At 40.7% G+C, this 128,004-nt stretch overlaps 2 protein-coding genes across 10 annotated transcripts; both read right to left on the bottom strand.

Moving 5' to 3' along the window:
• Window positions 1-2,997: 2,997 nt before the first annotated feature.
• Window positions 2,998-16,294, bottom strand: NCF1 (neutrophil cytosolic factor 1). 2 transcript variants are annotated; one of them, XM_075995387.1, is made up of 11 exons: window positions 16,168-16,294; window positions 11,910-11,990; window positions 10,923-10,998; window positions 10,648-10,813; window positions 9,590-9,657; window positions 8,270-8,392; window positions 7,786-7,893; window positions 6,828-6,945; window positions 5,240-5,347; window positions 4,731-4,870; window positions 2,998-4,561 (listed from the first exon to the last, which is right to left on the bottom strand). In XM_075995387.1, the coding sequence occupies exons 1-11, from the start codon at window positions 16,237-16,239 to the stop codon at window positions 4,440-4,442; spliced, it is 1,182 nt and encodes a 393-aa protein (XP_075851502.1). In that variant the 5' UTR covers window positions 16,240-16,294; the 3' UTR covers window positions 2,998-4,439. The 2 variants fall into 2 exon arrangements, with proteins under 2 accessions (XP_075851502.1, XP_012597647.2); XM_012742193.3 differs by having other exon boundaries at window positions 9,596-9,657.
• A 6,727-nt stretch (window positions 16,295-23,021) lies between these two features.
• GTF2I (general transcription factor IIi) lies at window positions 23,022-122,714 on the bottom strand. Of its 8 annotated transcripts, none has more exons than XM_012742183.3 (35): window positions 122,356-122,714; window positions 99,184-99,287; window positions 96,178-96,316; window positions 92,012-92,146; window positions 90,985-91,168; window positions 90,786-90,814; window positions 88,357-88,411; window positions 87,831-87,874; window positions 81,287-81,364; window positions 73,689-73,748; window positions 71,661-71,717; window positions 69,693-69,755; window positions 61,724-61,834; window positions 60,712-60,777; window positions 57,922-58,105; window positions 53,404-53,462; window positions 52,572-52,643; window positions 50,167-50,350; window positions 49,072-49,130; window positions 44,718-44,789; window positions 43,609-43,792; window positions 42,578-42,636; window positions 42,118-42,192; window positions 33,780-33,881; window positions 33,102-33,167; window positions 32,737-32,920; window positions 31,735-31,790; window positions 31,101-31,181; window positions 30,419-30,502; window positions 29,882-30,065; window positions 28,645-28,673; window positions 26,940-26,981; window positions 25,697-25,738; window positions 25,134-25,209; window positions 23,022-24,144 (listed from the first exon to the last, which is right to left on the bottom strand). In XM_012742183.3, the coding sequence occupies exons 2-34, from the start codon at window positions 99,280-99,282 to the stop codon at window positions 25,151-25,153; spliced, it is 2,997 nt and encodes a 998-aa protein (XP_012597637.1). In that variant the 5' UTR covers window positions 99,283-99,287; window positions 122,356-122,714; the 3' UTR covers window positions 23,022-24,144; window positions 25,134-25,150. The 8 variants fall into 8 exon arrangements, with proteins under 8 accessions (XP_012597637.1, XP_020136998.1, XP_075851501.1 ...); XM_020281409.2 differs by having other exon boundaries at window positions 73,689-73,745; XM_075995386.1 differs by lacking the exon at window positions 122,356-122,714 and adding an exon at window positions 121,316-121,702.
• Window positions 122,715-128,004: the final 5,290 nt, after the last annotated feature.

The following is a 128,004-nucleotide window of genomic DNA, read 5'->3' as shown; positions in this document are numbered from 1 at the left end:
TCTAACAATTCCAAGTTCAAGGAGAAATAGTTGGGTACATTTTCACATAATACACTTCCTATAGTCTTTCTCTCTCTGCCTTCTCATGTAGCTAGAAAGGTCAGGCTTAAAACAGAAATCCCCAAAACAAATAACATAAGCTATAAAAGACAAAGTAAATTAAGGTTTGGAGATTGTCTCATTTTTAAAAGCTTTTTATTTTGAAATAATATCAAATTTATACAAAGTTGCAAAAGTATGAAAAATACCCATATGCCCTTTATCCAGATTCTCACGTTGTTAACATTTTACCCCAGTTTTATCATTGGTTCAGTTTCTCTTTCTTCCTCCCTTCCTCTTTCTCCCTCTCATATATTGTGTCTGTAATCAGTGCCTAAGATGTGTGTATAAATGAATATGAGTATCTATAACGTTTGTATAAATGTATATGCATTTTTTCCTGAACCATTTGAGGGAAAGTTACATACATCCTTTATCTGTCAATACTTCAGGGAGTATTTTCTAAGAATGGAGATAATTCTCTTCCGTAACCATGACGCAGTTACCGGCAGCAGTACATTGAGCAGTGATGCAACACTTTATCCAACTTATTGTTTATTCTCCAGTTTTGAATGGTTTCCCCAATAACGTCCTTTATAAAGGCATTTTCCCCCTGGAAGAGTTGTCATTTGAAAGAATATATACTTGTGTTTGTAATCTCTACTAGTCACTGGAAATAGTGACCCATAGTTATGAATACAGGCCAGGTTTGGTAGCTCACACCTGTAATCCTAGCACTGTGGGAGGCCAAGGTCAGAGGATCACTTGAGGCCAGGAATATGAGACCAGCCTGGTCAACATAGAAAGACTGCATTTCTGGCCGGGCACGGTGGCTCATGCCTAAAATCCTAGCACTCTGGGAGGCCGAGGTGGGCAGGTTGCTCGAGGTCAGGAGTTCAAAACCAGCCTGAGCAAGAGCGAGACCCCATCTCTACTATAAAACAGAAAGAAATTAATTGGCCAACTAATATATATAGAAAAAAATCAGCCGGGCATGGTGGCGTGTGCCTGTAGTCCCAGCTACTCGGGAGGCTGAGGCAGCAGGATTGCTTGAGCCCAGGAGTTTGAGGTTTGTGTGAGCTAGGCTGATGCCACGGCATTCACTCTAGACTGGGCAACAAAGCAAGACTCTGTCTCAAAAAAAAAAAAGAAGAAAAGACTCCATTTCTACAAAAATTCTAAAATTAGGTAGGTGTGGTGGTGCACACCTATAGTCCCAGCTACTCGGGAGGCTGAGGCAGGAGGGTTGCTTGAGCCCAAAAGTTAGAAACTGCAATAAGCTATGCAGGCCACTGCACTCCAGCCAGGGCAACAGAGTGAGACACTGTCTCAAAAAAAAAAAAAAAAAAAAGAGAGTACTTTCCACACTAGCGGAATTAATGACTAGGGTGCAGGAGGGCTGAGGACCTTGGCCTGACAGCCCACTGGGGAAGCAGTAGAGAAAAGGACTTCAACGAAAATGAAGGGAGATGCAGGAGGGAGAGGCCATCCTCCGGATGGCTGGTGTCACCTGCCCTGCTGCCCAGCCCCAGCACCTGTCTTCAGACACAGGGCGAATGACCCCACCACAGACACTTGTGTCCTTGGGCATCCACTGCAGACACAGCTCGGGAGCTCAGAGGCTCACTTCCTGGAGAAGGAACCCAGGGTCAGCTGGTTTGTGATGGGGTGGGCAGGGGGACCTGCACCTGAACACATGGCAGCACCTTATGTCAGAAGTGTGGCCCTGCAGTGGGAGAAGATCAGCCCCTCATTTTATAGACAGGGCAGCTGAGGCTCAGAGTGGCTGAGTGGCTTGCCCAAGATCATGCAGGATTCAAACCCGGGTCCATGTGACTCAGAAGTCCATGTGCTTCATTTCTGAGTAGCCACTGTTCCTGAGATAGCTCGTAGGTGTCTGTTACGCAGCCTCTGCACTTGTCATCTGTCATGTGTGTGGCTCCCTAGTGGGCGGGGACAGCAGGGCTCAGTCTAGGCTGCCTTCTGTTGGCTGGACCCTTCATGGGGCGGATTCTGCTTTTAAGCAACTCCTAAGACCCCTGATTCCTTCTTTACTCTGGAATGTGTGTTGGGACCAAGGTAACTTGAGGTATAGTAGCCACTGATCCACACTGTCATTCATGGGACAGAGCCAAAACTGGCATGGGTTGGGGTGGATTTGGGTCATGGCAATGAGGTGTCTGCAAACAGACACTTGCGAGTGGTGTGGTCGGGGAGCTGGGGACTGGATTTGGTGGGGCTCTGACAGTTCCCAGAGTGCACCCCTTCTGTGCCAAGGCCCTGTCTTCACCTCCCAGGATGGGCAGAGGAAGGAGCTGGTCACTCCTCCAACATAGGGCCCAGGGGCTGGGGGTCTTCGGAGGGCCCTGAGAGCCACGCCCCCTCACTCAGCCTGGCACGTGTCTGTGTGCTCACCCCTCTCCTCTGAGCGCCCCACAGCCACGGCACCCACCACGAGGCCTGACCCACAGACCATGAGCTCTGCGGGGACAGGATACTATGGCATCCAGTATGGCTTTGGCATCAGAAAAGCCCTGCTCCACCCCCCAGTGCTGCCATCTTGCCACGTTGCCTTAAGCAAATCACCTAAACTTTCTGGGCTTTGGTTTCCTCATCCATAAAATACCTACTGGACAGGGTTGTTCTCAGAACCTGACATGATACAACGCACCCAGCATATGCCTGGCCTCGAGAAAATTGTTGGCTGAACAAATTGCACAGGGCTTACTCAGGGCCAGCACTTTCGGGCACACACATCCCGTGTCTGTCCGGTCTTTCCCTGCGGGCACGCCTTCCTGGCCACCACGCCCACCTTGAGCCCCCTCCTGAGCATGCGACACTGGTACCCTTGCAAGGCCACTTCAAGGAAAATATAGAGAAATACAGAAAAAACACCGGGAAAATATTTGTTCAGGACTTCATCTTGGAAAAAAATGAAACAAAATTATGAAAAAAGTATTTTATACTGTATTTAATTTAAAAAAGTATAAGTGCAACGGAACAAGCAGAAGGGTTGGGATTGGTGGTTCATTTTCCCACAGCTCTACACAGTGGACTTTTGCAGCAACAAGTGTCTGCAAAATGCAAAACTATTTAAGGGCTCCATGGTTTTCTCAAGGCCTCACCAATCCTTTGGTGGTCAGATTATTCTCCTGACCAGCATGTCCCCTTATCAATTTTCTCTCATCTCTAATGGGATCAGCCTTGCCTGCCCTCACATAGCTACTTCTGCTTATGAGGGACACTTGTGGCCTTCATGACTAGCAGCATCTTTCAAAAGATTTGCAGCTCCACTTTGCACCTTAGTGTCTTTTGCATTTTGGGTTAGACCCACCAGCAAAGACTCCCAGGCCCTGAGCTGGCAGCAACGCTAAGGTAAGCAGTGAGGGTCTGTTCATTGGCCAATGCTTCCTGGTAGAACCACCTAACTGGAGCAGGGTCTAGGTGAATAATCAGAGGATAGCGCCATACCTAAATCACAAAGTTTAGGTACAGCTACAGGGTCATGCTCTGTTATGAGACTGGGCTGGCCCCCTGTACTATGTCCACTCATCTTCAGGACTCTTCGGCCAGAGTCTGAGCAGGGGGTTTCTGTCCAGACTTGTGGTCAGCAGGGAACCGGAAGTTCCTCTTGCACTTGGCCTTGTGCAAATCTGTTCTTGGCCAAGGCCAGGGCAGTATGCAACCGGACCTCCACTCTTGCAACTTCCTCTCAGCAGAGTTCACAGCCCCTGTCCTCATTCTAGAAATACCCTCGGGTGGGGCCCAGTACTCCCTGCGCCTCTGCAGAACCTCTGTCCACTTCAAGCGACATTTATTGAGGGGTGGAGGAGAGCCATGTGGGGCAAGGGCCCGGGGCTGCCCGCAGCATCCTGGCACCGGGCTATATACCGTGTTTCCCCGAAAATAAGACCCACCCATAAAATAAGCCCTAGCAGGATTTCTAAGCATTTGGGAAATATAAGCCCTACCCTGAAAATAAGACCTAGTGATGGGCGTGACCACGCAGCGTGTCTGCACAACCCATGCATTTCGTGAAGGAGGGGTAAAAAAGATGAGCAGCCCTTCTCATCTGCCCCACGAGAGCTCTATTGCTCCACGGGAGAGATTGGGGCCAATGGTTCTAAAGGAAATAGAGCCGCAAGAAATTCAGGATGGAATTTGGGGTTTGGAGAGTTATGATGATGTTCCAGAAGACGACGACTTAACTATATTTGAATAAATGTAGATTGTTGTGCTGTACTTAAAAAAATAACACATCCCCTGAAAATAAGCCCTAGGGCGTCTTCTTGAGGAAAAATAAATATAAGACCCAGTCTTATTTTCGGGGAAACACGGTAGCACACGTACACACAGGGACAGGGGCGGGAGGTGGCGGGGCTGCCCGGCGCGGCGGGGCCTCAGACGGCGGGCGCCAGCTTCCTCTTGGTGCTCTCGCTGCAGCGGGTCAGGATGAGGTCGGCGCTGGGCCGAGGGGGCACAGCCGGCTGCGGCTTCGCGCGCTGGGGCTGCGGCTCCTCCTCTGCGGGCGGCAGCGCGGCCTGTCAGAGGCCCCGCCCCGGCCCTGGCCCCGCCCCGCCTCCCCGCTGGCCCCACCTCTCCGCTGGCCCCGCCTTGGCCCTGGCCCCGCCCAAGCCTCTCCGCTGGCCCCGCCCCGCCCCGCTGGCCCCGCCCCGCCCGGCCGCACTCACGCAGCGGGCTCCCCGCGCCCTGCGGGCCCCGCGCCTGGCGCCGCTGCTGCAGGAAGCGCACGCTGTTGCGGCGGTAGGCGTCCTGGCTGAGGCGCTTCCGCGACCGCTGGTGGATGCTTTGCGCGTTGCGGATGGTCGACCTGGCCCAGCGGGACGGGGCGTCGTCAGGGCCCGGGCGCGTCCCTGCCCGCCGGGACTCGGAGGGGCACCCCGGGGGTCCCAAGACTGGCCCGAGGAAGTCCCCTTCGCGACACCGACCCTCCCTTGCCGTGGAGCCCAGGCCCGTGTCCCACCCCCTCTCGGGCATTCGGCCCGCCCTCCTCCCCGGGGAGCCTCCGGGGCTGCCACCGTCCTCACGACATCCCCCAGGGCCGGGGCATCGCGGGAGGGCGCGTCCGGCCACTTGACCCAGAGAGGGTCCTGCCTCCCCCGCCAGGCTGGGTGCCCCTGCCCCTTCTCCCCTGCCCCGGCATGGCAGTGGACCGGCAGAGCGAACCCCGCTCGCTCACCTGCGGGGCGGCGCCCCTCGTTTCGTGATCTGGCGTCGGGCCTGGGCCTGGTCCTGCCCTGACTTCTGCAGATACATGGACGGGAAGTAACCCGTGACGTCTCCTTTCCTGCATCAGAGGCAGCCCTTGAGGGTCGGGCAGTTGTCTTGGGGGTGCTCAGAGATGGGGAGGTTCGGGGCTCTCCCTTAACACTAGGGGTCAAGGCAGGCTGAGAGGTTGCAAACGACCAGACTCTGCCCCTGAGGGCCTCAGTTTCCTCCTCTGTGCAACACAGGCCCTCCCAGGTCTCCTGCAGTCTGGGCAGAGGGAGGAAGTGAGCAGATCCAGCCAGGTCTCCTGGGGACATGTATTTGCTATGAGACTGTATTTGTCAGTTTCCTCTTAGGGTGACTGCCTTCGTGTCTTAAGAACTCTTGCCTGCCTCCAAGTCGCCAAGTTCTTCTATGCTTTCTTCCAGACGCTACTTAGTTTAGGTTCACAGTTGGTAAAACCTGTGGTCCATGGGAAATAAATGTTTGTGTATAGTGTGAGATAGGGTCTGGGTTTGCCCTTTGGTTTTTTCCCATGTGCTGTTCCAGCACCACATGTTGAAGATATTTTCCTGTCCATTGTCAATACTATATTTAGGAGGGAAAAAAAGCCACATTGCATAACACAGACTTCACACAACACGGATGTCACACGATAAAACTCTTCATTCTTCTTGGCTGGTGGGAAAATCACAAGAAGATTCAGGGGAAGGGGTATTTGTGGCGGCCCAGGCTAGGGGTATGTGTGTTGTGGCCACAGCCTCGGGACCAGCTTGCTGAGGTCACGGGCTGGCCCTGTGACCCAGGGTTCTGAAAACCCCGGCAAGGACCTAGGAGGCCCCGTGGTTGCAGGAAAATGGCCCAGCAAGCTCCTACATCCTGCTTTCCCAGAACCAGAATAAAATAGTATTCTTACAGATGTGAATTGCAATGAAAGTTTTAAAAGGGCCTGGTGTGGTGACTCACATCTGTAATCCTAGTACTCTGGGAGGCCGAGGCGGGAGGATCACTGGAGCTCAGGAGTTCGAGATCAGCCTAAGCAAGAGTGAGACCTCGTCTCTAATAAAAATTAAAAAATTAGCCGGGCATGGTGGCTCATGCCCGTAGTCCCAGCCACAGGGGACCCTGAGGCAGGAGGATTGCTTGAGCCCAGGAGTTTGAGGTTGCTGTGAGCTAGGCTGACGCCACGGCACTCTACGCAGGGGTGACAGAGCAAGGCTCTGTCTCAAAAAATAAAAAACATCTTAAAGGGAAAAGAAAAGTGATCACTCATGCAGCAGTTCACCAGTGTTGCCAGAGAAGGAACACTGGGCTGGTCAGGAAGAGATCCTAAGTCACAAAGGAAAAATGTACCCATTGGGACAAGGACACTGAGCCCCACAAGACAGCAGGTGGGCTCCTCACTCACCTGCTCCCAAGATGGAAGCAGCCCCGAGAGGGGCAGCGGCTTACCCAGAGTCACGCATGCACACAGACAAGTCAGCCCAGACCCAGACGGACCCTGCCCTGGCCAGGCTGACTCTCGGGTGGGTGCAGTATGGGGGGAGGGGCTCTCCTACCTGATGACCCACCAGCCGTCCAGGAGCTTATGAATGACATCGATGGTTTCACCCTCGAGCAGGGACACCTCATCCTCCTCCACGGCAGCGTAGGCTTTGATGGTGACGTAGGGCTCGCCTGGTCCACGGTGGGGGCACAGGACACAGGGTAAGGGTCTGCTCGCCACCCCTCCTCTCCTCTCTGGGCCTCGGGCTCACCCAGTTGCTCCAGACCCCCCTGGAGCCCACGGTCCCCTGCTCCGGCTCGCCCCACCCCACCCGCCCACTCCTCCTGCCACCTGCTCCCAGGGCACACTCTGGACTCCGCCCACTGCACCCAGGTGTGCTGCCCACGTCCAACCACCGCCGTCCACACTGCGGGCCATGAGCTCCATAATGACAGAGGCCCGGCCCCCCACATGGGAGAAGTGGCCAGCTGTGCGGTAGGTGGGGACCACCACCCACGTGGCACCAGGAGCCACTCAACTCCAGCCAGCTGTTGGCACGTAGGGCTGCAGGCCTTTCCCCATGTTTAAAGAGGAGCCATAAATCCACATCGCATGGTGAAATCTCTCAATTTTAAAATATGGACAACCAATTCTAACTTTTTTTAACTTAATGCAGGCCCCATTCGGCCCTGGCCTGGGGCTGCCAGTTTTCCCCATCTGATCAGGGATGACGCCACCACCTCCAGGCAGCCCTCCTTCCTGAGCCTCAGGCCAGCTCACCACTCAGCTTCACACTGGAACTGGCCCCATGCTGGGGGCCACCACGTGTCCCCCTCCCCTCCCCCACCCTCTGCTCCACCTCCTGGTTCCCTGCGCTGACCAAGGGCGTCTCGACCTTCCTGGGCCCCCAAGACAGAGGAGATGGGGTTCAGCCCTGACTTCCCCAGGCCGGGCCCAAGACAGCCCCTCAATATCCCCGCGCCTCTCTGCCCCTTCCACCCACGCCCCTACGCCCTTGGACGGCAGGGCACCTGCATAGTTGGGCTCCGGATCCTCCGCCTCGTCGGGACTGTCCAGGGGCTCCAAGAAGGACGCCGGGACCCAGCCACGCTTTGCCTTCATCTGGCAGAACCACCAGCCTGTGCCAGGTGTGTGGGGGGGGACTGAGGGGCAGGGCCTGGCACCCCCTCAGCCATCAGGGGAGGCAAGGACACACGGACACAGCACACAGACACCCAGCGCTCTGATTCCAGAGTGCCTCCTGCACCGGCTCAACACGGAAACCTCACACCCGCACACGGGCTCGCAGAACCCCAGCCCCGACCCCGCTTCCTGTGAGCAGGACCCCACATGGGCTCCCCACGGACGCCCCGGCCACCCCAGGGCGCACACTCAGAGCGGGCCACCCGCGGTGTGGGGAGGACGTTCAGGGCACCCGAGGGAGCCGGGCCCCACCCTTGGGCCGGGCCGGAAGGAGGCCAGAGGCCGTGAGCCCTGGCGGGGCGAGGACCTTACCGCTCTCGCCCTTCTCCACGACGTCCACCACGTCGCCCACGGCCAGGGCCATCTCGGAGCTCGAGCTCTTCTCATAGTCAGCGACGGCGCGGTACGTTTGCAGGATGATCGGGCCCGTGATGTCTGGGGCAGAGGGAGGACGGAGGGAGCGGGCACCTCAAGGGCGGGTCCCCCATGCCAGCCGCCAGAACAGGCACTGCCATCCCCGGTCTTTGCAGACCCGCATTTCTGGGAGCCTGGCGGGCTCCAGGCTGCGGCCCCCACTTCAGACGCATCCTCCTTCTCATTCGATGAGTCGGTGAGTGGCCTCGAGTGGCCCTTCCCGACTTCTATGTGCACCAGTCCCCAGTCGGCTTCTGGGACCCGACTCGGTAGGTCTGCAGGGGACCTGAGCCTGCATTCCCCACCAGGACCCCCAGATATGCTGATGCCACTTGCTGTGGACCAGACTGGTCCCCCAAATCTGTATGTTGAAGCCCCAACCCCCAGCATCTTAGAATGTGACTGCATTGGGAGACAGTCTTGTAGGAGACAAGTCAGTTAAAATGAGGTCCCTAACCCAGTATGACAGGTGTCCTCAGAGGAGGAGCGAGAGACACCAGGATGTGCACGAGGAGAGAGGCCAGACGGGGACAGTCTGCGGGCCAAGGACAGCGGCCTCAGGAGAGACCACCGCTGTCGCCCATTGGTGCGGGGCTCCAGCCTTAGAACTGAGACATTCGCCTCTGTCCTTCAAACCGCCCAGCCCGTGCGCCTGTGTTGCGGCAGCGCCGACAGTCCCTCAGACAGCCCAGAGTCCTCGTCTGGGCCTCACCCTGGCTGGCTCAAATCCTGCTCCACCACTCAGTGGCTGGGTGACCTTGGGCAAGAGTCTCAACTCACATCCAGCCTCAGTGTGCCCAGCTGTACAATGGGGTCACGGCACAGTAGTGCCTATCTCATATTGGGGTAGGGATGGTCACGTGGGTTGTACCTTTAACGTCGTGCCTGGCACAGAGCAAGTGCTCCATGCATGTTAGATGTTATTATTAACGAGCACTGTGCCATAAAGATTAGGAATGGACATGTCCCTGCGTCACCTCCAAAGCTCACCCTGGCCCCCAAACCTGTTCATTCAGCCACAAGCATCCCCAAGGCTACTGGGAGCCGTGGTCTGCGCCAGGCTCTGTGGCCACGGAGGTGAGGACGCACTGCCACCTGCAAGGGGCTCCTGTCACTGCCCAGTGACCCCCAGAGACCCAGCCAAGCGCCCTCCCAGCCTGCCCCCACCCCCTGCCCTCTTCCCCGCACCCCAACCCTGGGTGCCCCCGGTGCCCGTGCTCTCACCCGCCACACTATTCTTGCCGTCTTTGTCTTTGGGCATCAGGTACGTCTCCGGCTTCTTCGTCCTGGGGAGGGAGCAAACGGTCTGGTCAGTCACTCAGCTCCCTGCTGGGGAAGGACAGGCTCTGGGCAGACCTGCAGAAGAACTGCCCAAGAGCAAAAAGGAACGAGGGAAACGGGGCCACTGCAGAGAGAAGAGAGCGACCGACTGGACTGGCCAGGAAGGGCTTTGGGGAATGACAGAGGGGACCTTTGCTCGATGCCCGCGGGAGGGACAGGAGGAGGACATGACCCAGCCTCCTGCAGAAGAGAGCGAGCACCTCTGCCCCCGCCGGCTGACCCATGCCCCAGCCCGGGAAAGGCTCTGGTTAGCTGTGGGCCAGCTCCTGCCTTCTGGAGCCTCAGGAGAGAGCAGGTGACAGGCAGGGAGCCCCAGGGTGAGCCCACCAATCCCAGGCCTCCCGGCCGGCGACAACCACCCTTCCTTGGACCGGGAGGCACGTTCCAGGGTCAGCAGGTGCCCGCCTGAGCAATGCCGTCTGTCTTGGCGGCCTGGGTGCCTTGGTGAGGGGCGGTGCTGTCCTCCAGGCCTGCCCCCTGGGCTTCAGTGACCAGAGGGGGACCCGAGAGGGGGACCTCCCCAGCCTGCCTGGAGCTCACTAAGCCTCTCAGGTGCCTTCCACGCAGGGCAGTGGGCACAGGAGACCCGGGGCTGCAGCAGAGGCATCGTCCTCACCACCTGGTACACATGGGGAAGCCCCTCATGGAACGGCGGTGACCAGTGGGGCTCTAGGTCCCATGGCCAGGCGGCCACAGTGTCAGGATGAGGACCCAGACTTCAGGCCTCAGCCCAGAGTGCTCCCCCAGCACCGAAAGTCCAGGGAGAGATTCGGCAGGCCACACAGCAGAGATGGAACCCTGCCTCCTTCCCTTTCCAGCTGTGTGATCTTGGGCAGGTGGCTGTCCCTCTCTGAGCTCCAGTCTCTTGCCTGTAAAACGGGAAACATCCAGCCCCCGTTCCCTCCCGTGCCTGGTAAGGGGAGGGGACCACTCACTGGCCGTCTGTGGGGAGCTTGAGGTCGTCGGGGCGCACCTTGAAGAACTCTAGGAGGTGGGGGCAGCGGGAGATCTTGACGGGCAGCCCCATGAGCGTGGCGCAGTACTCGGTGAGCGTGCCCTGGCGGCTCTCAGTGGCCCGCTGCCCGTCAAACCACCTGGGGGCTGGCACCGGAGGACGCGTGAACTCAATGACCGGTTCAGGTGCCCAGAGAGGGGACTGGCAAGGGCAGGTGAGGGGACCCACGACAGGTGACCCAGCCCCATTCCTCACCTGGGAGGTGGGGGATGATCCTGTTCTCTGGGCTGATATCCCCCGCCTCGATGGGGAACATTTCTTTTAGGGTTTTCTAAACGTAAAAGGAAAGGAAGATGTGGAGGAATATTCGTTATTACAACACCGTAAAAGCACAACATTGGAAACAACCTAAATACCCCTGAATCCCTGTGGCTAGAGACTCCATCTTTCTCTCCCACCCCACGTCCTTTTGGTTTTATGCCCCAAATCTCTCCAGAACCCGGCCCCTGCCTGCCACCCACCGCCGCCCTGGCCCCAAGCCACCGCCAGGCCTGGATTATGACAGCAACCTCCATACGCCTCTCCCACTCCCACCCTGTCCATCCCCCATCCTGTCCAACCAATCGCCAGTGTTAGGGCCCTCCCTTCTAGGCCTATGGGATTCTTTCACGGGAACCGTGGTGACCGCAGACTCCCACGAGATGCTTTCTTGGGCAGCAGCATCCTTAAGTCCTTCTGGCACACGAGGGAGCCTGTTCGTGCCAGTGGCCGTGCCCAGCAGGCCCCGGGGATGAGAACCTCGACCCCGGCCAGGCTGCTCCCTGCAGGGACAGGGCAGGTCCAGCCCTGAGACTATCCCTTTGAGTTAGTGTTGAGTGGGTACAGAGCTCCTATTTGGGAAGATGGAAAATTCTAGAAGGGTATAGTGGGTGACGGTTGCATGAGACTGTGAAAGTACTAAGGCCACTGAATTGTACACCTAAAGCGGTTAAAATGGTAAATGTTATGTTACAAATATTTTGCCACAATAAAATACGCTTTAGGGGTAAAATGTTTTTTTAAAGTTAAAAAAAAAATGACAGGAAGAGGTGAATGTTTAGAAACCAGCTTCCAGGCTGAAACGCCCCCCTCGCTACCGATGGAGTAGAAGTGAGGAGACTGCCAATTAGACCCTTTCTTCTCTTGCCTGTTTTTCCTGCCTTCTCTGTTTGTGTCCCCCCCTTCGCCCATCCTGACACTCACGTGGAACTCGTAGATCTCCGTGAAGCGCCGGTAGACCACCTTCTCGGACAGGTCCTGCCACTTCACCAGGAACATGTACACCTGGGGGGAGGCCAGGGTGGGGACGCGTGTTCAGCTTCCAAGGGGGCCTTGCCACGCATCTGCCTGCCCTCTACCCCCTGGGGGGAGCCCGAGGGTTTGAGCAAGGGAGATCCTTGGGGTTGCCTGGGCCACAGAAAGGGCACAGATTTGGTGGACCCAGAAGAATCTATGACATTCTAGAGCAAACGAAACAAATTTATGGTGGAAAACAGTGAGAACAGTGTTTGTCCCTGGGGGTAGGAGGGGAATGACTGGGGCAGGGAGTGCTCTAGAATGGTGGTAATGCTCAAAACTCAACAAATGGCTGGGCGTGGTGGCTCATGCCTGTGATGCCAGCACTTTGGGAAACTGACAGGAAGATCGCTTAAAGCCAGGAGTCCAAGATCAGCCTGGGCAATATAGCAAGACCCCGCCTCTACAAAATTGTTTTTAAAATAATACCTGGGCATCGTGAAGGAAAAAAGACAAAAATCTGATAGAAAAATGGGCAAAAGGCATGAACAGTTCAGAGCATGCACACATACACATACCGTGTTTCCCCAAAAATAAGACAAGGTGTTATATTTATTTTTCCTCAAAAAGACACCCTAGGGCTTATTTTCAGGGGATGTGTTATTTTCCCCTCAAAGCCTCAGCTTGCAGCACGCACAGGATGGCGGGGACCTGACAGGGGGAGCCGACCTTGTTGGTCACCTCTGGGATAGCAGCTGTCACGATGGGGCAGATGAGAAGGGCTGCTCCTTTTCTTGACCGCTCTGCGACAAAATGCATGGGTTGTGCAGATACGCTGCGTAGACACACCCATCACTATGTCTTATTTTGGGGGTAGGGCTTATATTGCGCAAATGCTTAGGAATCCTGCTAGGGCTTATTTTATGGGTAGGTCTTATTTTTGGGGAAACACGATATGTATGTAACTCAAAAATATAAAGAGGTGTTCAACTTATAATAATATAAATACAGCATGATTAGGTGTAAAATAGTGAAAACAATCTAACCAGTTGTTTGAATAAACAATGGCATATGGGTACAATGGTTTATTAAGCAGATGTAACTTGAGAGACTCAGTGAATTAATTTGAAGGGAACTCCAGGATGTTATAGCAAAATGAAAAAAGTATATATAATATGTCAACTTGTTTATTACGTGTGTGGAGTAAAGAAGAAAAAATGTAAAAATTGTCTACTTATTTTAGCAGATGTCTACTTATTTTAGCAAATGGAAACACAGGAAAAATAAACCAGACTAAGTGTCTAAGCATATCTTTTTGTCACATTTTCATGTTTGAACACATGTTAATATTTTACATATTTAATTAAAAAATATTTTACATACTTAAAAATAAAATTAAATCAACAAAGAATTTTTAAAACCTCCAAATTGGAAGCAAAAAGAAACAAATGAACTTTATACCAAATCAGTAACAGAACCATATTAAAGAAAAATAGAAAAGAAATAATCCAAGTAACTTTTAGTTACAGCACTGTTATTACCCTCTGTCTAAAGATAAAAGGACACAAGGAATTGCAAACAAAAATTTGAACGAATGGGTTAGTAGGTGTATTGTTCGTTTTACACCTACTGTAGTATGGGTGCAGTAATTCTGAAACAACTTTATCTGTACTGTAGGATTAAGCAAAAGAGTATATAGATTGATCTTGTTGGGAGCAGGTTCTCACAGTGCAATATTAAATGGTGAAAGGCAAGAATCACATGAAATTGCTATTTTTCCCAGTCTGTGTGCTGAAAGGATGCAAGCAATGATGCCCAGTGACAATAAGCACACCTTGCTTCCAGATCTTGGGTTCTAATTTCCCTCCCCACTAAAAAAAAAAACACCAAAAATGGCTGAGTCCAGGTCTGGGGCTGGAAAGTGCAAGATAAACCTGGAGTGCGCCGTGCCAGAAGTCAAGACATGCTCGAAGAACGGAGGGTCGTGTCAAAAGGGCAGAGAAGCCAGCTTGAAGGAGCGCCCACTGGCCAAATATGGGACAATCCGAGCATCCAAATAAGTAATGATAGGAATGGATTATAGCCCATTGAATAAAATAGGAATCTATGCATCCACATTGATAAAAGTAAAAATAAGGGAAAAGGGAAGATGCTTACAGTAAAATGTTAACTAATAAATGCAGAAGGAATGAGAGAGTTAAAAAATCACTCTCTGGCTGGGCAAGGTGGCTCACGCCTGTAATCCTAGCACTCTGGGAGGCCGAGGTGGGCAGATTGCTCAAGGTCAGGAGTTCAAAACCAACTTGAACAAGAGCGAGACCCTGTCTCTACTATAAATAGAAAGAAATTAATTGGCCAACTAATATATATAGAAAAAAATTAGCTGGGCATGGTGGCGCATGTCTGTAGTCCCAGCTACTCGGGAGGCTGAGGCAGGAGGATTGCTTGAGCCCAGGAGATTGAGGTTGCTGTGAGCTAGGCTGACGCCATGGCACTCACTCTAGCCTGGGCAACAAAGCGAGACTCTGTCTCAAAAAAAAAAAAAAAAATCACTCTTTGGTGATCACTATAGTAATGAGATCTAGGCACGAGTTAGCAGGGGCAGGATATTCACATAGTTTCAAAGAATCTTCCTGGAGTTTGTTGTTAATTGCAAAGGGAAAAATCATAACTTTACAATAGAGGAACTTGCGAGACACATCCATGACCTAGGTGTCAAAGTTAACTTCTCCCACGTTGGAACAAGTCAAAACTGCATGTCACCTAACGGGATCCCACAAGAACGACACAGCGTCACCTCCAAGGTGTCCCTGCCCTCGAGGCATCACCTGAATCTAATGGAGAAGCGTCCCATAAACCCAAATCAAGGGATATTTCCACAAAGTAACTAGCTGCTCGCTTTGAAATGCCAGAATAGCAAAAACAAAGAAAAGCTGATTAAGAGAGATCCAGATGAAAGGAGGCTAAAGGATGTGACAATGAATTGATCCCAAATTGGATTCTGGACTTGAGAAGAGTAGGATAATTGGGGAAGTCTGGGGTTTGGATAATAGTGTTGTATCAGTGTATTTCCTGATTTTGACACCCGTGCATTGCAGTTATGGAAGAGAAGGTCTTAGATTCTAAGAAATACACAGCACCTAGTATTTAGGGGTAAAGAAACACAATATCTTCAACTTACTCTCAAATGATTCAGAAAATTTATGTTCAGAGAGAGAGAAAGGGAAAGAGAAAGAGAGAGGTGTGAAGAAATATTGGAGTTATTGGTACTCTTTGGGCAACTTTCTGTAAATGTGTAATTATTTCAAAAGTAAAAGTTACAGGCCAGGCAGGTGGCTCACGTCTGTAATCCTAGCACTTTGAAAGGCTGAAGAGGAAGGATTGCTTGAGCACAGAAGTTCGAGACCAGCCTGAGCAACAGAATGAGATTCGCCATCTCTACAAAAAATAAAAATAAAAAAATTAGCCTGGCACGGCTGGTAGTCCCAGCTACTTGAGAGGCTGAGGCAGGAGAATGGCTTGAGCCCAGGAGTTTGAGGTTGCAGTGAGCTATGATGATCCCATGGCACTCTAGCCTGGGTGACAGAGCAAGACCCTGTCTCCAAAAAAAAAGTTCCAAAGAAAGAAAAAAGGTCTTGGCTTTTTTCTAAAAGCCAAGCATTTAGACATAGGACTAAATGCTCCACACAAATACCATACAATTTACTAAACAGAGATCCTCCTGGTCTTCCTCTGGGCTGGCACCCGCCCCCCGCCCCCGCAGGCAGAAGGGGTCCCTTTTTTGACCGCCGTGGTGCTGTCACCCTATACTGGAGAGGATAAGACTCTAATGTAACCGATGCCAGAGGAGACTGGGGACAGAGCTCCAGTTGCCAGGCCTGGGTCTGGAAAGGGCCACTCCCTACGAGCTGAGCTGGTCAGGGAGGGCTCCCGGGAGGATGGGGCAGTGGACCTGAGGGCTGGGCTGCAGGGCCATGGCCGGCGAGCAGGGAGGGGCCTCCTGGCTGGGGCTGGGGGTGCGGGCTGGGCAGGGCGGGGGCAGGTGTGTCCCAGCCCAGCCGGCTCCCCAGCCTGAATGTCCAAGGCGAGCATCTCTGGGTGTCAGGACCCGGCAGGCCGATCCACCAGGAGCCACGTGCCCAAGACCCCGCCCCCTTCGCCCTCCAAGTCCAGGTGGCCCAGGGGGCTGCCCGGTCCCTTACTGTGCCCCGCCCCTGCTACTCACATAGTGCTGGCTGGGGACAAAGCGCTTCTCGAAGCCCAGGAGGGCGATGTGCCGGATGAAGGTGTCCCCCATGGCTGGAAGGCAGTGTGACCTGGACTTGTCCCGGCGTGCTCGGGCTGGGCCTTAAATGCGCTGATAAGAGGAAGTCCCTTTTGTTGCGGTTGGGGGTGAGGGGGAGCCGAGGGGGCAGGGAGGGCGCAGAAAGGGCTTTACTTCTTCTTTCAGTTCCTGGAGACTCTTCAGGCTCGCCTGGCGTGGCCATGCCCGGCCACACGCACACATGTGCAGGGACAGCTTGTCCTGGTCCTCCCTGTGGGGGTTCCGCTGGGAACACATCCGAGCTGCTCCCACCTCAGGGCCTTTGCACTGGCCGTTCCCCTTGGCCGTCTTCCCCACACATCTGTAACTCTCTCCCTCCTTTCTCTGCTCAAATGTCACCTCCCCTGAGAGGCCTGCATTGATAACTTCACATGAAATAGCAAACTTCATGCCTCGACAACCGCTGCCTGCGGTATTTTCCTAGGGCACTTTCCGTCAGTGACTTAGTTCCGATTTAATTCACGTCTGTCCTGACCAGAGCAAGCGCCCTGGGAAAGCAAGGACGTGGCCTGCTTCATCGAGGGCTCTGGGCCAGCCCCTGCACCTGTGCATGGCACACAGTGGGCCCTCGTGAGCATCTGGAAGGTGACAGCACGATTCACCGAGTGAATGAATGACACCCGCCTCCGCCGTGCTGCGTGTGCGGCTTAGGTGCCCGTCCCCGGGTGTGTGAGTGTGGCTGAGGGCCACTGGCAGCCGGGACGGACATGGCGCAGACCTTGAGTAGGACCTGAGTTCAAATCCTCACCAATGAATCGTTCCTGTTCCCGCTCTGCCAGGAAGAGGATTTGGGACAAAGACGTGCAGAGAGGGACAGCGTGCCTGGGGACAGGTGAGGCCTCTGTCTCCCACTCTCACCAGAACCTGGGAGGCTCAGAGCTTATACTCTCGTCCACGGTCATCAGTGGCCCGCCGCAGATTCAGGCTGTCTGGCTGCCGCCCCGCCTCCCTGCAGGCCCCGGCTACACTGCCTGACCCCTGCCCCAGCTCAGGAAAGCGGCAGGGCCAGTGTGCCGCCCAGACCTGGGGATGCCACGATTGGGCAAAGGCAGCCAGCACCTCCAGCACTCTGAGAGCCACGCGTCCCGCGCCCCCAGACTCAGCTGGGGGAAAGGGTGGGGTCTGGCAGAGGGGAAGCCAAGACATGCTCTTTCAGGACTCTCAACACGACTGAGTCAAGTTCGAGGGTGTTCCTGGTTTTATTATCTAAGAAGTGGTGTGGGGTCCCTTCCATCTGCTCTGGAAGGTTTGCTTGGTAGGCGCTTCACTTACCGAGAAAGGGCCCGTCACCTGTTGTCTCCTGCACCCCCCGTCCCCACCCGGAGTTCTCCAGCCCTGGGTGTGTCCTTCCTCTGGTCATTCTAGCATCTTCCCATGCAGAAGGATAGGCAGAGACAATGGGACAACTACTCAGCAACGACAAGGAAGTGTCACACAACATCGTGCAACCTTCCAGACACAATGTGGGCGGAGAGCAGGGGACACAAAGCGCACGTGCCGGACAGAGGATGAGCACATCCCAAGTGCAAAAGCTGCCGGGGCCAGTCTGGTGCCGGGAGCAGGGGTGGCCTCGGGTGGGGTGGGCTGGGGCACAGGGAGCAGGAGGTGGCGCATGGTGTGTGCCCCTTCTCGAGAAGGACGCTGGTTCCACAAGTGGCTTCACTTGCTGAAAATCAACCCAGCCGCACACTCGAAAGATCCGTGCCCAGCCCTCTTGCTGTGGGTGTTTTAACTTCAATACCAAGTTGAAAACAAAACGAAAAATAGATTCCGAGCAGGGTTACCGGATGGCTGGCTTTCCTCCAGTGACCCCGAGGTGGCTGGGAGGGCGGCCCCTGGAAGCACAGCAGGTGGCTCCCTGCAAGTGGCTGAGCTGTTAAAATGCCCCCTCCCTGCCAGACAGTGTGTCTCCCGCCTTCCCTGTCGCCCATGGTGTGGCCTCAAAGGCCCCAGCAAGGACCTGACAGGGATGGGGGGTGCTCACCTGGGCGAGATGGGGTGGAGCAAGGGCCAGGAAGGCACGGTGGCCTCGCACTTCCCTCCCTCCCCCACCACCCTTCCCGCCCTGCGGCCCTGTGCCGCCCACGGCCACCTTCCCTCTCTCCTGTGGCTGGGCTGTGCTCCCACTTGGCCTGGCAAGGCTGCTGGGTGGCAGAGGCGTGATGTGCTGAGAGTGTGACCTTGCAGTGACCTCGGTAAACAGGCTCAAAAATCCTTTCTGCCGGGATGAGAAAGGATTTCCTTTAGTGCACGGGTGAAACCAGGACTAAATGATTCTTTAAAAGTTTTTTAAAAAAAGAATGGACAAAAGTGAAGGGAGAAGGTAATGGAGGTAGGATTTTTTAGGGGAGGAGATGGCATTTTTAAAAACTTTTAAAGTGTAAGATATGTAGAAAACTGCCCAGCTTGGCTAATTATTAATGCTAATTATTAGAAATTGTAAGGAGACGTCTAATTAACCAGCACTGGGTGTTAGAGAGGCAGGGCTTCCCAGTCTGGCCTCCCTCCAGATGCCATCTTCTCTACCCTCAGGCCACTTGGCCTCCCCCAGATGGGCTGGGCAGGCCACTTCCTTAGCCAGGAAATCCCCAGGGCTGGGCCAGTGGAGGCAGAAAGTGTGGAAAGCGGCTTGGCATCAGGGCGTGAGGCCCAGGCAGTGCCCTACGGGATCTTTTGTCACGGGGTGGGAGGGGAACCGAGGACTTCCTAGGATTGAAATAGATCGGCCTTCATGTGTGGCAGTTCTTTCTCAGGTCTAACTTAAACCTCCCCTGCTACCCCTTTTTGAGCAAGAGCCAGGATCCCCTTTGCAGGCCCCGTGACCTCACCTGAGGTCCACAGGCCCATCCCCCAGCGCCTAGAGCAGGACGGGCCCCAGGCACCCGTGCACCCACTGGTGTGTGGGGCTGAGGCTATAGTGGCCGGCAGGTGTCTCTGGGCCAAACGTGGGCCACACCCTTATTCTCGGCCTCCCCAGGGACCTCTTCCTTGCTCAGCAAAATCAGACGGGTTGCAGGGTGCGAGGACTGGGACTCATCAGAAGAGAACCAGGTGCCAGCACTCAGGAGACCGGCTCAGGGCACGCCTGGCCATGGCCCTAGGCATTCCCTTCTCCCCTAGACTTTGCCCTCTAGGTTTTGGCCTAGGGACATGGGAAGGGGGCATCCAGGGGAATCAGCCTGAGGCGCGCAGGCCCAGCAGGAGGACACATAGGTGGTGACCGCTGGGCCGTGGGCTTTGATGCCTGGACCCCAGTGTCACATGAACGGGAGCAGGCACTCGTGGAACCACCGCAGGCCCTGCTGCCGTGTTCTCTGCCCTCACAAGCCAAGAGGCCTGCCTGGAAACAGACACCCACACATAGGTGCTGTCCCCGGCTGTTTGGTGTGAAGGTGAACAGTCCCATGGCCAGGACTCCCAGCAGCCTGTGACCATGTGTCAACGCTGGGCCACCCTGAGTGCCTCTAGACAGCATCCCAGAAATGGCCTCTCCCGGAGGACTGTCACCAAAAGGGAGAGGACAATTTCAGTCTAAATCACAGAGCGGGGACTCAACAGATCCTCATAGGACTTGCCTATACTTTACTGCCTGTGGCATTTAGGGTTCTGGAAAGTGGGCCTTCTGCTCTTTAGCTGCCCCTGGTTGGTGTCTCACTGGGTGCTCTGGGGCCAGTGTTCCACTGACAAGGGCATGGCTTTGATGGGGGTCACTACTGCTCTATGGAGCCCGAGACCCGCAGACTGGAGCACAGGCAGGAAATTGGTATTACCAAATGCTCTATTCTTGCTCCGGAAATCTGCTACAAACACCTTTACAAATTAGTGTTGCATCACAGCTTGTTTTCAGTGCTAAACTTCTGATACTTCCTCAAAATAAACTTAACAAGTTTACTTTCAGGTGGTAGAGGTGGGGATAGGGCAGGACAGAATGTCCCCTCTTTATAGTGACAGGGTAGCCAGGGAAAACTCTAGGCCAATCAATCCTGGCTTGGTTTTTAACCCAGTTTCCAGGTTGAGCTGCACCCACCCTTTGCATCAATTTAGGGACCTGTGATTGCTACGATCAGCTGCAAGCTGCTTTCAAATCTGCCCTTTGAGCCAAGAAAGTTGGCAGCTGTGGCCAGGCGAGGTGGCTCACGCCTGTAATCCTAGCACTCTGGGAGGCCGAGGCGGGCGGATTGCTCGAGCTCAGTTCAAAACCAGCTTGAGCAAGAGCGAGACCCTGTCTCTACTAAAAATAGAAAGAAATTAATTGGACAACTAAAAATATATAGAAAAAATTAGCCAGGCATGGTGGCGCATGCCTGTAGTCCCAGCTACTTGGGAGGCTAAGGCAGCAGGATTGCTTGAGCCCAGGAGTTTGAGGTTGCTGTGAGCTAGGCTGACGCCACGGCACTCTAGCCTGGGCAACAGAACAAGACTGTCTCAAAAAAAAAAAAAAGTTGGCAGCTGTGAGGTAAAATACAGAAAGCGATGGTCCTGCTCACAGATTGGGGTGGAGGCAGGACGCAGCGATGCTCAGGCAGTCCCAGGTGTAGTAACGGCCCTGCGTGTGCTCGGAAGAACTGCCGCACAAAAGAGCAGCCTAAAGTCTCCTTCCCCGTCATAGAATAACTGGGGCATCTTTAGCTTCTGAAAACACATATCCTGAAACTCAGGCTTCCACGTACGAAGGTGATGAGTACTAGATAGTGAACTTCCAGAAGATGCCCATTTGGTGTGTGACAATTATCTGCCCATTAATGTTTAAGCCAAGAAATCCCTTGACTTTACCTAGACCAGGGCTTTTGGGGTGTTACGTGGAAACTAGCAAGGTCACTTAATTTTCCGCTCCAATGGACCTTTGGGCCTGGGGCGGGGAAGGGCAGAAATGGGGGCCAGAAGGATGCTCAGAATACACCTGCTGCAAAAGACAAGTGGGGCCTGCTCAGACAGAAGCAAGATTCTAGGACATTGAGACCTGGGTTCAAGTCCCGTCCCTACATCTCTAAGGGGGCAACTACTTCCCAGTATACACAGTTCCTGAACAATCCCCCAAACCTCACCTGACATATCACAGATGATATACACTAATTAAAAGATTAAGGCATCACACAATGTGTTAAGTGTAAAGCGACGAACTCCTGCACTGGATGGTCTAGGTGGGACAGGAGAATGAAAAGACTTATCAGTAGCAGACAAAACCTTGCGGCTTCAGCACTTGCAAGCAGAGGAGTTGCCCTTCCTTCACGTCCCCACCCCGTGATCTGCGGCTCCCAGGGCAGGGCCACTCCAGGAACAACAAAGCTTTGGTTTCCTCACCGCTGAAAAGACGGACTTGGAGTAAGAGTTAGCACTCAGCACAGCTCAGCCGGCAGGGTGTAACTCACACGGTCCTGGGCTGTAGACATCTCTTTGGTTTGACAACTTTTCTGATGGGAATTTACTCAAGGTAACAGCTGTCCCCAGGTGGATTTGGTCACAAAGCCTTAGTTTTTAGTCACTCTACTACATAACCTTGTAAAATAATTGTATTCAACTATGAATTATTATGGAATCAGAAAATCATTTCATAAAAAATAGCACATTAGATTTTCGGAAGAGACCTATTTGAACTATATTTTGTTTTTCAATCCAGACTACTGAGCAAATAGTGAGGACTGAAACACGTAAAAAAAGCTCCAAGGAGTTAACAATGACCAACTCCACCTCAATGCTCTTCCCGAATATGGACGCAGCAACAGTGAATTTTTTCTTTTGTGTTTTTTCTTTTTCTTCAGTGTGTCCTGAAGGAACTGGGCCTGTTTACTTTAAAGGAGATGCTGGTGGGACAGGAGAACATTAAGCTGTCATGAGGCAGATATGGTAGCCTCCCTGTGCTGTTTTCCAGAGTAAGAAATTGATGCATTCAGCAGACTTGGGAACAGTCTAAATAAATGTCCTTAAAAAAAAAAAGGGAGAGAGAGAGAGAGAGACGGGTCTTGCTGTGTTGCCCAGGCCAGACTAGAACTCCAGGCCTTAAGTGATCTTCCTGCTTCAGCCACTGAGTTGCTGACAGTACAGGTACACACACCACTCCAGGTTTAGAAATAAATGCTTTCTAACATGTATGTAGATATAAAATAAAAATATGTATATACAGACATGGAATTCTCATAATGGAACGGAATACAGGTCTCCTTGGCAAGTCTGCGATCTCAGCAATGTGTTAAAAGATGAAGTCCATGTGAAGAGCCGGCCTGGAGGTGCAGCTGAGGGTGGCACAGCAGTGTATGTTTAAGGACAACTTAAAATAACCCCGAGATCCTACTAGGGTAGCCGCTGCCTCCTTACGTTGGCTGGCAGGTGAAGAGTAAAACCAGCTTTGCTTTCCCTGAGCACATCCGTGGGGCGCTGGGGAGGCAGGGGCCGTGTGGCCAGCAAAGAGGAATCCAGAGCTGGTGGCGTGTGAGTTTCAGGTGGGAGGAGCTTACGTTGTGCTTTACAAGGGGAGGAAGTTTTGATTGCAAAAGCCACACTCAAGCTGCTCCCCGACCCACAGTTGGCATGTCACACACGGAGAGGCGAGGGCTCTGGCCCCAGCCCCGACTCGAAGAGCAACGGTGGCCTCAGAAACAGCACAGACGTGGGGAACAGCACGGGCACGGGTGTCCCCACGAGGCACTGCGACTCTGAACAGCGCCAACCTGCCCCTTGTTCTGCGTTCCGCCTACCACCAAACCACCCACAAGTTTCCCCAGACATAATCATGAAAACGCCTTAGAAAGAAATGAATTAGTGTGTGAAAGGCATGGATGGATTTTATTTATTACCCTATATCTACAATTTAATTTGAGGTAAAATATAAGCAACACATAAAAATGCCTATTTCTGCTACCATGTGATATAATTCTCCATTGTGAATAGTGATAAAGCTAATGAAAACTCTATGCCATCACATACTCTACCTTTTCATAGCGCTGGTATTTTACAACTCTTATTGTTTGTGAAATCTCAACACATGGAAGATTCTCCTACGAATGGCGCAGAATATCAGAGGGTGCAGGATTAGCCTCACTCCCCACTGTGCCTCAATGTTACAAGAATTAGAAAATGACGCAGGCAAGGGCAACCCCTGGGGACTGACCCGAGCTGGGAACAGTGCTCCAGAGGACTCCATGCCACAACAGGTTACAGGACAGTGAGGCTGTAGTGTCATCTAGCTAGCCCAAATCATACCTGATCTTCAACTTCTGGTACACCATGCACTTTATTTGGACGAAAAGTAAAAGTGGAAGAGGTTCTCTGTATATTTCATCTGTAATTCACACGCTGAGATACTGACCTCTGACTGTTAGGTGATCCAGATGGTTTTACTTTTAATTATGATAAAAAAACATAAGAACCATTATAGAAGCTTAGGAAAAGGTTTAGTCAAATATACAGATACTAACTGTTCACTCAGTCATTAAGGAGAGCCGTGAACAAAGGATTATTTAAATGATTTTTCAAATAGAAAAACTAAAGAACTGAACTATCACAGGAATTTTTCTTCACCGCAGAAGCTGAGATGTTCCAGTAGGAGATATCTTCGCTTGATTGGAAAATAAACACCATAGCTTGAAGGCTCTGCTGAATACGTAAAAAAATCTGATGAGATTCATCCCTGTCATTTTCCCTGTCGTTTTTCCAGCATCGCTGTAAAATCCTTATAATACATTCCAAAGTAAACCAGCCATTCCAAATCTACAGTCACTCTGCTCTTTAATTCAATTCACAGAACTGCTGAAAAAGTAGACATTTCTATCTAAAAGTAGAAAAAAAGGTTTGTATAGAAGGTATTTCTGTTATACAAGTATATTACACAGCTTGGGGCAGTAACAGGTCCAAAAAGCTCTTCTCAACCACTGATACTTTAAGCTAAAATAGGAGAGAAAACAAACAAGCAAGCAAACAGGTTAATCTGATTACAGGAATTTAACGCTCATAAATACCACAATTTAATTCGCAATTTTGATAACAGTTACTTGGATTCAAATGTACTCATAAAATGATAGTCCATGAATTGACAGCATAAGGTAAATTCAATTACAGCAAAAATGTCTGGATAAAAACATCCATTGTCAAGGTGTAGATCAGAACCAAGTAATGTCAAGCTATATCCTGTCATTATCATGAAAACATTAAACAGCTGAGGCTCAAGGAGGTTCAACAGGACTTGAGAGTCAAATTTGTTGGACTCTTGGACTAGAGCAAGGGTCCTCAAACTGCGGCCCGCTGAGGACATTTATCCGGCCTGCCGAGTGTTTTTGCCGCCACTGCCTGTCCTACTTAGCAGCCGACTCATCCTGCCCCGGGCCCACAGTGCACATGTGTGGAATGTGCACCACACTCTCCAACGGTCTAAGGGACAGTGAACTGGCCCCGTTTAAAAAGTTTGAGGACCCCTGCTCTAGAGCTACCCCTACTATTCATAACCTGGCCAAGTGTGAGAAATCTGAAATAAGAGGCTCAGATTTGTAACTCAGTTATGCAAGGTGAACACTGGATTTGCAGCTGAGTCTATGTAGGTAGTAGTATTACTATTAAAGGATAAAGTCAATATAATGGTACTGACTCAGTGAATTCCAATGAAGGTTTACTCTATAGATTAGAAACAAAACATTTTCCTGTTAAGGCAAAAGTGCTTTTACATCTTTGACTGAGTGATATATATGAATTCAAGAAAAATCTCTCTGCTTGAATCTTCTAGCTCAAACCATCCAGTAAGGCTTATACTTGGATACCGCATCCTCTGAAGGTGGGGCCACCATCTTATGGCTAAAGCAGGGAAATTACATAAGCTAATGAATATGCAGGAGGGCTGAGATGGACCCCGCATGGCAACCCCGACACAGAAGCTGATTTACCCTAGAAGGAAAGAAGTCTACCACGTGGGGTCTGGTTCTTGCTTGATCTGAGAGCTTCCATCAGTCTCTTTTATTTCTATCAAAAGAAACAAAATGGTATCAATCAATTGCACTGTGAATGCAAACCTACTCAGTTATAAATCTAATCATGAAAAACAATTAAGATAGGATTTAATAAGAATTACAAAATACTAAAAAAGACATTTTTAGAGAGACAACAACGTTTCTTTAGCAAAAAATTCTAAATTTGTTATTTATGTTTTCCAAGCAACAAATGTCATATTACTTGTATGTATAATACATACAGGATGTGCACTATCTAGGTTATACAGTAGTCATTCAACTGACATTCAAAAATTCACCAAGAGTCATCTGGGGAAAATGGAGCAAAATAAGCCCTGAGTCATCTCAACAGCATAAACTGTAAATCCAATTCACCCAGACCCAAAGGAACAAAACCACCATAGAGGTCTAATGAAGTAGATTTAAAAACACAATGAATCCTTTGTCCTAATAAAAACCTTAAAGAATGTCAGATTTTCACAACCAGACTACGCTTTTACCTTCTGTTGCTGGAACCTCCAACTGGCTTGGCTCAGCTGATTCTAAAGAAAAACATATGGAGAGTTATTTCAACAGCGTTCAAAAGTTGCTTTAAAGAACCTGTAAGAAGGAAGAGGGGAGAAACCCACCAGACTTTGTACACAAAACACAAGTCTAAGATAAAACAAGAGCCACAGAATTTTGAGATGAAACACACAATCAACCAACTATACTTCCAAGTTCCTATTTTTCTGAAATGTGTTATTAAGTTCACATATATAACTGAAGTCTTAAATGACAATCTTAACACTCACCGTTCTACCATGAAAGCAAGATGTTCCTTTTTCCCCCTATCCTTCTGTGGACTACTCTAATAATAGCCTTTCATTACTTTCTTTTTTGAGACAGAGTCTCACTCTGTTGCCCAGGCTAGAGTGAGTGCCATGGCATCAGCCTAGCTCACAGCAACCTCAAACTCCTAGGGCTCAAGCAATCCTTCTGCCTCAGCCTCCCAAGTAGCTGGGACTACAGGCATGCACCACCATGCCTGGCTAATTTTTTCTATATATTTTTAGTTGGCCAATTAATTTGTTTTTCCATTTTTTTTAGTAGAGACGGGGTCTCGTTCTTGCTCAGGCTGGTTTCGAACTCCTGAACTTGAACAATCCATCCACCTTGGCCTCCCAGAGTGCTAGGATTACAAGGCATGAGCCGCCGCGCCCGGCCCCCTTTCATTACTTTCAATGAATCACAGAGTAGCAGGCCATTCCACTTGTTTCTCGAAGAACTTTGTTTTTTTCCATCCCTCGCTCTGTTTGGGGCCCTCACTTCACTAGAGAGAGGCTTAAAGAATGTTAAACACCACAATCCACATGTTTCTACCCAACACCATTTGGCTCACTGATGTACAGCAGTCATTAGACACTGATGGCATGAAGAGTGGGGTCAGAAAGCCAACCTTCCTACTCTGACATTTCATTCTACGCCATCAGTCCTGGGGTTCCTGATGTTACTCCTGCCTTAGGACAGTGGGTTCACATGGCCTGCAGCCCACAGTTCTCAATTAAGACCCATAGCCTGAGTTATGTTTGTATGGGATTTCAAACACATGCATCACAAACACAAAGAACAAGTGTGTACATGCTGTGTAACTGAGTCCCCTTGAAGGGAGGCAACTGTGAGCATGTGAGGCCACATGATTACATGTGATCCACTCTATTGTGCAAGTAGGAATATTTCTGTGTTTTATGCTGCTACACTTACCTTGTATCACTGGGCCTTCTGACTCATTCTGGTCAACCAATTCTGAAAATAAAGCAGATTAGTTTAAGTAATAATTAATGACACGTTGTTACATTTGAAAAGAATTTTAATATACAATTGGTATCCTGATGCTCCAACTCTATAGCAGGTACTGTATCTTCCTTAGGACGAGAAGGGAGCAAACGTTAAGAGTCTGGTACGTCCATGAAAACCACTAATTCATACTAATTACCATAAAACTCTATTATACACTACTCCACAAGAATGAGAACAAAACTGGATATTTTAAACATAAATTCAGGGGCAAATAGGCTTAAAATATAACGTTCTTTGGAAACAAAAAAATGTAGACAGATGAACTGGGATTAATAAAAAAAAGACACAATGAAAACAATTATCAGGGCATTTCTTTCCCTGGTGTGATTAAAGCTGAATGTCACAAAAATGGTTCAAACTCTTTAATTATTGACATCACCAAATAATAACGTATCTGCCGAGATAGAGGGTATACTGAAAATAGCCTATAAAAAAAAAACAAAACCCTCATGTTTGTGGTACAAACAAACAAGTAAATTTTATGACTAAAGTAAAACTCAAAACTTGGTGGCAGAAGACACATAACTGAATTCATGATCCCTAGGGTCAATGAAGGCTGAGGAACACAGTCACCAGTCGGAAGCAGGCAGGAATGGCAGGGAGCAGGAATAACTACTACATGGCTTCCCAATTTAAGGGGAAACCGAGGACTGACATGTTTTTCTTGAACATGGTCACTAAAAAGTCCTAAAAATGACACTGAGCAGGCTTACTTTTTCAATGAATAAACTGATTAGTTCTGATTAGTCAATGTGGAGTTAAAATAATAATTTCAATTAGAAAAAAAATATAGAAATACTAAAGGTATTTGAAAAGGATGACTCTCACTTTTGTAAATTTTTAATAATAAAGTTAATAGAACACAAAACATGCTAGCATAATTAAATCTTGCCCAAAATACTATTTAAAATTATATATTAAGGAATTAGAAGGACACTTACATATGTTCACTCGGTAATATTTGAGAGCCCAATGTATGCTAGATACTATGCTTAAATATTAATAGAAGCAAGTTCAATCACATTAAATGACCTACTTAGTCACTAAATTCTGGCAATTATTTAATATATAATAGATAACAGTAGTCACAATAATAATAAATATAGATTGTATGTGTTGAGCACATGCTATAGTCCAAATGTTTTACTTTAGAGGTCTGGAAATTTCATTCTTATAGAGCCAGTTACAAAACATTTTTTGGCTTTGCAGGTCACACAGTCTCTGCTGAAACCTCTCAATTTGGCCATAAATGAATGGGCATGATGGTGTTCCAATAAAACTTTATTTACAAAAGGCAGGAGCTTGCTGTTTTAGTTACTTCACATATACTCTAAAAGACCCCACATGCTCTAAAATGCTGCAAAATGGGTATTATTACCATTTTATGATTGAGTATGCTGAGGATATGAGAAGTTAAGAAACTTGACTAATTTTACATCCAGGAATTGCCTGGTGTTTTTTCCCTGAGAGCTAAAACAATTATTTTTCATGGTTATTGACGCAGGTAAGCAACATAGCGAGTTAAGCACATATACACATGTGTGCATGCACACACACGCACAGCCGCCCCCCAGATCCCAGGAAAAAAAAGACTTCGTGAAATACTCACGGTTATTAATCACAAGCCCTGGAAATGGTCTAAAGAGAGAAACAATTTGTATAATATAAAAATTTATTTTACTCTACAAGAATTTACATGTATATTCATTTATTCAACTAGCATTTAACCTGTGTCACCTATATACTACATGACAGTGAAACAGTATCCACTTCTTTATAATGTTATGGAAGACCCAGATAAATATGGATAACTAATGTGGAACATTGCTAGGGAATGTTATATATAGATAGAGGAAAAACAAAAAACAGGGACACAGAGAAGGGAGGAGACCAAATCTGGTTAAATGGTGTAAGGGAAGAAGGCTTTCTGCCTGTCTCCTGGGAAGGGTGTAGAGAATGGCCATGGTTAAGTGGGACAGAAATATGGGATCTTTCAGGAAAGAGGACTGGGGGAAGATGAGTGCATGAGAACAAGTCTCAAAAGGGGAATAGAGCAGTGATTCCTGGGTGCTGGTCCTAAAGGATTTGTACAAGAGACAAATTTTTCGGGAACTTGACAATGTACTGACTGGGTAGATTCGATGGTAGCTAAGTTTGTAGGGTGTTGGAATTGAGAAGAATGAAGATAATTTGGGATTTCTCCTTAGGTAGATGTCACTTACTGTGACAAGGAGATATGAATGAATATAATTCTCATAATGCAGTTAGACGTAGGTATAATCATCATTCCTACTCTGTGGCCAAGAAATCACTGTTGGGAAACAACTGTCATCCGCATTTTACAGACAGGGAAACAGAACTGACTTGGCTAAGAAATGACTGACTTGGAACTGAATCCTTATCAGGCTGGGAGCCCCTGCTGAGACGCTGTAAGACAGAGGCTGGCAAAATCCTTCTGAAAAGTGCCGGAGAATAAATATTTTAGGCTTTGCAGGCCATGCTGTCTCTGTCCCAACTACTCAACTGTACACTGGAACAAGACAGCAGCCATAGGTAATACATAAACTGGATGTAACTGTTTCTGTAAGACCATAAAAACAGGTAGCAGGCTAGATCAAGTCCACAGGCCGTTATTTGCCAACTCTTTGCCTTAGAAACTGAAGAATTAAAATAGCTCAGGTAGGAGAGGATCTAATTTTATAGTAACTAAACAAGTATCTTTATTTGTTCATCTCATTACATGGTACCCTTGATTCTATTACTACATACGACAGCACTTTAGAAGATGGGTTAGCCTCACGATCTCCAGATATGTTTTTGTGACTAAGTAGGGAACTCTAACTTACCTAATGACTGTGAATTTGATAAATTCTGCAGAATCTAAGATCCTTCTCATGGAGCTGATTTCCAGGTAGCTGGGGGCTTTGAAAGACACCCCAGGAGGCATGCCATCAACCACCACACAGCCAGGGTTGATTGTGATTTTCCTGTAGGGAACTTTCACAGGGAAACCCATACCAATAGCTTCACCTATGAGACAAACAGCATAAAAGCACATATTAATTTGTCACCTTAAGAAGTATTTGAAAAAAAGCACCAGAGTAACATTTATTTAAAAGACTGTCCCTGCTGTTTAAACTGAAGTCTTTGCATATTTCAAGCTTAAATACAAACCTTAATGTATTAACTTTGATAGTGACCAGCAACAGCATAGCATTTAATGTTTCCTTATTAAAGAAATTTAGCAAAAACAAAACACTTTTTATTTTAGCTTTTTTTAATAGGAGGAATATAACTAACTGACCATCATCTATTGAAAAGATCTTATTAAAACACAATCTCTTTGCTTATTGCAAACTATATTTTGCAAACGCAAAACTTACCAAATTTTCGACTGAAGAGGTCATTCACTTGCTCTCTTAGCTGTCTAGCTTTTTCAACTTTTGACAGTCTTTCATTATCATCATCTAAAACAGTAAGAGAAAAGCCAAAACTTAATAATGCTCTATTTTTTAAACAAGAGATGAGGTTTTGATATGTTGCCCAGGCTGTACTCAAACTCCTGGGCTCAAGCGATCCTCTCACTTCAGTCTCCTGAGTAACTGGGACTACATGTGCGTACCACCATGCTTGGCTCAATAATGACTTTTAATTTCAAATAAAGTTTTAGGAGATCTGTGTAATTTTAGGAGTACTTAAGCATTTTGAACTAATCACGTTTGAAATTGTTTAAAATCACAATACCAAACTGAAAATGCGTTAGCCTTATTTGTGTTATAAAGACTGCTGCCTGATGGTTTATGTAGATTTCTTAAAGGAACAGATTAGACATCTGGATGGTTAACAGGTTTTAGCTCATGCCAAGTATAATAACTACCTAGAGCTGTTTAGAAATAAACTGTATTTCATTAGCAACTTCTGCAGGGGCCAAAGAGGAGTACAAGGCAGCTCAAAGTATATTTGATTTCCCTGAATAACTAGTGCAAACTCTTGTAATATGTGTTAAGAAAGTCTCAAAAAACTGAAGAGACCCTACAAACTATGATAAAGGGAGAGAAATCGTACCTGGAATTGTCACCTGAATGATGTTAAGATCTTCAACACCTGATGCAGTAGTATTAACATTGGGTGATGAATTTATTTTTCCTTAAAATACAAATTTAAAATTAGAGTTTGTAGTAAAACAAACAAAAAAACAGTCAAAATCTTCTCTAATGATCATGAAGCTACAGGCTTACAATCCAGACTATATGAGACAGTATTTTGCCTCAACTTTGTTCAGGGTTGTTTCTTCTCATGGTATGTTTTATAATTTTAATAAAATATTAAGCTTCCTGAAAGACTGTGTTTTTCATTGTTTTGCTCTTCCACTACTACTGCAAATGCATTTCTTTCTTTTTTATTTTTTGAGACAGGATCTTGCCCTGTTGCCTGGGCTAGAGTACAATGTTATCATCATAGCTCACTGCAACCTCAAACTTATGGGCTCAAGTGATCCAGCTTAGCTGGGATCACAGCTGTGAGCCATCATGTCTGGCTAATTTTTCTGTTTTCTGTAGAGACAGGGTCTCACTGTGTTATTCAGGCTGGTCTTCAACTCCTGGCCTCTCAAAGTGTTAGGATTACAGGCGTGAGTCACTATGCCCAGTCCTGCAAAATACATGTCTAACGGTTTGTTTTCTAGAGCAAGGACACTCACTTGGAGGGCTCTTAGAGGAGGTGCTCTCCTTAATTGCCGTCTCAAACATTTCAGGCCTACAAACAAAAGAGGAAAAAATTAAAAAATGTGTTAATCCAATAACAAAGCTAACACTGAAATTTAAGTAAGCAAAAGATTTAAAAAACAGTCCTTCTGTAAGTATATATTCAATTCTTAATAATGGAAGAACAGAAATAAAATGGTTGCCTAAAGGAATACATCCAAAAAAACTCTAATTGTGATATTAACATCCACCCCACCCCTTTGTACAAACCCCCTTCCTCATGCTAGTTTTATTGACATCTTCTTCCCAAGGTTAGACTGTATCCTGAAAAGAATTAGTGCCAGACTTGCGAAGGGAAACACAAGGCGAGCTGTGAAGACAGGAGCGGAGTCTCTCACTCAGGAAGGAGAAGCAGAAGACTTAGCTGCTGCCAACTCTCTACAGACCTGGCCGAAAGCACAAGAGGTGGCATTATGCTCAGCAAGGCCAGCTCTGATTATTTGACAGATATCTGGGCGACTCAAAAGTGAGCCTCACACCAAGTGAATAAAACCTAAAATTCATTTCAATTAATTTAAATAATTATTGAGTATCAGTATGTAATCTTAAATTTCAATTATTATCTATTTTGATGGTTGGCCCAATTCACAGATGTTCAAGCAAATATAGGGGAAATTTAAAATATCTTTAAATTGAAGAAATAAAAGGTATAGAGAAAACTGAATGACTGCTTAGATTCCAGCAGCATCCACCAGTAATAACACAACTGTGGGTAGTTTAGCAGTAGGAAGTTAACTCCCTGGTATGCTAGGCCTCCCTTCCCTTCTTTTAACTGATTAGGGAAAATTTAAAACATATGCAAAAGTACAGCTTAGAGAAGAGCTTTTTTTGACTCTAGCGCTAATTTAGCCCTGCTATAAATGAGAGCCACATCCCCATCTGCCAGTGTCAAGCAGTACCAATTCATGGCCCATTCTGTTTCATTTTAATTTACTTACTTTTTAATGATGAACTTAATTTTGGCTTTGTTTCGGAGGATCTTCTCCAGCCTTGGAATGCCGAAAGTAGACGGTCTCCGGAACGGCACGCCCTCAGGTAAGCCTTCCACGTAGAAGTCTTCCGGGAAAGACTCGAATAATGCAAACGGCACCTTCACCGCTTGTTTAAGGCCAAGAGCTTCACCTGCAAAACAGCCACACACACAGGACAGAACATGGGAGCCATGATGTAATTCAAGCCTGAAAAAGCCAAACACTTCCAATGATAATAATATTTAAATGTTAAAGATTTCACTCTGCTCCCTTTCTTCTACTTATAAAAAACCACCTCATATTTTAATAATAATGTTTCAAAATAAACTTACCGCATTTTTCATTGAAAAGATTTTCAACTTTCTGTTTTAGGTCTGTGATTTTGGCATTCCAGGCCTCTGCATAAAAACACAACATAGATCAACTGTAATACTTTCCAATATACATTCACAAGGGCAGGAATTTTTCTTCTTATTTTTTATTGTGCATCTTTAAGAAGCACAAAGTAAAAAAATGCCTAAGCTTTTTACCAATGTTATGTCTTAGCAACTACTCCAGTCCTGCTATATTACTAAACTGTTTTATTATATTAATATATTATTATGTTGGTTACAAATAAATGACACATGCTGAAATAAATAAAACACAAAACCCCTGAAAATCACCCCCTCAAAATTATAGTGTCTACTACATGGCAGCTATGGTTCTAAGTATCTTCAAAGACTTAATATTTATAATCCTTATAATAAATAACACTATGACGCACAAGTAATGTTATCACCATTCTGCACGTAAGAAAGTGAGGCACAGCCTGCCCAGCCACAGAGTTATAAAGTAGTAAGTAGCTTCAGATTTGAACCCAGACAATCTGGTTCTACAGTCTGTGCTTTTAATCTTTGAGATATATACTGACTAACCAAATAAAAAAACAATTCACCTGGTAAAATAAAGCACTATTAATTTCTTTTATTTAAAATGATAACATAAAGAAAAATAAAATGCATAATTACCAAAGGAAAATTCTCTCCCTCGAGGCTTGAAGGGAACATTAGAACCATTAGTCTGGGTAGGAGTTCGAACAGCTGAAGTTTGAGGATTGTTGTTATTAGGGCCTGAAAGAGAATTTAAAAAAAAAAAATCATAATCAACACATATTTAATTACACTTAAGTACTACTTATGGTTTCTCCAGGACACACTCTAAATCCAACCTGTGCTGGACAACAAACCTAAGTTCAAATGAACATGCGCAATCCTGCTGGTTCCACAGACCTCCACCTGGCTTCCCATTTCCAGTCCTACAGTCTGGCATTTCCACCCAAAAGGCGGCTTTCTGGCTGATCTGAGATACTGCAAACTCAATGCTTCATCATGCCCTTTTGGAACCATCTAACTTTTGGTTACTTCTGTTTGCTTACATAGTTTTCCTTTAATGCTTCAACATAAGCACAACTTTATGTATCATCATCCCCACTATTAGGCTTTCCTTTGGATTTTCCAGTGGCTCTGACTTACCCTTTTATTGAATTCTTAACACAACTTAGAAATAATGTTACAGTTTATCAGTTGTTTTCTATGAAATGAAAATAAGTATTAATTCAGTTATGTATATAAACCTCAGAACTTGATGTTTCTTCTGTAGGAACATCTAATGCTTATAAACAGTAAGCATTTTAATCTAAAATAAGCTATTCTTCAAAGTATGAACAAAAGAGCCAAGATAATGTAAAACTAAAGAGAAGTTTCATCTGAATTCTTTGGAGTATAACCAACATTCTTAAGATACATCCTGAAACTTCCAACTTCCCAATTTGCAGAAATGTTAGTGTAGGCTCTAGGCTTTCACCTCAATCACCTTTGGAGTGAGTACCTACTTCCAATGCCTGTGTTCACATAAATGAGTTTTGCTTCATTACCATTTTCTGCAGAAATACTATTACTAGCTAACAGCACATACTGGCCACTGTGCCAAGCACGCTATGTGTAGTGACTGGTTGATTCTTCACAGGCAGTGCTACTGCCACATTCACTGTAACCACGGAGGAGCTAGGCGACAGGGCTGTGTGATTTGGCGTTAATTATGCTATGTGGTGGAGCTGGGATGCCGACCTTCAGAGTCTGGCTCCTCAGTACTCTCTAAAACACTTGTGGACAAGAATTTCATGAATCATTTCATAAATCTGATCAAGTGATAGCAAACACACAGCACACCATTCCCTAAAAAACGTCAAGCTTCAACATTCTAGTCTTTAAATTAAAAACTCCTAAATAACAACTACAGACAGCAAGGGTCCCTGGACCAGCTGGCTCTCACAGCCTGCTTTACCTGGCAGGTGTATCCACACAGATCAATCAGTACATTCCACAACCACAGTTTTAGAAAAGGCCACTAAGGTTACCCAACTAACATCCTTGCTTAAGCTCCCAGCTCACAAAGCAAACTTTCAATCACAAGCGGGCAAGAACAGAAGAAACATGGTCAGATAACACAACCGAGTTCATGGAAAAATCTTATTCTTACACTAGATTAATAAACTGGCACTCTGGTTTATAATTAAATAAGGAAACACTATACATACATTAGGATGGCTAAATTAAAAAGAATACCAATACTGAGTACTATGAGGATGTGAGGCCATTGGGATCCTCACGTTCCAGGTAGGAGTGTAAAGTATAAGCACTTTGGAAAACTGTTAGGCAGATTTTTTTAAGTCAAAGCCCAGCAATCGTACTCCTAGGTATACACCAAAGAGAAGGAAAGCATAGGCCGCGCTTTGCGCACGAGGGTTCACGACATGTTTACTAAGACTGAAAATACAAACGTCCACTAACAAGTAAATGTGGAAGCAAAATGTGGTGAATCCACACAAGGAAAGAACACTCGGCAATAAAAAGGAAATATTGAAATACATAACAATAAGGATACACCTAGAAACATTATGTTGAACAAAAAAGAAGCCAACTAAAAAAGAGTGCATACACCATTACTCCATTTATATGAAATTCTAGAATAAGCCACAGAAAATTAGGGAAACAAAAACCAGAAAGAGGCTTGCCCACGGCCTGGGGAGGACAGGACCGGCTGGTGAGGAACGTGGGAGCTTCCTGAATGTCAGAGAGGTTCTATATGTTGACTCGAGTGGTGGTGCAGGGTGCAAACATTTTTTAAAACTCAAGCTTAACAGTTAAAGTGGGTGCATTCTGCTGTGTAAAAAGTATTCTTAAAAATATTTTTAAAGTAATGTAAAATTCCATTTATAAACATGATGCATAATTTGAAAGAGAATTATTAATAAGGGACAAGGTATGTCCCTCCTATCACTAACTTCTGGACAAAAATGTCCTAGAATTGGACAAAGCCCTTGTCTACTTATAACACCTCAAAATACTAACAACTATGTTATGGTATTTTAACGACTATAAACTAAATTCAGAGTCCATTTATAGACTGGTTAGACAATGCATAGCTAACATAAAGCTATGTTATGTTACAGGACAAAGTCTTCCGTTTGCGGCACAGGTTTGGCAATACAAAGCTCTTCACTGCTAATGCGAAGGCAAGTCTAAACCATTCTTCCTTCATTCACCTGTCGCTGACCTAAATCCTTTTCTTTTTAATCAAAAAACAAAACTACAGAGGAAAAGTACAAGTACACAGAATGGGGATTTAACCTGAGGATGGCATTTTCTCCAATTTGGAAACACATTGTCTTGTGTGATAAATGGGTTCACTGCCCAACCCGAAGGCCACTCCCTACCTTGTCTCCCTTGCTTACTCCGCTATAAAGCAAGAAAAGCTAAATATTTGCATTTCCATACAAAATTGTTCTAGGTAACATATTTATTTGTATTTAATAATTCACACCTCAAAAAGCTAAACAGAATTTTAAGGTATGATCCCACAAAATGTCATACATAAACGTTCATATTCGTATTATTCATAACAGTGAACATGTGGAAACCCAAATGTCCATGAAGTGGTGCATGAATAAACAAAATGTGGCCTATTCATATTATGGAAAGCTATTTATTAATACAAAGAAATGGACATCCATCATTGATCAAGACATCAATAGATGGCTATTATTAAAATAAAGAAACAAAACACAGAAAATAACAAGTATTGGCAAGCTTGTGGGGAAACCAGAACCCTTATGCAATGCTGTTGAAAATGGCATGGTGGCTTCTCAAAAAATTAAGTACAGAATTATCAAATGATCCAGCAATTCCATTTCTAGGTACAAACTCAAAAGAATTGAAAGTGGGAGTTACAGCAGATTTTTGTGCACCTGAGCTCATGACGGCATTATCCACAATAGTCAAAAGGTAGTTGCTGTGGACTGGGAGGAGGAGGAGAATGAATGGGTCATCAGTGTTTCATGGGGACAGAGTTTCAGTGGGGGAAGATGAAAAAGTTCTGGAGATGGACAGTGGTGATGGCTGCACAAGAATGTGAATGTACTTAATGCCACAGAACTGTACAAAAACTTCGCATAAAATGGTAAATTTTATGTTATCTATATTTAGCCAAAAAAATTTTTTTTGGAGTCTGGTTCTGTTGCCTGAGCTAGAGGGCTGTGGTGTCAGCCTAGCTCACTGCCTCAGCCTCCCAAGTAGCTGGGACTACAGGCGTGCGCCACCATGCCCGGCTAATATTTTGTTTCTACTTTTAGTTTCCCAGCTAATTTTTTCTGTTTTTTAGTAGAGACGGGGTCTTGTTCTTGCTCAGGCTGGTCTCCAACTCCTGGCCTCAAGCGATCCTCCTGCCTCAGCCTCCCAGAGTGCTAGGATTACAGGCATGAATCACCGCACCGAGCCTAGCCACAATTTTTTAAAACGTTGGGGAGGGAATAATGGAGTATGAGGTACAGGCTACAACAACATAGATGAATCTTGAAAATACATGCTAAAGGAAGTACACCAGACACGAGGGACCACATATTGTACAAATCCACTTATCTCACAAAGGCTATGCCACATGTCGTACAATTCTACTTATACAAAATATCCCAACTAGCCAGAAATTTATGGTCACCAGTGGCTGGGTGATGGGGGAAGGTGGGGAGTAACTATTAATGTGTATAAGTTTCTTTATGGATGATGAAAATGTTCTGGAATTAGCGGTGATGACTATATAACATTATTAATATTCTAACCACTAAGGAATTATGTATTTTAAAATGATAATTGTATGTGAATGACACCTGAATTTGTTAAAAAAAAAAAAGCGTTAAATACTATGTATGCTTATTCCCATTTTATAGATATGCAAACTGAAGAACAGAGAGTTTAAGTAATTTTCCTAAGTGGTAGAGCCTGGATTTGAATCCAATTACTCTGGCCTCAGAACCTGTACTGAAACGTATTACTTTAAATTCGTCTTTTTTTTAAAGCAAGAACTTTAAGCAAAATCAGCTAGGAGGGCCGGGCGCGGTGGCTCACGCCTGTAATCCTAGCTCTCTGGGAGGCCGAGCCGGGCGGATCGTTTGAGTTCAGGAGTTCGAAACCAACCTGAGCAAGAGCGAGACCCCGTCTCTACTATAAATAGAAAAATTAATTGGCCAACTAATATATATAGAAAAAATTAGCTGGGCATGGTGGCGCATGCCTGTAGTCCCAGCTACTCGGGAGGCTGAGGCAAGAGGATTGCTTGAGCCCAGGAGTTTGAGGTTGCTGTGAGCTAGGCTGATGCCACGGCACTCACTGTAGCCTGGGCAACAAAGCGAGACTCTGTCTCAAAAAAAAAAAAAAAAAAATCAGCTAGGAGATTCTAGCAAGGCATATTGCTTTTCCTGACAAAGGGTACAGGCAGGGTTGATGCTGCACTTCCTCTACCTTGAATGGGGACATGATATTGAGGGCTCCATCAGTCGCCATGCAGCCATAAAGGAAAGATCAAGGGAATCAAAGAAGCCAGTCTTACCATTGTTTTGTTGCTGCTGAGGACAGGGTCTTGCTCTGTCACCTAGGCAGGAGTGCAGTGGTACAATCATAGCTTACTGTACCCTCCAACTCCTGGACTCAAATGATCCTCCCACCTCAGTTTCCCAAGTAGCTAGGACTACAGGCACATTGCCACCATGCCCAGTTAATTTTTTTTAAAATTTTTTTTTGTAGAGATGGGATGTCTTTATATTGCCCAGGCTGGTCTCAAACTTCTGGCCTCAAGTGATCCTCCCCCCTCAACCTCCCAAAGCACTGGGATCACAGATGTGAGCTACCATGCCTGGCTTAAGCTCTCCTCTTCAGAGGTTCATACCATTGTCTTACACTACCCTTACTGCTTTAGCAGATATATCACCATATGATAAAATACCTTCTTTGCTGCCTCTTAACCTAAGCATGTGTTATTTAGCTTCATGACTGCTTGTCTTCTCACTGTCCCCCCCTTTCCTTCTGAACTTGTTTGCTGCCTTCATTATGCCCTTTAATCTTGCCATGCTTGTGAAGTTTGGGGGCCGATACTCCTTCAATTGTGTCCCTCACCAATTTATCCAGTGAAGACGGCATGGAGCAATTGCTTCCAGGGTACCACTATGATGACCCTAGAACCAGGTAGGTCCCAGGACTTCTTCTAACCTTAGAAGTCCTAGAGATACCAAGTACAGATGGAGCAAGACATGAAATCATTCCCTCTAGAACATGAGGCCGGGTGCAGTGGCTCACACCTGTAATCCTAGCACTCTGGGAGGCCGAGGAGGGAGGATTGCTCAAGGTCAGGAGTTCCAAATCAGCCTGAGCAAGAGCGAGACCCCATCTCTACTAAAAATAGAAAGAAATTAGCGGGACAACTAAAAATATATAGAAAAAATTAGCCAGGCATGGCAGCGCATGGCTCTAATCCCAGCTACTTGGGAGGCTGAGGCAGGAGGATGGCTTGAGCTCAAGAGTTTGAGGTTGCTGTGAGCTACACTGACGCCATGGCACTCTAGCCCAGGCAACAGAGTGAGACTCTGTCTCAAGGAAAAAAAGAACATGAGATTACTTGTCACCACCACTTGGACTTCACTGATCAGCACTTTTGCTCATGTTTATTTCCTCTATCAGGAAGGGACCTCCTGTGACTCTGCCTGGCTAAATTCTACTCTCCCAGCAATGTCTAATTTAAATGCAGTCTTCTCAATGCAGCTCCTATCGCCTCAGAAGTAACCCTCCCTTTTTTATGTAGTGTTACTGTTCACATTGTTCAAATCTCTACAGATTCAGGTCCAGGTTGGTCTGGTTATGCAGTTGTCTTTTTGCTAAAAAAAGAAACGCCACATGTACTTTACAAGTAGCTCCTTCAGGAAAGGATGGCAGCTTGTGCATAAATAAAGGATTGAATGTATTTTTAATTCTTGGCATTTCTGAACAGAAATAATTCATGTGTAGATGGTGTCCGTAAGTTGATGAAGGATGCCTGTTGCTTTCGTGTGAGGAAACAGGTTCTTTTTTTTTTTAGACAGAGTCTCGCTTTGTTGTCCAGGCTAGAGTGAATGCCATGGCGTCAGCCTAGCTCACAGCAACCTCAAACTCCTGGGCTCAAGCAATCCTCCTGCCTCAGCCTCCCGAGTAGCTGGGACTACAGGCATGCGCCACCATGCCCGGCTAATTTTTTTTTTTCTATATATATCAGTTGGCCAATTAATTTCTTTCTATTTATAGTAGAGACGGGGTCTCGCTCTTGCTCAGGCTGGTTTTGAACTCCTGACCTTGAGCAATCCGCCTGCCTCGGCCTCCCAAGAGCTAGGATTACAGGCGTGAGCCACCGCGCCCGGCCAGGTTCTTTTTTTTGGAGACAGAGTCTCACTCTGTTGCCTGGGCTAGCGTGCCTGGCATCAGCTTAGCTCACAGCAACCTCCAATTCCTGGGCTCAAGCAATCCTTCTGCCTCAGCCTTCCGAGTAGCTAGGACTACAGGCATGCGCCACCATGCCCAGCTAGTTTTTTCTATATATTTTTAGTTGGCCAATTAAGTTCTTTCTGTTTATAGTAGAGACAGGGTTTCGCTCTTGCTCAGGCTGGTTTCGAACTCCTGACCTTGAGCGATCCTCCTGCCTCAGTCTCCCAGAGTGCTAGGATTACAGTCGTCACCCCCGCCAGGAAACAGGTTCTTTACACAAGATAACTAAATGAGGACTATTGCTCCATTCAACAGCAGCCCTGCTAACGCTTATGACCAAATTTGAAACCTAAGACATAAAGAAATCTTCTAATGCAGTTATTTCCCTCTGTACTTAAAAAGAGACAAGAAAAATATCCATACTCAACAGCTGGTTGAGGACTGTCTACGGTATTACACGAAGTATTTCAATAGCGTGAACCTGAAAGTTGAAAGTCCTGCAGACCCAATGGGAGTGGAGAGAAGAAGTTAACTTGAGCATGTAGTAGAACTACTTTAACCCAAGAGACTGCTATTTAAACCACCCCTTAACTTTCTTCCTGAAAGAAGCAGGAAAAATGAAGGGGGGGGGGAAAGATGAGAAAAAAATTCCACATTACTCTGCACCCTTACTTTAGTATTAATTAGGAAAGAAAAGCATTTTAGGGATTTTCTTGATCAATTTATGATATGATCTATGAAAGGACGGCCTTCCTTGCTAGCGAAATAACAGAAAAATTATTAACTCATAGTTTTTCAGTAAGGGCTAAAATCCATCATAGGAGCTTTCTCCCTCCTTTGAAGACAGGCGTTCTGCCAGTTCCATTTTCACAACATCTGAAAAGAGCCTAATAGACAGAAAGGAAATGTACATCTTTCTCTTTACATTCTCTTTACATTCCAAACTGCGTTTTTAGAATTTGCTTTTCACAGCCCAGAAGAGTTGTAGTAGGGACAGTGGGGGTGCAGTGTGAGCTCCAGGCCTCAGTTCCTGTCCCAGGGGCAGAATCAATGAGGAGACCACAATCATCAGTGATAAGCCTATCTCCAAAGGGAAGGCAGCCAGAGAGAAGATGCGATGCAGCAGTGCTCTATTAATTTGGCTACAGCCATACATCATCTTTGCCCCCTTTTCAACTCCTAAATCAAAAGCCTGAATACCTGGTTCTCTCTGCCGACATTTTCTCCCTCTTTTTCACTTCCCTGTTGGCTCTTTTTCCATCAGACAAAGTAAAATAGACTTTCCTTCTTTCTATCCTAATCCTTGTCTCCAGAAATCATTCTCAAAACCTGCCTGCACCCTAACAAATCATGTTATCTGTTTCAGGTAGAGGTTTTCAAACTTTCTATTAGAAACATTCAGAAATTTAGCTTTATCACAGGTAGCTATTCATATGTAAAACTAGTTTGTTGTGTTTTCTTTTTGTAAAAGCACATTTACATAAAAAGACACTAGTGAACTGAAGAATCAACAGGTGGTGGCCCCTACCTTCCACAGTGACCTCAATTTCAGGAACCTTTGAATTACTCCCAGGGCTGCGTGGTCTTTTAGGGGACTGCAATGCTGTGGAAAAAGCACACAATTACTTTTGTATATTGTAAAAAACATAAATACAGAAGAGGATGCTTTATAAAAACAGAGTATTAAAATTCATACAGTTTGGCTCTTTTCAAAGAAACCTGAAGAATTAAACTGGTAGTGTAATCCTCCACATGGTTTCAACAAAGCTGTGGAAACATGAATGAAGGAGGATTGCAAACAAAAAATTCTCAATGAAATGTTTAAAAGAAAAAAAGAGGTCCATTAAATAATTAATACCTTAAAAAGCAAAGACACAAACTGAAAGATCCACAAAGACATTGGCCAATGATTCAACATGACTTAAGTAACGTTGATAGAGATGTTTTAATGCGCTGAAATATACTAAAGAGTTTATATAATCTCTTACCTTTAGTGTTTATTTTACTAGCCATTCCAGGAGGCAAGTAGGAAACAACTAGTTCAGGTCTAGAAAGAAAACCAAGAAATATTATAGTTGCCAGGACAACGGGGTCTTCACAGCTAGTAAAAACAGTCACGACCAGTGTTTTTTACAAAGGCATTTACAGAATCATCCTGTAATGCAACAAGAATTCCTTTCATTATGGACAAAAAACACCCTGACTTTTCCTTCCCATGACTATCTGATCAGTGACTATCTGATAAAAAGAGTAAATTATTTTTTTTTCCAAGAAAATGAAGATTAACACTAGTTTACTTCAACCACTGAAAATCTGCAGAAATGTATGTAAGAAACTCAATCACTGGTATTTAGCTGCTCACAAGACTGACCAAGAATAACAGAGCAGATAAAAATAACTATTTTAAACCTCAAGAATTTAGGAATAGCCAGGCGCGGTGGCTCACGCCTGTAATCCTAGCTCTCTGGGAGGCTGAGGCAGGCGGATTGCTCAAGGTCAGGAGTTCGAAACCAGCCTGAGCGAGACCCTGTCTCTACTATAAATAGAAAGAAATTAATTGGCCAACTAATATATATATAGAAAAAATTAGCCGGGCATGGTGGCGCATGCCTGTAGTCCTAGCTACTTGGGAGGCTGAGGCAGAAGGATTGCTTGAGCCCAGGAGTTTGAGGTTGCTGTGAGCTAGGCTGACGCCATGGCACTCACTCTAGCCTGGGCAACAAAGCAAGACTCTGCCTCAAAAAAAAAAAAAGAAAGAATTTAGGAATACTAAGAGACACAGTAGTGTCTCTAAACACGCCTGGGAGGCAGTTGTTACTTTTCTCCTTGTACTGATGAAGGACAGAACACAGTATCTGCAGAGAGAATAGACAATTCCAGGAAGGTAGCTCAGAACTAGGCTTTTCCATCAACGACTTCAAAACCATACCTGTTACTTCTAGCTGGAAAAAAAACCTAACAGATAAATAATTTTATTTCTTTAATTCCAGAAATGACTACAATGGGAAACAGAACTTACTTTTTAACAACAAACTTGATTTTATTACTCCCACGGACAATCCTTTCAAGTCGTGGAATTCCAAACCAGGTAGGGCTTCTAAAGGGAATTCCTTCGGGCAAGCCTTCTACATAAAGGAACTCCGGATTTGATTCAAACACAGGATATGGTACTTTTACTGCCTCGGTCAGTCCAAGAGCTTGAGCTGAAAGTGTAAGAGATTGTAACTTATGAAAGATACAATTTTACACCGACTACTTTCATTTGTGTTTGCATTCTCACACATGTTATGTACAAGTTCCCTATCATCTAGCAATATCCATCCATGTATATTGAAGGCGTTTTGCTTAGTATATTGGGCAAATCTGAAGAACAAGCCTTAAAAAATAAGTACTTTTAAGAAGAGGAACATTCTAACACTTTAAATCAAAAGGAGAGTTATGTTATTAGTCAGAACGATCTCTGTGCTCTGGGCAGAACTGAACTAAGGCCATTTCACGCAGCAATGGCGCCTACCCAGCCTTTGTTATCGTCTAGATGCAAGCTGGCTATTTACAGACAGGAGCTGTGTGTGCTGCGTCGAAGCAGAACTCATTAAGTTAGAGTGATCAGAGGCAGAGTAATCAAGATTCCTGATCTGGGACACAAAACGTCAACACCAGGTATTACAATAACGGACAGGAACGCCCCGGGAATACTGCTATCACTCCCCACTCCTTACTTCCTTTTCCATGACAGATACACCCAATCAACTGAAACACTCTTTCTTGCTGAGCCTCCTCAGAATCCTTCTCAAGACAGCGCTCCAGGAAACCGCTGTCAACAAATCTAAGTTGAAACAAATGGTGAAACCTATTTGCCACACTGGTGTCAGCCAGACAGAAGCACAGACAATGGAACTAGATTCACCCGACTCCTCCCTTCCTCTCCCATTGTGACATACAAGAAAACTAAATCCATGAGAAATACAGCAATTTGCTTGGTTTAAGTAGTGAGTTTAGTAGTAGAAACAGACTAAAACCCATGTTCTGGGACCTTCCTTCTTTAGGTCCTGAACTTGTATAATTCATTCAGACATGGCCCTTCATTCATGGTTTTAAAATAAGACCTACCCACTGCATTTTACTTACCAAATTTCAAATTAAAAATCTCTTCCACTTGCTTCCGTAGCTTGGTAATTCTGACATTCCAATCTTCTTTGACTGGAAATCAAAAATAAATCTAATTAATGATGTTACTTATTGGTAATGACACAAATTAGACTGGATTTTGGGACCAGGATGTAGACACTCATCTTTCGAGTGATTCTCTTAATTCGATTGTACTTAAAAACAAAAACTTTGGGTCTTAAGGGAAAAAATAGTTTTCTGTACTTGTCAAATACCAAAAGAACTGCAGGGAGACAGAATTGAAATTTAACCACTTTGGTACGGCGCTCACCGGCTGCGAAACCTTGCCCACAGCCGGCACTCACAGTCTGCATGATAGTTTGTGCTGTGCATTAACAACGAATCCGTTTTGCTCTTGTGTGATGAGGAAAGCTTTAAAGCACTGAAAGCTTGTTTTACTTTACAGTACAGCAGCTTTACTTATAATGTAAATCAGAATAGGTAACATATACATATATGTTTTCATTACGCTATTTTTAAATGTTCACAATTTTATTTTGATAAATGAAAAATTAGAAAAGTCAATTCAAAATTATAGTTTTATTTCATTCATATCATAAAGAAATAAGGCAAGTTTTTGAATATTACGATAAATTTTATTCTTTGGTATGATAAATTTCGAAGCATGGGGCTACACACAGGCCAACATTACATGGTTTACAATAGTATCTAGTACTACGCCTTTTATTATTTTTTGAGCATACAATACATCTTCTTAATGGATTTTTCCTTTTGGTTTTATCACTATTATAAGGTGCTGGAAAATGTCTTTCTCTAAAACGCATGAGATCCAAGTTTTCACGCGACCACGTATTTATTACAGAATTTTCCTTTTTCCTCTTTAATTCTTCTGCTTCCGAATCCGACGATAGAATTAATCCCCTCCTTCTTTTTGAAGTAACGTTTTTACGTTTAAAAACGTTGCTGCCTTCACGTGACGTGTCAGAATCCATTATGGGCCTCAGAATTATAAAAACTAAGACGTAACATAAAAAATAAAAACAGAAAAATCTTGGAAATAGGTAAATTATATTATTACTTACACGAATCAAAAGCGTACTATAATAACTCCTAAGGACTTGTTAAAAGGTCACAGATTTGTAGTAACTTATTAGCTGAATGTACACACTGCAACTGCAGAGATAAACGCTGTAAAAGTAAAAGCTTTTGGCTGTCGACTAAAGTCAACGCTTGGCTGTGCGCATTCATCTGTGGCTGTCAACTATAGTCGACGCTCGTACCGAAGTGGTTAAGTTCACAGTATAAATAAGGAAAAATTTGTTTATATGAAAGATCACTCAAAATTTGTAGTTCTCACACATTCCTCCTTGGAAGTATACCAGGAAACTGAGACACCATAGCTGGGAGACCACCTAGGAAAGGCCTAAGGGCTCCCAAGACCACATTCAGCAAGTGCAATTTCACTTTTATTTGCTTTCTATACAGGCAGTCCTTGTTTTTATTTAACACATGTGTGCCTACAAATCCACATAAAGCAAGACTTCACCAATCAAAGCAAGTTTCCCCATTAGAAATAAACGGTAAAGGAATCTGGGAGATGTCTCTCAACCTTACACACATTCACAACCTGGTTTATTTTTCTACCTGTTATTTAAGACAACCATTACATTTTAAATGTAACAAAAATAAAGAAAAATCGACAAGCTACTATAAAAGACTTGTAGAATGTCACTTACTTGGCCAGGTGTTCGGGGCTTACTGGAGGAGCTACGGATGCAGAGGATGGAGGTGGACTTGGGGACAATGGAGGACGATCAGAATTAATGGATAATGACAAGAGGAAAAGAGAGAAAGAGAAAATGGTAGAGGCAGTGGAAGAATCGCTTAAGTGAGGAAGTCATCTATGTTTGCTGACAAAGGCAGTGGAAAAGGCTGGAGAAGTTCTGAAAACACTGCTAAAGGCTGGCGGCTTCAAAAAATCTTCTTTTAACATTTCCTTTACCTTAAAAGAAAACCTAGCATCTCAAGGGTTTAGTATGACTTGCTTTTTCCTTCTAGACTTCACAGTAATTCAACCATTCAGACAGAGATAACTCTGGTATGAACCAAATTTGAGTGACTACTAACAAAGTCATCTAGCCTCTCCTTCTGTAAGGTCAAGCGATTCTGTTAACTTGCTGCTCTCGGCCTCCTCTTCTGCCCACCTCCCATCTCCAGCATTTACTACACCAATGTGCAAAATGCCCTTCACATCGCACCTCCCCACTGTTCCTCTTCAAAGCCCCATGACCTGCCACGCTACACAATCTTCCCACATGTGACACCTATCTTTCACCAAACTTAGGACAAAGTACACCCAAGCAGAAATTCTTGACTTGAATTATCCCATCAAAAGATTCATGCCTGGTCCATCGGCAGGCCAAGTAAGGTTTTGTTGTAATGAAGAAACTACAACCATTAACTCTTTCCAAAGTCTTTTATGAATGGTAGAAAGTCAAGTGTTGTTAATGATCAGGAAAATGAAGATTCTCCTTTTTTTTTTTTTTTTTTGAGGACTAAAGCAGACAAAAAGAGATTCTCCTTCTCATGATAGGCCTTTAAACTCTACCTGAAGACAGCAGATCAAGTACTGCTTGATTGCTCATCTATAGTGCCTGCATATTCTTTAAATAGCACATGTTTAGCATTCTCGGGGTTTGCGGTCACTATTACAATTATCCTTAATAAAAAGACTGATTGCATTCATCGCAACCTTGCATTTGAGGTTTGTCTTAAGAAATGAAGACTTCTACAGGCATTCATGATGTTCAGACTAATCCATTCTAAAGATCTACCTTCAAGAATATTCTTCTTTCTCCATTAATTCCCTTAGCAAACAATGTCACTTCCAATCTTCAATGCATCACCAATACTTATCAAAAGCATGCCAGGGGTGTGTCTCTGAGTTAAGCACTGATTTATCTTTTCCACTGCAGTACTCCCGACAGAAGATAACTCTGTTTCTGTCACCATATACACAGAATCAATTGGGCATACTGACTGACCTTCAATAACTGTCCCCAGGTACACTGGGAGCTGAAAGAGCAGTATTTTAGGACACACTCATAAACCCAACTTGCACACTAGCTCATTGCACAAATGTGGGAACAACTAGTACACACCCTAGATTCATACTCGATTCCAAACACTTGTTTCCTGGCAACATCAAACCTCACACTGCCGGGTTCTTGGCAACAAGTCCCTAGGGTGGTAGACAATCTACAAATCATGGTCACTTATTCTGACATTATGCAATGGTGAACAAAAAGATGGGAAAGAAAGAAAGGCACACAGAGCTCAAATTAAAAAGAAAACAAAAACCCAAAACCTTTCATTCAAGTAACACTTCTTTTTCTATAAGACTAAGATACCAGGGTTATACATCAGTGTATAATTGCACTATTTGTCATTTTAACCACTTCAGTACGAGTGTCCACTATAGTCGATAGCCACAGATGAACGCGCACAGCGACTTTAGCCAACAGCCATGATATGAAGGCGCACAGCCGAGCATCAATTTTAGCCGACAGCCGTGATATGACTCTTCTAATTTTTCATTTATCAAAATAAAATTGTGAACATTTAAAAATAACGTAATGAAAAGACATATATATATTACCTATTCTGATTTACATTACAAGTAAAGCTGCCTGTAAAGTAAAACAAGCTTTCAGTGCTTTAAAGCTTTCCTCATCACACAAGAGCAAAATGGATTCATCATCAATGCATAGCACAAACTATCGTGTGGACTATGAGTGCCGGCTGTGGGCAAGGTTTCGTGGCCAGTGAGCACCGTACCAAAGTGGTTAAGAACAGGGTGCATTCTAATAAAGATTAAGGTCTACATGTGTATTGTCCAACACGGTAGCTACTGGCCCTTAGCAGCTAAAATGTGGCTAGGGGGAACTGAGCTGTGCTGTGAGCACAAAACACACACCAGATTGTCAAATAAAGAATATACCGGTATAAAATAAAGAATGTAAAATACTTCATTGTGTATTTATGTATAATGATTACAGGTTGAAACACACAAATATGGCTACTACAAAATATAAAATTATCCATGTGGCTTGCGTCTTGTGGCATACATTATATTCCTATTTAACAGTATGGGTCTAAATTCAAAGCTTGAGTTATCCCAAACTGTTCATATTGACAAACAAAGGAGTGCCTGTATGGAGCTTCCACAAAAGATTTTTGGGGGGAAGGAAGGGAGGAAGAAGGAGGTCCATGACTTTAAAAGATTAAAATTAAAAAAAAAAAGCTTAAAAATCATAGATCTAAGCTTTTAAAAAGGATTTCACAACTGTTTTACCTGGTGTGTTCGTTCTTGGCTGAGTAACTTCAGTTGTACTGTGAGTCAGAAGTTCTGGTCTGTAGAAACACAGTTGACATTAGCAATAGAGGATTTAGGAACAATTTAAAGGACTCTCCCGCACAGCTGTGTATTGCTAAATATTCCAAAATACGGTCCATTCTGCCAGCATTTGCAGTGAAAAAAAATCATTTTGGTGGCTCTAGTTTATTTTTAAAATAGCAATTTTTAACTATTTGTTCGGACCACCTAGATGTCTTCAAAAGTATTTTACACTTAAATGTGCAAAAACTTCACTTTTCACCCCCCCAAACCAACTCAGAAATCTTAGACGAATTATCCCAAGACAGCTAGAAATAGCTAGTTAGTTGTATCACCTTAAATATTTCCTCTCCTTTTTAACTCTTCAGTCCCAACAAATATACACAAACACACCATCTTCAATCAGCAGTAAGCAAGACTGCATCCTTTCAACATTACTTCCGTGAATATTAAAGATATACATTTTCTATTCCTATTCCCTGCACCCAAATTACCTACTCTGATACCATTCAAAAATGGAGCCAGAATAATCTTTCAAAAATGCAAATCCAAATTATTTTAAGAGGAATCTGCTTTGAAAACTTTTAATGACTGCCACTTCTCTGGCAGGATCTAAGGCCTTTCTCCACTTGGCCACTTGAGTCTGTCTGTCCTGACTTTGAGTGCTACCCCACTCACATGGCATCACTCACTCCACACAGAATGAATTAGTTATGTGAACATGCAAGCATATTTGACACCCCCACTTACGTTATTTTATTTGAAACACCTTTCCTCTATTCTGAATGCACAACAGACCCATCTAATGTGCTACCATCATCACTTTCTCGCCTGAAAATGCTTAATAAAATTTAATGTGTTTACCTTTGTATTAAGCCTCCCAAGGACAGGGTTCCTGTTAGACCCAATTTTGTATATCTGATGCTTACACTATGTAATGCCTTAACTTTAAATACAGAGAGGAAGTCCTAATTTGAAGAGAACAAAAGACGCATCTTCATCACATTAATCTTTTCTTAGAGAATACACTGTTACTGCAGATTATAATCTTACCTTTTAATAACAAATTTAATTCGATTGCCCACTTGAATGATTTTCTCCAGCCTTGGGATTCCATACCATGAGGGACTTCTAAAAGGAATGTTTTCTGGTAGTCCTTCCACATACAGATCATTAGGATGTGCCTCAAATTTTTGGTATGGTACAGCCTTGGCTTCAGTGCTCCCCAAAGCTTCAGCTGAACAAAATCAAAGCAATTCAGGAAACTTAAGTTTGTGCTAAAATCATATTTTAGTACAATCCAAAGTAAGGTGCATGTCAATTTTTTAAAAATGGAAATACTTTGGAAACATATTTACTAACCATTGAAATAGACGTTAATACAGCAAAGGCAAGTATAAATGATCCATAATCAATAGCTAGATTTTGGTGGATTGAAGGGTCCCAGTCCTACCTAAGATAATCTTAATAGCGCTAAGATCTTTAAATAATTACAGACAATAAACACAACCTAAATACTAATTTTTCAAGTATCTGAAACAGACTTTTGCTACTGTTTGATGACCATAAATAACCCTCTTTCAGGCTGGGAGTGGTGGCTCACGCCTGTAATCCTAGCACTCTGGGAGGCCGAGGCGGGCGGATTGCTCGAGGTCAGGAGTTCGAAACCAGCCTAAGCAAGAGCGAGACTCCGTCTCTACTATAAAATTAGAAAGAAATTAATTGGCCAACTAATATATATATAGAAAAAATTAGCCGGGCATGGTGGCGCATGCCTGTAGTCCCAGCTACTCGGGAGGCTGAGGCAGGAGGATCGCTTGAGCCCAGGAGTTTGAGGTTGCTGTGAGCTAGCTGACACCATGGCACTGGCTCTAGCCTGGGACACAAGGCTCTGTCACAAAAAAAATAAATAAATAAAAAATAACCCTCTTTCATTGGCTGCTGCACACTGAGGAATTTCAGGCTGTCCTTTCATCTGCACTGCAACCTCAAGATCAACGTTCTTTCTTTATCACTTACTTCTAAGGCTACCATTTTAAAAGGAAACAACTTTACACAAAGAATTCAGGGAATGGGAAATAAAAATAATAACCAGAGGCTGGTATACATTAAATGAGGCATGACAACCAGAGTTAATGCATGAATTTTGTTTGCATACAAATTCACAGCAAAATTTTTCAGATAAATGAGGAAACTCGATTGAGAAATGCATACGAGCTGATACCAAAAAAAACCTGTTAATTTTGTCAGGTGTGAAAATGACAGTGATTGTGTAAGAAAATGCTGATGCTGCTCAGTGATGCACTTTGGCAGGCTGAGGTGGGAGGATTGCTTTAGGCCAGGAGTTCTAGACCAACCTGAGCAACATAACAAGACCCTGTCTCTACAAAAAAAAGCAAAAACAAAAAAATTAGCCAGGCACGGTGGCTTGAACCTGTAGTCCCAGCTACTCAGGAAGCTGAGGCAGGAGGATTGCTTGAGCCCAGGGGTTTGAGGGTGCAGTGAGCTATGACAATGACACTGCACTCTAGCCCGAGTGAGACTGAGCCCTTGTCTCAAAACAAACAAACAAATAAACACTGACCAGGACATGTGAAGAGACAGAGTAATACAAACGTCTGTATGAAAAGGAACTTCCAGGGCCAGGAACTAAGAGTCACCAGGCACAGACAATATATTATTGTTAAGATGCAGGACAGAATGTGTTATCTGTGGAGAAAGCACAGTAAGGAAACAAAGAGGGCTGGGGACTAGCTCTAGACTAGTGTTCCCACGTGTGAAGGGTGCACAAGGCGGGCTGGCAGCCAGAGACTGAAAATGAGATAGGAATGAGACAGGAAGAAGCCAACAGTCAAACAATTCTTGAAAACTTCCATAAAAAGTTTAAAAGGGGGGGGGAGGGGAGGAGGTGTAGGAGGAGGAGGAAGAGGACAACATAGAATTCTACTGAGAAGCAGGATAAAAATCAAGGGAAAGAGTGACTTTGGGTGACAAAAGATATTGTTGTGATAAACCAAACCTGAGAATTTTAAGTGTTTATGAAGTGTGGAAGAAGTAAAAGAGATAGCAAGGGCAAGGTCGCAACTTCAGATAATTCCCAGCGGCCTGCTTCTGAAGCGCTCCTTCATTCCGGAATGGCACGCTAGCATAGTTTAAGGCCCAAAGAGAAAAAAAGACTCCAAAATTGCGAAATGCCCTCAACTGCATACTGTATAAAACCCTAAACTGTACAGAGAATTACTCAGTAAAGGGTACATGGGGGTTTCACTACCCTCGTCTCTACCATCTTGCAGAGGATTACGAGTTTTTATAATAAGCACATATTAAAAAAACAAGAAAATTGGAGGTAAGTCATATTCATTGTATTTATAATACTTTCCTAAACTAAAATAAAAATTTTAAAGACATTATTCAGTAATATACTTTAGTTGAGGAGTAAAAAAAAAAATCAGACTTACCAAATTTTTTGCAGAAAAGTTGATCTACCATCTTTCTTAATTTAGTGATTCTGGCATACCACTCTTCCTTTACTATAAGAATAACAAATACACAAATATTCTCAATTCTATGGCTTTAATGACTTAGGTTATTAAATATTACAATTATAAAATAGGCAGTATTGTTTCTAAGATTGCAGAATGTATTTATTACTAAAACAATGCTAACACTGAACAAAAAGAGTAACAACCAAACAAAATTCATTAAACTTAGGAAACAGCAAAAGTCAGTCTACGCAGCAATAGTTAGCAGGTGAGTTTTGCTATGATGAACTTAGGGATATGACAGTGCTGGCAATCCTTCCATTGTATCTCTTCTAAAAATCCTGATCCCAATCCCATTTTGTTATGTCCCCATCCCACTCCACTCCAGAGCAAAAGTAGGCAATAAAATAAATTATGTTTGTATGTATAATATATAATATAGATTTGATGAATAATTATTTAATTGACTAATATAGAATAACTATGCTATATTCAATATGCTATTTAATACCTTAGGCCAGATAACAAATGTTGCATCTCAAAAGCAGAAAAAACATGGTTCTTTTATAGTTCTATTTACCCAGAAATGTGATATTTACATTTATTTACAATAGGTTCATAAAAAAATGAGTTTATATTTCTATAGTATTAAAAATTTGACAATGTAAATTTTCCTGTAATGCCATATAATTAACAGTTAAAGCATATTCTTTCATATGGAAGGAAACATAAAGAGGAAATTCATGTTCCCTTAAGAGGTAAATAATTATTGTAACAATGTTCTAATTTGACACAAGACTAGAAGTACCTCCAGAAGCTGGTTTATCAAGCTGTAAATCTTCACGTGTTGAATTCAGAAGTTCGTGTCTGAAAGATAAAAATAAGTACTAAATAATATTCACTCAGCAATATTAAGCAAAGTAATAACCACTAGGTCACGTTTAATATTTAGTCACGAAAGCCAGTTTTGAAAAGACAATTTTGGCTGGGGGTGCTGGCTCTTGGCTCACTCCTAGTATAATCCTAGCATTGTGGAAGGCAGAGGCGGGAAGACTGCTTGAGCTCAGGAATTTGAGACCAGCTTGCGTATCTACTATAAATAGGAAGAAATTAGCCAAACAACTAAAAATAGAAAAAAATTAGCCGGGCGTGGTGGTACATGCCTATAGTCCCAACTACTTGGGAGGCTGAGGCAGGAGGATCGCTTGAGCCCAGGAATTTGAGGTTGCTGTGAGCTAGGCTGACGCCACGGCACTCTAGCCCAGGCAACACAGTGAGATTCTCTCTAAAAAAAAAAAAAAAAAAAAAAAAAAAATCACCTTGAACAAGAGGGAGACCTTGACTTACTAAAAATAGAAAAATTTAGGAGGGCATGGTGGTGAATGCCTATAGTCCCAGCTACTTGGTTGAGCCCAGGAGTTTCAGGTTGCTGTAAGCTAGGCTGATGCCATGGCACTCTAGCCTGGGGACAGAGCAAGATTCTGTCTCAAAAAAAAAAAAAAAAAAGACTAACTACATGGACCTTTAGGGAGTGGCTAAAAAATCCATTCTTGCTAAATGTAAAAGATGGATTCCCATAAGTGAGTATACTAAAAATACTTGAAACAGGATATGGCAAGCATAAACAACCTTGTGATAAGCTCAAATCCAAATATTTGGATGTTACTTAAACATCCAAAAATACACCAAAGTTGTATGTGCTCTTAAGATTAGTAAACATGAACAAAACCTATAAAATAATTTATATGGTTTCCTTAAATATTTTGTTTTTAAAAAATATATTTCATATTTCCAAATGAGGTCACACACACACAAAAAAATATATTTCAAAACTTCTAATGAATTAAAAAATAAGCACTTTAATAAAACAGTACAGAAGAGTTCTTAAAACAATGTATCAATGTGTTGGGGGTAGAGGGATGCTTATTTATGGTTTTTAGCAAGTGGCAAGCTTTCAGAAGAAGTCCATTTTGTATACTATTCAATTTCCTGGGAGACCACTAAGACTTTAAACTACAATGTGTCTAAAAAAATATATCTATAAAACAACTTGCTCTGTGTAGGGCAGCTTACCCATCATCTTGAGGGTTCTTTTTTATCTTTAAAATCTTAAAAGATCCTGTCATTCTTTTATTTAACACTGATACAAACGCAAGTTTGCTTGGTTGTAACAGTTATCAAGGTGTTTTTTTTTATTATTTCTTTTATTTTTCTTGTTTGTTTTTTGAGACAGAGTCTCGCTTTGTTGCCCAGACTAGAGTGAGTGCTGTGGCGTCAGCCTAGCTCACAGCAACCTCAAACTCCTGGACTCAAGCGATCTTCCTGCCTCAGCCTCCCGAGTAGCTGGGACTACAGGCATGTGACACCATGCCTGACTAATTTTTTTCTATATATATTAGTTGGCCAATTAATTTCTTTCTATTTATAGTAGAGACAGGGTCTTACTCTTGCTCAGGCTGGTTTCGAACTCCTGACCTCGAGCAATCCGCCCGCCTCAGCCTCCCAGAGTGCTAGGGTTACAGGTGTGAGCCACCGAGTGGGGCCAAGGTGGTTGTTAATTTCCCCATTTTCTCCATCTCAATAGTACCAGACCATCACCACAGTAATGAAGGTGAACACTATGCCAATGAATGGAACGACTATTATTCTACTACTGTTATTCAGTTCACTGTTTACAATTCAAGGATATGTCAGTAAACTTTTAAAAATTCTGTTATAATATGCACATGACTCAAAAAAGACTCACTCCTTAAAGAGGGGCTTAAAAATGAAAGTCATGTATTTCTGAATCCACCCGCGCTCCCTGGGGGGCAAGTTCTGCTCATTCTAAACCCAGCATGCTGGTGCCTTTCCCTCACCTGGGTCTGGGACATATTCTTAACCAGAGAGGTGTGGCCACATTCTAAGGTTTTCTTGCTTTGAGACTCTCCTTCCTAGCTGTGTCTAGCTGTGAGGCCTGGAGCTTTTGCATCCAGTGCGCCACTAGTTTAAGGAAACTGTTACATAAACACATGGACGAAGAGTCTAGAAGAGACACAGAGCCTTAGTACACAGTTCCCACTATCCTGTCTCTGACCTTCTTGCTATCTGAGCTACGTGTCCTACTGTAATAGACCAATTTGAATAAGAGTTTTGTTACCTACTGCTGGAGACATTCCAAGTGCTACCTACCCTCTTCCATGTCACATTTGGCTACACATTTGACTACAGAATATGCGAATCAAATAATTTTTCTTTAGAACTTGGACAGAATTGCTTAATGGAGTTGCAGCATCCATTACTCCTCTACGAGAGTTTATTATCAGGATGATTTTCATCCTTTTTGAATGATCTGGAACCTAATGATTCATAATTCTCTCTAGAACCTAGTGATTATTTCCTTTTATCATTAGAGTACTAAAACTTCATGAAGTGTGACTAGTATATATCTTCCCTGTCTGGTCATTCATCCTTTTTGGCATTGTTCAATGAGAAGACCTGAATCTTTTTTTAGGCTTAGAAAATAATTGTCATTCATTTTTAATACTTTCCTTCTCTTTTCTCTTTAAGGAAACTCTCCTGGTGGCTCATGCCTGTAATTCTAGCACTCTGGGAGGCCAAGGCAGCCGGATCGTTTGAGCTCAGGAGTCCAAGACCAGCCTGAGCAAGAGCAAGACCCCGTCTCTACTAAAAAAATAGAAAGAAATTAGCTGGACAACTAAAAATATACATATATAAGATTAGCGAGGCATGGTGGTGCATGCCTATAGTCCCAGCTACTCGGGAGGCTGAGGCAGAAGGATTCCTTGAGCCCAGGAATTTGAGGTTACTATGAGCTAGGCTGACACCAAAGCAGTCTAGCACGGGCAACAGAATGAGACTCTGTCTCAGGGAAAAAAAACAAAACAAAACAAAGGAAACTCTCCTATTAGTCAGATGTCACCAGATGAGGACTAAATATCTTTTCTCATGTCCCACATGTTCTATCTTCATTACAATCTACCAAACTCACAATCTTCTAAGTTCTAACATTTAAAATTTTAGTTTAGCAATTATGTTTTCTATTTTCCTAGATAACTATTCTCTGGTTGTTTCCTTTTACAAGAATATCTAATACTTGTTTTATGGCTATAATCAGTTTGCTTATATCTGCGTTTGCTGAAATCTGTTAACAAATGCCCTTCTAATTTTTTAAACCTTTTACTGTTATTTGATACAATCTTAGGAAAAATATGACAATGAGTGACATGGCTATCATTTTGACATGGAAGTCCAATTCTAACGGCTGCACTTACTTTTTAAAAAGCAAAATAAAAAGAACTCCTTGACACACTTTTAAAGTCGATGCTGGCCAGGCGCGGTGGCTCACGCCCGTAATCCTACCACTTTGGGAGGCCGAGGCGGGTGGATTGCTCGAGGTCAGGAGTTCAAAACCAGCCTGAGCAAGAGCGAGACCCCATCTCTACTATAAATAGAAAGAAATTAATTGGCCAACTAATATATATAGAAAAAATTAGCCAGGCATGGTGGCACATGCCTGTAGTCCCAGCTACTCGGGAGGCTGGGGCAGGAGGATCGCTTGAGCCCAGGAGTTTGAGGTTGCTGTGAGCTCGGCTGACGCCACAGCACTCACTCTAGCCTGGGCAACAAAGCAAGACTCTGTCTTCAAAAATAAATAAATAAATAAAAAGAAATAAAGAAATTAATTGGCCAGCTAATATATACAGAAAAAAAAAATTAGCCGGGCATGGTGGTGCATGCCTGTAGTTCCAGCTACTTGGGAGGCTGAGGCAGGAGGATTGCTTGAGCCCAGGAGTTTGAGGTTGCTGTGAGCTGGGCTGACACCAGGGCACTCACTCTAGTCTGGGCAACAAAGCGAGACTCAGTCTCAATCAATCAATCAATCAATAAATAAATAAATAAATAAATAAAAAATAAAGTCAATGCTAAGAAATTTACACCACATTCGTTAGTTTTCCTTTCCATTCTTATTTCATTTATTTTTAATTGCACAATCATATATTCACACATATGCTTTAAAAATTTCAGACCTAAAAACAAAATATAGATATAACCTTCTTTAGCAACGTTAGCAGAAAATTATAAAGAAAATGACAGCTACAAGCCAATCATGTATGGGAAGTATTCATGTTCCAAAAGCCAACTCTGGCATGACTGACGTAATCTTGGACCCAGACGGACTAAAAAGTAAAAAATAAAAATACATATAACTCCAATACATATAGCCTTAGTGGTTAATGAATATTTTTTAAGAGTAAAAAAGATTCACTAATCAGAACAAAGACGAAAGCCCAACAGGAATTCAATAAGAGTACAAGAGTCTTACTTCTTAATCACAAAACGAATCCTTTCCTTTGCAAGTAATATTCTCTCAAGGCGAGGAATTCCATATGTAGATGGCCTTCTAAAAGGAATTCCTTCAGGAAGTCCTTCTACATAAAGATCTTCAACATGAGACTGGAAAAGAGGGTATGGGATCGTCACCGGACCTTTGGCTTTTATAGCTTGAGCTTTAAGGATAAAAAGAGAAAAGGATATCGTTTAAGCACTGTTTGGAAAAGAATAATTGAGTATGTATTGCTCTTTAATTTTCATTATTTGATTTTTACTTCTGTTATTGTAATTGAATCAGAAGAAAATAGTATACAAGAACTAAAAAGAATACCAAAGTTGCCAGTAATCTGTTTACCAAAGTCTGCAGTGAAATGAATATACCATTACTTTAAGGCAATATAGGTATAGCCAGACTTTCTAGTGAAATATGAACCATACCATGAATCCAGAAAAATATACCAGTTAACATTAGTTAACTCATATATTATACTGAAAAGAAATGATTAAAAAAACATAAACATTAGTGTAAGCATTATTGGACTTACAAAGTAATTTATTTTAAATAACAGAAGCAGAAGATTTTTCTGAACTGTAAAATTTCTGTTAACATTTATTTGCCCAAAAGTAAATATTAAATTTATTTGTTGTAAATTTAATACTTGTTGTATTATTGTAATATACTTGTAATACTTGTATTATTTTAAATGCAACAACTGTAAAAAGTATAAAGCATGGGGAGTATGAATAGCAAAATATAATTGAGCAATCTCCCATAAGAACAGCTGCAATTTTTTTTTTTTTGCTGGTATCATGAAAGTCTATTTGCTAAACATTAATACTTGTACTAAAGTTTCAAGTGTACCATATTACCATTAATGTTAGATTTAACGTCCTTTACTGATACACTAAATCTGAATGGCATGTTTACATATCACAATGAAAATACCTCCCCTAAGGCAATTACTATTAATATTACTTTGAAATTATAAAATATGAAGGTTGTTCTTATAATTTCACAATGATTAGTAAACATTATTTATTTTCTTACATGCAAAATAATCTGGTAAATCGTCACAACATAAGTCTAAAAACAAACTTTGCTTCACTTTATGAAAGGCACTGAAACTTACAAAACTATTGTAACAGAAAATTATTTTTATTCAGAATACTACTAAATTAAGAAGATAATAAAAAAATAAACAGCAGGCATTTTTATGTATTTATGTGCCAGGTACTATGTGAAGCACTTTACTATTTTAACAAATCTTCAGGATAGAGCTTCAGGTCTCATGACCACAAAAGAGGATACCAAAACTCAGACAGGAAAAGAAGCATGGCCAGGCACCCTGTCCCCATAGTCTGTGATCTAATCACCATGTGACAGTGCTTCAATATGCTTTTCTGTGCTTTGAAATGAACCAATTTTTAAAAAAGCAAAAAGGGCAAACTATTTTGAAGTGGGAAAAACACTAAGAGAACCTTGAAGAAATAACTAAAAACACTATGGAAAAGTTATTTAATTCATTAGTATATTTACTCTAATTCTAGATTTTCATTGAAGGTAGGTTATTATTCATGATGAAGTAAGAAACATTCATTTCAAGTTTGTTAAAGTAAATATTATCAGTATGATTTATAATGTTGAAAACTTCACTTAAAGAAGTTCAGTTAAAATTCTGTGTATCATACAATTTTACAGCTTGCTAGTTAAGTACAAAATAAAGAGCCACCCACATAAAAAACCAGCAAAACAGATGATGTTTTTCAATGACTGCTGCTATTTTTAGGTGAGCACTTGCCATATACCATCAGGCTTTAACAACCAAGTACTTATTTGTTTCATTATATAAAGGTGACTATAGGGTGGACTAGAATAGTACAAGGGCAAAGAATCTGAGGTCTACCTTAAACTCAGTTATGCATCAAGATAAAAGTAGCGTCAATGAGGGTATCTCAGTGAATATTGGATTTAACAAAGCAGATTAAGAGAAATGATTACTTAAGAAAATAATCTTCAATTAAATCCCCAAGATCCAGGACTTTGTAGTACTGTGTTTCCCCGAAAATAAGACAGGACCTTATATTTATTTTTCCTCAAGAAGACACCACAGAGCTCATTTTCAGGGGGTATGTTATTTTTTTTAAGTTCAGTACAACAATCTACATTTATTCAAATATAGTTAAGTCGTCTTCTTCTGGAACATCATCATAACTTTCCAAACCCCAAATTCCATCCTGAATTTCTTATGACTCTATTTCCTTAGAACCATTGGCTCCAATCTCTCACGTCGAGCAATAGAGCTCTCATGGGGCAGATGAGAAGGGCTGCTTGTCTTCTTCACTGCTCTGCGATGAAATGCATGGGTTGTGCAGATATACTGAGTAGCCACACCCATCACTAGGTCTTATTTTCGAGGTAGGGCTTATATTGGGCAAATGCTTAGAAATCCTGCTAGGGCTTATTTTATGGGTAGGTCTTATTTTTGGAGAAACACAGAATGTAAATAAATAAATCCCCAAAATCACGTGATCAGAGTTTAAAAGAAATGTTGGTTGAGAATTAAAGAAATAAAACTTTTCATTAGCTTTATAGTAATTCAGAGACAAAGAATGTTTCTAATATGTAGACAGATACCATAAATGACCTTACAAGGAGAGTTGTATAAGGCACAGCTTACTAGGAGAACTGGGCTTGTTTGCATTGCCCTCCAATGATGAAAAGCAACTCCACTGCTTACATGCTTATGAACAAAGTATTAAAAGAATTTGAGTTTAGACATACCATATTTTCTTTCAAACAATTCTTCCACTTGTTTACGTAGATCAGTAATTCGAGCATTCCATTTCTCTGAAAATTGAGAAAGAAAGTTAATTCTCAATAATAAATCCCTATGTGGAAGCACTGGTATATTCTTAAGATGACCTAACACATTGATGACTTATTTTCTCCATTATACATCTTAACAGTCCATCTCAATCTATATCATTATTTCACTCCTTCCGAAGAACTCTTCCCCTTTTTTGTGGTTTTTAGACTTATCTCAACTGGAAATTTTAAAAGTTGTTTTAAAGTTAGTTTAGTACCTCTTTTTAGCCTTTTAATTTCTAAAAAGCAGAAGGACAAAAAAGACCAGTCAAATTCTACAAAAGGAAGGCAAAAAGCGGTCTCCAGGGGTTATTTAGGAAACTTCCCAAAACATGTCACAGTTGTTTAGAAACAAGATATATAGTTGAAACAGAATGCTAATGATTATAAACATATAAAATTTAATGTATATATTAATTCAATTTATATTCAGTACTTGTGATTATGATGAGGTAGAATATTAAAACACTATTTTCAAAATGTATACAAGCTGAATGCTCTATTTATTCAAAATGTGGATCAAAAACGTAATTCGGCACTAATATTTTATTTAGTCCCTTCAACAGGATACATCATTTGTTGAAAGTTAACAGATCAGCAGCTGGCAGTCATACAGAGCAAAAAAGAAAACCAAGAGGTGAAATATTTCCCAAGGAAGGTCTTAAAGCTAAGAGACTAAATTGAATTACTAAGTAATTAACACTAATTTAGTGTCAATTAACTGTAATTAACACAGAAGATACAATGTCTTATTCTTTAGTAAATCAAAACTGTGTTTAAATAACGTCTTCAAAATGCCCTTGGCTTTCCAAAGATCATGCAGTAATGTATTTTAAAGTGTTTGCTCCTGCAAAGACTGTTGACACTTTTATTAGTAACAGAGTTGAGAAGCCAATGAAGGAAAAGGCCATGTATTAATTAACCTTACCGAAGTTGAACTCCCTCACTTTTCGTTTTCCAGCATTGGCAGGTTCTGTAACTGGTGGCTGTGGTGGCTCATTGGTCTTTGGTCTCTTAGTAGGTGGAGAATAATCATCATCTTGAAAAAGAAAATGGCCATTACTGGAGGAATAGTCTTAAATGAGTCACAGGCACCCCAAGGTAAGTTTTCAACATTCAATAGGCGAGCAGGGCTTTAAATCTGTTGTGAATATCAATAATTATTTCAGTATTGTAATCGTCAGCATATTTTGTTCATGTTACATTTACAATTTTCCTATTCTTTTGGGATGTGCTCCAATGACTATTGCTCATTTTTCTTTTTCCTGCATCATTATTTAGTTTGCTTCATCTGAAGTGTCATTACAAATGTCCCCTTCTCCTCAAATAACTTGCAAATAGCTGCCAAAAACTGTATACTAAAACTTTCAAGAAAAAAGTTTTAATGAAGACAATCACCTAAAATTACACAAATATATAAGGGGGATAAAATAAAGCTTGGATGGAAAAAAATATTTAAGTTTACACAAAATTCAAGCATACATAACAGTAGAAGTTGGATGACTATATGTCAGATACCTTTACAAAATACAAATTTAATAGGATTAAAGAAATGGCTACATTATTTATGAAACAGATGTTGATTCAGTCAACAGAGAAACTATATATAAATGAGCAACCAGATGTTCAAGCACAGAGTATAGACTACTCAGGACACTTGTAGTAAGAGTTCCATGATAATTCTTTGTGGATATGTCAGCAACTCAACTCTGCTGTGATCTTTCAATATATTTGATGTTAGAATTAGGGACATTTGGGACCAAAGAAGAAAAGCCACCATTGTTATTTTCTTCTATTCCTTAAAAATGTCAGGTAATATACTATTAAGATTTCTACTCAAATATCATCTGTAAATTACAAGAAATATCATTTTAATAAATCCTACTTAAAAACAAATATGGGCCAGGTGTGATGGCTTACACCTGTAACCCTAGCACTCTAGGAGGCCAAAGCAGGAAGGTGGCTTGAGATCAGGAGTTTGAGACCAGCCTGAGGAAGAGCGATACGCCATCAAAAGACCCTGCTAAAATAGTCAAAAAATCCTATAAATAAAGATTCCAATCTAAGTAGAAACATTTTAGAAAACACATTAGGTATCATTTATAAGTTTGGCCTTCATGACCATGTCACATCATTGGATGGTGCAACTGAGATTAGACTTTGGGTGCAACTCTTCCAACTGGCCTACCAGGTTGCCTCTCAGTAAGACAAGAAGTACAAATTTGGCCTAATATATAATGTTGCCTGAGGTAGCACTGGGTAAATTTTAACACGTAATATTTGTATCTCAGTCAAGGAAAATCTAAATGGAGCTGAAAATTACTCATAGCTCATTCCTCTTATGGCATCAGAAAATACAGCTAGACACTACGCCCTTGCTTTTTGCCTTTAGGTTCTTCCTATAATGTCAATAGTAACCTGAATTATTTACTATTATAATCAATTGGAGAAAATGGCACAAAAGTCACCAGTACCAGACAAATTCACTTTAGGACTTTTTTATGTACTAGAAAAGACAGAACTGCTTTTGTAGGGGATACTATTTCAGAAAAACATCATCATATTAACACCTAATGACACTATTAATTTTTTAATTAGTTTTCGATACAGAGTGTCGCTCTATTGCCCTGGGTGGAATGCAGTGGCAACACCACTGCTCACTGCTACCTCAAACTCCTGGGCTCAAGCCATCCTCCTGCCTCAACCTCCCAAGTAGCTGGGACTGCAGGCGAGCACCACCATGCCCGGCTAATTTTTTCTATTTTTAATAGAGATGGGGTATTGCTCTTGCTCAGGCTGGTCTCAAACTCCTGAGTTCAAAGATGCTCCTGCCTCGGCTCCCTCCAGTGCCGGATTACAGGCGTGAGCCACCACACCCAGCTGACACTATAAAAATTTTGATGTGCTGAATGCCGCTGTAGAAAAACATGTTCGAATCTGAGGAAAAAAAATCTCTGACAGAAAATTTAAAAGTGACAAACTCCCAGTAAAATAAACTTGACTATGTCATTTGGGTTTATATTACTATATTGGATTTAAAATGGGTAAAAGACCCTAAAATAAATTAAGATTCTAACCTAAGTAGAAATATTTTAGAAAACACATTAGGTATCATTTATCTTTGGCCTTCAATTCTGAAAATATACTATAAAAAACCCTACTTTCCAACTTCCAGACAGATTTTAGGAATCCCTTAAGAGTAATTTTAGGCTGGTATCCAAAAGGTAAGACAAAATATACTCATGAATATACTATGAATATTGTAAAATCATTATAATTGCTTAATATTAATTTTTTTTTTACAAACGTTAAGCAGTGACTTCTAAAACAAAAGTACTTTCCCTATAGGCTAATTTATCCTAAATGTCCTTACAGATCAGCATTTAAACTATTAACTGAATTATATAACATGAAAACTGACAGAGTATAAGGAAATGATAAAGAAAATATAGTAGGATATCATGAAGACTCGCAATAATGGTCCATCATACTAATCTCAATCATAATCTAATCTATTCAAGATGTAGGCCACAGGGAAGGGGGCAGGACAAATTTTCCTTAGTGTCAAGACCTCACTTATTTAGTCAAACTTCAAAGAAAAAAGACAAATCTAATGGAGTGTTTAATATAACAAATAATTTAACAAAGACTATAAAATATTAAAAATACATGTGATATTACATTTTCTATCCAGTGACAAATAATGAAGTTTGAACTGTTAAATGTGAATACAGAGATTAATTTAATTATTTGTGATAAAATATACCACATATTCTATTTTTTTAAAAAACCCACTTTGTAAATTAGTTTATTAACTAATCTTTGGGTGTTTTAAGTCCTATGGAACATGGAATTAAGTCATTAGGATAGCTATAAATGTTACCACACCCTCAATTTTTTCTCTAGTAACTACTGCAATTAATTGGTTTTGAGAAAAATGTGGGGAAATGGTTACACTTGACCTAAAATCCTTTTCACAAAGGATCAAAGTTACTTTTTCTCTATAGCATAAAACATCAAATAAAGCTGCAGGGATTTCCCCTAACAACCAGGCCCAGCACAGAGCACTGCTATTCTAATTATCATTATACACAAACATTACGTCTCAGTATTATAAACAACCATTTTTGTGTAACAAGACACACATTTCTGCATGCTTCAACTTTGAGCCCAAACTCAAAATATTTACATAATCAAAATTAAAAGCTTTTAAAATAAATTTCAAAATATTTTAATACAGAAAAATTGCTATTCAGGAATATATAAAAGTTATGCTACCAGTATTAAAATCAACCCGCCACCTTTGAAAAAAGTCAACATGTCCCTAACTCAAAATTTGTACTGAGGAAAAAACCCTGTTTTCCTTCTTGCAACATATTTACAAAGATGGCCTATAGACAATACAGACTTCAGAGCTAAAGTTGTTTATTACTGCATTCTTGCCAATGAAGGCATTAATACAACATGTAACAATATTTTATGATACTTATTTTCAACATAATCAAATTGGTAATGTTTTATCATGCAATCTGACACCTATTCAAGGTTAAAAAAAAAAAAATCAAAACCAGGCACTACATCTCTTTTGAAATTAGAGCCATTAATTACCCTACACATTTCAAATAAATGGATCTCATTTTTTCAACCAAGGATTCAACTCAGAGCTTCTCTAAAACTCTTGTTTTTACATAAACAACTGAGTATTCATTGACTGTTTAGCAGCTATAAAAATTAAAAACACAAAGTTTTCAAATGCTAACCTACTCGATTATGTAGATTTTAAGAGTGCCGTATATAGTAACGTGCAAGAAAAACACAATAATTAAACTACGAACAGCAAAGCCTTTAAGGCTTTATCTACAAAACATACCGAGAATCAACCGCTTAATACCTCCACTACCACCAACCTGTTCTAAAGCACCTTCCTCTGTACCCTGGATAATTCAATAGTCTCCTACACTGGTTTTCTTGCTTCTGCTATTGGCTGCCTCAATCTTCTCAACATAGTAGCCATGTTTCTTTAAAGTGAAGGACAGAACTTCTTACTCCTCTTTTCAAAACACTCCAAAGGAACTGGCTGTCTTGTTCATTAACTAAATTCTCAGCACCTAGTACGATGCCTGGCATATACAAGGTGCTCAGTATTTATGGAACGATTGAATGAACATATAGTGAGTCTTTAATTATATGCCACAGCCAAATATTTGCCAATGTCCTCAACATGAATTCCACAGAAAAAGGATATCACCAGAGGATGAAAGATAATCCAATTGTTCTAAGCCCTACTAAAATACTGAGGCTATAAAACAGTATTATTCAAATTATAGCACGTAACACCTCTAAAACTCTTACTTTCACATAAACAACTGGATTATTCATTAAGTAACTGTTTAGAAGCTATAAAAATTAAAAACACAGTTTTCAAATGTTAACCTACTCAATTTCATAGATTCTACAAAATCCACAGGAAGAACTTTAGTTCATGGGCCATATGTGATAATGTGAAGCAATTATATGTGGAAATATTTACAATATACCTTTCAAAATATGAGAAAGAAATAAAATTTAAGTATTTAAAGACAGTTGACTTAAGAGATGCAAAATTAATAAGAAAATGAATTTACTTAAAATCAATTTAAAGAAAAAAATTAGGTTAAGTAATGAACAGAGGGTTAGGCCACAGCAGAATGAACATATGTGAACGACGCAGGTTTGGGAAACGATGCCCTGAGAGAGAACTGCACAATAAAGACACCTCTTTCGAACCAACGGAAATCCCTTTATTAACACTCCTATGACAGCTAGACCTCAAACAATTCTAAGGTAAGACGTTCTCTGCACATATCAAAGATAATATACATAACAGTCGTCTTAGTCCAAAAATGCAGTCATGGTGTTTACAAAATCGAGGCATGTACAGTCATATTATTCCAAGGCCTGTTTCCCAAACCTAGGTCACGTAAGTCTGAAATGTCTACCACTGACTTCAAGTACAAATGGATCACCACAAATGAAAAACACACTTCAGAGCACACCACCAGCGATGGGTAAGTAACGTTATCTTGTGTAGATTAAAACATCTGCATCAGTGTCAAATTAGTCTCTTTGTAACTCCACATGAAGATAGCAAGGTTAAAATACTGTGGAAAATCTGACGGACTTACTTGATGACAAAGTTCTTTTTTTTCTTTTCTATAAACTAGTTGGGAAATGTAGAAAGATATAATAGGAGAAAATAAAGTCATCCCCAGGCAAGCAGAAATATCTTAATTATCTTTGTCCATCTTTCTTCCAAGCACAAGTATTTCCCTACACAAAACTAAGTCTATTCTATAGAAACACTTTTCTTTTAAACTTGCCTTGTTCACGAAAGGCAGGATTTTTTTTCACTAAACATATTAGGGATGTTTTTTCAGATCATTTATGAAAAAATAAATCATTATGTCAATGCTCATATACTTTTCTATTATGAATATCAAAATTTAATTTTCTATCTATGGATATTTAAATAGCATCTACCATTGTGCAGTAATCTTTCCAGAAAGAAAATATATCTATACATATCAACCAGAGATGCTCATGTAAGTTCTCATTTGACTTTTGTTCTTAATATTGAGGCTTCATTTTTACCTTCCTTTTTTTCTTTTTGTTTTCAGAGTTTCACTCTGTTGCCTGGGCTAGAGTGCCATGGCATCAGCCTAGCTCACAGAAACCTCAAACTCCTGGGCTCAGGCGATCCTCCTGCCTCAGCCTCCCAAGTAGCTGGGACTACAGGCATGTGTCACCATGCCCAGCTCATTTTTTCTATATAAATTTTTAGTTGGCTAATTAATTTCTTTCTATTTTTAGTAAAGATGGGGTCTTGTTCTTGCTCAGGCCGGTTTCGAACTTCTGACCTTGAGCGATCCGCCTCAGCCTCCCAGAGTGCTAGGATTACAGGCATGAGCTAACACGCCCGGCCCAATTTTTACACTTCCTTAATGGCTAAAAAATTTTAGCAATTTAATGGTTGATATAGTTTCTATATGAAATACATATGTACATGTGAGTATGTGTATATAAGAGACATATAAAATGCTACCCTTTAAAGTAATTATTTTACTCAGACCTGGATTTTACTGGTCTTCTGAAAATAAAAAAGAAGTCTATATAAGCAAAATCCAACTATTTCATCACAAATTTGGATGTTAAATCAGGCTTACTGCACTATGTCTTAGTTTAAATGAAATGAGATTTTTAACTCTCTCCAAAAACAGCTGAATTTCAAAAGACTGACATGTGCTTCAAGTTCATGAGCCATTTATTTCTTGATTTTTGTAACATCTTTTAAAGGTCTTATAAGTCTTTATTTTCTAAAGCCTCTTTTTTAAATAAAGCTGTTGTTTTTAATAAAGCCTTTTTAATAATAAAGCTTTAAGATTTGATAAATTAATTTGGTTACTAGTTCTATCTAAAAGTTTTATTGTAATAATTTTTAAAAATCACCTATTTTTCCTATCTCTATAGAAGGGACAAAGTTCTGAGTATTTAAATATTTATATGCTCTTAAACTTTTCTCCTCTGATAGTTAATGGGGTCTCTAACTAAAAAGCAATTAAATTTCAACTATTTAATGCTAGACGACAAACAATTCAAAATTATTTTTAGATTAGTAAAATTAGATTAATCAGAAAAGGAAAAGAAATCTGTATGTTGAGATTAACACATGAAGTATTAAAAGATTCCTTATATTAGATGGAAGCTAGTAATCCACTTATATTTTAGAAGCAATGAAAACAAACATGTCAAGTAGTTTAAAGTAGTCAAACACTAAATAACCAAGTGGGACCAGTAGGGGACAGGTAATTATGAAAGAGAGAAAAAACAGACAGACATCAAACCAAGAAAGCTTATGCGGCAGTTAGAAAAAAATAATGAAGTACCAAGAGGTATGACTGTGACAGGAAAAAAAAAATCTATGGGGACATGTGATTTTTTTTAATTTGCATTATAATGTATGCTAAAAGCACCTGTGAAGTTTTTTTTTAATAAAGACTATTTCTAGAAGTAAACACAGTAAATTGGCATCTATCCCTGAGTACTAGGACTCGGGAGAAGAAACGTGAAGGAAACTTCACATAGTGCACTTTACTGTGTTGTTTCAACATTTTATCATAGGAAAAGACTTTTTGAGGGGAAAAAACTTATAAAGAATATTGTAAGACGTTTATTTAAAGGAGAAAACTCAATATCATTTAATAATTATGAAATGTGAAAAGTGATTTGCTAATAATCTTTCTAGCTGTATTTTTAAATAATTCAGGACAAACTGGCTTATCTGGGTTCATGCTTATCCAGGGAAAAACACTAGGCTTGAAGCAACTCTAGCTATAAATATTATTGTAGAATATATTTGGAGCTATTTCTTCAAAACAACTTTGAAAAATAGATTTTATGTTAGACTCTAAGTAGTATTGGGGAGAGGCTTGCTTTAAAAATTATTGACTAAACTATCAACACTTTCTCCTCCACTCTACTTAATTAGAAATTAGGAGTTCCAGCTCCAATTAAGTCTCTTCTATCAACACCCAGTAGATTACAGAATCTGTTTTTGTGTGTATCAAGTCTGGTCATAATTTTCTTTTTGTCTTTTAAATTCCCACTGATAGAAAGTAAGGCTTGGTCCACCTGGGGGCCAAGGCTCATTTTCACGGCTGAATTTTGTCTAAAACTCCCAGAGCACTAAGGTGCACTGCTGGGAAGTGGGCTGCTGTGGTGACACAAACACATATGTCTGTCAATTCTTTTCACAAGTTTCCTTTAAGAATGGATGAAATGCATACTCAGCAATGTGAATGTGACAAATACTTTTATGACCAGAAGTAAACTTTTGGAATCAAGGCTTTTAGATAACTAACCTTCAATAGTCACCTCAACTTCAGGGTCCTCACTTGTTTCTGAAGGGACATGTTGAGTAGAATCTTGAAAAAAATAAAATTCTAAAATGACATTCATTATTAAGCATTTTCCAAATGTTCCAACATTTTACTGATTTGATACTCCAAAAGCAGCCTACCATAAAACTTAGCTGGCATTTTAATTCATTTCATATTTATTAAAATATTTGATCCTTTTCATTATAAATAGGGATAAAAGAAAACAAAAAGTAGAAAAACTCTGGAAAACTATTAGATAATACCAAGTTACCTGCATTAATGGCCTCAAAAATCTCGGATTCTTGGAAGAATGAGATTATAACAACGTCACAATTATTTTCCTGCTATAACTAGAAAATGCTAGAGTAAAAACAAATGCTTTCTACTTTGGTTAGTATTTCTCCTTTCCTTTCAGCAATCTGAAGAGTGGTTCATAGTGTTAAATAAAACCACAATCAATTTTTGGCAATGGAGACCTTCATATCAAGAGAATGACTACAACAAATACATGTAGGACTATATCCTCTAACTTTGTATGCAGTATACTCATAAAAATTAGGTATTTCATTAATATTTTTGTTACTACATAAAACAAATGTACATCGGAATGTTAGTGCTAGAAGCTTAGCTAGAGAGTATTTTCATTAGCTCTCTTTCATTTTGCAAAGGTTGAGAGATTAATTGATTTGCTAAAGATTATTTTTTCTTGTTAGTAAAGAAACAAAGACCAGAACCCAGGTTCAATTCAACTCTGTTAACACTGCAATATGACAATAAAAACATCCTCAAAAACAAAGTCTTTCAAAGCCCAGTATCTAATGACAGAATTGTAAACCCATGAAGCAATTTGTATTGCCTGATGAACCCCTGGTACCATGTCTTCTGTTGTCATAAATACCACCTATCCAACACTGAAATTTTGTCACAGAGAAAACACCTAATTACCTCCACACAGTAAAACATAAAATTCACCCACACAATCTTCTATAAAAAGATCTGACAATGAAATGTAACATATTATTTTAAATGAGGCTATCAATATTTCTGAGAGAAATGTATTCCAGTTATAAACCTCAATTATGTAACTGAATTTGGAAAGGTTAGCCTACATTCCAGGGACCTTAAAATAGCCCTTCACTCAAAGAAGGTAAAAGATCAAATTAATGGTTTTTAAAAACAAAAAAGCAAATACATGGATTTACAGTTACAAAATAGACTCCCCTTTTTACTCTAGAAAAATAAAGTACCACATGACCAGTTTATGAGAAAAATCTTTCTAAAACAAGATTCACTCACCTTACAAGTCATTTTCCTTGGGAAAAATCTACAAAAATTCTTGTGGAACTAGTTGAACTGCTTAGAAGCAGGAAGCCATCTTGTATAACACTTTAATTCAAGATTCTAATACTAAAAGAGCTGTACCATAGAGTTCAATCCTACAATCAAAGCTATAGAGCTAGTAAACTGATAAAGTAGTTCGTGGAGTAGTTGTAGGTATAAAAATAAGAGGGATAAATCTCTGCTTTATTAATTTTATCTAGAATATATTATTTCCCTACTAAAAGATTAGGAGCATTACACAGTACATTTAAAAATAAAGTATGAATAGAGCTAGTAATAACTTTAATTCTAAAATACTAAAGTTATTCTTCCTTAAAAATTTTTAATGTGGCACAAAAAAAAACACACAGAAAAAAATCCCAACAGCGTTTTGCATCCCGACGAGCTTTACTTACCACTTAGCTTTCATCCCCATCTGCTTTACTAACCAGTACCGTGAAAGAGGCACATTACATCTTAGAACTTAAAAAAAAAAAACCTGTTGGCTAAAAAGGCATATCAAAATAATCATCTTTTATTTCCAAATCAGGTGTTTTAAGGATAATATAATCTATAAAATAGGACAAACATAAAACAGATACAGCAAAATTAAAAATCCTTTTTCCTAACCTTCTGCTGGTACTTCCATTTCTGTTCCTTCGTTGCCCTCTGAAGAATGATGACTTCCTAAAGAGAAAATAAACAACATATAATAAACCAATAAAAACTTACACTGAAAGAAGAAAGGGAAACTAGGTAACAATGCAAACAATTTAAGACATAATAAATATATATAAAATGATTCTTTAACTCTTTAATAATTAATTTAAACAATGTTTTCTATTTCAGAAAAATATGTAACACTTCTATTTGGAAGCTAAAGAAATTATTTAAAAATACAAATATACAAAGTAAACCTGATTAGGTTTGGGGATTTAATATCAGTTTTTATAACTACGTGATATAATTACTGATGGATATTGGAATCTGAGAAAGCACAATTATGTTTCAAGTACCATGCTCATCTGTCAATGACTCACACACAAAAAAAAACAAATCAGAGTAAATTCTTGCTTTGCTCACAGACTTAATTAACTATATAAACAAGTTCAGGGTTTGCTGTAGAATGTTTCCTGCTTTCCATTTTCACTATGGTGAAAGCCACGGAAACTCAATCCCCATAATTTAATCAAAGTTGTACTTAAAGGAAACTCATAAGTTAAAATTTAAGATACTACCTTTAGTCTCAAAAGCATTTTAATTCAGGTAATATAATCTGCCTGCTTCTAAAAACTGGAACATAAAGCAATGTATCAGGTTAGGCAGTCACAAGGTAAACAGGCTCATCCTACCAGAGCAGAAGTTTTATTCACAAATAGGAAAAAAATAACCTAAGACATCAGAGCGACACTTAGGATTAAGTGCCCAAGCTGCACCCTAATATGCATCCTCTGTCCTTAAATTATCTGACCTACTAACATGGAAAAGAATGAAAACCACTGCCTTCAAGAGCAAATAAAAATTTATTACCTATCAGTAAGAATAAATCACGTAGGGGGGAACAGAAGCAGACTCTAATCTATTTTGTCCTATTGATAACTAAATTCAGAAACTGTACTAAAAGATGTAAATTATAAATATATTTTATCTTCATTTTTAAAGAGTAATGATTACAGTCTTAAAAACTGTCATTCAGTCTAATACCCTTGAATTGAAAGTGCCACACTAGGATGAAATATTTTTGGTTTTCAATGTCTAGCTTTATCATGCCATAATTATCTTGGGATTCATGTCCACTTACTTTATATTGTGAAAACTCACCTGAACTCAAAACTCTAGGTAAATCTACAAATCCATAACCATGACTCAATCTTAAATTAATTTTTAAAATATGCTTTCTCTTTACATACTACCTTTCTTTTATTTTTTTAACCTTAATATTTGAATTTATGAAGCACTAAGTTCTTTGACTGTAAAGTCAAAGAAGAGTAGAGGTGAGATCAAAGGAAGGAGAGATAATGGAGAAGAGGCCAATAGTTAAAAAGTAAAGTTTGGGTAAACAATAAGAGAGGATGGTTGGTCACATAAACAATGATTCTACATGTCCTTTTTGTTCTTTTAAAATCTGAAATAAACAATTATAAAGTAAACCTAAAGAAAATAAATCTTATATGCTCAAAGCCAGAATAGACGGAAGTAAAACCCATCACTAATAGCCTGTGATAGCTATGCAAAAATTCCAGAAAGGGTAATCATCAATCCATAAACTTAGGGATTTACAAGTGATATTTCAGACGCCTTCTAAAAACTTAGTATCAACATGACCTTATCAATATTTACATTACTAACTATACAATAATAACCTTACTTCTGACTATTCTGATATAAGGTATAAATGTGTACTTTACCTTAAATATGAAAGTGTGTCATGTACCCATTTCGAGATTCATTACTAGATTCACAAAAGGGAAAATTGGTTTTGAAAAATTGTTGCTTGTGAAGTTCATTTATATGCTATAAAAAAGGCCAATACATTTCTTTTTCCTTTCCATTTAGAAAAGTAATAATATAGTTATAAATATTAAAACACAGTCTGTCCAATATACGGAAACATTTAAATGATCAGTATGTGGGAAAATGGAAGTGAAAAGGTTATACCTTGCAAAGACTTCGAAAGGGGGAGTTTTTCATCAACATCATCAGTTTCAGAAGGGCCTGCTTTGGAATACAAAGATAATACTTCAAAAGTAATCCCAAAAATATATTTTGGGTCACTTTAGTGAACAAATTTGAGTGAGATAAAAAAGGCAAAATGAAAAAAAAAATGATTGACAAAACAAGTGGTGTCCATTTATGGTCTTAGTGAATGGAAAAAAGTGGAATCAGGTAAATTCACACATAAACACTCAAAAGAAATTTTGAAAATGACTGGACATATGGATTGAATGGGAATGGTATGTCTAAAATGATAAGTATGGGTTTTTTAACAGTAAAATGTTCATAACAATAAACTGTAACTTTTACTTCATACAAATTATATATGCACATTTATTTTACAAATGTATTTGTTTCTTCCCTGACAAATGTCTGCTTATCTTTTGTCATACTGAAGAAAAAAATGCAGAACCAAACTGTTATACATTCTTTAGAATCTCTAAAATGACATCAACTATCAGTAAGCTTGAATCTCCACTGAAATAGAAACATGACAAACTAACAGTAATAGCTATTAATTCAGTTCCCCCTTTCTTGCAAAACCCTAAGTACCTTTAATAAGTTAGTCAGGTTCTTTCCAATTATTAACATTGAAAGCACTTTGGGTTAAATTAACCTTCATAAAATGCTACAGAGGTTTTGACAACACCTTTATATGTATCATCAAGCTTTTCAATGATTAAAGTAATAGATTTAAAATAGAAAAGAAAACATTGTTTTCAATGGTTACTCAACATAAAACATGTTTTTGTGTTACTATGAACACAAACCAGTGCATTATCACTGAATATAATTTGGAAAACATCCTAAGTCATCTGAAAGGCTTCACTAATGCAATTTCACAAAGATGCACCAAATCACACATTATAGGCAAAGGACATGTCATGGAAGAAAACAATTGCATGAAAAATACAACAATGATTTGCACTTGAAATTTTAACTAAGAGTAAGACTTTGAATATAGAGCCCTGAATTCAAATGTCAGAACCACTACCTCCTAGTCATGTGATCCTGGGTAAAATATACAGAATTCATGTCAAGGATGATGTGTTATGTACATGTTTTAAAAGTGAAACATTAGCTAAGGCTATTTTTTACTTCTAAGTACTGCTTTAGCTAATTTTCACAAGTTTAGCTGGTGGCATTCTCAATATTCTTTTCTCTTTATATTTAATGAGGTCTTCTTTAAATCAATTACAAGGATGTTTCTTAGGATTCCCATTGTATAAGTTTTCTATTTTAATTAACTCTTTTATTATTGATTTTAAACTTAATTACATTATGTCCAAAGAATTTATTTTTTTTTCTTTCTTTTTTTTTTTTCAAATGAGGCTTATAAGGAATTTATTAAGACTACCTGTGAACAAGCACAATGTCAAATTTTATGGAAGATCCATGCTTTGTAAATAAACATTTTATTTCCTGGGTATAGCATTTGCTATATACATTAGCTTATGTTTGTTAGCTGTAGAGCTGAAATACTCTATTTAACATTTGTAAGTATTCATCAGCCTGATGTATTAGATGCTACCATCTGTTAAAATCTCCGAAATGATTTGCATTTCTATAAATATATACATTTATAAGTTTACCATAATTTTGTTAATTCTTTATTTACTTTTGAGGATACATTGTTAGGTACAAATTAATAGTTGCTGTATCAATTTAGTGACTTATTCCTTATATATTACTTAGTCCTAGTCTTTATCCCTTGCTACTATTTTAGAGGGGCCTCGAATTAATATTACTAAATTAGAATTTTTTTAGTTAGTATTTGCCCAGCATACCTTCATACATCACTATACTTCCAAATATCTGTTGTGTAACAGCCATGTATTCGGATTTTATTCACCCTAAGATAGGTACAATACTTTAACCCAAACCATCTAAATGCTAGAGGTGCCTACCAATCATCATGAAAACCAAACTATCCCCAACACTCACATCCAAACACTACTATCTTACAGGAACACTAACATGAACAAAAAAACATATCCAAGCCCATTTTGGAATACCAAAGATTTTAGAAGAAAACATAAATGCCCTTACACAGAAGAACGGACAAATGAATTACATTATAATCACACAATGTAACTACCATAATGATATTATTAAATCTACTTGTGACAAAATAGATAAATCTTAAAAATTTATACTGAATGACAGACTATACACAACAACATACACAGTATGCCATTTGTGTAGACTTAAAAACTCAGAAAATATAATATATATATAATGTATGTGCATGGATATCCATATACAGATACTTCTGTGAAAATATTTAGGTAGTAAAAGCATAACATCATTATCAAGAAATCCTAATTTCCATGACAATGGTTAACTTAAGAATAGAGAGGAAAGTGGGAATTTGGGAGAGTCCAAAGAAAGACTTCAGTTACATATTTACATGTTATTTCTTGGGAGACTGGGGGTGGGGTGAGGGGGACAGACTAGACTGACCAAGGAAAAAAAAGACACAAATTATCAAATTGAAAACAAGAAGGATATCACTACAAACTTTACAAACATCAAATAAAAAATAGTAAGGCAATTCTACATAAAACTCTATGACCTAAAATTCAAATAATTAAAATGAAGTAAACAAATTCTTAAAAGATACAAACTGCCAAAGCTCAATTGAGATGAAATAGATAAACTGAATAGCTCTATATCTATTCAAAGTAATTTCTTTAAAGGGATGGGGTATTGATGTTGCCCAGGCTGGCCTTGAACTCCTTGGCCTCAAGGTAGCCTCCCACCTCAGCTTCACCAGTAGCTGGGACTACAGGTGCATGACACTGCCTGGCTGAAAGTATTTCTAAATGGAGAGAGTTAAAAAATGTTTTAATTATTGAAACCTCAAGGCCAGGATGGTTTCATTGGCAAATTTTAACAAACGTTTAAGAAAGGAAAGAAACCAATTCTACAAAAAAAACTCTACCAAACTATCACTTCTCAATTCACTTTAATGAGGCCAGCATTACAAAACCCAAGTAAAGACATTCACAAGAAAAGAAAAATACATACTGTGGTCACTATCTCTTAAAAACAGAGAACTGTATATTCTAAGCAAAGTACTACCAAAATCAAATCCAATAAAATATAAAAGAGAATACTATATAATAACAGAAGAATACAAGGCTGATCTCGACATTTGAAAATTAACATCAATCACCATTTTAACAGGCTAAACAAGAAAAACCACATAATCAACTCAATAGACACAAAAACATTCAACATCCAGTCATCATAAAAACTTTCAGCAAACTATAAACACAAAAGAACTTCATCAACCTGATGAAGCGTATCTACAAAAACCCAATTATCAAATGGAATGATTTCCTCGTAATGTCAAGAAGGTAAGAATGTCTGCTCTCACCACTACTATTCAACATAAAACTAGAGGTCCAATCAGTACAGTAACATGAGAAAAAGAAATTTAAAACATAGAGACTAAAAAGGAAGAAATAAAATTGTCTTAGTTCACAGGGGAAACAACTGCCTACATTACAAAAAAAAAATCCCAATGATTTTATCAAAAAGCTACTAGAGCTTTTTTTGTTGTTTTTGAGACAGAGTCTCACTTTGTTGCCCGGGCTAGAGTGAGTGCCGTGGCGTCAGCCTAGCTCACAGCAACCTCAAACTCCTGGGCTCAAGCAATCCTGCTGCCTCAGCCTCCCGAGTAGTTGGGACTACAGGCGTGCACTACCATGCCCAGCTAATATTCTCTCTATATATTAGTTGGCTAATTAATTTCTTTCTATTTATAGTAGAGACAGGGGTCTTGCTCTTGCTCTTGCTCAGGCTGGTTTCGAACTCCTGACCTCGAGCAATCCGCCTGCCTCGGCCTCCCAGAGAGCTAGGATTACAGGCATGAGCCACCGCGCCTGGCTAGAGCTTTTAATAAATGAATTTAGCTAGGTCAAAAGAAAAAGGTCAGCTAGACATAGTGGTATGTGTCTGTAACCCCAGCTACTCAGGACTCTGAGGTAGAAAGACTGTGTGAGCCCAGGAGTTTGAGCTCAATATACTAGCAATAAATAGAAGCCGAGATGGAAAAAAGACACTATCCTTTATAGTAACACCCAAAACATAAAATATTTAGATATAAATTTTACAAAATATGTACAAAATCTGTAAACTGAAAACAAAGTACAGATGAAATAATGGAAGAATTGAATAGATAAGATACATATACCATGTTCATGAATTGGAAAGCTTGTTATTAAGCTATTCAACCAAATTTGATCTATGGATGAAGCACAATCCCCATCAAAATCCCAGCAGCCTTTTTTGAACAAACCTACAAGCGGATTTTTAAAAATTTCTATGAAAAGCAAAGAAGATGGATGAGATAAAAGTTTGAACAAGAATAAAGTTGGAGGATGCTCATAATCTGATTCCAAGAATTACTATAAACTTATAGTATTCAAGATACTGTAATGCTGGTAAAAGGATAGACACATACATCAATGTAACAGAATACACTCCAGAAACAGACAGAGATGCAAAGGTAATCTAAAAGGTAAAGAACAGTCTTTTCAACAAATGATGCTAGAAAAATTAGATATCCATCTGCAAAATTTGGAACTCAGTACCTTGCACTGGGTATTTTGCTAACAAAAATTAGCTCAAGGCTGGGCGCGGTGGCTCCTAGCACTCTGGTAGGCCAAGGCGGGCAGATGGCTCAAGGTCAGGAGTTCAAAACCAGCCTGAGCAAGAGCGAGACTTCGTCTCTACTATAAATAGAAAGAAATTAATTGGCCAACTGAAAAAATATATACAAAAAATTAGCTGAGCATGGTGGTGCATGCCTGTAGTACCAGCTACTCGGGAGACTGAGGCAGTAGGATCGCTTGATCCCAGGAGTTTGAGGTTGCTGTGAGCTAGGCTGATGCCAGGGCACTCTAGCCCAGGCAACACAGCGAGACTCTGTCTCAACAAAAAAAATTAGCTCAAAATTAAACAAAGACCTAAGTGTAAAACTATAAAATGTTTATAAATATAAAAGAACATCTTTGGGATTCTGAGTTAGTCAAAGATTTCTAAGACATTACACTTAGACACAATTCACACAAAAATCAATAAGTTAGACTTTGTCAAATTAAACTGATTGCGGATCACATCACAAAGGTCTTTTTATTCAGAATAAGTGAAGAACTGTCCAAACTCAATTTTCAAAAAATATTTTTTGAGTTGAGGCCTCATTATGTTACCCAGGCTGGTCCTGAATTCCTGGGCTCAAGATATCCTCCTGCCTCAACCTCCCCAGTAGCTGAGATTACTGGCACATATACCACTGCACTTGGCAAAACTCAATTATTAAGAAAAACATACACATTGGATGGACTATACCTTCACCCTGCTAGGTATAAAACTAATTGTCTAGCTCACACCTTCCTCAAATGCACTTTTCTCATTTCAGATAATCTTTCCTTTCCATAAACATCTAATTTCTATTTCTTATTTACTTAGGCATCACCTTAAATCACTCACCTTCTTAAATCTGAGAAGGGGAGAAAAAAGTTTCTACAATCATGGCTGATAATAACAACAATGCTAATCAAGACAATACCAAAAACAAAAAGAGACTTTATTTTAAATATTAAACAGAATCTATATTTAAAACTATTTCACTGGTCAGGTGCAATGGCTCACGCCTGTAATCCTAGCACTCTGGGTGGCCGAGGTGGGCAGATCGCTCAAGGTCAGGAGTTCAAAACCAGCCTGAGCAAGAGCGAGACCCTGTCTCTACTATAAATAGAAAGAAATTAATTGGCCAACTAAAAACATATAGAAAAAATTAGCCAGGCATGGTGGCATGTGCCTGTGGTCCTAGCTACTCAGGAGGCTGAGGCAGGAGGATGGCTTGAGCCCAGGAATCTGAGGTTGCTGTGAGCTACACTGATGCCACAGCACTCTAGCTGGGGCAACAGAGTGAGACTGTCTCAAAAAAAAACAAAAACCTAGTTCATTAAACAGTATTTATACGTTATGCAAATGAACTAGTAAGGTACCAAAAAGTGCAGTAACAGCTAAATATTTTCCAACCTTTGAATTATCTAAACATTTTGCCATGTAATTCCTAATTACAAACAGTAAACTTCAAAAGTGACTGCTAAAACATGAAATTCACTATGACATGGTCTAATATATGTATACAGACATTCACATAATTATAAACTAGAATGAGTTTATTGAAAACACTATTAAAATCCTCCAGAAATTATAAGATTATCTTTTTAAAGAAAATAAACATGACTATTAGGCAAATGCGAATTAAAGCCACAATGAAGACTCATACCACAAATACTTAAGTGACTAAAATTAACAAGACTGACAATACAAGTGCTGGAAAGATGTGCAGCAACTAGAACTCTCACGCTGCTCATGGAAATGCAAAATAGTGTAAGCACTTTGAAAAACAGTTTGGCAGTTTCTTAAAAAGTTAAATACCGACCATATATCCCAGTTGCTCCATTTCTAGATATCTACTCAAGAGAAATGAAGGTATATGTCCACAGAAAAACTTTTACACTGCTCTTCATTGTAGCTTTATTTGTAATAGCCCCAAACTGGAAACAACCCAAATGGCTATCAACAGACAAAGGGATGAACAGACTATGGTGGAGGCAGAACAGTAATCACCAACACAATGCAGTCGACTACTCACATGCACAACACCACGAATGAATTTCAAAACAATTATCTGACATGAAAGAAGTCACCTGCCCCAAGAAAATACTACATATTTTATGATTTCATTATATAAATTTCTAGAAAATGGAAACTCATCTAAAATGATAGAAAACAGATCAGTGGTTGCCTGAGGACTGGGGAAGGCAACGAATTACAAAGAGGCACAAAGAAATTTTGGGGTGTAATGAGTATTTCATTATCTTGGTTACAGTGAAGATAATTTAATAAGTATATATATGACAAAACCAACCAGATTTTATACTTTAAATGTTTAATGTAGTATAATCATGCAATGGTAAAAAATTAAGCTATGAGAAATAGAAAACATTCTTCTAACTAGAACCCCTCAATGCATAAAAGCATAATGCATTGTGGTATTATAATCTTTAATTCTTTCCTAAAAATCAAGGAAAAAGATAATGGAACAAGAGGATGAATAATTAAAACTTACCACTGTCTTACATTTTATAGATTTTTAAGATAATGGTGATGCTTGGGGAACAGTTATCTTTGTTGCATAAATAGAGCTATTAAAGGTTCAGAATACTTCTCATGCTTTGCAAATAACACTAGAAACCAGAACTGAATTCTAAATTTTGTCATCCTTTTAAGAATACTAATTGCTAGTTTACATATCCATTAAAGATAGTCTGAGTTGATCTTATTTTCTCATTTTTGAACTCTTATTTCATTCTAGTGATCAAATTACAAATATATGTCAATCAAAGACTAATCAATACAATAATATTTAAGAACTTCAGGCAATTGATAAACAAATTTTAATTTTAATTTTAAGCACCAATAACTTTTAGAAAGAAAATTGTATTAAATGGTGTTACCTTGAATGTTATATTGATAATAATCAGGATCTTCTGATTCTTCCTTTACTGTCACAGCTGCCATTTCCAGGGAAATGCCTATAAAAGCAAATGAAATTGTATCATTACATGTCAGGGCATTCAGTCACATTGTAACTGGGAAATCCCCTGGGCCCTCCCCACAATGTATACATATTTTAAAGACTTTGAAAGGACAAAAGTTTGCTACATAGCAGGGGGTAAAAATCACCTATACCCTCAACCAAGCCAAAATTTTAACCACTATTAATATTCTGGGACTATCTGCTAATTTTTTTCTCTAACACAAATTCTTTTTTTTGAGACAGAGTCTCACTCTGTTGCCCAGGCTAGAATGCCATGGCGTCAGCCTAGCTCACAGTAACCTCAAACTCCTAGGCTCAAGCAATCCTTCTGCTTCAGTCTCCCGAGTAGCTGGGACCCGCCAACATGCCCAGCTAATTTTTTCTATATATTTTTAGTTCTCCAATTAATTTCTTTCTATTTTTAGTAAAGACGGGGTCTTGCTCTTGCTCAGGCTGGTTTCGAACTCCTGACCTTGAGCAATCCGCCCGCCTCGGCCTCCCAGAGTGCTAGGATTACAGGCGTGAGCCACCGCGCATGGCCCAAATGTTTTATATCTTGACCGTGGGTGTTAAGTTACAGAAATGTCAAGACAGGCGTGGTGGCTCACGCCTGTAATTCTAGCACTCTGGGAGGCCGAGGCGGGAGGATCACTCAAGGTCTCAGAAGTTCAAGATCAGCTTGAGCAAGAGGAGGACCCCCTTCTCTACTAAAAAAATAGAAACAAATTAGCTGGCCAACTAAAAACATATAGAAAAAATTTGCCAGGCATGGTGGCGCATGCCTGTAGTCCTAGCTACTCAGGAGGCTGAAGCAGAAGGATCGCCTGAGCCCAGGAGTTTGAGGTTGCTGTGAGCTAGCCTGACACCATGGCACTCTAGCCCAGGTAACAGAGCAAGACTCTGTCTCAAAAAAAAAAAGAATTATACACGGAAGCAATAAGGCATAGAGCATTATATTGACAACTGTCAAATGATTCAGGAAAAAGTTCCTTACATTGTACTTAGAAGCATTGTTAGCTTTTAATTGTTTCAAAGTGTAACTTATTTAAGAACAAAAATTTTAAAGAATATTATGTCTTCTAGATCTTGCCTTTCTCTTGTACTATTATTTTATAGGTATTTCTGTACGAATAGATATAGATCTATCACATGTATTTACTGGCAACAGGAATTTCACTAATGGAGCTGTAGGTTAATTATCATTTTTGTAAGGCAACAATTGGTCAAAAAATACATGCAACTTAAAAATGTATCATCCACAAGGCAGCAACAATCTACATGCACATAAATAACGTTTTAAATTGTCTCTCCAAATCCTTTGCTGAGACTGGGCATGAGCAAAGTTTAATGTTTACCCATCTGCTAGGTGTAAAATATCATTCTCTGATTATCACTCTTTTTTAAACTAGATTGAGAATTTTCTCGTTTCTTGAATCTTTGGGCATTTATTTTTTGCATTAGCTCTTTGTAAGTCAAATAATACAACTTTTTGTCATTTGTCTTGCAAATAGTTATACCCTGTCTCTAATGTGTACTCTGACACATATTAGCTGATTTTGCCATAAGAAATTTTTAGGTTTTTAGTCAAATGTAATGCTCACAAAGCCTTTCAAGGAACATTAAGATTTTCCAAAGTGTTTTCAATCAAACATTTTATTATATCTGAATTTTAATACTTCTTGAAGTAATATCAGATTAAAAATGCTTGGCTTTTATTAGCTTTCTAGATGATTATTTGGTTTTCTATATATAGTCATATAACCAGCAAGAGAAGATAATGGTCATCATTTACAACCCGTTTGGACTGCTTTGGGTATTGTAGAACGCTGGCGAGAAACAGGTAAAAGTAAGTATCTCTGTCTCATGGGGAGTGCTTCTAGAGGTTCACCATTAAACATAATGACAGGCTGGCATTTACAATTTTGTATAATATTCCAACAAATTAAGGATTTCTGCTGCCTTTTCATCACCTACCCAGATGATGTATTATTTCTAATTAGCTCAGTAACATGAGAAAGTGATTGAGATTTTCTAATAAAACCATCTTTGTGTTTCTAGACAAATCCTATATCTGAAAATCACTATGTAAGATAATTTTTGAACTAATCTGAAAGCACAGTAAAAGCCACACAATGGCAGGATCTGCAACGAGTACTCAGATATAACACACCCATTGTCTACAAGAGGTAAACCAGGAGACATGACTATTTTTAAAGATGTGAAATTGTGTTTTATACAACTGAATATTTCTGGACCTCACATATATTCTTTGGGCAGGTTATATAGTTTATATATTCCTTTAATAAGTAAATACTGTAAATATCCATTTTTTCATTTCCAATTACCAGGGATAATCATAAACTTCCTTACTAGTAATAATACAATGACCTTTGAAAATTATGTATTATTTTTAAAAGATGAAGTTTCCTTCATTCTCTTAACACCGACCTAGGGTAACAAAAAATAGTTCCAATAAAATTATAATCAAGTCAGAAAGAGCTATGTTCTTAAATAAGCAAAAACACTTGTGTCCCAGAAATGAAACATGACAAGAAAGCAGGCCAGGCACAGTAACTCACACCTATAATCCTAGCTCTCTTGGAGGCCATGGAGGGAGGATCGCTCCATGCCACAAGTCTGAGATTAGCCTGAGCAACATAGCGAGACTCCATCTCAACAAAACACAGAAAACTTAGCCAGGAGTGGTAGTATGCACCTGTAGTCCCAGCTAGTTGGGAGACTGAGGCAGGAGGATCATTTGAGCCCAGGAGTTTGAGGTTGCAGTGAGCTAAGATGACACCACTGCACTCCTGCTAAGGCAACACAATAAGACTCTGTCTCAGGAGAAAAAAAAACTATGCAAGCAAATATCAAGTAAAATGTCCAAAATCGGCCAGGTGCGGTGGCTCACGCCTGTAATCCTAGCACTCTGGGAGGCCAAGGCGGGCGGATTACTCGAGGTCAGGAGTTCGAAACCAGCCTGAGCAAGACCCCATCTCTATTATAAATAGAAAGAAATTAATTGGCCAACTAATATATATACAAAAAATTAGCCAGGTATGGTGGCGCATGCCTGTAGTCAGTCCCAGCTACTCAGGAGGCTGAGGCAGCAAGATTGCTTGAGCCCAGGAGTTTGAGGTTGCTGTGAGCTTGTCTGACACCATGGCACTCACCCTAGCCTGGGCAACAAAGCAAGACTCTGTCTCAAAAAAAATAAATAAGATGTCCAAAATCATGATCAGATCTGAAAGAACTCAAACAATAAAACTCAATTTAATTATATGATAAAAGTGGAAAAGGGGAAGAAGAATTGTAAGCTGTACAATAATCATATCCTCATTGTCCATATCATAATATATAAATATACCCAAACATTAAATCTACATGAAATGCAGTGTGGTAGTGACAAAACAGTGGGTATTACAGTTCAATACAAAAAATTAGCCGGGCATGGTGGCGCATGCCTGTAGTCCCAGCGCTACTTGGGAGGCTGAGGCAAAAGGATTGCTTTAGCCCAGGACTTTGAGGTAGCTGTGAGCTAGGCTGACGCCACAGCACTCACTCTAGCCTGGGCAACAAAGCGAGACTCTGTCTCAAAAAATTAAAAAAAAAAAAAGAAAGGATGGTCTTTTCAACAAATGGTGCTGGTACATCAACATGCAAAATGATGCATTTTCACTCTAACCTCACAAAATTCACAAAAATCAACTCACAATGGATCTTACACCTAAATATAAGAGCTAAACTATAAAACTTCAAGAAGAAAACCTAGTGTAAGTGTTTGTAATCTTAGGTTGGGCAAAGATTGTCTAGATACAACACCAAAAGCATAAGCAATAAAAAAAAAACTTGAAAAACTCAATTTCACCAAATTAAGAACTTTGAACTTCAGGGACACAACCAAAAAACAAAATCAAACAACTAGCCACAGATTAGAAAAAATATTTGCAAAATCTTGTTACTGATAAAAGACTTGGATCTAGAATAAAGAACTCTTACAACTGGTAAAAGGAGGAAAAAAAAATCCCAATCCAATTTAAAAAGATAAAACATTTAAACAGACATGTCACCAAAGAAGATATAAAAAAAAAGAAAATATATTAACACATGAAAAGATGCTCAACATCAATAATCATTAGGGAAATGCAATTTACAATCATTGTGACATCCAAAATATATGTAATTCTGGAAAGGCAAAACTACAGAGACAGTGAAAGATTACCAAGGGTTCAGGGGAGGGAGAAATCAATAGGTGAAGCACACAGGATTTTTAGGGCAATGAAATTACTCTGTGTGATATTATAACTATGGAAACATGTCATTATACATTAGTCAAAACCCACAGCAAGTCCAACACCAAGAGAAAGCCCTAATGTAAACTATGCACTTTGGGTGATAATGATAGGTCAATATAGTTTGCAGATAGTAGCAAATGTACTACTCTGGCGAAAGATGTTCATAGTTGAGGGGAGTCTATACATGTGTGGGGGCAGAGGATATATGGGAACTGTCTACTTTCTGTTCAGTTTTTTAAAAAACTGAGAAAGAAAAACCACAATGAGATACGACTTCACACCCACTAGGACTGCTATAAAAAAAATTAAAAAAAACAGACAGACAAGGCCAGGTGCCCTGGCTCACACCTGTAATCCCAGCACTTTGGGAGGCCAAGGTAAGAGGACTGCTTGAGGCCAGGAGTTCAAGACCAGTCTGGGAAATATATTGAGACTCCATCTCCACAAAAACTAAAAAAAAAAACAATAGTGGTGCACGCTTATACTCCCAGCTACTTGAGAGGCTAAGACAGGAGGATAGCCTGAGCCCAGGAGTTTGAGGCTGCAGTGAGCCATGATTATGCCACTGCACTCCAACCTGGGCAACAGACCAAGACTTCATTTCTTTAAAAAAATAAAAATGGCAGTTCATTTCTTCATCAGCTAGGAAGGATGTGTTGAGGTTGGCATATCCATCAAGAACAGTAACCACCAATGGCTTCCAATGCGCTGATGAAACCTCAGATGCACGGCCTCCTGGCCAGGCATCTATGGTTTCATGTCGTTGCAGTATTCATTGTATCTCTGGGGACTGCAGCTCTCTATTAGTTTGCTGTGGTGGAACCAAGAAAGAAGGCATACATGGATTTCTACAGAAATTATGATTCCATGAAAGATTCTGAGGAGATGAGGAAAGCTGGTATCTTTCAAGGTGCAAAGTGATTCTGGAATATAAAAAATTTCACTGGGTTGAATTACACAGAAGTTTGTCACTGACCTGTGTTCCTGAGCTATGAATACATGGGCTGAGGAATAGTTTCTCTTGATAAATAATCAATTAACAAATACTGTGGACAGTGGGGGGAAAAAAGTCAGACAACAAAAGTGTTGGCCAAGATAAGGAGAAACAGAAACTTTCCTATACTGCTGGAGGGAACATAAAATGGCATAGCCACTTTGAAGAACAGTTTCGCAGTTGCTTAATTAAGTTAAACACAGAGTTACTATAGAACTCACCAAGCCACTCCTCTTTATTTACCCAAGAGAAATGAAAAGATTTCCACACAAAGATGCATAGGTGGATGATCACAGTAGTGTTATTTAAAATAGTCCAATAGTGGAAACAACCCAAATGTCTATCAAATGATAAATGGATAAAGAAAAGGTAGTATTATCCATACAATGGAATAATATTTAGGAATAAACTACTTATGAATGCAAATCATTTTTTAATGAGTCTCAAAACATAATCAGAATTATGCAATATACATACCATTTAGCATATAATTCTATTTATATGAAATGTCCAGATAAGACAAATCTATAAAAACTGAAACTAGATTAGCTATGGGAACAAGGAGTGACAACAAATGGACACCAGGTTTCTATGCAGGGTGATGGAAATGTTCTAAAATGAGATTGTGGTGATCATTGCAAAACTATAAATTTACTTAACATCACTGAATTTTATACTTAAAACAGGTGAATTTTATGGTATATAAACTATATCTGAATAAATCCCCCCCAAAAAACCTATGTGAAATAACACAATAAGCATGATATTTAAAAATAAGGAATTAAATACCAAAAACACCTTAGAGTTAAAAATGGTTTCCTTGGAGTGTAGAAAATGGGAGTACAAAGGGAAAAAGGAGATTAAGAGGGTATTATAATGATTTTTTTTAAAAAGTACTATGAACTAGTTGATCTTTTACATTATATGCTTATATAATTGTATAATCTACAAACATGTGTAATTAGCAAAGAACTTCTGGCTACCACTTATTAAGCAAATTCTCTTTTTAGGTTTTAGTATGATATGATAACAAATACTATCACACTTGGAATTTGTAGTGGTTACCCATTTCTCACCAAAACAACATAATAACTGAGGCAAAGAGATACCTTCTAACCCAAGGAAAAGTCTTCCTTAAATTCACAACTGATTCTAAAACCACTAGTACATACCAGAATCTTCTGTGGGTTCAGTTTTCACTTTGATGGGACCACAACTGAAAGGAGAAGGAAACCCAGATCAAGCTATGCAATGGTAAAAGCCACTCACACAGTATTCAAATGCACTCAAAGTACACACTCACTCATCCGACCAAGGTGAATGCAAAATTGCCTCAACTTAACATTTACAATTTATTTCTTGCATAAATAAAAGTTGTCAACTGAATTTAGAACTTTAATTCCAATCTACCTTTTGAGTAAAAAATAAATACTATATAGTAGCATATTAACTTTCCACTTTAAGGCTTTCTGATTCACACTGTGGTCAATCACATCAGCTTCACCTAGGAAACACTACTATGCCGAACGACCAAGTCTAAAAACTCAGTTTCAAAAGATCCCTACATGATTTAACTGCATATTAAACTTTGAGATGTGTGACATAAGGCATTTTTAATGTTCAAATATCCCAATAATCTAAAAACTAAGACTTTGTGATGTGTGGAAGTCTAATAGTAGTGATGAAATTAGGTTTTACCTTCCACCTGGAGATAATATGGACCTGTCAGCATCTGATACCATCACACGACCACCTGTGTACAAAAAAAAAATTAGATTTAGTTTTGTTTAAGACTTCAAATATAACTAATATTTCTGAAAGCTTTAATACAGGATAACTGGGGGTAGGATTGGGTTTAGCAGCTTTGGGTTATACTAGAAAAAGCACTGCATTAGTAAGAAAATAGTATACTTTGCTCTCTCCTGTAAGGTAAATAGTGACAACAATCATCTAACAGCTTTTCATTCCTTCACCCACCAGCACCCTCATTTTAAAGAAATACTTCTTATTTTTGTCAGTGAGAGGAATACAGAAATATGCCATTTCTCTAGCAAGGCAGAATAAGTAAAAAAAAAAGACTGATGTATAAATGATGATACAGATTGTGATTAAGAATACACCTGGCACTCTGGGAGGCCGAGGCGGGAGGATAGCTCAAAGTCAGAAGTTTGAAACCAGCCTGAGCAAGCGAGAGACCCCGTCTCTACTATAAATAGCAATAAATTAATTGGTCAACTAAAAAGATATAGAAAAAAATGAGCCGGGCATGGTGGCACATGCCTGTAGTCCCAGCTACTCAGGAGGCTAGGGCAGTAGGATTGCTTGAGCCGTGGTGGCTCAAACCTGTAATCCTAGCACCCTGGGGGGCTGAGGCAGGTGAATTATTTGAGCTTAGGAATTTGAGACCAGCCTGAGCAAGATCGAGGCCCCTTCTCTACCAAAAACAGCAAAAATTAGCTGGATATGGTGGTGCATGCCTGTAGTCCCAGCTACTCGGGAGGCTGAGGCAGAAGGATCGATTGAGCCCAGGAGTTTGAGGTTGCTGTGAACTAGGCTGACGACACGGCACTCTGGCCCAGACAACAGAGTGAGACTCAGTCTCAAAAAAAAGGCAAACCCAACTTAAAAACAGGAAAAGGCTCTAAATAGACATTTCTCAAAAAATATATATGAATGGCCAATAAGCACATGAAAAGATGTTCAACATCAACAGTCACTAGGGAAATGTAAAAACTAAAACGAGATACTACTTCATACCCCTTAACTGGAACCTTCTGACATTGCTGGTAAGGATATAAATTGGTACAGCCACTTTGGAAAAAATTTGGCAGTTTCTTAAAAGTTAAGTATTAATTTACCCTACAATCCAGCAATTCCACTCTTAGGTACATACCCAAGAGAAATTAAGGTGTATGTCCAGACAGAAACTTGCTAAAGTATGTTCACAGTAGCATTATTCATAACAACCAAAAGGAGAAAAAACACAAAATATCAATGGATAAACAGGTAATACATTCATACAATGGAGTGCTTAATGGTCAGCAATAAAAATGAACTATTGATACACCCAACAACTTTGATGAACCTCAAGTGAAAAAAGCTAACTTCAATAGGATATGTACCATATTCTTTCAATTTTATAACATTCACAAAATAAGAGATGGAGATAATGAAAATATTCTAAAATTAGACTGTGATGATGATTGTAAAACTTCAAAAAATTTTTAAAACTATAAATTTACTATCAATGAATTATATACTTAGAACAGGTAAATTTTATGGTATGTCAATTACACCTCAGTAAAGCTACTCAAAAACCTTTCCACCACGGTGAGAATAATACAAAAACTAACAGAAAACAAAATGTATGTGTGTGTATACATATTATTTTTTCCTTTCATCCTTACGTGGTTAAAAGGTTTCCAAAGATACTGATTATTTACTTTCCAAAGTCTCGAATGAACCTAGCTACTTTTTTAGCACATTTTCTCTTCAAATGAAATGGTTAGATGGCCCTAAAGAAAGTCCTGTTGACATCCTCCTCATTCTTCAAGGGCCCATCCAAATGCTCTCTTACTCATGACATCCTTCCTGAACTACCAAATGAATCCTGCCTCTGATGAATTTCCACAGCACTTTCTCTGAACTGGTTCTCACATTATGGATGTTATGCTCTTGCCAGGGTCATTTTAGGCACTTTGTCTCTTGCATTAGACCACCAGCGCTCAAAAGCTGTAATGCTAATCATGGTTGTATATCCCCGCCCCACCCAATCCTGTGCCCAATAATGCCTTGCCTGTTGATGACATTAGGTAAATTAAATCCTACTCATCATTCTAGGAAATGAGGACAAATCTGGGATATGACTGTTTTTCACATTACCTTGTGTAAGACAGTATACAATCTTATATATAAAGCAAGGAGCTGAGCTTAAAAAAAAAAACAAAAAACAAGTCTCCACTTTTTCAGCTCAATGAACCTTTCTTAGTTTATATGAACATCTTAACAAAATGCCTTACATTATAGTCTCAAAGAAAATAAAAGAGCAACAATTAAAATTTATTAAAATCTGGCAAAATGGGTTTAGGAACCCAGCCAATCATCATGTAAACAAAGCAATCACTTACCTAGATGCTTCTTTGGCTCTAGGAAAGGTCTGCATTAAAGCAAAACAAAAGAAAATAGATGAATACACAAAAGTATTACAAAGCATAAATTTAAATGACTTCTGCATTAAATAAGAATTTTAAAAATATATTAAAATAAACAATATTCAAATTTATATGAATAAATTATTGATGGCTATAAAGGAAGAAAGCACTTCACCTCTTAATGATAAATGAAATCCCTGCTTTGTTCTCCAAAATCCATTTCAGAGTTGCAAGGTCATAATTTTCAGGATGTTTAAAGGAAACTCCTTCTGGAAGCCCCTGCACTACCACAGCTGACTGGTCTCGTAGCATCTTCTCATATGGAACAGGTACCACTGTGGATTTCCCTAAAGCTTTCCCTAGGGGAGAGAGAATGAAGATAAACATCATTAAATGGCAAGATTAAAGAACTAAATCATCACTACTTTATCAGGGCCTTTTTGTAATATCTCATTTCAAATCTTCTTTGAAATACTATAGGGTCCTATTCCCTGTCAGCAGAAGTTCTAAACCTGAAACAAGTTCAAAGGGCCAAAATGAAAAGTCTATTAAATATTTTACTTTAAAGCCTACACAAAAGGGGAGAGAACACTGGCTGACTCCTTGCACTATTCTCTTTCTTTCAGATGGTCCCATCCTGCCATATTCTCATACACAATTTGGCCTCAGAATACTGAAGGGTGACAAATGCAACAGTTACCAAAAAATACCAGGAAAATTTCTGCTAATATTCTCATTGAGAACTTATCAGGTAAATACAACCTCATTCACAAATGGGTGTATTCTCCAGCCTGTCTGTGTATATCAGGCAGTGGGCACCACAGATGCTAGAAATCCCATTCCACAGAGTTAAATTTTACATATAGCCCCACCATAAAACCTCTCCTCCTTTCAAGTTTTCTTCTAAAAGCTTTGTTTTACCATGTGACTGACTGGTTTAAAAAAGGTGACTCCACAGGGTATTAGAGAGATCAGTACCAAATCAAAAAGAAACAGCTCAAATAGCTACAATTTTTCTGGGTTCCTCCAACATGGAAGTGGAAAGTAAGGCTGTTCCTAATATTGATCGAGTATCTGGGAATTAATCCATTTAATTTTTAAAATGTATATTATATGATTGTTATATTAATTAGGTAATCTACCCTTTAGAAAACTCAATCATATAATATATCTTTTTGAAAATTAAAATGTATTGCTTATACCATAGCAGAAGCAGAAATAGTCCTCAACTGTTTTTCTGAGTGTTTCAATTTCTACAGCATCTACACTCATCCGATTCGACTGGGTTGTAGATTTCATTTTGTGCATCTCTGCAGCCTTTTCTTCTTCTTCAACACCTGTAAAATAATTCATAATATAAACGATCCATACTCATTATCTTAGTATATATTTGGCCTTTAGTAAGAATATTTTTCCTATATTCTAACATTTATGATTATTATAAAAACAAAAAGAAAAAAATATTATGAAGGAATTTTTAAAATAGAAACCTATTCAGAAGAATGGATCTCAGTTAAAAAAAGGAAAAAAAAAGAAACCTAAAAGACATAAATTACTTGAATGAAAGTTATTATAATACGGCAATCATCTCTGAAATAAGCATACCTGTAACTAAAAATACTACACATACTACTGTATTAGTAGTTTTAAAAAGAAAAGATAACTGGCCGGGGGGCAGTGGCTCACCCCTGTAATCCTAGCACTCTGGGAGGCCAAGGCAGGCGGATTGCTCCAGGTCAGGAGTTCAAGACCAGCCTGAGCAAGAGCGAGACCCCGTCTCTACTATAAATAGAAAGAAATTAATTGGCCAACTAATATATATAGAAAAAAAAAATTAGCCGGGCATGGTGGTGCATGCCTGTAGTCCAAGCTACTTGAGAGGCTGAGGCAGCAGGATTGCTTTAGGTCAGGAGTTTGAGGTTGCTGTGAGCTAGGCTGATACCACGGCACTCACTCTAGCCTAGGCAACAAAGCGAGACTCTGTCTCAAAAAAAGAAAAAGAAAAGATAACTTAACAGCACTTATCACCTACCAATATAAATACAGGAAGATTATCATTACAAAAAACATTCTAGGCTTCCAAAGTCCAACACAATAACCACCATACTCATGTGGCACTTGAAATGTGGTGAAAGATGTTTTCTGTACAATACACTCTGCATTTTGAAGACTTAGTACAAAAAAGAAGTATGCCAAATATCCCAATAATGATTTTTATACTGATTACATGTTGAAATATTTTAGACACAGTAAGTTAAAGTATTTCACATTTCTCTTTACTTTTCTTTATTGTCATAAGTAGAAAGTTTTAAATTATGTGACTCACATTATATTTACTTCTATTGAACAGCACTTTTCTAAACCCCAGAAAAGGGCTTAGAATTCTCCCAAAGAATTTCTAAAACTGTGTCATAAACTGATTATATTTAAGACCACTACTGTTCCTTATCTATAAAATATAAATATACAAGTAAATATGAGGTACTTAGGAGTTACATATGAAAACTATTCTCCATGGCATCAAATTATTAGTAATGAAAACAAAGAATAAACACCAATGGGCACAATTCCCCTAATGCTTAGTTCAAACCACTGGAGAATGCACATAAGCACAGGCAGTATAGGGAAGGGGAATATAAACACAGCTGCCAGTGGGATTATACCATTCATAGGACAGATGGCAGCTGATATACACATAATCAAAACATTAGTAGCCGGGCGCAGTGGCTCACGCCTGTAATCCTAGCACTCTGGGAGGCTGAGGCAGGCGGATTACTCAAGGTCAGGAGTTCGAAACCAGCATGAGCAAGAGCGAGACCCCATCTCTACTATAAATAGAAAGAAATTAATTGGCCAACTAATATATATAGAGAGAAAAAATTAGCCGGGCATGGTGGCACATGCCTGTAGTCCCAGCTACTCAGGAGGCTGAGGCAGCAGGATTGCTTGAGGCCAGGTGTGAGCTAGGCTGACACCATGGCACTCACTCTAGCCTGGGAAACAAAGCGAGACTGTCTCAAAAATAAATAAATAAATAAAAAACAGGCATGCAAACAACATTAATCTCCTTCCACATCTTCATCAGAGTTCCTGGGTGATCGGGTCCATTGTCAATGAGCAGTAATATTAATGTTTTGAAATATGGCCAGGCGCAGTGGCTCACACCTGTAATCCTAGCACTCCGGGAGGCTGAGGTGGGAGGATTGCTCAAGGTCAGGAGTTCGAAACCAGCCTGAGCAAGAGCGAGACCACATCTCTACTATAAATAGAAAGAAATTAATTGGCCAACTAAAAATATATATAGAAAAAATTAGCCAGGCATGGTGGCACACGCCTGTAGTCCCAGATCCAAGGGAGGCTGAGGCAGAAGGACTGCTTGAGCCCAGGAGATTGAGGTTGCTGTGAGCTAGGCTGACGCCATGGCACTCTAGCCCAGGCAACAGAGTGAGACTCTGTCTTAAAAAAAAAATTATTTTTTGAAAGAAATCTTTTTTTCTGAGCAGTAGGTCTCAAAAGTGCTAAATATATTCAGTAAACCATGCTACAAACAGATGTGATGTCATCCAGGCTTTGCTGTTCCATTTCTAAAACACAGGCAGAGTAGATCTGGCATAACTCTTAAGGGCCTTAGGATTTTTGGAATGCTAAATGAGCAATGACTTTAAGCTACCAGCTATATTAGCCCCTAACAAGAGAGTCAGACTGTCCTTTATTTTATTTATTTTTTTTTTTTTTTGAGACAGAGTCTCGCTTTGTTGTCCAGGCTAGAGTGAGTGCCATGGCGTCAGCCTAGCTCACAGCAACCTCAAACTCCTGGGCTCGAGCGATCCTTCTGCCTCAGCCTCCCGAGTAGCTGGGACTACAGGCAGGCACTACCATGCCCGGCTAATTTTTTATATATGTATCAGTTGGCCAATTGATTTCTTTCTATTTTTATAGTAGAGACGGGGTCTCGCTCTTGCTCAGGCTGGTTTTGAACTCCTGACCTTGAGCAATCCGCCCGCCTCGGCCTCCCAGAGAGCTAGGATTACAGGCGTGAGCCACCGCGCCCGGCCAGCCTGTCCTTTAAAGCTTTGAAGGCAGACATGGACTTATCTCTAGCTAGGAAAGTCCTAGATGGCATCTTCTTCCAATAAAAGGCTGTTTTGTCTACACTGAAAATCTGTAGTTTAGTGTAGCCATCTTCATCAATGATCTTCTGAATGATTTGCTGGAGCTTCTGTTAATACATCAGCACTTGCTGCTTCACCTTACACAGTCATTCTATGGAGATGCTTCTTTCCATAAACCTCATGAACCAAACTCTATTAGCTTCCAACTTTTCTTCTGCAGCTTCCTCGCCTCTCTTAGCCTTCACAGAACTGCAAAGAGTTAGGACCTTGCTCTGGATTAGGTTTTGGTTTAAGGGAACGCTGTGGCTGGTGTGATCTTCTATCCAGACCCCTCAAAGCTTCACATAATATAGTTGTTTTGCTTTCCTGTAATTTGTGTGTTCACTGGAGTAGCACTTTGTATTTCCTTAAAAAACTTGTCCTTTACATTCACAACTTTGCTATTTGACACAAGAGGCCTAGATTTCAGCCAGTCTCAGCTTATGACATGCCTTCCTTACTAAGCTTAATCATTTTTAGCTTTTGATCTAAAGTAAGAGATGTAGGACTCTTCCTTTCACTCAAACACTTAGGGTATCGGTATGTATTATGTGCCTGTAGACATTCAACCTTTGGTCCCTTTCAAATTTAAGAAAATGCTGTATCAAGGAGTTAATAAAATGACAGTGTTAAGTTAAACATAGATATGGAAACTGTCATATAGTGAAAGACCACAGGTAAATTTACTTTACATCCTAAAGTAAATTTCTCTACTATGTGTCACTTATTTTGTCAGATAAGTTTACCACTGCTTCCAGACGGAGGATTACAAAACTCATTACACTCTGATAAGGTGATCCCATTGAGGGAGTTAGGGAGAATTGTTTAACTTTGCATCACACTTAAACAAACCAAGACTAGTTTTCAACACACCAAACATTTATCAAGAAGATAACAGCTTATCTGAGTAAGAACTTTTAATCAATTCACAATTTCTCTACCATGTCTCTAATGGTGTTCCACCAATCCAGAGTAACACCAAGCAAACACAGTACAATATACATTTATCATTTTTCTCAAACTCTTCAGTATTCATCTTTACATATTACTATTTTAGGGACTTACTTTGAACATTTTGAAGTGTCTTCATAAATATTTCAGAAGGTCTTTTTTAGTATAAATCTAATTCTGCTTTAGAAGAAAATATAATTTGCCTTATATATAAATAATTAGGTTTAAAATTTATAAAATACAAAAGATAAAAATACAACGCTTACAGTATTTTACAAAATCTTTTTGGAAATCCTTCCTGGTATTGACAAAAGCACGTCCTCTTTCGGTTCCAACAACAAACACATCTGTTTCATACACTGCGATGCAGGCCACTTCTGCCTTGGACTTGGCCAGCTCTTTACACTACAATACAAATAGCAAACATTATGTTACATACACATATTTAAAACATCATTTCTGCTGGATAAATAAAAAAATCTAACATTTAAAACTGTCTTAACATATAAAACAGACATCCCTTGTAATCTATTAAAGGTCAGATTTCTAAAGAAACGGACTCAGATTTCACTCAGCTTGTGGGGCGTACTCTCAACACCACCTGTGAGGCACGAGAGGCAGGACGGGGCAGAGCAGGAGTTGAGCACTGGTGCAGCTCCACCACCCAGCTTAGGAGCTGGGGTGGCCCTCCCCCAGCAGGAGACCTTGTGCAAGGTGGTTCTACCACTCACGGCAGCTAGGACTATTGGTGCTATCAGTCCTGAAAGGGGGCAGGAGGATGTCTGAAACCCATATCACAACATCCACTACACCTCCAGAAGCATCTCTCTATGAATACACAACTGGAGTCACATTTAGGTGAGTATACTACCTACTGACTTTTACTTAGTAAATTTCTATGGAATTAAATATTCTTTAAAAACTTTATAGTGTATATAATATTCCATTATATAAATATACTGCAATCCATTTAGTGCTAACATTATTATAAAGGTTGGTGATTCTAATTGTCCCTCCTAAAAATAACACTAGAGCAATAATCTGGGAACAAAATGTTTATGTGCCTCTTGAACGACTTTCTTAAAAGAAGGAGAGACATGAAAGTCTAAAAAGAAAACTTTTATAGTAAATATTTTCAGGATTCTCAAAGCCTACTGGAATTTGCTTTCTAAGAAGATTCCTAACAAATGTTACTGTGAAGCTTTTCTAGATACCTTTAAAAAGGGTATCTTAATATCATAATCAATACTCCACTGAACGATATTAAAATTACAGTATTGTACCATAATTTTCTGTAAATTATGATATCCCTTGCCCATTTTTCCAACAGTTAGTGTTTCCCTATGGATCCATAAAAGTACCTCACTTATTTTAGACACAGAAAAGCTGTTTATGGAATTAAATAATAATTACATTATAATTACATATACTTTTGTTTTAATTTTTTATTTGTCTTAATATAACTATGTTTTTACTCATCTAGAATTTGACTTGGCACAGGATGAAGACCGTAAGTTAAAGCGTTTTTTTTTTAAAACAAAATAACCTATTTTCTCAGTATAAGTTGTTAAAAACCATAGCTTGCTTCTTTCTCTTTTTGACTTGTATAATAACCACCCTTTAATTTCTTAAATGGGAATTATTTCTGCATAATATTGCTTTACAAGGTTATCTAGAAAAATCATTTTATAGCTACTTAGATGATCAGAAATCTTTTGAACTATAATAAAGCCACAGTAAAGAACTCTGACCTAGAGGTGAGCCAACACTGCCCCCAGCATGAAGGATGGTGTACTATAATCTTGTTACATTACATTTGTGTATGTGCTGTGGCTGCTCACCTGTAAGGAACTCTTATTTACTTACCTTGTGATAAATGAGGGTGCATTCTTCCTGTACTATCCACACTCTTAGTTGGACAACCCTGTCACCAAAGGCAGTATTTATGAAACAGGAAAGCAAGATTCATGTACTATCCAAGGATTAGATCAAAGAAATCTACCGGCCAAGGAAAGGATGAAGCCAGCCTTGGTTTCTTTAGCACTCTAACAAGCTAGTTAATAACTTACTAGTTTATCCACCTATAATTACACTTGGTACTATACAACTAGGAATATGAGAAAAGATAGGCTTACTTCTGCTGGGAAAGAAGAAATTAAGGCTGGGAATAATGAAATGAATATGTCAAAAGCAAGAAAACTATAAAGAAATCCTAAGGAAGAGAATGGGTCATTTGTGACCCTATGGTACTCTATGTAGAGAAGAGAATTAAAGTTATTTTATTATCAACAGAATAGCATTGAATCTCTAAATTTTCATTTAACATTAACAGTCACAAATTTTGGTTGGTTTTATGATCACAAGGCAGAAATAAGTGACATTCATAAAATAACAGTATATAACCACTAACCATTCTAAAATTTAATGAGATAGTTTTATAAAATTCTTAAAACAGTTTTTAAAAATCCCCAAATAGGAAAGCAAAAAAAGAAATCTACAAACTATGTCACACTGAGCTCTGTGAGATTAAACACTACTGGCCAGCCACTTAAGACAGGGAAAATGCACAGCCTTCTCTGCTTAGAATATTTAAGTTGAATGTTCTGGAAAATAACTAAGCCTGATATGTTTTCTGTCATATACTGTGTTTCCACCTACATACCCATAAAAGCATGATAAACAAGTTGTATATATACCATCCTAGTAACACAAATATAAAACTACAGCAGTAATACTTAACATTTCACTATAATTATGTATAAAATAGACATTTTTTCCTAAGTAAAGAGCAAACACAATACACAATTTAGTAAAAGGTAGCAAAGACAATTATGAATGCATAAGCAAAATAAAATAAATATAAAATAGCAAATATGCCCTTATGGCCCCAAATTCTAGCAATCATCTTTATACTGATACAATAAAAACCAGCACCATCCACTAATATACGAACTCATCCTGAGTAACTTCCAATATTCTAAACAAATTCAAGTTAACACTTGCAAAACAGTGACTGCCTAAGATACTGATACTAAGAAAATTGAGCATAAATCAAAAAATTAAACATTTAGGTAAGTTAAGAAGAACATTTTGAAGATGGTAATAAAATGTGATTTGAAACGCTTGAATTCATAACTATTATTCAAGAAAAAAATCCTGCACATTAAAACTAAAAAATATAAAATTATATTTTCTATAAAAACGAATCAAACTTATCCACAAGCCCAATCCTGTCCAATCATGGACCATTAGAAGCAGTAAGGCCGTCTCACCATGGACTCGAGAGCAGACATAAGGAACGTCACCACCATCCTGCTCTCCGAGGACTCCTCATCTTCAACAGGCAGGGTGGACATTGCTACTTGAGCCATGATCCCTGTGCAAGAGAAGTAAAAAGAAAGTAAGGGTAGAAATTTGGTGTCTTAAACCCACATTCAGAGCTGTGAGCTTCTTCATAGGCTGCCTAATTTACAGTTTTCTTGCTTAATAAAAAATAAGGCTCAGAAACAAGTATGCTATTTGCTCAAAACTCTTATAAGATAAATAATCTATCCTCTAAGTTTCCACCTTGTGTTATTTCGGTAAAATAGGTCAACATCACACTCAAAATAAATCCAGATGGCACCTAGAACCAGTGACATTTCTCCCAAGTAAGAGGAAGAAGAGGAGATGGACTTTACAATCAATTCACTGATAATCTATGACAGTTCAACACAACAACAGATGCAAAGTCTCCTTTCTCCCCTGCACATATGGACATAGAAAAGAGTGGATGAAGTGGACTGAGGCTGGTGAAGAGAATTTCCTCTTCTTACTAAGAAAATAGATTGCAGGGTATCAAGTAACATGTAAAGAGTCCTTTATAACACAGCCAATTATTCTCTTTAGAAAACATTTCCTGATACTTTGGTATCAGCAAAGACCCTCAGCTGAATTTCAAACACTATAAAATTACAACACATAAATAGAAAATATTAACTGTTGACAAGGATGTGGAGAAACTGGAACTCTTGTGCATTGCTGTTTGGAATGTAGAATGGTGCAGCCAGTGTGGAAAACAGTTTGGCAGTTCGATAGTTCCTTAAATATTAAACACAGAATTATCATATGATCCAACAATTCCACTTCTGGGTATATGCTCTGTATTATGATTTTATATATATATATATATATATATATGTTTTCATCCACGGTCCTGACTCCTAACTATGTCAGGCACTTTAGGCCTCAGAAGCAGCCTCAGGAAACAGAATCTCGGCTGGTCCAAAGGTAGTGAGTTATCTCACTTGATTGTTCACAGTTACAGATTGAACTCCTTGTTCTACTATTTCCCCCCTTCTCACTACTGCATTTGATGAGTCCAAAAAAAAAGGAAACAGAACCTCTCTCTGGACCTTCTCCTGTCCTCCTTTCCGGTGCCCACGGCAGAACTCTAATCTGAACGTGGTCATAAACCCTCATTCTAGAGGGTCCTGCCTCTTACCCTGGAGGAAGAAATACTGCAGAGATGCAGAGAGAGAGCAAAAGAATCTCAACAGACAGGCCTTGCTGGGTTAGGATCACACCCTTTTTGTCCAATCACATTTTGACACAGTGGTCCATGCTTCAGTCATGGACAACCAATGAGGTCTTCACAAAAGGCTCAAAGGATAGAATTTGGGGAGCTTCCAGAGAGCTGAACACGGACAGGAAAGTGAACAAGAATTCATGCGCATGCAGGGAAGGTGGCATGGCGCACCCCAACTCCACAAAGACAGAAGCTCCTGTGCTTGGGACCCTCCTGGAACCCACCCTACATCTGTCTTCATCTGGCTATTCACTTGTATCCTTTAAAATATCCTTTGTAATAAACTGGTAAATGTAAGTACATGTTTCCCTGAGTTCTGTGAGCCACTCTAGCAAATTAACTTAGCCCAAAGGGGGTCGTGGGAAGCCCAACTTGAAGCCAGTTGGTCAGACGTTCCAGAGGCCCAGACTTGCGACTGCAATGGGTGATGGGGGGCAGTTTGGGAACTGAGCCTTTACCCTGTGGGATCTGACGCTATCTCCAAGTAGATAAATAAAATTACGGGGTGGGTGCGGTGGCTGACGCCTGTAATCCTAGCACTCTGGGAGGCCAAGGCAGGTAGATCACTCAAGGTCTGGAGTTTGAAATCAGCCTGAGCAAGAGCGAGACCCCATCTCTACCATAAATAGAAACAAATTAATTGACCAACTAATATATATAGAAAAAATTAGCCGGGCATGGTGGCGCGTGCCTTTAGTCCCAGCTACTAGGGAGGCTAAGGCAGTAGGATTGCTTGAGCCCAGGAGTTTGAGGTTGCTGTGAACTAGGCTGACACCATGGCACTTACTCTAGCCTGGGCAACAAAGTGAGACTCTGTCTCAAAAAAAAAGACACTCTGAAGCAGTGGCTCACGCCTGTAATCCTGGCACTCTAGGAGGCCAAGGCAGGTGGATCGTTTAAGCTCAGGAGTTCAAGACCAGCCTGAGCAAGAGCGAGACCCCAACTCTACTAAAAATAGAAATTAGCTGGACAACTAAAATATATATAGAGAAAAAAAATTAACCAGGCATGGTGGCACATGCCTATAGGCCCAGCTATTCAGGAGGCTGAGGCAGGAGGATCACTTGAGCCCAGGAGTTTGAGGTTACTGTGAGCTAGGCAGACGCCACGGCACTCTAGCCTAGGTGACAGGGTGAGACTCTGTCTCCAAAAAATAAAATAAAGACATTATAAGATGGCAAAATCTAAAGCAAAATTTTTTAATTCAAACACTAAAAGTTGTTTTCCTATAAATATCACGCAAATTAGATGCCTGTTAAAAATTATGCCTTTTTTAAAATTACATCGAAGGCTTTTTATTTATTTATTTATGGGGGTTTTTTTGAGACAGAAACTCACTCTTTCACCCCTGGCTAGAGTGCAGTGGATCATCATAGCTCACTGCAATCTCCAACTCCTGGGCTCAAGCAATCCTCCTGCCTCAGCCTTTGGCGTATCTGGGACTACAGGCTCCAGCTACCACGCCCGACTAATTTTACTATTTTTAGTAGAGACTGGGTCTCAGTCTTGCTCAGGCTGGTCTCAAATTCCTGAGCTCAAGCGATCCTCCCACCTAGGTCTCCCAGAGTGCCAGGATTACAGGCGTATGCCACCGCACCCAGCCCTATCCCTTTCAATTTAATTGAATTAATTCTACTTTTAATGAGATTAAATAACCAAATAAATATGGAAGATGATTGAAAAATTAAAGAGTGCAAGCAAGAACAAGAATTCTAAAAGTATCTGTGTAGTATAAATTAATTTATTGCGTATCCTTAACCAAAGCCCCAATATTCCAGACAACACCAAGAGGCACCTGAAGAGCTCTCAGCATGAAACTGTTTTGCCTAAAAAATGTACGTAAATCTATTCCCTGTTAAAAAGGATGATCTATTTCCCTATTATTAAAGACTGTGGTCTAGCTTTACCATCTGTTACCATGTGAATTAACTGCTAGGCCAGAATTAGGCATCAATAAGCAATAAAGTATACATACTTAGGAAGTTAAGCTTTATAATAAAAACCATAACGAAAAACAATAGACAACATATGCTCGTTATCTGTGAACAAACAGAAGCAATTCTGTTTTTCCCAAAATGAGGTCCCCATCCTGATTAGAGAGAGAATAAGAAAAAGCAGTATCAAGCAAGTGAATAGTTAAATCATAGAAATTTTTTCCCTAACAGCCTAAGTCTCATTCTCTTGGACAGGTAAGTCCAAAGAAAATTATATTCAAGTGTGGCTTCGTCAAAGTAGACAACAAAGGCCTGTATTTTTCCATAATCAGACATTCACTTAAAATACACTGTTATTATTTCTGAAGACTCATGATATTTCTTCCTTATATCACTTTTCCTTTAAATCCCCAGTGGGAGAAAAAGGAGATGTGTTCTCACTTTACAAACGCAGTGATTTGTCAAGGTCATATAGCCACTATCAGAGTCAGAACATGAAACTAGGGCAATTTTCTGCCTACTTCTACTTCCACTTCTCACCTTAAAATGCCACAAACCAGCTATGATGTCATCACACGCAGTATGTGCTTAGAAATGGGAGGCAGATGGCACACCTGCCCACAGGTGAGGGGCAGACCTATTTCATCAGCAGCATTTCAGGGGAGGCAGCAGAGCATTCACAATGGAAAGCACCCTGGAGGTGACTGATTCCAGGCAGGCCTGCCAGGAAGGAGCCCCTTGTTTGGGGCACTCTGCTCTCTGGACACGGGGGCACTTGGATCACACCAGAAGTTTCCTAACCTGCTCTTTGCTGGTCCGGAGAGGTCACTTCCCCGGAGAGTCTTTCATTGAGACTATTTGTGGCACATTCCTGGCACCCCTCACTCAGTGACCATGCTCTCTCTTCTCCCTTTCCCAGAAAGAAAGTGCCATCAGAAGGTGGCATTAATGACAAACACCAGAGGAAGTACTGGGCCAGCTTATGCAGCATGGGGCGTGAAGCTCTGGTCCCCACACAAACAGAGAGCCAGGGTGTGGGGCTGCCAGACCACTACCTAGCTGTGTGACCCTGGGGGCTGGACTTATGTCCTCTATAAAAACAGACACTAAATCAAACACTTATTATGAAGTCTCTCTTCACTTCTGACCTTTTACCAATCCTCTCAATCTAAAATAAGAGTTGGACAAACAAAAGAGAAATTAACATTTATTGAATTTATACCATGCTTTACTGGTCATCTTGCTTAATATCCACAACAACCCCGTGAGGGAGAACAAGCAAAATGGAAATACACACGGAGCCTAGGAAAAGCTCCTTAAAGGGGCAGTGTTCCAGAAGACATGTGAGCAGGACCCATGGAACCTTTTTCTGGTTTACCTTAAAAGGTGTAGGGTATATGTATGTATCACTAGACATGAGTCACACAAAAATCACCAAGATATGACCTGTCATATACCACATCAAAACTCAGGTCTAGGATTACAAGCATGTGCCACCATGCCCAGCCTCCTTTTTTTTAATTCTGGTAATTTTTGCATAGCTATAGCTTCTTAATTATTCAGTTTTTATGTATGTATATTTCAATTCCATATTTTTTAATGCAACATGTTTATTTCAATCTAATTTTTCTTTAGATTTAACCACATATTTATGACATTCTTTGCTCATTCTTTCTTGTATGTCATACTTTCCTTCCGCCTAAAGTTAATCCTTTACAATTTCCTTCTGGTGACAAAGTGCTTTTGTTTGCTAAAAATTTTTTTTTCTCAAAAGGTATTTTCATTGGAATAAAAATCTAGGTTGACAACTGTTTTCTTTCAGCACAATAAGGTTATTTTTGGCCTAATAATATTTTGGCTTCCATTGTTGCTACTGAGAAGTCAGTCATATACAGTCTCTTCTGAGGTTCCCCACCCCCACTCCTGCTATTTTTAAGATGTTTGTCTTTGGTTTTCTACAGTTTCACTATGTGTCTAGGTGTGGATTTCTTTTTATTCAATATGTTTGTCATTCACTAGGCTTCTTGACTATGGTATTCATCAGCTGTGGAAAATTGCCAGCTATTATCTCTTCAGACTCTGCCCCATTCTCTAGCGCCTATCCTACTGAGACTCGAATTAAATGTATGTTAGAGTCCTCATCTTATCCCTTAAGTCTCTTACCCTTTTCATTTTTCACTTCTTCTCTGTACTGAATTATTATTCCTTCCGGCTTACCTTCCATTTCACTAATTCTTTCTTCATCTGTGCTCCTCTGTTGTTAAAACTGCCCATCAGGTTTTTAATTGTTTATAATTTTCATTTCTAGGATTTCTGTTTACTGCTTGTCATATTGTATAGTTTGGTACTCCCTGAAGATTTTCAAGCTTGTCATATTTGTTTAATGGAGGGGTAGTAGTCATTTATAGTCTCTGGTAATTCCAAAATCTCAAGTCTTTGCAGGTCTGTTTCTGATGGTTCTTACTTATACTCATGGGTACTTATTCCCTGGTATGCCTAATTATCTTTATGTGCTGGTCATTTTACATTAAAAAATTATTTGTAGGCCGGGCGCAATGGCTCATGCCTGTAATCCTAGCACTCTGGGAGGCCGAGGCAGGAGGATCGCTCAAGGTCAGGAGTTAGAGACCAGCCTGAGCAAGAATGAGACCCTGTCTCTACTAAAAATAGAAAGAAATTAATTGGACAACTAAAAATATATAGAAAAATTAGCTAGGCATGGTGGTACATGCCTGTAGTCCCAACTACTTGGGAGGCTGAGGCAGGAGATTGCTTGAGCCCAAGAGTTTGAGGTTACTGTGAGTTAGGCTGATGCCACAAAACTCTAGCCCAGGCAATGAATGGAGTGAGACTCTGTCTCAAAAAAAAAAAGTTTATTTATAATTTGAAGCCTAGGATGAAAGCAGCTTCCTCCAGGTATGTGAGAACAATAGCTGCCTGGAATCACCATAATCCAAGTTCAAGTCTTCAGGTTCCTTGGACCCACCACCCAGTAGATTAACCTGGGCCACAAATAAGAATGCAGAATGGCTTACTTTTCAATCACCCTTACCCCACTGGGGTCTCAACTTATTGAGGGGAAAAGTCTCTTATTTGACCTGCCAATTCTGTGCAGGCCCTGGGTTTTGATTTCTGAACATTTCACTCCATAAAATTTTCAAAACTCAAGTTCACATGGTGAAATATTTGCCCTCAGGCAAAACGAATTCCAATTTCTGTTATCTGAGCTCCCATTTTCCTTTTAACATTAGACTTTTCATAGCAGTCCTTCAAAATTCCTATCTTGTCAGCCTTCTGGTGTTTTTACAAAAGTTTTGTTTTATAATTTTAAGACATTCTTAGTTGTTTTCAGTAAGAATAACTCCATCAAATCTGAGAATCATAGCTTATATATACTTTATTCTCAAGAACAATTTATGAATTAGTCAGATTTTAGATTGTGAGGTTACAAATTCCCAACTCAAACAAGATCAAGTAAAAAGGGGAATTTTTACTGCTTCACTTAATTTAGTTTAAAGGTTGTACAGACTCCACATGCAGTTACATTCAAAACCACAAAATACATTCATTACAGTTTTCTCTACTCACTGCCTGTGGGCCTCACAGCTTGAGCAGGATTTCCTCCCTAGGACAGTTACTGACAGCCACTGGTATCTTCATGCTTACCAAACTACTGCACTGTGATCACAAAGACAGAAGACTATCATGTCTTCCTGTTACTTTTAACACAAAAAATCTGGGCATTTGTGTCATTAGCCTACTCCAAATGCAATTACTGTGGTTAGTAAGAACAAAAGTACACAGGATACAATGTGATAATACGGGAAACACAAAAAATAATCGTTGAGTCTGCTATACCTTCTTTCCCAAAATTTCTTCAACTTTCTTACTTCTTACACTCTGAGTATTTTTTGACTTCATCTTTCATTCCTGATTTAGTTTTAATTCTCCTTTATGTGTTTTAAAGATGAATTTAACTGGCGTATTGCTATTTCATTTCTGGTCAACTATTGTTTAATAGATGTGATGTCTTCTTTTATCTCTGAAAACAGGCTCCAGCCATTCTTTAAAATCTTCTTGTACTTCTCAGAGATCCATTTCAGGGATTAAGTTTATCTGTGTCCTTGCGCTTCTGATCTGTTCTTCCTCAAAATAAGCCAATAACTCCATATAAAATTTTTTGTTTGGGCCGGGTGCGGTGGCTCCCGCCTGTAATCCTAGCACTCTGGGAGGCCAAGGCGGGCGGATTGCTCGAGGTCAGGAGTTCGAAACCAGCCTGAGCAAGAGTGAGACCCCCGTCTCTACTATAAATTAAAAAAGAAATTAATTGGCCAACTATTATATATAGAAAAATTAGCCAGGCATGGTGGCACATGCCTGTAGTCCCAGCTACTCGGGAGGCTGAGGCAGAAGGATCACTCGAGCCCAGGAGTTTGAGGTTGCTGTGAGCTAGGCTGACGCCACGGCACTCACTCTAGCCTGGGCAACAAAGTGAGACTCTGTCTCAAAAAAAAAAAAAAAATTTTTTGTTTGACCATACTTAATTTATTGATCCTTACTGTTAATACCGAACAGCACACAAAAAAGTATTTTAAAATGAGAGAGCTCCTGATAATTTTCATACCTTCTTAATATTTTTGATTATGCTCTCCTCCAAAATTATTCTAAACTTTCAATGTATTTCTGCTTCAAAGTAAGGTTCAGGTCAGACTGATAAGTAGGAGAGGTCACATTTTTTTTTTAACTACATTCACGCTCTATTCTTTGTTCATGTCACATTATTTTCAAGAGTATCTTTCCAGCTTCACATGGTTACACATACTTGTAGTCTCAGCTACTCAGGAGGCTGAGGCAGGAGGATCGCTTCAGCCCTAGAGTTTGAGGTTGCAGTGAACTATCATGACACCACTGTACTCCAGCCTGGGCAAGAAAGCAAGAACTTGTCTCAAAAAAAAAAAAGGCATCTTTCCATTTCAAACTTAACAACACATAATCATCTTAGGTCAAGAAGAGAAGTCAAGATATTTTAGTTCAACCCTTTTGTTCTATTATTTTATAAATGAACAAGCCCAACCCCAAAAGATAAGCTGTCTTACTAAGGGTACATATGCACTTAATTTTTTAACAAAGGACTAGAATCCATATTTCCAAATCCTAAATTGCCTCTTTCATGAACAACAATAATCAAGAAAAGGCAGGATTAAAAAAAAGAATGAAAAGGTAAATAATCATATGGTGATTACAACTGTAATAGTAGGCAATCTTTCAGCAGTAAATTGCCACTCACCATAAACCAACTAAAGTTGGTTCATAAAGCAGATTATAGTGGACATTGAAGAGTACTTTATATATCAACATCAGTCACATTCTATGAAAATAAAGGATTTGGTTCAAAGAAAAAATACACAAATGGGTTACAGACTAATTATCTAGATGAATACATTACTCATGTCACAAAACACTGCTGACAGGTACTGTCAAGGCAAACTTATCTCCTTTAAAATGAGAAACAGCCCTGAGTTGAAACAACAGTTTAAATTAGTAAAATGTTGGACTCACCACCTAAAGACTGAAAGTTTACTCTCAACTAGGAGGAAATGGATTTAAATTGACAAGAAACCCTAGGCCCATTATTTTATTTTCTTCTGCACAAATGTCTGCAGACTTCTGTTGTTATTTTTACTTATAATAAACAATCTAGATCTACACTGCACATTTTCTTAACTATGGTGGGATAAACTTCAAAACCACTAATTTTCCTAACTTAATGTTTTACACTAGAATAATAATCAGTAAACTCCAGATATCTGGATCAATTAAAACTGAGAAAACCTTCAAAATTAGCTAAAATAACTACCACTATGATACTGTCCATGGAAGACAGTTATTGAGGACAGGTAATAGTAATCAATTCTGTAATTATTCAACAGGCTTAAGAAAAAAAGAAGACTTTTACCAGAAAAATCTTCCATCCAAACTTTTTTGACCCCTACTCTAAAAAATGTAGTGAGATTTTCCTGTGCTTGTGGATGCTCTTCTTCCAGGGACAGTATTTAAGGTAAGTTGTCTCTTTCTTGGTTTTCTGGTATCTTCCAGATGTCTTCATTCTTTCAGATCTAGCAGACAGTCTGTCAGATTATCTTTTGTATAAGAGGTCAAACATAAAACTCAAATTTACCAATTCATTTTTTTTTTTTTTGAGACAGAGTCTCGCTTTGTTGCACAGGCTAGAGTGAGTGCCTTGGCGTCAGCCTAGCTCACAGCAACCTCAAACTCCTGGGCTCAAGCGATCCTGCTGCCTCAGCCTCCCGAGTAGCTGGGACTACAGGCATGCGCCACCACGCCTGGCTAATTTTATATATATATATTAGTTGGCCAATTAATTTCTTTCTATTTATAGTAGAGACGGGGTCTCGCTCTTGCTCAGGCTGGTTTTGAACTCCTGACCTCGAGCAATCCGCCCGCCTCGGCCTCCCAGAGTGCTAGGATTACAGGCTTGAGCCACCGCGCCCGGCCCCAATTCATTTTATTAAGAACCACTTAAGCGAAGTTTCAACAAAATTAAATGACTAAAGGGACCATCATATTCTTGAATGTATACACTAACAGAAACATCTTTGGTGAGAAGTATAAAGTAACTTCATGTATCACGTCATACTAAGACAAAAGTAAATAAGATCTCAAACCTTAAAACAGTTAAATTCTTATTTATAATTTCTTCAAAACAATCAGTATTAACAAAAAGTTCAAGTTCATCATTCTAAAATGTTACAATTTTGTCCTAAAATAGTGCCTAAAATAAATGAAAAGGGGCTGGGCATGGTGGCTCATGCCTGTAACCCTAGCACTCTGGGACACTAAGGCCAGAGAATCACTTGAAGCCTGGAGTTCAAGACTAGCCTGAGCAACATAGTGAGATCCTGTCTCTACAAAAGGAAAAACATTACCCAGGTGTGGTGGCATGTGCCTATAGTCACAGCTACCTAAGGAGGCTGAGACAGGAGGATGCCTTGAGCCCAGGAGTTTGAGGTTGCAGTGAGCTATAATGATGTCACTGCATTCCAGCCCAGGCAGCAGCAAGAGATCCTGTCTCAAAAATAAATTAATTAAAATAAAATAAATGAAAAGGATCTGACAATTGAATCAGCCGACTTTATCCTAAACAGGATTCAGGTGCATTAAAATTAATTTAGATTATCATGTAATATTATATTCTGGCAATCTTTTAGGCTGTCTAAATCTTCTTTTTTTTTTTTTTTTTTTTTTGCGACACAGTCTAAATCCACCCAGGGTGGAGTCCAGCAGCAGCATTATCACAGCTCACCACAAGCTCAAACTCCTGGGCTCAAGCAATTCCCCTGCCTCAGCCTCCCAAGTAGCTGTGATTACAGCCAAGAACCACCACGCCCAGCTAATTTTTTAATTTTTGGTAGTGACGGGGGTCTCGCTCTTGCTCAGGCTGGTTTCGAACTCCTGACCTTGAGCGATCCGCCCGCCTCAGCCTCCCAGAGTGCTAGGATTACAGGCATGAGCCACCGCACACGGCCAGTCTTTTAATTTGGACAATTTTTGTTATTCACTATAAATGTGTAAGCTTGGGGTCTGGGGGTCCGGGTCCTTTTATCCCAGCACCAACACAGTGCCCCGCACAGTGGGCACTCACAAAACATTGGCTGAATAAAAGAACAAATACTAGGCTCCTGGTTGATCTTTTTTCCCCAATACTACAATTTAATCATACTGAATACTTATTTTTTTTTTTTTTTTTTTGAGACAGAGTCTCACTTTGTTGCCCAGGCTAGAGTGAGTGCCATGGCGTCAGCCTGGCTCACAGCAACCTCAATCTCCGGGGCTCAGCGATCCTACTGCCTCAGCCTCCCGAGTAGCTGGGACTACAGGCATGCGCCACCATGCCCGGCTAATTTTTTGTATATATATTTTTAGTTGGTCAATTAATTTATTTCTATTTTTGGTAGAGACGGGGTCTCGCTCAGGCTGGTTTTGAACTCCTGACCTTGAGTGATCCGCCCGCCTCGGCCTCCCAAAGTGCTAGGATTACAGGCGTGAGCCACCGCGCCCGGCTGAATACTTATTGAAATAGATCACTGGCTAGAATGTATAGGTCATAATTTCACTTCATTTTTTTGATCCTGTAGCTATCTTGTTTATTAATCATAGAAGTAAAATTACTGAAGATAATGCCATCTCCTCAAATTTATCAGTTAATATCATTATCTATACTTCAAATATTAATTTCAGAACAAAAGTGGAAATTAGTGTATGATGGCACTGAAGAGCACTGGGCTCTGAAACTGACTGCCTCATTTTATATCAAAACTGTCCCTTACTATGGTTTTCAGACTTTCAGCCTTATTTTCCCCAACTTTAAAGTAGGAATCCTAACAGTTGCCTACTTCATGTCTCAGGATTGCTATGAGGATTAATGTGTTAATGCAGGTAGCACTAAAAGGATAAACTCATAAATTCTCAGAAAATGTTACTAGTTATTGTCATCAGTATTCTAGCCCAACCTCCAGCTCTGACATACCCTCCAATAGAGAGCTTGCCACTTACCATACATAATATTTTGGATAAGATCAGTCCACCAGAGACTACACTAGGACCTGTAAATCCCAGGATTTCTACATTCCTTGTTTATACTGAAGAATATTTTAATTTACATATCTAAGAGTTTATCTCCAAAGGTTTAATAGGTATTTTCCAAAGAAAAATAAATCAGGTTGGTATTTCAGAGGTTCTGCTTTACAAATATTTAACAGCAGAATACAAATTATCACAATTTATATTAACATATATTAATATTATATTAATGTATATACTTCAGCAGCAGAAGAAATAGAGCCAAAGAACCCATTTTAGTTCATCTGACTTTAATTTTTAGAAAATATATATAATGGCAAGTGCTAAGAAATAAAATTAGAGGCCAGGCACAGTATCTTAGCTCACACCTGTGACGCCAGTACTCTGGATGGCCAAGGTAGTAAGATCACTTGAGACCAGATGTTAGAGACCAGCCTAGGCAACATGGCAAGACCACATCTCCACAAAAAAACCTTTTTAAATTAGCTAGGCTCAGTGGCACATGCCAGTAGTTCTAGCTACTCAGGAGACTGAGGAGGGAGGATCCCTTGAGCCCAGGAATTTTTAGGCTGCAGTGAGCTATGCTCATAGCTTGGGGGACAGAGTAAGACCTTCTCTCCAAAAAAATAAAAAGAAAAAAAGAAAATTAATTAGCAATCTCTAAGCCAGACTTTTGATCAGGATTGATTTTTAAATCAAGGCTTTGAAGTTTTTACAGCAGTTATGTAGACATTTTAAGACAGTAAATTCCTTCCAGACTCAGCCTGAAAGAAAAATAAAAATAGTAAATTCTTAATTTCTATCTGCTGAAGTAAAGCTGGTAATTACATCAGTAAATAACAAATGATCCCTCAAGAAGAAACAAAATTAATTTGAAGGGTTAAGATTTGAAATGGGCCGGGCGCTGTGGCTCACGCCTGTAATCCTAGCTCTTGGGAGGCCGAGGCGGGCGGATTGCTCAAGGTCAGGAGTTCAAAACCAGCCTGAGCAAGAGCGAGACCCCGTCTCTACTATAAATAGAAAGAAATTAATTGGCCAACTGATATATATATATATAAAATTAGCCGGGCATAGTGGCGCATGCCTGTAGTCCCAGCTACTTGGGAGGCTGAGGCAGAAGGATCGCTTGAGCCCAGGAGTTTGAGGTTGCTGTGAGCTAGGCTGACGCCACGGCACTCACTCTAGCCTGGACAACAAAGCGAGACTCTGTCTCAAAAAAAAAAAAAAAAAAAAAGATTTGAAATGATCTGCAACTGATTCATACTTAAAACTTTATACCCTGTTGATGCAATTTCATTAAAAAAAATACTTGAAAAAGCTAACAAAAATAGCTAAAGTTTATTTTCTAAAAAAGCCAGGTGAAGGAAAGAATGACAAAATATTATAGTAAAGAAAGGATTAGAGGCCGGGGGCGGTGGCTCACGCCTGTAATCCTAGCACTTTGGGAGGCCGAGGCGGGCGGATCACTCAAGGTCAGGAGTTCAAAACCAGCCTGAGCGAGACCCCGTCTCTACCAAAAATAGAAATAAATTAATTGACCAACTAAAAATATATATACAAAAAAAAATTAGCCGGGCATGGTGGCGCATGCCTGTAGTCCCAGCTACTCGGGAGGCTGAGGCAGTAGGATCGCTGAGCCCCGGAGATTGAGGTTGCTGTGAGCCAGGCTGACGCCATGGCACTCACTCTAGCCTGGGCAACAAAGTGAGACTCTGTCTCAAAAAAAAAAAAAAAAAAAAAAAAAGAAAGGATTAGGACAGGTGAGGTGGCTCACGCCTGTAATCCTAGCACTCTGGGAGGCCGAGGCGGGCGGATTGCTGGAGGTCAGGGGTTCGAAACCAGCCTGAGCAAGAGGGAGACCCTGTCTCTACTATAAATAGAAAGAAATTAATTGGCCAACTAATATACATACAAAAAAAATTAGCCAGGCATGATGGTGCATGCCTGTAGTCCCAGCCACTGGGGAGGCTGAGGCAGCAGGATTGCTTGAGCTCAGAAGTCTGATGTTGCTGTGAGCTAGGCTGATACCACGGCACTCACTCTAGCCTGGGCAACAAAGGGAGACTCTGTCTCAAAAAAAAAAAAAAAAAAAAAGGATCTGCCCAATTGGTGGATTCAAATCCAATTCTGAGTTTTAAAACAATGTTCTTAAAACCAAAAACCTCACCAGCTATTCAAGAAGATCTACTTTTCCTGGAACTACAGTTTAAGAGAAAATTTTTCCATATGTATTAATTATATTTTAAACTGACAGTCCACACTTTTAAACAACAGTGGCTTGCTCAGCCAAAGATGTGTCCCTTTTACAGTACTCCAAATTTAAAAATCAGTTGGATTTGGAAAAATCATTTGGAAGAGGAAATGAAAATCAAGTAGCTATTACTAAAGACACATCTTTATTTATTTTTCCATCTCTATTTTTTAAAATGCACTGTTCACAGAAGGCAGGCAACAGAGCAAAGCTTTATGAATGTCAGCTTTATTCATATATATATATATATATATATATATATATATATATATATATATATCTCAAATGTAAGTAAATTCTTGATACAAGTGCTTCACCAAAGAATCCAGTGAATTGAGTAAGCATTTATAACTTAGCACACTGCCATGTGAATTGTACTTGAACTCATGCTGGTTTTGAGCCCCAAGCCTTGTGAAGCAAATGCTGCAGTTGGTTCCTGAAAATCTTGTTGATGTTCTTATTGTTACAATTAATATTGACAATTTAATTCTAAAAGTGTGGATTAAATGAATAGAAGCCAATAAATTTAGTTTTTCTATTTATATTTACCTTTATTTATTTATTTATTTATTTTTTGAGACAGAGTCTTCCTCTGTTGGCCAAGCAAGAGTGCCATGGTGTCAGCCTAGCTCACAGCAACCTCAGACTCCTGGGCTCAAGCGATCCTTCTGCCTCAGCCTCCCAAGTAGCTGGGGCTACAAGCACGCACCACAATGCTCAGCTAATTTTTTCTATATATTTTTAGTTGTCCAATTAATTTTTCTATTTTTTAGTAGAAACGGGGTCTCACTCTTGCTCGGGCTGGTTTTGAACACCTGACCTTGAGCGATCCACCCACCTCAGCCTCCCAGAGAGCTAGGATTACAGGCATGAGCCACCGCGCTGGCCTTAACCTATTTTCTGATAGAGCAAGAAAAGTGTCAAAACAAACCACTGCTTTGAAATAAAGTATGTGTGCTTTTTTTTTTTTTTTTTTTTTGAGACAGACTCTCATTTTGTTGCCCAAGTTAGAGTGAGTGCTGTGGTGTCAGCTTTGCTCACAGCAACCTCAAACTCCTGGGCCCAAGTGATCCTACTGCCTCAGCCTCCCGAGTAGCTGGGACTACAGGCAGGCACCACCATGCCTGGCTAATTTTTTCTCTATATATATATATTTTTAGTTGGCCAATTAATTTCTTTCTATTTATAGTAGAGACGGAGTCTCGCTCTTTCTCAGGCTGGTTTCAAACTCCTGACCTTGAGCAATGCACCAGCCTCAGCCTCCCAGAGTGCTAGGATTACAGGCATGAGCCACCACGCCCGGCCGTATGTGTGCCTTTTAAGGCATTTGTACATGAAAACTCGCTTACATCAAATTTTCTCCTAAAAGGTGATGTTTTAAAATTTAAGTATAAAATTACCTTCCTAGAAACACCTATCAAAAAGTAAACTAGACTGAATATACAAACTGAACTAAAGATTCTTCATTCTGAAGCTCCTCAACAATGTAATATGCCCATACCAGTATTTTCCAAGATGTAGTCTGTGTTCTGAAGGTCTCACACAATGAGGCCATACATATGTTGAAGAAGTGAACACATGAGTACAGTTCCCAATGTAATAAAAGAACCCTTTTCCAAAGCCTAAAATATGGAAGATTAATAGGGAACAATTGCTCCAACACGCATTTTGCTGAAAATTGTTTTTCCAAACGATAAGGCCACAAATAAAGAAAAAAATTATAAAATAAGTAGACTAAAAAAGTTAATATCTAGTTGGGTAAAGTGACTACCCCACTGTTTTACAGCACACCCTAGAAAAATTACTCTAAAAGCTTTATAGGGAGGAGGGCATGGGCAATATAAGTAACCTTAACACTTGTACCCCCGTAATACGCTAAAATAAAAAAAATAAAATAAAATAAATGTATAGAAGCGATCATGATGAAAATCTATAATTTACAGAAAATAATTTAACTTAGTATTAAAAAAAATACTATGATCTGTAAGGGCTGTGTATGCAAATGGGATCAAAACACACACAGCGAGATCCTCAAAAGTATGGGACCTATACAGTCAGAAAACTTCAATGGCTCTACTATCCAAGGCTCATTTAACCAAATAACCTATTAGTCAACAGGACCAAACTTTACACGCTCTGCTTCTCCAGTTATGTCATAATATAATCCTATACAGTACTTAGAAACACACACACACACACACACATATCATTTCCTTCACCATGCTACAAACAAAAAACTCCAAAAATCACTATAAATATTAAAAAGGAAGGAAATTCTGACACATGGATGAATCTTGAAGATATGCTAAGTGAAATAAGCCAGTCACAGAAGGACAAATATTGCAGGATTTTATTTATATGAGGTACCTGTAGCAGTCGTTCAGACAGACAGAAAGCAGAATGGTGAGGTCAGACACTGAGAGGAAGGGGAAAGGGAGCATCACTTTGATACCATGAAAAAGTTCTGGAGATGGATGGTGATGGCTGCACAACGATGTGAATATATTTCACACCACTGAACAATACACTTAAAAATGGTTAAAATGGTATTTTTTGTATATTTTATCACAATTTTAAAAAATCACTATAAGGAACCACTTGAAAGGTTGAAAGAAATGTATTCATGATAGAAATGGCAGACACAAATTTTTCTTCGCAAAGTAGCAAACTCAACTTACAGGGTTTTTCTATGCTAGTGAGAGATTTGTTCAGATCCATCCAAATTCATCTGTCCCAACAAAGGCATTAAAAAGAAAAGACAGGCCAAGCGCCGTGGCTCACGCCTGTAATTCTGGGAGGCTGAGGCACGCGGATCACTCAAGGTCAGGAGTTCGAAACCATCCTGAGCAAGACCCCATCTCTACCAAAAATAGAAAGAAATTAATCGACCAACTAAAAATATATATACAAAAAATTAGCCGGGCATGGTGGTGCATGGCTGTAGTCCCAGCTACTCGGGAGGCTGAGGCAGTAGGATCACTTGACCCAGGAGATTGAGGTTACTGTGAGCTAGGCTGACGCCACGGCACTCACTCTAGCCTAGGCAACAAAGCGAGACTCTGTCTCAAAAAAAAAAAAAAAAAAGAAAAAACAATGACCCAGCAATCCCTACTCCTAGGTATACATAAGATTTGAAAAGAGACTCAAAAGATACTTGTATATCAATGTTCACAGCTGCATTTTACACAACAGCCAAAAGGTGGAAACAATCCAAATGTCCATCAACAGATAAATGGATAAACAAAATACGATATGTATACATAATGGAATATCATTCAGCTTTAAAATGAAGTTCTGATATGTGCTATAATGTGGATGAACCGTGAAAACACTGTGCTATGTGAAAGGCGCCAGACACAAAAGGACAAGTATTGAATGCTTCCACTTGTATGAATTATCTAGAATAGGCAGATTCACAGAGATAGAAAGCAGATTAGGTTTCTAGGAGGAAGAAATGAGAAGTTATTCTTTTCAGGGGCACAGAGAATCTTTGGGACAATGAGAAAGTTTTAGAAATAGATATTAGTGACAGCTTACAACATTGTGAACGTAATTAATGCCACTGAAATATACATTTAAAAATGCTTAGGATGGCAAAAAAAAAAAAAAAGAAGAAGAAGAAGAAAAAGAGAAAGAACAGAGGAAGGAGTGAAGCTAACAGATCTTGTAGGGTCCGTTTCCCTGCTCTTTCCTCATGTGGATAATACTCCTTTTGTGGCCATCATTCTCCTTTGTCAAAATCATTTCACAAAAGAAACATTGTAATTTAAGTGTTTTAAAGTCTAAGGCCAAGTCCACAGTTATTAATTTTAGTTTAGTTCCAATACCTTGTTTATTTTCCTGAAACCAATTCTGGTCTGAAAACTCAAATCTAGATAAAACTATTCACATTTATGTTGTAGTCAATATTAAGAGCTGTATGTCTAGAGAGAAATTCTTTATAATGAACAACATATAAAGGAAAGGTTTCCCAGGTTTCATCAATCAAACTGTCAATTTCTAGTAAAAACATTTAAGTGAGGTTAACTTTTAGCATTTAAGTGAAGCCCAGCCACAAATTCTAGATAGCTAAGCTTTTCTTACCTGCTTTAATTACCCTAAAAGGGCAAACAAACTGCAGTTATCCCTAACTTTTTTACCCTCATTTCTAGCTCAACTAATCAACATCCTCAGTGAAAAAAGAAGGCACTACCTCTAAAATTTATGATAGCTTAAGATACAAAATAGGTGGAGTGAACTTATATGTTGTTAGGCAACCACTTCCAGAAAGCTATTTTCCAATTATAAATTCAGTATTTGCACGGTAGACATGATTAGTCTCTATGACACAAATCATAGGCTACCCAGAGCTCACTTTAACCAGACACCCCATAACCAAACTCTTCACTACTGTTTCTCCAATTGTACCATAATAAAATCACTTATAGTACTTTTAAAAAAAATTATTTGCAATACTACGAAACCAATGTAACAGTGTCACAAGAGGAAAATCCCATGAAGAGCAAGTCCTTGCCCCCTTTACAGAGTTTACAGTCTTCAGAGTTTAACATTGTGGAATTTAACATTGTAGCAAATATTACTAGTAAAATTTTTACTTCCTCAGAATATTTAATTTCCCAAAAGTATTTATAATAGTATTTTTATTGCTAATAGTTTTTGAGTGCTCTCTATATGCCAGATATCCCAAGCACTTTAACTTATTCAAATCTTCACAACAACCCTTAAAAGAGAAACAGGTTCTATGATCATCATCCCCATTTTTTAAAAAGGGGAAACAGATCCACAGATGTAAGGCGAACTGCCCAAGGTGACACAGGCAGGAAATGACAGGCACCTCAATGTGAATCCAGGCAGTTGGAGTTAAGAACCTGAGGCATCAACTCTCTCCATTATAAACTGGTCTTCCCTGTCACGATATACTTTTTTTTTTTCTTTTGAGAAAGAGTCTCACTTTGTTGCCCAGGCTAGAGTGAGTGCTGTGGCATCAGCCTAGCTCACAGCAACCTCAAACTCCTGGGCTCAAGCAATCCTGCTGCCTCAGCATCCAGAGTAGCTGGGACTACAGGCATGTGCCACCATGCCTGGCTGATTTTTTCCTATATATATTTTATATATATATATATGTGTATATATATATATTTCCTATATATATAATTAATTTCTTTGTATTTATAGTAGAGACGGGGTCTCGCTCTTGCTCAGGCTGGTTTCAAACTCCTGACCTTGAGTGAGCCACCTCGGCCTCCCAGAGTGCTAGGATTACAGGAATGAGCCACCGCGCCTGGCCCACAATATATTTTTTAAGTAAATTAATTATTTAAAAATCCTATATAGTTTTTAATCAAGTTACAACCAAAGAACAATGAGCCAATCCTCCAAATTCTCTGACAATCCCTGGAGACATCAGACTCTCTCTTACTTTCTCACTAGGCTAAAGTGGTAAAAAGTAGATGAGTAGTGCCAGAAACAAGCACAGAAGGCTAAGACAAGAATTGTAGAAGATGAAAAAAGAAAAAACAAACAGGGGTGGCAAGAGTTCCAGCCAAGGACAGAAGGAAAATAAAAGCCAAAAGAGGAAAGAATGGAGGATGAGAAACAATACCTTCATCATTTCCAATGATTTACCCATACTTTTTACAGTATACATACATCTTCTAAAATCATAATTAGTTTTGTTCCCCCAAGGCAGGTAGTCTCAGGTACACTTCGGTTAACTATTATTCTTTATATTGCTCTGGCACCATGTTAAGCCTACTGATTGCAAAGACTCAATTCTAATAAGCAACTCTGCTTAATTCCATTTTCTTTCTTTCAGTTATTAACAATGAATAAGCTCAACCCTAATTGGTGTACAAAACTTTTTTTAAAAAAATGCTATCAATGATCTTTAGTAGATTATAATTCTTGTCAATTATCCCTCAGGTAAACTGCCTCAAAAACATTTCTAAAAGGTGAAATACTGTTCTCAAAGTATTACTTCTCAAACTCTACAAAAATGCTTTCATTGGCCAGGCGCCAGGGCCAGGTGGCTCACGCCTGTAATCCTAGCACACTGGGAGGCCGAGGCCGATCACTCAAGGTCAGGAGTTTGAAACCAGCCTGAGCAAGAGCAAGACCCCGTCTCTACTAAAAATAGAAAGTAATTAATTGGCCAACTAAAAATATATATAGAAAAAATTAGCCGGGCATGGTGGCGCATGCTTGTAGTCCGAGCTACTCAGGAGGCTGAGGGAGAAGGATTGCTTGAGCCCAGGAGTTTGAGGTTGCTGATGCCACGGCAATGCCAGGGCAACAAAGTGAGACTCTGTCTCAAAAAAAAAAAAAAAAATGCTTTCCTTTGGACTTACATAAAAATGATTTCATCGGCATCTATTTAAGGCTGTGGTAAGGCAATTTCATGTTAATTATGCCACAACAGTTATGAAGGATTGCAAAAATTCCTACTTATATAGTTAAAAAACTAATGTTTTCAATAAAGAATGAAATGATAGAAATGAATAGTTGGAACACAAGGCATATATCTGGTCAAAGTGTTTAGCAATTTTTCAGCCTTTTATTTACAACTCCTTAAATAATAACAACCTGGAGTAGAGACCTTGTCTTTTATATTTTATGTTTTGGAACACACCATCCATCTATGGGTCATCAAAAATGATAGAACAAAACTGTAAACTAATTCCATTCCTCCTACTTTGCAATTACTTTCCCCAGAATGAAATCCATAATAATTTTTAAAAAACTAAATATCTTTCTCAACAAGACTTGTCTCTCAAGAAAAAGAATCCTCAACACCTACATTTTAATGACAAAGTAAGCCAAATCTGTGGAGGTGCAGGTGGCCCTGCAGGAGGGTTCATACCCCCTCCATCTCAAGGCCAAAATTCCAATCCCTGGCCCTATCATCCTAACCTGCTTTAGGCATCTGAGAGAAGATGAGTAACAAATGTCTTGCTGTGACTAAATCAATAAATGAATGAGAGTGGAAAAAAAGCCAAGATTATTCAGATTTTCAATTTTGTTCTGCCCTTAAATCCATGGCCCCTTTTTAAACTGGAGATTAAACTTTTACTTTTGTAATCATGGCTAACAAAGAAATTCTTAACTCTTCGGCCAGTTTTCCAAGCAACCTACAGTAAGCAATCCAAATTAGTTTTGATTCTTTAAGATTCAGTTTTAACGCAATGAGAAGCCAAAACTTTCCCCCACTTAATTTTGCACCGTTGAGAACGGTTCTCAAGGTGCCTTCCCAGGAGCAGCAGCCATCACCACCACCAGGGAGAAATGCAAATTCTCGGGCCCCACACAGACCTGGAGAATTAAAATCTCTGGAGTCAGGCCCAGCAAGTGTTTTAACAAGCCAGCCCTCCAGGGGTGCCAAAGCGCGCTGGCGCTAGAGAATGCCGACTTAGGGGGGGGAAGACTCATACTGCCCAGGTTCATTTGCTGGGTGAGCAAGAGTAAATTCCCCAACTTCTCTAGACTTGTTCCTCACGTATAAAGTGGAATTACGGGGCTGTTAGGAGGATTAAGAAAGAAAAATGCTGTATACGTAAAGTGCTCAGAAGCCATCCCTGGCACAAAGACACGCAAACGTTCGCTGTTGGCACTCCTATATGCAAGACACCGTGGCGATGCCAATCTGAAAGGGGCAGTGGAGGGAGAGAAACAAAGGCGGAAAAGCCTTCCCCTCGGGCCTCCGATTTAACACCTAGTGTCTAGGCCAGACACCTGCGCACAGGCAGAGCCCGACACACTCCCGCAGGAAATAAAGACGCCCTCCGGGGAAGGGCAAACAAACTGACCGGGTCACTAAGAGGAAACGACACATCTGAGCGAGCAATGTAAGAGAAGATCTTAAAGAAGTGATTACAAGAGTAAGAAAGATTTCCATAGCCTAAGGGAAGAAAAAGTCACCGCGCAGCCTAAAGGGCGCAAGCCAAGATCCCAAGCAGGAGAACCGAAAGCGCAAAGCGGGCAGCCCCCGGAAAATCCTATAGCAGGAAATAAAAGACGCCGTCCCAAACCGCAGGCCCCCGCGTCAGCCACTCCACCTGCACGCTCGCGTTCGCAAACTGCAGCTTCCCCTTTTGACCCCAGGCGCCGGCGTTCCCGTCCGCCAGCGGGCCGGCCGGGCCATTGTCTGCAGCCAAGTGGAACTTAAAAGAGGTGAGAAGTCTGCACCGGGGCGCGCGTCCGCGTCCCCACATTCCCAGCCGCAAATAAGCGCAAAAACGTAACTCGGAGGGGGACGGGAGCAGCTTGATCAAAAGGCAGAACTTGGAGAAGGAAAAGTGGAGGGCGCGGGCGGGGAAAGAGAACGGGGTTTTTCGAGATTCCCCTTCTCCCTCTGGGTCCCCGTCGCCTGGGTGCCGGCCGAACCCAGACGGCTGATTCTCAAGGCCGAGAGGCCGGAGTCTTCCTTCCGGTCATTGTGCTAGTTTCCCCCAAAGAACAGGCCCGCGGGGCAGGCGCGCCGGGCCGGCCCCGGACAAAGCCCACTGCGGGCTCCACCTGGGAGCCGGGCGGGCCCGCGCGCTCCCCGCCCCCCGCCGCAGTTGCCAGGCAGCGCGCGGCACCGCCCCCGCGCCGGCCGGCCAATCCCGCGCGTCTGCTGCCCCGGCGCAGGAGCCCCAGATACACCAGGCGAGCGCGACCCCACGGCGCGGGCCTGGCACCGCGCGCGCCCCCGCACCGCCGCGCCGGCCAATCAGCGAGGCGGGGCATGCGCAGCCCGCAGGCTCGCTCGCGCGCGGGTCGCACGCGCGAGGCGCCCCCCCACGCCGGCCGGCGCGCGCGCCCCTCCCCCACGCGCACCCAGGCGCGCGCGTGCAACTGTCGTCCCCCGCGACCGCGTCCGTCCCGCCCCACCCCCACGCCTCATCTCGCCCGCTGCCGAGGGCTGGCGGGGGCCCGGGTGGGGCGCGGTGGGGGGGCCGGGCACCCCCGAGCCCCCTCGCCGCACACGGCGGACCCTGGTTCCCAGGCCCCTGTCTGTACAGGCCCTGGCGAGGCAAAGTCTCGAATAAAGGCCCCGCTCGAAATGGCCACCGAGGCGGGGGCGGGGGGCCGGGATGAGGCGAGAGGGACTCACCCGAGTGCAGCCGCCTCCAGGCAGCGCCGGGGCCGGGGTGCTGAAGGGAAGCGAGTGTGGGCCGCGCGCGCGCTGCGGCCGCCGCGGAGCAGCCTCGGCTGAGGCGAGCTGGTGAGCGAGCAGGAGGTGAGAGGGCGAGGGGGCCCGTGCGTCTCGGCCGCGCTCCTGTCACCGCCGCATGGCCGCCCCGGCAGGGCCTCGCTCAGCACCTTGATCCGATCACGGGGGACAGAGGGAGAGGCCGGGGTTACCGCGGCAGGCGGGCGGCCACGGCTAGAGAGCGCGTGCGGGGAAGCGGGGGGGCGACCGGTGGCCCCTTTTCTCTGCTCTCCGAGCTTCTCTCTCACCCTCCTCCTCCTTTTTTTTTTTCTTTTTTTTTTTTTTTTTTTTTGTTCTTCGAAGGCGAGTTGCGCGTGCGCAACCGCAGCGCCGCCCAGCGGGAATTGTAGTTTGTGTTTCGTCCGCACCAACGCGGCGGCAGGGGCGACGGACTACAACTCCCAGGAAACCTCGCGCTGGCGAGCCCCGAACCCGAGGACGAGGCGAGCGCGGCGCCCGGCCCTCTCCGGCAAGGACTGTCAATGGAGGCGCGGGTGGTGGGAGCAAGAACATGGCTGCACCTGGGGCCTGTGCAGCCGCCCGGGTGGGGGAGGGGAGCTGGGTACGGGGACGGAAATCTAGCTCAGTGTTGGCACTAGCCTCCTCCCTGCTGCACTCGGACCGGCCTCTGCCGCCCTGCAAGCCTCCCACATTCTCTTGCACTCGAGATTCCCTGCAGATTGCGAGGCCCAGACACGGCCAAAGCCGGGGAGCTCCGGGCCGGCCTGTCGCCCTCTGTGCTCCGCAGAGGGAGTCCCTCCGCCCCGCACCACCCTCCGTTAAGTGTTTTCAAAGCTTGCCTCAAAAGCGACAATTGCCCCTACTTAGGATAGGCAAGGGGAGGGGACTTTGGATTTTATTCCTTACCCACCCCCACCGCCAGGCTTTGCCCACCGTCCGTCTCTCACTCATCTTTTAAAAGGAAAGTTGAAGGGGGAAGCTATGGAGTGGGAGCCGAAAGCCCGACTTGTAGCCCCTGTTTTGTTCTGTCAACCGCTAAGCAATTTAACTCGAACCCCTCCCCGAGATTATTTTTTGCATCGCAACTTTAATTCGTGATTTTTTAAAATGGTGAGAGACATGACCGTTCACCGAAGTCAAACTCAAAAACCCCGAGTGCAAAGATTTTAGATATAAAGCACAAAATTGAGTGGTTTTGTGATTCCACCACCACCGGAGATTCGGGCCACACCGGCCATCCTCCCCCACCCGCTGCTTCTCGGTAGGTGGCGACCACGACGTTTTTTCCAGCCTCCAAGCCTTTGTCGCTCGCAAGAGAAAACTTTCCGAGCAGCCACTCTTTCTTTTGATGTAGGTCCAAAACCTTTCCTTTGAATTTGGGTTCACAGACTGGCATTCTCCTGTCTTCTTTCTTGCATAGACCGCACCCATAAAGCCTCATGAAGAATTTTCATGTTGGATTTCTTTAAAATAGATGAAGAATTTAAAGATACCTGCGAAGCAATATGATTTACAGAAGCCTTCTACATTTTTGCGATTTCCCCCACAACGTCATTTTGTCCATGCTTAATTCGATCGTGACTCTCCTCGGTTGTCTTTCTTCAAAGCCATTCATTAAGGTTTCATAAGAACAATTTTCTTTTTGCACTCGTATTTCATTGACATTTTGGAATATTTAATTAAATTCTGTATTCCCAATGCCACGTGCCACTGACATACGTCTAGGAACAAACTTAACTCTTGAGAAGCCTACAACTCACCTGGTAAGAGCAGCCAGCCTACCAAATGCCAACAATCAGCTGTTGTGGACATCAGTGACCATGTTTTGTGCAGAGGGTGGTTTTTCCAGGTTGAGATTTGAGGTTGATGCCAGCCAAAGGAGGATTCACTGGGTATGGTGGGCTCATGGAGTAGCTTTTGGGAGGGCGTTTGTTGCAAAGTGAGTTAGTAAAGAAGTTCATTTAGTCAAGATTATACTTGCCATCATGAAAACATTTGGGAGATAATCCCTTCCATGAATTTGCTTAACAGTTCAGAGGGGGATTTTGCTGCCTCTTCATAAACAACTTCAATTTCTTTGAGATTGAAACAGTTCTTTAAAACTGTTAGATCAACGTTAGTTGTTTGTGAATTGCCTCTTGGCTGTCTCAGTTGAGACAGTGAACAGTGTAGGGGGACAAAACTTTCTTAGCATACTGCCATTGAGGTTTGTAACCCTCAAATTCCTGTCTTACTATCATAATAGGGTGTGTTTTCTGTCTTCACTAAGTCCTGGCTCACCACCTTGGCAGTTATTGAGACACTTGTTGCTATTCCTTGGTCAATTTCTCCCTCACCTTAATGTTACAGATGCTACATTGTAGCCATAGTTATAAGCCACTTTGGATACTATTTCTCTGCATAGCCAAAGTTTTTTCCCAACATAGGATCAGATTGCTGTTTAGGGGGTTGAGCAACAGATGAAATAGTTGCTTTGTGTCCAGAAATGATGTAGTATGGAATCTTCCTTTAAACACTAGAATCACATAGGATGCATGTAGCAAGAGATGCGCACCCACTGAGGCTGCAGGAAGAGCAGATTTACAGCTCTCAGCTAATACTCAGGATATAAGTGCACCAAGTCCAACAGTTGGCAGAACCATCCATGCTATTTCAATTATTTCTCTCTCTTTTTTTTTTTAATGTTTAGCTTAGTGTATACAGTTCTGCAGGTAAGTGTCCATATGATGTGACCTCTCCATTCTTCTGTTGCATGGGATACAAAGCCAAGTCAAACAGGCCTTGGCCAAGCTAGAGATGGATCTGGATGAAATGTGAGCTCTTCTACCAACTCAAAAGCATGTTCACGTAGACTCTCAGCTTAGAGCCTGTTGACTACTTTTTCTTTTTTCCTTTCTTTTCTTTCTTTCTTTCTTTCTTTTTTTTTTTTTTTTTTTTTTTGATACAGAGTCTTACTCTCTTGCCCTGGCTAGAGTGCTGTGGCGTCAGCCTAGCTCACAGCAACCTCAACTCCTGGACTCAAGTGATCCTCCTGCCTCAGCCTCCCAAGTTGCTGGGACTACAGGTGTATGCCACCATGCCCAGCTACTTTTTTCTATTTTTAGTAGAGACGGGGTCTCACTCTTGCTCAGGCTGGTCTCAAACTCCTGACCTCAAGCAATCCTCCTGCCTCAGCCTCTCAGAGTGCTAGGATTGCAGGCATGAGCCACCAAGCCTGGCCACATCTGGGCTGTTGATGAATACTCAATTAACTCTGCTTGATGCAGGCCCAATATCTTCTGGGACCAACTTCTTGGTTTTTCTTTGCAATATAAGCACACTATATATTCTGTATATAGAGAATGGGATGTAAAGCATATCCTTTGGAAGATAATAGTTTGTCTTTTAGACAGTGTCCAGTTAGGATTTGCACAACCCAGTCCATATCACTTGAGTAGGGTCACGGGACATCTTTAGCTGTCAGGTAGATGTACGTACTGTAGCAGATAGCTCCTTTATTATTAAAATGACACTTTTTAAAATTGATTGTAAAACATTGTTTTTGAACAGTATTTTGTTTGAATAATTTGAACACTTAAAATCCTGGATGAACGACCTTTTACAGTATGTATAGTCCTCAGAATGCTTCCAAAAGTGGCAAAAAATGAAATCCAAGTTATAATTTATTTATAATAATTAATAATGTAGATGTGATCTAAATAGACCTTCCAGCTCTTGCCATGCCTTTTGTGCAAGCACCTGCCCCATACAGTAAAACTAATGTTCATGTAACACCAGCCAAAATAAACAGTTTGTTAGTTTAATAAGGTTTAGATGAGTATTATTTTCTATTTAGTAGTCTGTTAATATTGTAGTTGTTTTGCAATGTAATTTTTCAAAAGTAAAATATAGTATTTTCTCTGCCTTCCTTAGGGATTTATGGAAATTAGATGATATGCAGAGGAAAATACTTTATAAATTGTTAAGTGTTATATAAATATTAGACAGTATTATTTAGCATTCAAGATATTTTTTAAAAATATGAACAAAATGTCCATGTTTCTTTTCCACCAAAGAAATACAGTAGCATCCCCCCTCATCTGTAGGGGACATATTCTAAGACCCAGTGGATGCCTGAAACCTTGGATAGTACCAAACCCTTTATATACCATGTTATTTCCTAGACATATATACTTATGATAAAGTTTATAAATTAGGCACAGTAAGAGATTAACAACAATAAGTAGTAATTAAATAGAACAATTATAACAATATAGTGCAATAAGTTATGTAAATGTGATCTCTGTCTCAAAATATCTTATCGTACTGTACTCACCCTTCTTCTTCTTGTGATGATGTGAGAATCTACTCCTGAATCTGTGTAACCATCCCTTACTTGCAGTAAATGGCTTGGTGTCACTCGTTTTGGGGGATCCCTTGCTGAAGTCGTCGTACAGGCTCAGCGCTTTCTGGCGCAACACGTTGCTGTCAATCGGAACACGTTTTCTGTTCATGTCTTCCACCCACAGATGCAGCGCCTGTTCCATCTTAACTAAGCGCTTATCACGCACCGTGGCTGTCACTTTTGCAGTTGGAGGTGAGACAGCAAAACTGGCACGAATTTCTTTTTCCTTCTTCACAATTTCACGGATGGAAGATTCGTTCTTGCTGTAGATCTTAGCAACCTCAGCATAGGATTTTTTTTCTTTCCTTATTAAGTCCAGAACTTTCACCTTTTCACTTAGAGGAAGCACTTTACGGCTTCTCTTTGGCATACTACTACCAGCATCACTACTCTTGTGCTTTGGGGCCATTATGGAGTAAAATAAAGGTGACTTGCACACAAGCACTGAGATACTGCAACAGTTGATCTGATAACCGAGACAACTCCTAAGTGACTAACGGGTGGGAGGCGTCTGCTGTAGTCCCCCCCCTTATCTATAGTTTCACTTTCAGCAGTTTCAGTTACCCACGGTCAACCGCGGTCCAAAAATAGCCGAATACAGTACAATAAGATATTTAAAGAAAGACAGAGACCACATTCGTGTAACTCTTATTACAGTATATTGTTATCATTGTTAGAACAGTTATATATAACCCATATATATAATATATACAGCCTATAGCCTTGCAACATATCACCCATAAAATCAAGACAAGAAAAATCTAGGTTGAATACTGAAAACAAACACCCGAAGTCCTTCCTTCTCTTTTTGTTTCTAATGTTGACTTAACATCCTGTTTCTTGATTCTTTATCTTTGCATGTACCAAACCTTTCCTCTTTTTCTGGTGAATCATAGCAACGTTTTTAACCCCCTTCAAGACCTTGTGTTTCTTATAGTAATACTTAGAGTATATACACTTGGGATAAAGGGGATTTTTGAATAGTGGATTGGAGCTGAGGGGAAAGAAGCCAATAATAATGATGCTATTTGAATGTGAAATTAGCCCACCATCAGTGTGACAAGGACTTTTAATTGTTTTCCCAGCAGTGGGAAGGTGTTCTTCATTCTTTTCCCCCTAATCCTAGGGCTGATCAGGAGCCTCTGGGTTGTACCTGGGGCCTTAGGCTGACTTCGTTCATACCAGCAAACTGCTTTCCAGTCCCA

The sequence above is a fragment of the Microcebus murinus genome, chromosome 19, assembly GCF_040939455.1.
Source record: "Microcebus murinus isolate Inina chromosome 19, M.murinus_Inina_mat1.0, whole genome shotgun sequence".
NCBI lineage: Eukaryota > Metazoa > Chordata > Mammalia > Primates > Cheirogaleidae > Microcebus > Microcebus murinus.
This window is presented reverse-complemented; position numbering and strand designations above follow the sequence as displayed.

Coding starts and splice junctions, on each gene's coding strand:
- GTF2I (XM_012742183.3), bottom strand. CDS start 99,282: ATGGCTCAAGTAGCAATGTCCACCCTGCCTGTTGAAGATGAGGAGTCC. Junction 52,644..53,403: donor TGATAAACCAGCTTCTGGAG/GTACTTCTAGTC, acceptor TTATTCTTATAG/TAAAGGAAGAGTGGTATGCC. Junction 30,066..30,418: donor CCTCTTCAGTCGAAAATTTG/GTAAGTTTTGCG, acceptor TTTGTCTCATAG/GTGAAGCTATTGGTATGGGT.
- NCF1 (XM_075995387.1), bottom strand. CDS start 16,239: ATGGGGGACACCTTCATCCGGCACATCGCCCTCCTGGGCTTCGAGAAG. Junction 9,658..10,647: donor AAGCTCCCCACAGACGGCCA/GTGAGTGGTCCC, acceptor CTCCCTCCCCAG/GACGAAGAAGCCGGAGACGT. Junction 7,894..8,269: donor CGTGGAGAAGGGCGAGAGCG/GTAAGGTCCTCG, acceptor CACCTGGCACAG/GCTGGTGGTTCTGCCAGATG.